At 34.8% G+C, this 138682-nt stretch overlaps 19 protein-coding genes and 2 long non-coding RNA genes across 40 annotated transcripts; 10 read left to right on the plus strand and 11 right to left on the minus strand.

The window, feature by feature from the left end:
* Positions 1-11808: 11808 nt before the first annotated feature.
* LOC131015322 (uncharacterized) lies at positions 11809-22277 on the plus strand. The gene is made up of 22 exons (XM_057943676.1): positions 11809-13149; positions 14223-14338; positions 14417-14622; positions 14803-14922; positions 15161-15289; positions 15379-15504; positions 15732-15787; positions 15865-15964; positions 16088-16205; positions 16413-16622; positions 16955-17285; positions 17371-17464; positions 18045-18153; positions 18459-18730; positions 18830-18957; positions 19149-19383; positions 20102-20290; positions 20424-20713; positions 20984-21185; positions 21297-21539; positions 21642-21721; positions 21815-22277. The coding sequence occupies exons 1-22, from the start codon at positions 12299-12301 to the stop codon at positions 21960-21962; spliced, it is 4353 nt and encodes a 1450-aa protein (XP_057799659.1). The 5' UTR covers positions 11809-12298; the 3' UTR covers positions 21963-22277.
* Positions 12061-14201, minus strand: LOC131015502 (uncharacterized). Its single transcript, XR_009098562.1, has 2 exons — positions 13994-14201; positions 12061-13919 (listed from the first exon to the last, which is right to left on the minus strand). It is a non-coding gene; the product is annotated as an uncharacterized LOC131015502 (long non-coding RNA).
* Positions 22278-22788: 511 nt separating the features above from the next.
* Positions 22789-33808, minus strand: LOC131015481 (calcineurin-binding protein 1). Its single transcript, XM_057943905.1, has 20 exons — positions 33680-33808; positions 33485-33559; positions 32383-32502; positions 32229-32269; positions 31588-31799; positions 30776-31431; positions 29602-30744; positions 28903-29103; positions 28143-28805; positions 27760-27992; positions 27464-27674; positions 27193-27348; positions 26709-26866; positions 26431-26623; positions 25796-26181; positions 25290-25470; positions 24486-24715; positions 23646-24306; positions 23324-23402; positions 22789-23240 (listed from the first exon to the last, which is right to left on the minus strand). Exons 1-20 carry the CDS (start codon positions 33680-33682, stop codon positions 22972-22974), a joined length of 5871 nt encoding a protein of 1956 aa, XP_057799888.1. The 5' UTR covers positions 33683-33808; the 3' UTR covers positions 22789-22971.
* Positions 33809-35129: 1321 nt separating this feature from the next.
* On the plus strand, positions 35130-37937 carry LOC131015450 (uncharacterized). Its single transcript, XM_057943863.1, has 6 exons — positions 35130-35249; positions 35741-35842; positions 36596-36734; positions 36813-36941; positions 37029-37119; positions 37625-37937. The coding sequence occupies exons 2-6, from the start codon at positions 35766-35768 to the stop codon at positions 37792-37794; spliced, it is 606 nt and encodes a 201-aa protein (XP_057799846.1). The 5' UTR covers positions 35130-35249; positions 35741-35765; the 3' UTR covers positions 37795-37937.
* Positions 37938-38598: 661 nt separating this feature from the next.
* On the plus strand, positions 38599-41465 carry LOC131015427 (serine/threonine-protein kinase Aurora-2-like). Its single transcript, XM_057943822.1, has 9 exons — positions 38599-38761; positions 39348-39464; positions 39808-39954; positions 40024-40119; positions 40293-40388; positions 40474-40570; positions 40681-40798; positions 40945-41017; positions 41104-41465. The coding sequence occupies exons 1-9, from the start codon at positions 38723-38725 to the stop codon at positions 41203-41205; spliced, it is 885 nt and encodes a 294-aa protein (XP_057799805.1). The 5' UTR covers positions 38599-38722; the 3' UTR covers positions 41206-41465.
* Positions 41466-41924: 459 nt separating this feature from the next.
* LOC131015373 (ATP-dependent 6-phosphofructokinase 6-like) lies at positions 41925-47091 on the minus strand. The gene is made up of 13 exons (XM_057943752.1): positions 46796-47091; positions 46042-46088; positions 45887-45926; positions 45710-45772; positions 45495-45632; positions 45076-45234; positions 44885-44938; positions 44414-44482; positions 43886-44015; positions 43472-43725; positions 43221-43269; positions 42996-43150; positions 41925-42419 (listed from the first exon to the last, which is right to left on the minus strand). Exons 1-13 carry the CDS (start codon positions 46895-46897, stop codon positions 42216-42218), a joined length of 1464 nt encoding a protein of 487 aa, XP_057799735.1. The 5' UTR covers positions 46898-47091; the 3' UTR covers positions 41925-42215.
* Positions 47092-50460: 3369 nt separating this feature from the next.
* On the plus strand, positions 50461-52574 carry LOC131015471 (profilin). Its single transcript, XM_057943894.1, has 3 exons — positions 50461-50808; positions 51508-51645; positions 52231-52574. The coding sequence occupies exons 1-3, from the start codon at positions 50686-50688 to the stop codon at positions 52363-52365; spliced, it is 396 nt and encodes a 131-aa protein (XP_057799877.1). The 5' UTR covers positions 50461-50685; the 3' UTR covers positions 52366-52574.
* An 885-nt stretch (positions 52575-53459) lies between these two features.
* Positions 53460-55675, plus strand: LOC131015476 (early nodulin-93-like). The gene is made up of 4 exons (XM_057943900.1): positions 53460-53780; positions 54167-54228; positions 54715-54790; positions 55213-55675. Exons 1-4 carry the CDS (start codon positions 53669-53671, stop codon positions 55293-55295), a joined length of 333 nt encoding a protein of 110 aa, XP_057799883.1. The 5' UTR covers positions 53460-53668; the 3' UTR covers positions 55296-55675.
* Positions 55676-56702: 1027 nt separating this feature from the next.
* LOC131015347 (pentatricopeptide repeat-containing protein At2g34400) lies at positions 56703-60666 on the plus strand. Of its 6 annotated transcripts, XM_057943719.1 has the most exons (6): positions 56703-57620; positions 58009-58955; positions 59068-59308; positions 59570-59708; positions 59799-59869; positions 60391-60666. In XM_057943719.1, exons 1-3 carry the CDS (start codon positions 56728-56730, stop codon positions 59136-59138), a joined length of 1911 nt encoding a protein of 636 aa, XP_057799702.1. In that variant the 5' UTR covers positions 56703-56727; the 3' UTR covers positions 59139-59308; positions 59570-59708; positions 59799-59869; positions 60391-60666. The 6 variants fall into 6 exon arrangements, with proteins under 6 accessions (XP_057799702.1, XP_057799700.1, XP_057799703.1 ...); XM_057943717.1 differs by having other exon boundaries at positions 59799-60666; XM_057943720.1 differs by lacking the exon at positions 60391-60666 and having other exon boundaries at positions 59068-59275; positions 59799-60175.
* Positions 60667-61439: 773 nt separating this feature from the next.
* LOC131015453 (histidine-containing phosphotransfer protein 4-like) lies at positions 61440-66506 on the minus strand. Of its 6 annotated transcripts, XM_057943872.1 has the most exons (7): positions 66359-66506; positions 65574-65808; positions 62443-62573; positions 62261-62329; positions 62019-62090; positions 61765-61855; positions 61440-61677 (listed from the first exon to the last, which is right to left on the minus strand). In XM_057943872.1, the coding sequence occupies exons 2-7, from the start codon at positions 65649-65651 to the stop codon at positions 61657-61659; spliced, it is 462 nt and encodes a 153-aa protein (XP_057799855.1). In that variant the 5' UTR covers positions 65652-65808; positions 66359-66506; the 3' UTR covers positions 61440-61656. The 6 variants fall into 6 exon arrangements, with proteins under 6 accessions (XP_057799855.1, XP_057799851.1, XP_057799853.1 ...); XM_057943868.1 differs by having other exon boundaries at positions 61440-61855; positions 62953-65808; XM_057943870.1 differs by having other exon boundaries at positions 61783-61855; positions 62953-66506.
* A 2261-nt stretch (positions 66507-68767) lies between these two features.
* Positions 68768-73883, minus strand: LOC131015355 (NADP-dependent malic enzyme-like). The gene is made up of 20 exons (XM_057943729.1): positions 73707-73883; positions 73360-73530; positions 72725-72845; positions 72574-72648; positions 72232-72383; positions 72027-72132; positions 71882-71947; positions 71500-71595; positions 71346-71417; positions 71174-71257; positions 70869-70967; positions 70607-70654; positions 70472-70525; positions 70269-70367; positions 70054-70143; positions 69900-69977; positions 69745-69819; positions 69549-69639; positions 69272-69400; positions 68768-69064 (listed from the first exon to the last, which is right to left on the minus strand). Exons 2-20 carry the CDS (start codon positions 73506-73508, stop codon positions 68976-68978), a joined length of 1773 nt encoding a protein of 590 aa, XP_057799712.1. The 5' UTR covers positions 73509-73530; positions 73707-73883; the 3' UTR covers positions 68768-68975.
* Positions 73884-75379: 1496 nt separating this feature from the next.
* LOC131015410 (uncharacterized) lies at positions 75380-83120 on the plus strand. 2 transcript variants are annotated; one of them, XM_057943794.1, is made up of 10 exons: positions 75380-75537; positions 76299-76474; positions 76933-77064; positions 77158-77208; positions 77726-77822; positions 78746-78792; positions 79306-79522; positions 81852-81981; positions 82456-82498; positions 82886-83120. In XM_057943794.1, exons 1-10 carry the CDS (start codon positions 75492-75494, stop codon positions 82967-82969), a joined length of 1023 nt encoding a protein of 340 aa, XP_057799777.1. In that variant the 5' UTR covers positions 75380-75491; the 3' UTR covers positions 82970-83120. The 2 variants fall into 2 exon arrangements, with proteins under 2 accessions (XP_057799777.1, XP_057799776.1); XM_057943793.1 differs by having other exon boundaries at positions 75477-75537; positions 76272-76474.
* Positions 80434-81642, minus strand: LOC131015487 (uncharacterized). Its single transcript, XR_009098547.1, has 2 exons — positions 81247-81642; positions 80434-80818 (listed from the first exon to the last, which is right to left on the minus strand). It is a non-coding gene; the product is annotated as an uncharacterized LOC131015487 (long non-coding RNA).
* Positions 83121-83485: 365 nt separating the features above from the next.
* On the minus strand, positions 83486-88626 carry LOC131015364 (clathrin interactor EPSIN 1). The gene is made up of 11 exons (XM_057943740.1): positions 88389-88626; positions 88241-88292; positions 87163-87242; positions 86970-87048; positions 86733-86816; positions 86446-86591; positions 86141-86347; positions 85420-85562; positions 84609-84805; positions 84084-84459; positions 83486-83959 (listed from the first exon to the last, which is right to left on the minus strand). Exons 1-11 carry the CDS (start codon positions 88427-88429, stop codon positions 83742-83744), a joined length of 1623 nt encoding a protein of 540 aa, XP_057799723.1. The 5' UTR covers positions 88430-88626; the 3' UTR covers positions 83486-83741.
* Positions 88627-89329: 703 nt separating this feature from the next.
* LOC131015447 (vacuolar protein sorting-associated protein 32 homolog 2-like) lies at positions 89330-93137 on the plus strand. Of its 2 annotated transcripts, none has more exons than XM_057943858.1 (8): positions 89330-89606; positions 89722-89849; positions 90474-90573; positions 91454-91539; positions 91622-91713; positions 92232-92346; positions 92428-92611; positions 92890-93137. In XM_057943858.1, exons 2-7 carry the CDS (start codon positions 89778-89780, stop codon positions 92605-92607), a joined length of 645 nt encoding a protein of 214 aa, XP_057799841.1. In that variant the 5' UTR covers positions 89330-89606; positions 89722-89777; the 3' UTR covers positions 92608-92611; positions 92890-93137. The 2 variants fall into 2 exon arrangements, with proteins under 2 accessions (XP_057799841.1, XP_057799840.1); XM_057943857.1 differs by having other exon boundaries at positions 89404-89606; positions 92428-92624.
* A 4650-nt stretch (positions 93138-97787) lies between these two features.
* Positions 97788-99328, minus strand: LOC131015406 (zinc finger CCCH domain-containing protein 20-like). The gene has a single exon (XM_057943788.1). The coding sequence runs from the start codon at positions 99158-99160 to the stop codon at positions 98075-98077; it is 1086 nt and encodes a 361-aa protein (XP_057799771.1). The 5' UTR covers positions 99161-99328; the 3' UTR covers positions 97788-98074.
* A 7416-nt stretch (positions 99329-106744) lies between these two features.
* Positions 106745-111767, minus strand: LOC131015337 (protein EARLY FLOWERING 3). The gene is made up of 5 exons (XM_057943703.1): positions 111467-111767; positions 110921-111243; positions 109619-110370; positions 108076-108127; positions 106745-107981 (listed from the first exon to the last, which is right to left on the minus strand). Exons 2-5 carry the CDS (start codon positions 111131-111133, stop codon positions 106920-106922), a joined length of 2079 nt encoding a protein of 692 aa, XP_057799686.1. The 5' UTR covers positions 111134-111243; positions 111467-111767; the 3' UTR covers positions 106745-106919.
* Positions 111768-113882: 2115 nt separating this feature from the next.
* Positions 113883-116753, plus strand: LOC131015459 (uncharacterized). The gene is made up of 4 exons (XM_057943878.1): positions 113883-114227; positions 114904-115011; positions 115384-115551; positions 116442-116753. The coding sequence occupies exons 1-4, from the start codon at positions 114126-114128 to the stop codon at positions 116562-116564; spliced, it is 501 nt and encodes a 166-aa protein (XP_057799861.1). The 5' UTR covers positions 113883-114125; the 3' UTR covers positions 116565-116753.
* Positions 116754-118211: 1458 nt separating this feature from the next.
* LOC131015400 (glycosyltransferase BC10-like) lies at positions 118212-121266 on the plus strand. The gene is made up of 2 exons (XM_057943781.1): positions 118212-119546; positions 120495-121266. The coding sequence occupies exons 1-2, from the start codon at positions 119028-119030 to the stop codon at positions 121134-121136; spliced, it is 1161 nt and encodes a 386-aa protein (XP_057799764.1). The 5' UTR covers positions 118212-119027; the 3' UTR covers positions 121137-121266.
* A 744-nt stretch (positions 121267-122010) lies between these two features.
* On the minus strand, positions 122011-127802 carry LOC131015424 (uncharacterized). 7 transcript variants are annotated; one of them, XM_057943816.1, is made up of 8 exons: positions 127620-127802; positions 127388-127488; positions 127166-127303; positions 126903-126993; positions 125700-126075; positions 123582-123996; positions 122492-122569; positions 122011-122207 (listed from the first exon to the last, which is right to left on the minus strand). In XM_057943816.1, exons 5-8 carry the CDS (start codon positions 126056-126058, stop codon positions 122157-122159), a joined length of 903 nt encoding a protein of 300 aa, XP_057799799.1. In that variant the 5' UTR covers positions 126059-126075; positions 126903-126993; positions 127166-127303; positions 127388-127488; positions 127620-127802; the 3' UTR covers positions 122011-122156. The 7 variants fall into 7 exon arrangements, with proteins under 7 accessions (XP_057799799.1, XP_057799801.1, XP_057799800.1 ...); XM_057943818.1 differs by having other exon boundaries at positions 126903-126955; positions 127620-127778; XM_057943817.1 differs by having other exon boundaries at positions 127140-127303; positions 127620-127778.
* Positions 127803-129923: 2121 nt separating this feature from the next.
* On the minus strand, positions 129924-136698 carry LOC131015365 (vacuolar-processing enzyme-like). Of its 2 annotated transcripts, none has more exons than XM_057943741.1 (9): positions 135209-136698; positions 133124-133288; positions 132875-133031; positions 132128-132213; positions 131841-132040; positions 131553-131601; positions 130862-131071; positions 130536-130742; positions 129924-130438 (listed from the first exon to the last, which is right to left on the minus strand). In XM_057943741.1, exons 1-9 carry the CDS (start codon positions 135557-135559, stop codon positions 130256-130258), a joined length of 1608 nt encoding a protein of 535 aa, XP_057799724.1. In that variant the 5' UTR covers positions 135560-136698; the 3' UTR covers positions 129924-130255. The 2 variants fall into 2 exon arrangements, with proteins under 2 accessions (XP_057799724.1, XP_057799725.1); XM_057943742.1 differs by lacking the exon at positions 135209-136698 and adding an exon at positions 133440-133463.
* Between the last annotated feature and the right edge of the window lie 1984 nt (positions 136699-138682).

Raw genomic sequence — 138682 nt, forward strand, 5'->3', positions numbered from 1 at the left:
ACAACCTAGGGTAGATGTGCATCATGAATGCATGGAAGAGTTGCGCCAACTCATCGAGGGCCAAGTCTCGTGTATTGCGGTTTGGTATCGACTGCTGAGTTGCATGATTAAAAGTCAACATCCTTTGTATCACTTACTGAATATAATCGGTTAAAATTCACTATCCACTACTACGTGATCCATCGCATTTATGACCTCGAACGGACTGTCTACATCCAATTTATCTTGATCCTGCCTGTTCTCCCTCCATGTGGCGCACCGTTCATCCACTCTGTGACACTGTCTCAGGAGCCGTCTACCTAACCATGCCACATTCTCAAGTCGTTCGTTGTCGACTTGAGTCCGGTACAAGAATACCGAGGATTGTGCTCGAATTCTTGTCCAGGTAACATGTGGAACGATATCCATTGTCGAATGTATTAATTGTGAGTGTTTCAGAGAGTGTGAGTGTTTAAGGTATGTTTTATATGGCGAGAGGTTTATAAGTTGAATGTCACTAACGCCTTATAATATAAATAGTCGAGAGTGTGAGTGTTTCAGAGAGGTTTTATAAGTTGAATGTCATTAACACCTTATAAGTTGAATGTCATTAAGCCGCATTATTAGTTTCGGGTAACCGAAATTTTCAGTTTGGATAACCGAACCCGAACCGATCGACAAGCCTAAATATGATAATAGCATAGATATACCATGACCCAATCCTTACTAGTTCGATGTTCAATGATCCCTAAGGAATCGAAAGTGTAGGTTCACAATTGACGATGTTGGCCCATATTTTCTGGATATGGTCCTCCTAGAAGAGTTATGTCAAAGTCCAATCCTTACTAATTAGATGTTCAATAGTGCCCAAGGAATCGAAATGGTAGATTCACAATTCACGGATTTTGGCTCAATCGTCCATATAGCATTATCTAGTTTATATGGGTAACATATCACTGATTTATAGAAGAAAAAACGGGTTGATGCGGAGAAAGGGATGGACTTGGTTTAATCAGATCTTTGCTTTGTTTTGTTCAAGTTAGTAACTTTAAAGATAATGATAATAACATATTTGTATCATATTTTTTAGTATAACTAAATTGCATTGCCAAAATACTATCATATTTTTTGTGTATGTAAATGATATGACCAAATAATGTCTTGTTTCATGTTTATTGTCATATTTTTAAATAATTTACGTATTGGCATTTTTTTTTCGGCAAATGCATATTTGGTCAATTTTTTTGTTGAATAATAACATGTTGATACATAATTTGTATATATTTGACTATGATATTATTTTGGTAAGTGCCTTCGTAATATTATATAAATCATATCAGTAAATATACACTCAATAATATCATATTCAAATATATACAAATCATATATCGACATGTTATTATTCAATAAAAAACTTACCAACGATGTATTTGTAGGAAAAAAATGTCAATACGTAAATCATATAAAAATATAATACTAATAAACATGAAACGACATTATTTTGCCATATCTTTTATATACACAAAAAACATGATAAAAGTATGATAGTATTTCGACTAGGGGTGGAAAATCGGGTTGCGGGTATCGGGTATACCCTCACCCGTCCCGATACCCGCGTGGGTATCGGGTACCCGATACCCACAAAATTCGGGTGGAGGGTCGGGTGCGGGTATCGCATCCTCAAAAATTGCGGGTAGAGGGTACCCTCGGGTATACCCGCGGATACCCGCATTACCCGCAAATAACATTATAGAATTAAAATTAAATAATTTTATTAGATTTTACTTTTAGGAATTAACCCCCAAATTTACAAAATTGTTGTGCTTGTTTGTTATTTGTTTATTTATTATTTATTCGTCACAGGTTTTATGGATAATCGATTAAATAGAAATGATATTTTCAATTTTTTGTGAAATGCGGGACAAAATACCCTCTCGCGGGACGAAATACCCTCCAGCGGGACCAAAAACCCGCAAAATTACAATTAAAAAAAAATCGCGGGACTGTGAGGGTACCCTCATACCCGCAGCGGGTATCCGCTGCGGGTATTCGGGTACCCGCATCGGGGAAGAGGGTCGGGTGAGGGTGCCGTTTTCGGCAGTTTTCGTCCCGCGGGTACCCGATTTTTCACCCCTAATTTCGACAATGCAATTTAATTATACTAAAAAAACATGCTACAGATATGCTATTATCATATTCATGTATAAAAATGGCCAATTTGTTACATACTATAGTGCATATAGAGAATTAATATTGACTTTATTCCATAATATAGTATTATATTGACAGACGTACAATATTCGTGCGTCATACTGATATAATATTAGTGATTAATAAAACTCTACCAGCACAAATTCTACGTGTACCAATTCCTCGGCTCAATGATTCACTTTCTATTTTAGGTAGTATTAATACATGGCCTAACTTCGATTAATAATTGAACGAGAAAGATATATCGATATCATGTTTGACAACACTGCGCATAAAAGTATACGTGATCACAATGTGTGTTGGTCTAATATAGTTAATATTTAAAATTAAAAATCTTGAATTCAAATCACCATCAAACGATCTTTAAAATTATTTATTTTCTTTAGGAAAAATAAATTAAATATATAATCACAAATTGTTAAGTGTAATAATCGCGATATCGAGTTGCCAAATAGTTAATCCCTGCTTGGGGGCACATCTCAATAACCAAAGTCGTATTTTTAGGCTTTTTGCCTTCTCGACTTTTTCCAAAGTTTTTTTCCTACCAAATTTGGGAATTGTTTGGCTCCCATGATTTTCAAAGTTTATTATAGACAAAGAAAACAAATTGATGGGCCCTTTTTCCAACAAAAATATAAAATAAATTAAGCCCCAACTTCAGCTTTTGAATATCTAAATTCCCTATTAACAGCTTTACAAAATTTTCGTCATTTTTTTAGGAAAATGTACATTGCTCAACGTGCAAGAAATATACACACGCTTTTCAAAGATAAAGAATACTATTGCTTTTAATTTTATTTGGACGTGGTATTTTATACTTTCCTCGATATTTTAAAATTACATGTTAATATTAGTTTTTGTAGAGTATTCCGAATTTCAAGGACCATATCCCAAAAAACAACTATAATTATTTATTTATTTTATTTATGATGATTATTACCATTGAATGGTGGCTGTTTGAAGGGGTGGTTGAGATGGAAGCTGTCCTCAAAAAGTGCAGTTTAGCCACCACCGTTGTTTGAGATTGAAAACGACTTCAACACAAAATATACTATTTATGAACAAAAATTGCAATATATATAGGAGAGCGTCTCAATGGGATCCTTATGTGGTGAGATTTTAGATTAAGATGTACGTATTGATTTAATATATTCTATAGAGGATATATATATTTAGTCTTGTGTGTCTGCGTGTACAAAAACAAAAATTTAGAAAGAGTTTTTTTTTGAGGTAAAAATTAAAAGAATTATTACTATTTAAATCACCAACATCCTCCAATTTAGAATTTTAACACGCACTTTAATTTTTTTAATAAAATGCATAAATTTTACTAATATTTATTAGATTTTTAACACTGGTCATAATTTCCTCTAAATTGAATATAAGGATCGAGACATATCTGAAAGATGATTAGGACTCATGGAGGACATGTATTTCAGTACGACGGCGTAATGAAGTGTAGCCGATGAGTTTTAATCATCTTTTAGATATGTCACCTCAAATTCAATTTAGAGGGAATGAGGGTCGGTGTTAAAAATTGAGTAAGTATCAATGTTTCATGGATTTTTTTTAAAAAATTTGAAAGTTAATGTTAAAATTTGAAATTGGAGAAAAATTTATGTATTTAGACAGTAATAATCCAAATTAAATTAACTTTTTTTTATGATAATTAGTGCTGCATCATGCATGCGAACACAATATATTTTTTCCAGTAATTGTTTTCACTTATTAAAATAACAAATATGTAAAAATAAGAACAATTTAAAAAAAGTTAACAATAAATCATAAACCTTATATACATCCAAAGGATTAGTACACGATTTTATTTTTTCAGGGAGAGATTTTGAAATACTAATAAAGACACAAATATAATACAATTTATTTTAGTTTTAAATTGTGAATTACATAGCTGATATTTTGTAGTATTTTAGATAATAAATCACATACGAGATAAGAAAATCAAAAATAAAATTGTCATACATAAATTGATGTTGTTATGAAGAATTAACAACATAATCTTATGTTTTTAATATTAATACGCATATCATTAATTAGTGGTGGTGTTGTATTCCCGTTTGCGTGCGATGTAGTTTTCCCACAGTTGTGTGGTGTTGAGATCTCGTCTGCATGCGGGTTACATAATTGATTATATTCAGATAAGTTTTGTAATTCTAATTCAAAAGAAATATATATTAAGCATCGATATAAAATAACAATACTGACCCTATTTTTATATAATAATTATCAATTTTCCTGCTATTGTATAGAATAAAATGTTAGGTAGCAAAGCTACAAATGTTTATCATGTTGGCGGCTTCCATTTTCCCTCCGACGTAAATTAAATATATTAAAAAGTCAAGTAAATTAAAAAGAGTTTTAGTTTAGGTACAATTGAAAACGCGAAAGATTATTAATATTCTTACTTACGTTATTATTTTTATTATTGATTTTATTATTATTTTTGTTTCCTCTTCCATTTATTTAAACATTTTTTGTGGTAGGTAGTTGGGCGAGAAGAGGGTGGTAGTTGGTTTGTTTTCTTTTGTGATACAAAGCTAAAAGTCAATATTTTTCTCACTCATTCAATGTTTTCTTTTTTCCAATATGTTGGTTTTAGAAATTATATCGAGTAGTAATTAAGTCTCGTGTAGAAGATCAATTGATTTTGAATTGTTCATCTATTATTCAACTATTGCAACGTTTCAAAATACTATTTAAATGATCGAGCTAATATCCATCTATACGAAAATAATTATAAATCTATATATATAGTCACACTGTGGCCACCAATAAATTAGTTTAATACAAAATTTTTTAATTTATTTTTTAAATAAAAATATTTTTTTGTTATTTTATTGTATAGTCTACATTGTAATTTTTGTAACTATTTTGTTGTTATTAAAAAATAAAATAAAATAAATGCAAAAAAAAATTGATACACTATTTAACTAATTTGTGGGTGGTCATAATGTAATTGTTTAGCACCAGTAAAAAAATTATCTAGTAATATGTGTTTGAAGTGTGGATTAATTAATCAGTGGTGCATATCACATACACTGAAAATCACATTATTATAATCAACGACATCATAAAGATATACAAATAACATGAATTAGTGAAAGTTAGACACTATGAAAATGACATCACGAAAAATTCACCAAGGGTTCCTAGTCGGTAATACTAAAATTTATAAAAATGAATCAACTTCACATTTACATATTTGGATTAATTATAGTCATAGAGTGCTTTTGCTTTTAGAAAAAATAAAAATAAAAAATATATATATAGGGGGCCGCTCCAATGAGACCCCCTAATTTGAGTGAGATCTAGGGCACGATCTGGTGCGTTTATTTTATCAATTTTATGGTTGATATTGTATCTGGAGGGTGGTTTTTTTTTGCAAGGTTCGAATCCTGTAGGGAGCAGAATATTTTAAATTTTGTTATTCATCAGTATATACTGCATTGTTCATCAGTATATACGGCCCTGTTCATCAGTATATATATCTTATTCATTACGAATTTTTAAAATTTTATTTTTCATCAGTATATACATCTTGTTAATTAGATATACGTTTTGTTCATTAGTATTATATGTCTTATTCATTGTACTCATGTTACACGAAAAATAGGGGGTCTCACTGGAGCGCGCCCATATATATATATATATATATATATAGAGAGAGAGAGAATGGATCCGTAGAGAATCACATATATTTTGAGAATATATATATACATATATATATATATATATATATATACACGTTTCATTTATCATCTTATAACTCATTTGCTTGACGTAATAAAATACGAGTAGTCTTATAAAATTTCAGGCATCCCATTTTTCCTTGGACAATAAATAACCTAAAGAGGGATGGATATTGTAATTTTATGCAGTATTTGGTAAAAAAAACTTCTATAACACGATGAGTTGGACGAATATATACGATCATTCAAAATAAATAAGATATAAAAATTATGATTCCTATTTTAAATAATAAATTTATATCTCATTATATTATTCCTATATTTAGATAGATAAAATTAAAATAAACACATATTATTCGAATTTGAAATGGCGAGGGAAAATAACTTGACAAAATTAATTGAATTGCACATACGATCATGACATATAGTTTATTAATTATTACTAGAGTTAGGCCGGGGATGTGAGGGTCATTTCTTTAAATGTAATTTATTAGAATGGTCAATTTTTTAAAGATTGAAACAAGATTTCACTGTCGATGAATTGTCGCTTTTGGTCATGAATTTTACTCCGAATATTTAAACTATGGCATGTTGTGTTAGATTTTATTAATTGTATACAGTACTATATTTTAAATTGTAGTTTCTATTCTTCATTATTATATACATATTTACAGTACTATATTTTAAATTGTAGTTCCTATTCTTCATTTATTATTATATTACTTATTTATTTATTTTTGTGAGCGTATGCTATTCTTTTGATTGAAGCATAAAAATTTAGTATATGCATGTTTAGATATATATTCTCCCTATCTATCTATCTAACTATCTATATATCTATCTATCTCTATCTCGTTACTTTTGAAGCATAAAAATTTAGTATATGCATGTATATATGTTTCTATCTAACTATCTATATATCTATCTCTATCTCGTTACTTTTGAAGCATAAAAATTTAGTATATGCATGTATATATGTTTCTCTCTCTCTCTCATTAAAGAGTTGGTGAGTGCTTATTCAAGTTGAAGTAGTGCGAGTTCTTGGAAATTATTTGTGCTGGTTGTCTTTTACAAATTTACTATTACTACCCAACAATCAACAATAAAAGTCTCTGTGTATATATATATAAAAATAAATGATTTTGGGGTATCATGTTAATTAGAAAAAAAAAAAAATTAATGGCTGAAGTCAATAAATGATGTAGCACGTGTCTGGCATTCAACAGATATATACCATGCTAATTAAAGTGAAGAATCATGAGTGGATATTCTATTATTCTTCTTTCTTGCAGAATTATACTGATGTTTTTTGAAGCCATCTTTGATGGGAAATAATATCTACAGCATTAGTGTATAAGAATATCTGAATACACACATATAAAACTATTTGCATGTATAAATAAAAACCATTTTCCATGAATTAACAATTAAATAATATGGACTGATCTTTGCACAGCTTAAAATTGTCATGCAAATGAAGTAATATATAAATAAGCAATGTTATGATACAAATATTATTTAATTTATACTAGTATATAAGTAAACACGATTCTCAAGTTTACTCGTGAAAACCAGTTAATGTTATATAACAGCGCATTTGCATGAATATATATATATATATGATCAAGTTCAACACATAATTATCTTTTTCGAGAGAATGAACAAATGTATATATTTTATGAACAGATGTATTTAATAAAAATAGAGAAAAATTTGCCACCATCAGAATTCGAATCCAATGCAAAATGTGTTCATATAGTACATTGATTTGTTCATCAAAATTATAAATCCGTTCGTTTTTGTTTCACGAATTCTCTATTCTTTAAATATTTAATATTTTTTGTTGAACTTTTCTCTATATATACGTGGATATTAAATAATGGATCCTGACGTACGAGTCAAATAGTCCGATACAAATTTTTGTGGAGAGAAAAAATAAAAATATTGCCAACAAAGTTAGATTTCTAGTCCATAACTCATATTTAAGCTGTCCCCACCAAGCGGTGCGACCTCCTGTGTGTGAACAGTGAGGTCTCGAGTTCAAACCCCACTGCTCCCCCTCCCCAACTCCCCCAAGTCAAAAAAAAAAAAACTCATATTTAAGCTCGAATATTAGCTATTTTTTCAATCTAAATTTATACAATCTAAATAATATATCAATGGAATTCAATTTCAATATATGCGCTATGCGGCTTCATTTTCGACCAAACAATAGTCTGCCCAAACATTTACCGACGTTCATTTTCTAATAAATCTTTATTTTGTAAATATAGGGAGTAATTAATTTCTACGCTTTTGACTTTTTGTTAATCTTGAAACTGATGGTTACTAAAGGGCTCAATAAAGGGAAAAATTGTATAAGTGTAAAGGTTTAAGTACTTAACTTTAGTAGCTTAATAATTGCTATATAAAACAATTTGAAGGATCTAATGAATAGCACTTTAAATATCGGTAGCACAAATATTGTTTCCCAATTTTATTGCTGAAATATGCCCAATATTGTAGAAGAGATATGACAAGGACCATCACGTTATAAACTACATAAAATTATACTAGTATAATCTACTAATTTTTATTATAATTTGAATTTAATTAAAATAAATAAACAATACATTAATTTTTATATAATTTATATCATAATTGATGTATGAAAGAAAAGAAAAAAATATACTAATTATAACGTGGATTAGAGCACTCCCAGCAGATCACCTAAATGCATCACTAATTCTAAATTTAGGCTAAAACAATTGAAAATGAGATAAAAAATGCATTCAGCAGATCCCCTAAATTGGATGGGGCCCACAAAAAAATTTACACCTACCTAAATTCAATCTTAAATTTACACCCACCCTGAATTTATTTTAAGCTTATAATTGGTAGGGCCCACACATAATTATTGTTTTTATGTAGAAAATAGGAGATCTGGTGTATGCATTTACAAAATCGAGATCCTAAAATTAAATATGGAAGCTTTAGGGAGGAATATAGGAGCATAATTTTGGGATTTCTGCTGGGAGTGCTCTTACACACACTTCAACAGTCTAAAAAATATAATATGTGGCATATTGATTATATATATATATGAAGAAATTCAAATAAGAATCACTACATAAAATAAAAACGAATAATTATTATGAAGGCTATTTTTAATTTTTATTTATTTAGAGAATAATGAAGGCTACTTTCTTATTTATTCATTATTTAGGTAAAAGACGTATTCATGAATACAAAACCCCAAATTATGCAATATCCCATTATCAAATTTAGGTTTTATTTTCTTCTTCATAATACCGCTCGTGATAATCACAAGGCTACTTTCCATTGAAGCAAAGGTGTAGGTGGCGTACAGCTAATTGGTAGTTTTATAACAAAAATAAAATAAAAAAGTACACGTCACCATTTTGAGTTCACGTAATTTTAGTATACGTGTTAGCTTATTACAGTCACTTCTAGTCCATGGTTGAATTATTTTTAAAAATAAATACACAAAAATAACACTTTCTTATAATAATATGTATGCATAACGATCCAATATTATGACACGTTTCTTAAAACAAACATGCCACTTATTTAAATTGACACTATTTTTTTTGGGTTTATTTCTTTGTTTAATTTAATTAGCGAGACGTGATTGTTTTGAATATGTCGCGTCTTTTTAGGTCTTTAGCTAATTGGATTATAGTTCGGTATCTTAAAAATAATTATCATTTTTGTCGTATTTTAATATTAGCTTACATATCACATTTAATTCAATAAATCACCCTTAATTTAAGAATTACGAACCAGCAAAAATGTATGAATTTACTGTATAAATGTATGAATTATGAAAAATAAATTTTTGCTACATTTGAGATTCGAACTTAGGACCATAAATCCATCCAACAGGGTGATGAATCAGCCGTAGATCTTGATAATCCAAGGACTAAAAATGATTCATAATTTATATTTTAAGAAACGTTTTTATTTTAGCCTTCCCCTTACGTAATAAATTGATCTTTTACGTATTTTTAGAAGCATGCAACAAGTAATATATTAAACCCAATTTACGTTCATACAAACAAGTATGGATGTTTTTCGTATTGCTACAAATAAAATGTAATGTGAACAAATTAATAAGTACAAGATTATAAAATTAAGAGAAATTAGCTAACGTTGACAATATAATGGGTATCATTTCCCATTAAACGGTTATTTTTTATAATAATTTTTAAAACAACACTTATATGTTTTATTTTAGTAAAAAATAATAATAATAAATAAGTCAGAATAAATCTACTAATAAACTATTTTTTGTGTATCCTCGTTTGAATACCATACCTGTAATAAAATAATTATTTCTTGATTTGTAACTTGGTCCCTCAAACAAACCACAAATATCTTGATTTAAATCTTGATTAGACACTAGAGGTCCAAACATATTCAATTTAACATATGCTAGTCAAATTTTGATTTCCTAATATTTATTGGAAAATTAGTCCTAACACACACATATATTGTCAATTAGTGTGCGTCAGTGCGCGTGTTGATCAAACGATAAAGGTTAATATCTGAAGCTAAAGATTTTAAGTTTGAGTTTTCTGTGGCGCATGTTTGAGACCTCGATTTTTACGAGATATGAAGCGATTGCCTCAATTGCCTTATGCATCTGTGCTATTGCAATAAATAGCTTTAATGATGTGCTTAATCTATACAAAACATACACGCTTAAGGATAACACGCATCACATAATTTTATTAGGGCCACATATTTTTACCCAGTTTTATGTTTTCACTTTTAACCTCCACCATGTGTAAATTCACGGTGCTGAAGTTTGGTGGGGATCACTTTACCTTTTTTTCATTCCCTTTATTTTTTCTTTTACTTTTTAAATTTGTGAAGTAAAAGTTGGAATCCTGTGGTACGTCTCTTACTCTATGAGTAAATAATCACAATGAACGTGAAATTAGGCCCCACAAAAGTGAAAATTAGTGTGTTAAACCTAAAAGTAAAATGGTTAAACAAGAAGACTACTTCAAGTTATTCATTTTTGTCAGTGAAACGACATTTTCTCTGAAAAAGTTTGTGATGTGTGTTGTAAGTTTCCTGCAAAAGAATAAAATAATTCATTTATTTATTGAAAAGGAAAAATACGTGAAGATATTTACTACTCCATTTACTATCAACATGATTTATGTGTTCATTTAACATAATAATTTTATAAATAATTATTCTTAAATAAAATAATAAGTGTGATATTATTATTATTATATAATAAATAAATCAAAGATATCATGCTATACCAATGTCGTTAAATTAAATATTAAATATATGTATATATAAGAAAATATAATAGACAAAATTACAACATTATTAATCAAGATGCAGAGATAAGCCAAAAGAAAGTCTCTTAAAATCTTAGTTAATGTTTTTTTTTTAGGGTAAAAAGAAGCTTATATTAAGTAGCACTGAACAATATCCGATAGTCCAGACGGAAAGCTAGACTTTTAAATCATTACATCAACAAAAGAAATACTCCTAGTAATATTAGCTAAAAAATGGGTCTCTCTATTAGCTTCTCTACGAACATGACGAACATCTAAAACAATCATCTCCTTCGCTTGAACAAACGTCTCATATAAGGCATCACAAAGAGAGTTCATCCCACTCGTCTGCTCACTAAGAACATGAACCGCAAGCATAGAGTCAATATAGATTACCAACGTGCCAGATCATTCTCCATAGTCTTATATGTATATTTGTATATAAAATGATACTATAAAAGATAGGAATAATAAATATTCCTATAATACCACATTGCCTATATCGTGCACATCAAAATTACTATTTTTTGGAAATGGATTTTTAAATATTGAACACATTTTTTCCCACAAAAAAGAAAAAGGAAAAACAAAAGAAGAAAGTCAAATAGTAGAAGTATAAGGTTAGGTAGTAAACTTAAAATAGCGTCACAGTCTTTTCCATCATTTACGAATTACGACTAAAATATTCGAAAAAAGAAGTTAAGTATTTGAAATAAAAAAAGAAAATAAACTGTGCCATGTCGCCACCTTCTCTCCCCACCCCGCCCCAAATTAAACACCACCCCTCCCTACTTTCTCTCTCTATAATCCCATCTCTCTCTCTCTCTCTACCTATATTTCTGCCCCTTTCCTCGCAAAACCCCATCCTCCTCCACCTTTACGTACAAGTCTGTATCTATAGGTTCTCTGCAGGCAAACAGTAGCTCACACTGCACACATACTCGCGGAGTATGAGTTGGTAGGAAATCGCGACGGCTGCGAGCTCGATTTCGGCGGCGGTTACCGGAGCGATTTGATTTCGGGAGAAATTTAGGGAGATGCATTCCTTTCCTGCTATCTCCACTCCCGGAGGCGCGGTGTGATGACTATTCTCACCGGTAGATGGCCAATTCCAAGCTTCGATTCGCACTTTCACCTCATGAGGTGGTAGGATTGGTGGCAGTGCTTTTGCTGTCAGTCTGCTCTAACCCTAGGTCGATTGCTGCTGTAGCGGATTCGGATTCGGACTTGGATTTCGACTCGGATTTTCTGCTGTTCCACCAGGACTACTCGCCGCCGGCACCGCCGCCTCCGCCGCCGCACCCGCCGTCGCTATCGTGCGAGTCCGATCTCGGCGGTGTTGGTACGTTGGATACTACTTGCCAGATAGTCTCCAGCTTGAACATAACGAAGGATGTGTATGTAGAAGGAAAGGGTAATTTTGTAATTGCAGCGAATGTTACTGTGGATTGCTCATCGTTTGCTGGCTGTGAGCTTGCTATAAATGTTACTGGGAACTTTACTTTAGGAGAGAATGCGTCGATAATATGCGGCACCTTTCAGTTAGTTGCAGATAACGCGTTTTTTGGCAATGGTTCTGCTGTGAATACTACTGCGTTGGCGGGGTCACCACCGGCGCAGACTAGTGGGACCCCGCAAGGGGTGGATGGGGCCGGCGGGGGCCATGGTGGTAGAGGTGCAGCGTGTTTAAAGGATAAGAGTAAGAATCCAGAAGATGTATGGGGAGGCGATGCTTATTCATGGTCGACTTTGGGGAAGCCTTGGAGTTATGGGAGTAAAGGAGGGACGACGAGTAGGGAAATTGATTACGGGGGTGGTGGAGGGGGGAGGGTGATGCTCTTGGTAACGACACTATTAGAGGTGAATGGCACTGTTCTGGCTAGTGGAGGAGATGCAGGTCCAAAAGGAGGTGGAGGGTCTGGAGGCAGCATATACATCAAGGCTCATAAGATGTAAACTCATATGACATTCTCTTGTTATTGCTATACTTAAAAAAGTGCGATCTCATGCTAACCATATTAGTTATAGTGTGTATTAAATAATCCGTTCCATTGTTGCTAATCTACGTCAGATATTATGATTTGAATAATAACTTCTCGATATTGATTCAATATGCTTTGTAAATCTTGGGAACTTGTAGACCTAGTTGTTCTTGAATTATTGTGGTATACAGTGAGGCGTGGTTGGTATTGAATTGAAATATAGTGCATCATATCTCATATAATAACTTCACTTCGCTGTAACTTTATAGGTTTGTCCAGGAATTAATAAGTTACAAACCCACCAGTTTCTTTTCTCTCGTTGTCATTCTTTAATTATATTTGGTGACTTGACAGTGTATACCATTATTCTACTTTTGGTTAGTGTTCTTTCTAAGATGCCATACCTTTAGGATAGATTGTTTTGTGGTTCTTTTCTGGTCCTTCTGATTCTGTACCTTTCCATAAATCAAGCTAGCTCAATTTTAAGTGCTGGCGAAGATCATTCAAGATTGTTTATCTCAAGCATTATATTTTCCGTCGCTAGTTTTTTCAATTGCATCATTTCTGTCATTAATTTTTGTAACAATTAAATTAAATATAATTAATATTAGAAGGAAAGGTATAAATGTTTATGTATGCAGGGTGTTCTTTATAGTGTAGAGTTTATGATCCTCTTCTCATCTCATTTTCAGGAAACATAAGTATAAATACTACTATGATAAAATTTAATTTGGCATGACCTGGTAGCAAATTTTCGAAATATGTACCGTGTATTTTTCTCACTTGCAGTGACTGATATTTAATTTGGCATGACCTGGTAGCAAATTTTCGAAATATGTACCGTGTATTTTTCTCACTTGCAGTGACTGATATATTTATTAATGGATTATCAACATTTCTAATTGATGAATACACATGCCATGTAGTCCACACTGTGTTGTTTCATATATTGACTTACAGTATTTATACTTTGGATAACTATATGCTTGTCTCAAGCCAACAGGAGTTGTCGGTTTAACCATGTTATTTCTTGTAAAGTGCAGGACCGGAACTGGCAGCATAAGTGCTTGTGGGGGTAGTGGTTTTGCTGGAGGCGGCGGCGGCAGAATTTCTGTAGATATTTTTAGCAGGCATGATGACCCGGCCATTTCTGCATATGGTATGCACCACATTTTTCTTTATATATGGCACTGAGGATTGCTCCAGTTAAAATTCTCTTTAATATCTTATATTGCAGGTGGAAGCAGTATAGGTTGCCCTGAAAATGCAGGTGCTGCAGGTACATTTTATGATTGTGTTCCTCGCAGCCTTACCGTGAGCAATCATCATAAATCAACATATACAGACACACTCCTAATGGACTTTCCACAACCGTTTTTAACGAATGTCTATATAAGGAATCAAGCAAAGGCTGCCGTTCCCCTGCTGTGGAGCCGTGTCCAGGTCAGTGAAGTTGGGGTTATTAAGTATGTTCTTAATTAGTGAATCATGTGGTCTTTCAAATGATCAAATCTTGTAAAAATGGGGTACCTGAAATTGGCAAAGTTTAATACATTTTTTATCATGTAACTAGGCACAGTTATTGCAAATAAGTGCCTAATTCAGCCACATTCTTGCTTCTAGGTTCAAGGACAAATCAGCCTTTTGCGTGGAGGAGTGTTGAGTTTTGGCCTCGCACATTATTCAATGTCAGAGTTTGAACTATTGGCAGAAGAGCTGTTAATGAGTGATTCTATGATTAGAGTAAGTGACAGGTTTTATGATGCAAGCAAAAATTAGTACAAGTTATTGACATGCTGGTCTCCTTTTCTTTTTGCTGCTTCCAGGCATTTCATAGATAAAACTATTTTATATATTTACCTGCCACTTCTACCAGCATATCATGGATGAATGCCTAGCTTATGTCATATTTCTTGTTCTCATGTAATGAAGTGTCTATATCAGCTATTTAAGTATACATCAATTTCTCACTCTTTTCTAGGTTTATGGGGCTCTTCGCATGTCAGTTAAAATGTTTTTAATGTGGAACTCAAAGATGTTGATAGATGGTGGTGGAGATGAGAATGTCGAGACATCGTCACTTGAGGCTAGTAATCTCATAGTTCTCAGGGTGAGTACTCTGTCCATTACTCATAGTGTCATCACTGTCATGATCTTGATATCCATGCATGGATTACTTTATCTATCTTTCTTCGACAGAAATCATCTGTTATCCATTCAAATGCAAACTTGGGAATTCATGGGCAAGGTTTATTGAACTTGACTGGACCAGGAGATTGCATAGAAGCTCAATTGCTAGTTCTATCATTATTTTATAGCATCAATGTAAGGAGTAGTTTAATCATCTATTCAATTTTTTCCTTATGTTTATGAACTTGAAAAGCTAATGCTCTAGATGGGTTATTGTCTTGCTTCTTACTATTCGATTGTCTCAATAGAAACTATAAAAAGGTTTCCCTCTATGCTATTTGCCCCTATAACATTGCCTGATAAACTTTATCCTTCACTTGTAATTTGCAAACTAACCTTTCTCTGCTCATTTTGTGATGAAGATTGGACCTGGATCTGTTCTGCGTGGTCCTCTGAAGAATTCCTCAAATGAGGCCGTGTAAGTTGTGGCTCCTGTTCAAATAATATTAGAGATGTTTTCATTTTAGTTGAGAATTAAAAGCTTTTGTTCTTCAGGACGCCAAAACTTTATTGTGATTCGGAAGATTGTCCCAGTGAGCTGATTCATCCACCTGAAGATTGTAACGTGAACTCTTCTCTGACCTTTACCCTACAGGTTCATATCTTCTGTTAGAGCTTAAAAAATATTACTTTGATACCCACTGCATTATGTGCTTTTGTTTCATGAGGTTCTTTTTCTGCTGGTGTAGATTTTTAATGCTTTCTTATTGTTATGTAGATATGTCGTGTTGAGGATATCCTTGTTGAGGGTTATGTCGAAGGCTCTGTTGTTCATTTCCATAGAGCTAGGACCATCAACGTCCAGCCTACTGGAGTTATAAGCACATCTGGAATGGGTAAGATTCTCACCGTCCTGCAAAATATCCCTATATCACGAGTACCTGAGGAAATTCTCTCAACCTACCTACTTTTTGAAATTTTTGATGTTCTTCTTTATTCTTGAGTTAATACAATATGCTGCTTGAAGAATTGACATTAAGACGTACATGATTATGCCATGTTCCCCGTGTATCTTAACATTCCAGGATTTGATATTTCTGTAGGCTGCCATGGTGGTCTAGGTCAAGGAGAAGTCTTGAGCAATGGTCTTGGTAGTGGTGGTGGACACGGTGGTAGGGGTGGAATGGGCTGTTACGATGACATATGTATTGACGGTGGCGTATCATATGGAGATGCTAATTTGCCTTGTGAACTTGGCAGTGGAAGTGGAAACGATAGCTTGGAAATATCAACTGCTGGTGGCGGTACTTTAGGTGAGAGAATTTTCAGCTTTATTAATTTATTGTGGCTGCTAGCAAATCGTTATTTTGTTGAGAACTGCATTTAGTTGGAATATAACAACATATTCTTGTTGCTGATGTGGTACAAACCGAGTTATTGAACATTTGAACCACATCAATTATCGTTTTACGCTCATCTTCTCGCTAGTTGATCTATAATGCGTTCTGGACTGTTCGTTTGATGTTCAATGCTCTCATGGTTTCAAGATTAACCTTTCCAATTGGCGTCTATCATAATAATCTGATTATTTGCTAGCATCTCATATTAAGGGCTGCCTCTGAATTCAGTTGCCTGTCTTATGCAGTGATGGGTTCGTTGGAGCATCCCTTGATAACTTTATATGTTGAAGGTTCTGTTAGAGCAGACGGAGACAGCTTCAGGGGGGACCTTGAAAAGAATAATGCTTCTATTGATAAGATTGTTGGTCCTGGAGGTGGTTCTGGTGGTACTATATTGTTATTTTTGCGCAATTTTGATCTTCGTGAATCTGGCAATTTGTCTAGTGCTGGAGGTCACGGTAGCCTAACTGGTGGTGGAGGAGGTGGTGGTGGAAGGATTCATTTTCATTGGTCAGATATTTCCACTGGAGATGTTTACTGGCCAATAGCTACAGTGAATGGAACAATACATACAATGTAAGTACAAATGAAATTTTTGATGTGAAGTCTTTTGTATGGTTTTTAATTTCCAGTAACATTCAAATGAACGTCTTTTCCATAGGGGTGGATTAGGTGGCGTACAAGGTTACATGGGCGAAAATGGCAGTATCAGTGGAAAAGCTTGTCCAAAAGGGCTTTATGGTATATTTTGTGAGGTAGGTCCAACTCAATCAAGTTTCTATTTGTCTTCTTCAATTTACTATTTAGTTAAAAAACATTGTTGTTTGAACGCCATGAAAATCATGTTGAGAGCCGAAGACAATAAATGAATTTTGTTGTTATTTTTGGGTTGTAAAGAGTAAACTTTGTCTAAATATAGAGGTTTTGATGTAAGCTTTTGATGGGATTTGATGAAGAGAAGGAACTTGTACCTCTATGGTGTTGCATTGAAAGCAATATTTAGGAGAGTGTCTACTATAACTTAAATGAGTATTCTTATAGAGAATCAGTTTTTGGAAATAGAACCTAAGTTTGAGATTCCTTTCAGGGAAGATGGGCCATGTATATCTCTATTGAACAGATGAAGTATGCTTTAATACAACTGCTTTATTGAAATTCTTCAATACAAATCAAGTGCTATCAATAAGTGGACTAATCAAGTTGTATTACCTAGTGCATTTGCACACTTCGCTTTGATGTGGTTGAGTTGAGAAGTGCTAACTGTTCTAGATGTGAGGCTTTAACTTACCTTGTTTTTCTGTTTCCCTATTTGATCTTTCTCCCCCAATTTTTCAGGAATGCCCAATTGGCACTTTTAAAAATGTCACAGGATCTGAGAAATCCCTCTGCTTTCCATGCCCAACTGATGAGCTTCCTAATCGGGCGTCTTATATTCATGTCCGAGGTATCTATAAATCAATAAGATATTGTTGTTTTTGTTGGGAACTCCTATCATGTGACATTGATGCTGTCTTTTCACATTTCTTTACTTGTCTTTCTTTTTTCTGTTTAGATTTTTATATGTAGTTTCTTTCTTTTCTTTGGCATTCTCACATTACTAATTATGCTATAATTTTAATTCTTAGGTTTCCGAAACTATTGTGCTAGTCATTGTCTCAGATTTGTGACCCCAATTATTTTGCCTTATTTTCTGTTTCCACCCGTAAATGCTAGCCAGCTGTTCTGATTGAGGTTCCCGTTTTCTTGCAGGTGGTATTACTGAAACACCTTGTCCTTACAAGTGTATTTCTGATAGATATCACATGCCAAATTGTTATACCGCTCTTGAAGAACTAATATATACATTTGGTGGACCATGGTTGTTTGGCCTCTTGCTTTTGGGTCTTCTAGTCCTGCTTGCTTTAGTTCTAAGTGTTGCCCGAATGAAGTTCATTGGTGTGGATGAGTTACCTGGTCCTGCTCCTACACAACAGGGTTCCCAAATAGATCATTCATTCCCTTTCTTGGAATCTCTTAACGAGGTAGTATCCGTGAACCTGGATAATAAAATGCTTATTTTTTATATCCTCCTGCCCACCATTTTGGACATCAATAGAATTGATGTTATGATTGCCCATCAGGTGTTAGAAACTAACAGAGTGGAGGAGTCTCAGAGTCATGTGCACAGGATGTACTTCATGGGTCCAAATACGTTTAGTGAACCTTGGTATCTTCCTCATACACCTCCTGAACAAGTAAAAGAAATAGTGTAAGCTCTTTATCTGTTTACCACATTATTTATTCATCTTCTAACAACATGTTACTGCCACTTCATTTGACAAAATGGTATCTGAACAGTTCTTATTTCCCTATCTCAGTTCTTTGCATTTGCCTCCCAAAATTAATATATGTTTTGATCCGACTTATTCTGCGGTAACCTAATGCTATTTAACATGGCAGATATGAAAGTGCATTTAACAATTTTGTGGATGAGATCAATGCTCTTGCTGCATATCAGTGGTGGGAAGGTGCAGTTCACAGTATTTTTTGCATTCTTGCCTATCCTTTTGCATGGTCATGGCAGCAGTGGCGCCGGAGAATGAAGCTGCAGAAAATTCGAGAATTTGTGCGATCTGAATACGACCATGCTTGCTTACGTTCTTGTCGTTCGCGTGCTCTATATGAAGGGCTGAAGGTAAATCTTGCATGCATTTTGTGTATTATTGGAATTCGTATTGAATTGAGATGCCTTGTTCGTATTTTGTAATTGATCATTACTTGGTGTTTTTTTAAGTACTAGGTTTTTTGCTGATTTGTTGCCCATTGTGGACATTTATAATTTTTTTACTGCACCCACATATATGCCTACTAACCGATAATCAAGATATATGAGAATAACACAAAGCTGACCTAAGTAATATTTTTGGGCTTTGTTTCATTTCCCAATAACTGTTTGGAATATCTCACAGCCTGGGTACTACGTGAAGCATTCTTTGCTTTGTCAACAAACTTGCATGCTATGGTAGTTTTATTTCATTTATATTCCTCTCGAGTTTGTCTATGTGTTTGTTGCTTAGTTCTTTCCTTTGGTGGCTGGGGCTCTATTTCTTTTGTTTCTGTTTCTCCTTTTGGTGGATGTAACAGGTCTTTGACAAGTGCACAGGAGTCTTTTATTTTTTTTAGATTACACAAGTATGATTGCTCATGATGTAGACGATTTTTCATTCTGCATCCCACTTGTACTATCGGACTTGTAGCCAAATCTAATTTGTCCGTTTTCATTGTTTCATACACCGTTTCAGTGTAACAGTGATGACATTTACTACTAGACGCCTCTTAGTTCAGCCCATTTCTTTTAGCCTCATAGTGAAAACTTGTGGTCTTTCTATAATTATTCATTTGTCTAACTGTAGGTTGCTGCAACTCCAGATCTAATGCTAGCATATATTGACTTTTTCCTTGGTGGTGATGAGAAGAGAAATGATCTTCCTCCTCGCCTCCAGCAAAGATTTCCTATGTCTCTATTGTTTGGAGGAGATGGGAGCTACATGACTCCTTTCATTCTTCATAACGACAACATCATAACTAGTCTGATGAGTCAGGTTTGTTATTTAACCCCAGGGAACTAAATACATGTCTGTTTGAACTTTGAACCAACAACTTTCTGGAAAGAGAGATTCTGTCTATTTACGTTTATTATTTTCTAGACTTCACTGATTCAACTTTTTCTGTCAGTCTGTTCCACCCACCACCTGGTATCGCTTTGTGGCTGGTGTGAATGCACAGTTGCGCTTAGTAAGAAGAGGCTGCCTAAGATCGAAGTTTCGCTCAGTCCTTCTATGGCTTGATACTTTTGCGAATCCTGAATTAAGGGTCTATGGGCTGCATGTAGATCTTGCTTGGTTTCAGGCTACAACTGATGGCTACTATCATTATGGACTTCTGTTATATTCTGTTGAAGAATTTGACCGCGTGTCATTTGTATGTCATGACGGAGAATCTGGGGATGATGAACAACATTCACGGTATGCATCTCTTATCAAAGACATAAGCAGACATGTAAATAAAAGAGTTAATTGTCTGAGCAGAGGCACACCTTTGTTTGCATGCATTTCTTATACGGGGTGATATGTTTTGTATTTGTAATCAATTCTATCCTTCCATGAACTCATATTGTTCGTGTCAGTGGAATTTATTATTTGAAGAAATAAGATGAGAAGATACGAAACCTGTTTATTTTAAGTTGAGCCTGTTTGTCTGATGCTCTTACCTTTTTCTTTGGTTGGGTAAATCAGCACTGTTGGTGTCCATCTGAAAGATGAGAGTTCAAATAAGAGTTACTTAGGACGAACTCAGAGAAGTGCTCAAGGTAACTTGAGGAGAAAGAATTATGGCGGGGTTCTAGATTTTAACAGTTTGAAGGCGCTCGAGGAGAAAAGAGATTTACTCTTTATCCTCTCTTTTCTAATTCACAACACCAAACCTGTTGGCCATCAGGTCTCTTTCTCTCTCCCCTTAATTTCGGAAAAGGAAATAACAGAAGTTCAGATATTTATGCGTTTGTTCAGTTTATCCTTCCTGAAAATGCTTTACTTTGTCGTGCTGCAGGATCTCGTGGGTTTGGTGATCTCAATCCTGCTTCTAGGAGATTTTAGTCTAGTATTGCTCACCTTGCTCCAGTTGTATTCACTTTCCCTAGCAGACGTCTTTCTCGTTTTGTTTATCATGCCCCTCGGGATTTTGCTCCCCTTTCCTGCTGGAATCAACGCCTTATTCAGTCATGGACCTAGGCGATCAGCAGGTCTTGCACGTATATATGCTTTGTGGAATATCACATCATTCATAAACATCGTGAGTATTTTTTCCAACTCGATATCATTCATGCTATTGTTGTTCTGACAAGTACATGTACTCAATTTCTTACTACTCGGTTTCTTTATTGGCTTGCCCCAGGGTGTTGCATTCATATGTGGTTATATTCACTATCGAACACAATCAAGTAAAACAAACCCAAATTTTCAGCCGTGGAATATGTGAGCTGAATTTTCAAAGCCGTTTGGACTTCATTTTTGGCCGTCTTGCAGAATACATTTGTTCTGATACGGTTGTGCTTTCTGTGATTGCAGGGATGAAGGTGAATGGTGGATTTTTCCCTTGGCACTTCTTTTGTGTAAATGTATCCAATCTAAGCTCGTAAATTGGCATGTCGCGAATTTGGAAATTCAGGATCGTGCGTTGTATAGTAATGACTTCGACCTGTTCTGGCATTCATAGATTTTACGGAGCAAATATGTTCACACGAACACCCATCAATTTTTTTTTCGTGGGTTCTATTGCAATGTGTTTATTATTCATGGTAGTGGTGTAGAGAAATAGTGGTTGACACAGGAGTAGAAAGAAAGTCGAATGAGAGATCAAAAGTGGTAAAGAACTAGATAGGGCTGAGGCATTTATTTGTAGCCTTGTGTTGTGCAGCTATATTCCTTTTGTCATGTAAATATAGAAATGGGATATTCCCATGGCTTACATATTTCTACCTTCTCTAATTCACTTCCCTCTATATTTGTCTAATTTTCACAATTTGGATGATCTTGATGGCTTCTCGTTTTTTGTTTTGTTACTATTAATTATATTTTCATCTAAATTTATATCAACCCTCTTTTAGCACATCTAAGAGCACTCCCAACAGAAATCTCAAAATTATGCTCCTATATTCTTCCCTAAAGCATTCCTATTTAATTTTAGGATCTCAATTTTATAAATGAATACATTAGATCTCTTATTTTTTACATAAAAACAATAATTATGTGTGGGCCTTACTAATTATAAGCTTAAAATAAATTTAGGGTGGGTGTAAATTTAAGATTGAATTTAGATAGGTGTAAAATATTTTGTGAGCCCCATCCAATTTAGGGGATCTGCTGGATGCATTTTTTATCTCATTTTTAATTGTTTTAGCCTAAATTTAGAGCTAGTGATGCATTTAGGTGATTTACTGGGAGTGCTCTAACACCCTGTACACATTTTGGATCCCCTTGAATTGAAGCAGTAGAATACATGATTACATATTGAAACAGTTGGGAAAAAGAAAAGATGCAACTAAGCTCCATAAATCCTCTCCCCTAGATAAGATATTAATTGCTACCTGGAAGATTAATATTCGTATATGTATATGTAAATCTACAAGAAGTAACTCTGATATTTATATACAAATAATACAAGTACTTTGATCACGAGACACCCTATAAAGTATATGCGAATTACCATGATGAACGGAATGAAACTAAGATTTTGATGTATCCTTCATGCTATTCAGTTCCCCTCGAGGCGATGAAGATGCAGAGGGCACAGAGCCGGCTGTGATGGCGAGCTTGTCCTCTGCTCCAGCCAAACTCTCCATGTTCTCATGCTCAGACGAAGTGGATGCGCCCTTGGGTGTATTCTCGGTCTCTGGCAAAGTGGATGATGCCAATTTATGACTGTCGTGGGTTTCAGGCAATGGTGTGTGAATTTCTGGTTCGTTGGCTCTGCCAATCCCGTCTTTAGCTCCACCTACAATGCAGGTTTGTTTTTCTCGGTGGAAGATCATGGTAGCTATATCAATTAATTAAGAAAGGCATGAAAGATTGAGAAACCTGGATGAGAAGCAACGGCAGGTGTTGCGGGGGTGGTTGAAGGGGTTGCCGAGCCTCCAATAGCTTTCTTAATCCTCGACTGCAATGTAAGAAAAACAAACGGTGGAACTCAATGATCATGTAATGACTAATCATAGCAGAAAAACATGATTTATTATTGTATCTCGATCTTGGATTGCACCCTTAGCGCGCATTTGAATGAATTTTACTTAAAAGAAAAACATGATTTGTTATAGCAAACTTTAACTCTAGCAACAAATCGATATAGTTTGCATTATTACCCACAAAAAATGGTTAGTGAAGTGGGAGGGCTAAAACGTACCTTTGCATTCTCTTCGCAGTACTTGATAACATGTGAGACATTTATGCAATGGCCGTGCAAGAGTGAGTAAGCCCATAAGAGAAGCTTCCGCGAAGTATTCATGTCTAGTATGTCAAGCCCGTCGATGCCAGGCTGGACATAAGTTTCTGTAGCTAGCTGAGCGGGCACCATATACAGGTTTATACCAGATGGAAGCAACGCGCAGGAGGTGTCCTTGTAGAAGTTGTACGACGATCTGAGCAGTGTGGATGCAGTTTCCAAATCTTCATCTGAAACTCGCTTGACTATAACATTCTTGATCTTAGACAACGAGGGATTCCATTTGGTTTCAAGAGTCATAAGATGATTCGGATCCTCGAATGCTGAACTCCATAACTCCTCTGTTTGCAGATCAACACATAGCAGCTGATCGCTCTCCGTACCACCCAATAAGTTCACACCTCGAATATCCGTCGAGGGTCTTGAATGCAGTGGTGTAATCAGAGCCATGCTAATAACAAGAGATCTACACCAGGCAGCAGAGACATGCCTATATACTCTAGCACAGTTACTATTAGACAATTTTGGGTTCTTCAGACGCTTCCGGATCTTCTCATTTATTCCTTCAAGTGTTTCTACCTTAATATTTCTCTCCAGTAGCTGTATATATTGATAGACATATCTGCAAAATCACAAAAGGAATAGCCACACATGTACATAGCTGTGTCTTGAAGAAAGTATATTAACCATGAAAGACCTCATAAGAGCGCACGCACGCGTGCACACACACACATATCAAAACACCTAATGCACATTTGTATTTCTAATTATTCTGAGAAGATTTTTTTGTAGCGTACTTACCCAAAGAGGCTGCTTTCTGTCAATTCTGGGCTCTTGAGCTCAGCAAGACTGCAAATATCTGACCACAAGTTGACCTGCTCCAGGAACAAATTGAATATTTTCTCCAGTGAATTTGCGACATGCTCGGTAGCTGTGGAGGAGTCAGTACCAGCTTGAGATATAGATATAATTAGGGCCCTAATGTACCTCCCAAGAGCCACTGGCACAAGATCTTCAAGGCACAAGGAGAACTGCAATGATTACTTGATTAGAAATCACAATTCCTAGTCAAATATGATTGAGAAAAATAGCTTTTTGGTACTAGAAATGCTTATATTTGTGGCCAGATTGAAAAGCTAGCCACTAAGAGATTAGTTTTGGACAGAAAAAAGGTGTATATTTTTCAGTGGCTGAAATACTATACAGAAACATCTCAAATATATCCATGAACTTTCATATATGGAAGAGTTCAACTCCGATGATAGGGAATGGAGAGGAAGGGTCCAAATAATGATTTGAAACAGGTAATTCGAACAACTGAGAAGTTAATTTGATAACAATTCTTTCCAAAAAATCTTCAAATACTAGCTACTTTGTTTAAAGATGGTGGATGTTCTAGCTTTAGACATCATTTATGGCAGCCAAATCATACATCTATGACTCCACGTATGGGCTGTGTGCATCTTTGGTCTCATAACAAGCATCGGATAAATGACGAAAATATTAAAAACCAGTGATATAATCGAAACACTGCTAAAAAGAACTCATGTTGCACATCTTAATAAACCTTAGAAATTCAAATAATGAGCTTTACTGCAGCAATACCCGTTTATCTGCTCGCAGAGAGATATAAGCCCGTTCAAGCGTAGTGATGTCTCCAGTCTCCTCCAACAACTTCAAATAGAATAAGATGTACTTCCTGATGCATGTTATGAATTTACGGGAACTTTCAGCTAAGTTAACTTCAAGAATTCGCCTGTTCCCAGTGGGACCTGGAGTTTTGCGTCTGGATTATGACAAGGAGAAGAAAGGCTTTAATTTGTATGAATGTATCATATAGTGTCAGAAAATACGAAAACAACAATCAAAATCAGCATACTGAAGGAGTCTCTTTGTTAAAGTGGAAAACATTAATCATGCTCAGCCTCACTCAAGAAACTTAAAGGGTCAAATGCTATACATCATTATCTAAGATGACTTATCCAACTGCTTTTAGGATAATTCATAAGCTGAGGCAGGATACTTAGAAGCTTAAACCTTTTGGATATCTAAAATACTAGGGAAGGTACCTCAACTTTTATACCATATTACATGCATACGAGCACTCATACCTTCCTTTCTTGACGGTGCTGTCAATCTCCCACATATTTATTGTGAATGATGAACGAGACGATTTAAAGCAGAAAGAAAGTTCCTCTTTTGCTTTCTCTAGATCTCCAGCTCCACATCTTCGGTGCAGCCCTTGAGCAAGCACATATCTTGCTTTATGAAAATGCTTAAGGTCTCCTTCAAAGCAAGTTTCAAGGGCAGAAAGGCAATCGCTGTAGAGAAGATTCCACACCTGCTCCAATTTATGGAAGTCTACCCCCTCAGAATTGCTATTGGATATTCCATCCTTGACATTCTCTGATGACTCTGGACTTTCACTAGTAAATACTCCAAAAATATTAGTCACAGCTTCCTTGGCTGATTGAGAAAAGGCATGTGCAGCAACAACCTGAAACATGCACAGCAGGGGTAAAACAAAAGGCAGTTATCAAACAACAAGATATAGATGCACATAAAAATAATACTCAAACATATAAATTAATAGCTAGAAAGGGGTGAATCTCTTCTATAGTTTTTCTACAATATGGTAACCTTCGATTTATATAATTATGATAGTGACAATTTTGGGAGCACAAATAGGTAGATAAAAGGTATACCAGCCTTCAAAGAATAAATATAATAAACACGGGTTATGGACCTTTAGAACTTCTTCATTTCGCTTCCCACTTTTGAAGAGTAATTTTAGCCGTGATGCGTGCATCCTGTAGAATGGATCTACAGCTGATGGATTCAAGGCAATAGCCTGGGCGTAGTACGAGAGGGATTCATCAAGAGAGTACCCAAGTTTCTCACAGAGCTTCCCAACATAAAATGCATGAGACCAATCTTCCCTATCAACCCAAAAAATAAAACCACTTAGTCCATTAAACATTATGCAGAAAGTTTTTCATAAATCAGCTAAAGAAGAATATATACTTGTGTTTAAAGGCTTTCTTGAAATGACTCATGGAGTTCTGGCAGAACATCTCCCATGCTGTATCTTTTAGGGGTACAACAGATCTTTGATCATAAAATGGTACCACATTCTGGAGGCCATCATAGTACACCAAGGCCAATAACTCGTGTATCTCACCCTGAAACCAATCAGCGGGTGACAATGTGTAGCTATTAATGCAATATCATACACCCAAACCTGATCAACAAATAAACTCAGAAGCAGTTTCATCAAAACATTTGAACGAAGGTTCCACCAAAAGAACAGCCCATACAGGAGTATAGAGTTATTATTTTATCTGTCAGGATATTTTACCATCAGATAAAGAACAAAGAAGTCATTATCCCTTTCAGGAAACAACAAAACATAAATAAGGATTTTCTTTTTCCAAGACCATCTTATTGTGTGAAGACATGAAGGCACACTAACAAAACCACCAGTCATAATTGTTGATATGAATGAAACCTGTTGGATTGCGTCCTTTGCCAAAGCCAATGTCATCAATAAGCATCGCCTGCTCCTCCTTCTACTTGCCTCAACTCTCTTCGGCAGAGTATCGTTTTTCCTCCACCCTAAAACATTGATTTGCTTGCTGCCATCATTCAGCAGCAGATCCACCTCCTGCAAGCCATATAATTAAGATACACTGATGAGATTTTTCAAGGTTTTACAGCTACCCCAGCGACCTTTCTGCTTTTAAAACTAGTCAATAAAAAGAAGAAAGTCAAAACCTCACTTCATCATATATATTTGCAAGCCTCTGCCAACTTTCAAAGCGCATAGGATTGTACAATAAATCATATTTGAAGAGTTTTGCATTATGCTCTACAAATTCTTCCCCTTCTTTAGTTAGAACAAAACCAGCCCACTTATCACTTGCACTCATTTCCTCAGACTGTCCAAGAAGGTAATACAAATTGCAATAAACTTCTAGGTACGGGTCAGAGCTGCAAACAGAGAATACAAATTACACATGTAACTGCATGTCATGAAGATAAGTCAAGTAACTGGATTATCACCCCAAGCGAGTACCTTTCCACTGATGAGTTGTGCTGATTGAAGGGTTCATTCTGTGAATACATGACCTTCATCATGGTGTCCAGGAACCCTTTAGAACCAGCCATCTCTGAAAGTTTATCCTCGCATATTTCAGAATTGTCTAAGAACCTGTCAATTGCATTTCCAGCCATAACATTGTCAGGCGGCAGAGGGAAATGTTTGCGTATGGCTCTTAGAACCCTCCGAAGTTTAGTCAACCCAGTTCTCTGACAGTTAAAACATGAAGTGTTTGTCAAAGAATTTCAGTACCACAACAGTCATCTTGCACATTTCTAGAAGATCAATAAGGAGTAGGTTCAAATGTAGTGGAGTTGTAGAAAGCAAGGCGGATAGGATGAAAATGAAGATCAACTTACAGATGAAGCTTTTGCATATGGAAGTATATGTTGGAAAACCTCAGCGCACTGCTCCTTAGTCTGATAATCCCCCTGGCTTGTGTTTTTATGCTTGACCAAATCCTCATTGCAAGATGAATCTGATCTCAAATTTAAACCATACAGACAGTAAAAACATTGATCCAGAGCATTGTCAATTGTTAGCTCAAGTTCCTCTCGTTCATCTTCAGTTAGCTCATTCCCGCCCTCAATAATTTGACTGTTCTCCATTTCTCCATTAGTGCGCATGTTTTCAGGCTGACAATCACATTTCTCCCCTGGTTTCTCTTTATCTAAGTGAGAAGAAATGCTATCCAAACTGGGAACTTCGTCAGCATCTTTTCCTAAAGAATTAGATTCATCCTCATCAGTTGTGTTCGCAGCCACATTGAGCATACTGGAACGTGATTCATTTGGAGATACTGGTTCGGAAGTTTTGAGGTGATCATTTTTTAAAGTCTGATCAAAAGTTGTTTCATGTCCCTTATTTAGATGGTTACTATTAGATTTGAGCTTCATATCTAAGGCCAAAAGATGCTTAATTGCAAGTTTTAAGAATGTCCCATCTTGTTCTTCACCATTTCCTTGTGAACAGCAGATTCCAAACTCTGCAAGCATATCATGAACTGCCACAATCAACTCAGCCTGATAAATGTCAGAAATAGTTAGAACGCGAATTCCCAATGGAAACAAATGGAGCAGCAATCAAGCAAAAGTTTACAATAGTCAGAGCACATCTCACCTGAGATTTGATTGGAAGATTGAGGTTCAATTGCTGCAGTTTGCAGAAAGCAATAGCAGCATCCACAAAATAACACTGTTCATTTTGCTCAGTTGATTCCGGAACAGACGACTTTTTGGCGAAGTACAAATTAGCAATGTTGCACATAGCCATAACTAACAAAGACTGGATATCACCTATAACTGCTGCAGGAATATTTTTCTGCAAGAAATTGTCAGATGTTGTTAGTAAATAGGCCAGAGAAATATGGTAAACATGTCAATGAGTTTGGAGAAAAAACAGAAGCAAATACATAAACTTCTTCCATGCAAAATTATAGGCTAAAATTATGCACATAAAATAGCGTGACGTTGTCAATAATATTAATGAATTGATAAACTTTTGTTTGCTGTCTGCAATGAATCCAAAAGGGACAAGGAAGCAGATGGATTAACAAGGTCCACTTAATAAAAGGAAACTACCATGATTATTGATCTAGAAGTGAGGCCTCACAGATTTCATGCTTTTAAATGACATTGTTATTCTCCAATGAATAATTCAAAAGTTTGTTAGTTTCTCATCTAAAGGTGCCCCTTTTCCTGCTTTCTGCAAGTAATGCAACTCCCAAGTTTGTTAACTAGTTATGCCGTTATAAAGTAAAATGCCAGATTTCAGGTGCTCGCTCAGACCTACTGAAAACAAAAGCTTTAAAGTACTTACAGAATTCTCATCCTGGGTTATGATGCTCTTGATTCTTGATGCAGATTGAGAAATGGCCTCCACTTCTTTGGTAACTAAATTAATCCACTGCTTCCATAGGGTTTCTTTAGGCTGATTGTTAGAGAACAAAAATGTATTTAAATCTGGTGCGTTTTCAGGAGAACTGCCAGCAAGACCAGCTCCAGCTAATAGTATTTGGAGTTTCCTTTTATGACAATTCATATAGACATCAACATCCAGCGTTTCTGCCAGTTCACATGATTTGAGTAGAACATCTAATGCAGAAAGCTCAACTGAGTTATTTCCTTTCCCTTCATTTTCCCAGTCATATGACTGATCAAAATGGACATCCTTTGTCGATAATAAGAGAGGAGCAAGTGTATTAATACACTCTTCATGCATGCCTTTCTCAAGCATCTCATGGGCAGACTTTTTCAACAAGTAATCAACCTCGATCATATTTATTTCATGAAGGACCATATCAACTGTCAGTTTTTTAATAACTTTGCAGTGTGGCAAGCATATTGGACCAGTAGTACTGTTTATTTTGTCCCTGTCCAGAAAAAGGGCCAATACAACAGAAAGTTCCTTCTGCGATTTTTCTTTGTCACCTTCTAATAGAGACAAGCGTGCACTTAACCAGAAAAAACGCACCCAGAAGCAATGGTTGCTTCTCAACAAAGTCGTGTTTTCCACTGAAAACTGCTGTTTATGTTCATAAGTGTCAGCCATAGGGCAATCAATTTTCCCATCCATTCCAGTGATATTGAAAGGATGTTCCAGAGCTACAGATTCTATAATCTTACAAAGATGGTAGGATGCCTCTGACATGGAACTGCAAGTAGTAGATGTCTCAAAAGACTGTAACCCAGAGTCATAATATAGCTCAGCTAGAAACAGACTACATTCGGGGGTTCTTTCCTTACCCCAGTGCCTAGTAACCTTCTCCAAGTCCAAAATTTTTGCGACATTATCATGATTTAAAACAATTCTATTTGCAATTTTCTCTAAAAGCAAGTGACCTATATGGTAAGCGCCATGATTATTTGAAGAATTCTGTATAAATTCAATAACATCTGTTGATTCTGAGTCTAATGAATCAGCCACTGCATCAGCACTATGAGAAGACAGATTGGAATTGTGCTTCCAATTTATAGTTCCAGGTTCCATCCACCAAATAAGGCAGCAGAAATTGCTGCACAATTTTAGCTACATCTTTATTGGTGGAAAAATCTGACTCCTCTTTGCCTGGTTTACGACTCCTAAGCCTACTGCTTCTTCTCTCTTGAGGTTGTTCCTCAAGTATGGCTCCTTCCTTCTCATTTACAGAGTTACGATCACACATGCCTGCACCAGCTGGCATGTTTGTTAGTCCTTTATTTTCAAGGGAACCAGTTGATTTAGAGGCAGGAGGCAAATGTATGGTTAATCTAGCATCCCTGGGTATACAGTTCTCAGTTTCAGGTTCAAAGCCATGTGAAGACAGTGAGTGTAAAATTTCCAGTAGCTCACTAACAAGAGATATCCAGGACACCTCCGCAAGTTGAACTTCAATAGTTTGCTTCAACTTTTTAGCAGTTGTTGTCCTATCCGAGTCCTCGTCCATTGCTTTTCTCTTGTCTGGAAATTTCAGGCGTATATGTTGTGGTTCTAGTTTATCTATACCTCGCGGAGTAAATGGAACTGGTTCAGAGTCCTCAATGGTACTTTTGACATGCAAAGCACGCAAGTGAGATGGCCAATGCCTTAATATCAGTTCTGCAACAGAAAGACAGGCCACTTCATCACCAATTGCAATTAGAATTTCCAGGAGCTTCTCCATGCAATTCCCTGCATTTTAAAATGACTAAATAGTTTGGTTTCTTCAACATTTTAGTTCTAGAAAATGAAACTGTAAAGATAGTAATGATCTAAAAGACTAACACAAAATGCAGTTTTTCAGATTATGAAAGATAAGACTGATGAGAGTGACAAAAATATGCTTACAGTTACTAGGGCTGCAGAGCAGCCCTTGCTCAAAAGCCCAACGGGAAATGCTTAATGATCCCATCGAGCAAGATAATGTCCCTAATTGGTTCCAGATAACAGAATCTTTACTATCAATATCTACAGCTTGAAGATAGCAATGCAAAGCATTCTCATAATAGGAGGGGCCTTGTTCAAGAAAAACTGCCGCAAGGTTTTTCAATGCTAAAAATCTGCACATAGTTAAAGAGCTTTAGTTAAAGGAAATGTATGTTGTGTACTGTAATTGGCTTGTAAATACACACCAGTCAAGCATTGTCAGCTTTCAGCCACACAATTAAATTTGGGATTATTGTCAACAAGTACTGGACAACAAAATAAGAAATAGCCAGTGCACACTATGCCAGTTAAGATATATTAAAGCACCATAAAGTGATTCACCAGGTTTTGACAGGGCAAATGAGACATCAGACTAGAAAATCATCAACAACTGGGCTTGCATTTAATGTTAAGGGTGGATCTTTGAGCCAACTGAAAATAGTATGGATGAAGAAGGGGCACATAGTGGCCTCTTAAAATACAAAGACATTGTAGCTACTCCTAAGACTTTTCCTATGACTAGATGGTATCAGGAAACAAATGTATATGTTGTTCATCAGAACCTGAGCTGTAAAAGATGACCATCACTTGTAGTGTTTTCCTCCTGAAAAAACACAAACAGAAACTATAAATTGACACAAATCAAAAGCAGAAGTGACACACACAAAAAAGCAAATGAAAATGCAGCAAGCTAAAGAATTGAATAACAGACACGACCTGCGCATTTGATACCAATGGATCTTTCAATACTGACTCTAAAAGTTCCTGAGCTTTTCCATAGTCCTTAGCTTGTAATCTCAAAAGTCCATCATGATACAGCTGAGATAAATGAAATTCCTAAAGAGAACAAATCCAATGGATAAAGATATGAATCTTTTATAACCTTTAACTATCGAAGGAATAAAAAGGGTGGTAGTCACAAAAGTTAATCTATTATGTACAGTTTACAGCAGTTACCAAAAATATCAAAGATATCAGCAAATAATTTGAACCAAGATGTAGTATCAATAGCCATGGAGTAGCTGCAGAAGCTATCAGTTTTTCAATCAAGTGTTAGTGCTGCACATCCGCTTTTTTTACCAATTCCATATCAAATTGAGTTAGAGCTTCGGTGAATATGGTTAAAAACCTGCCCAATCATGCAGTATAATTTTTAACCATGTCGGATATTAGCAGCTGAGGTGGTATAGTTAATTTTATTCTTTTAGGATTCTTGTGTGCAAGTTTGTTCCGGGAAAACAGATAAATTCCGAATTTAGCAGGCTTCTCGTGAACTAGGTACCCTGCTATATTGTTTAATCAGCTAGTATAGTTTGATACTTGAATACTGTTCTTTAGTGTCGAAATAAGGAAAATACATAGAGCCGATTGAAGATGATTGCCAGGAGTTTCCAGTCCAAAGAGGAGAGTTGTTCTCAGAGTTGCTTAATGCACAACTAGCCGATGAGGGAATCAACACCTACTGATACTGCACCCTGTACTATTAAGACGCTATATGCCTTAACCTTACCTACATATGCAAAACTCTGAGGCATTACACTCACATTGCAATTAAAACCAAGTAACAATACTCCCTCCAGTAACGAACTGAACATCCCCCACTCAGACAACAACTGTCGCATGAAACCCAAACTTTCTAAGTTCAATGCAACCCAGGACTCTACAAAATTAGGGATTGAATTCCAGTAAGTTTGATCTAAATACACCAAAAACTCCATTAAACATATAACATTTTCAAAACTGAGTTGCAGATTACTCGATAGTTGCATAGTTGCCCCAAAACAAACATAAATTGGTATTAGCTAACACAAAATCTTGCCTGCGCTTCTTTCGTCGGAGCTAACGGCTGCCAGCTATTCCGCGAATCCGTATCGTTGATAGCTGCAAATGAAAACTGAAGCTCCACGACAAATTTGAGAAGTATGAGAATTAATCATTCGAACAATTAGATTAAACTGAAGACTTTTGCAAGTAATAAGGTGCATAACTGTGCCGAAATTGCGTGTGTTCTTACCATTTTGCGAATTCCAGACGCAAATCAGAGTCGGGAGAAACTTCACATTGTCGTAGCTTCTGAATTTTGAGATTTAGGCGCGGTTTTGGAAGCTCGTGTTCTTATATACCTGCGATATTCTACTGTCTTGATTTTCACCACTTTTTAGTATGCGAAAAAAAATAATAGAAAAAAATAAAGAATAAGAATCACTAATCGAAAAATCAATTCATACTTTTTGTGGACATTTATCAATTTGAACAAAAAACCTTAATTTTTAAAATCTCATGCATGAACTTCTTAATTGCTGAAGATCAACACACAAAATTGGTGTGTTTGAGCTTTGAGGGCTTTGTTTGCGACAATGATATGTGTGTGTATGGGTGAAAGAGTGGAATATAACTTACTTATAAGGTACTACTATATTCGAATGGAGCTAAATATAGTTTTTTTCAAGTTTAATTTGTTTATTATTGAGTTGAGATTTGAGTTTTATTTATCAATTTTTTGAACCTCTTGAATTTATTCAAGCTTAATTGAGCCTAAATAAATTATCTAAAGTTGAATTTATGTTTAAAATATATTTTAAAAAAATAAATTATTTTATTCACACTTATATATATGTATGTAAAGGACAAAATCAGTATAAACCAATTAAGCTTGTCCAATGAAATAGCCCATACCTCACTCATAGAAAAAGGCTCGTAGCAAATTCACATGCGGGGGATACGTAAGTCCATCTAAAAGAAAATCTTAAATACGACAGTTACTTGACGACGAAATCACGCGAGAGTTATGGGGAATCGTTTCATAAGAAATCGAAATCACGAGAGTTGCAACGAGCATTTTAGACAAACCCTAACCCTATTTGTTTCTCGACAAACCCGTCTCATATAGTAGTAAATAAAATAAGAACGGAGCATCATTTTCAGTCATTCGATTATTAAAATCTACGGTGCATACATCATCTTGATGGATGATACAGTACATGGATTCGAATTTTGAAGGGAGCAAAAATTTATTTTTTCGAGTACAGTAAATTTAGCAACATACGCATTAATCTTTACATAACGGTTCTCAAGTTCTTATAAAAATTATAATTCTCACATATATAAATATAAATACATTATAAAAAAATGCATAGTTATGTATATAATAATACATTATTGTATACAGAAATTCTATATCCTCAATCTTTATGTATAAATTATAATGCTTTATTATAATAATGTAAGAAATAAAAAATAGCACACTTTCTTTTTAGTTCTATAACACACATAAAGTAAAAATAATTCCATGCTATTATTTGGATTTTTACTAAAAGTAAATCAATAGCCCAGACATATAAGCCCATAACTCCAGGCCATTATTTGGGATTACTAAAACTAAATAAAGCCCAAGATCTAAGCCCATTTTGAATATATTTAATACATTTAAAATATTAAAAATAAATATATAAAATACAACATAAATGAATAAAAAAAATCAGAACAGAGCCGCAGCTCTTCTTCTTCGCCAGTTTTCTGCTTCTTCATTCGCGAGATTTCTCCTCCGCCAAATTCCAAAAGCCGCTTATTCATTGATACAATTGGTACTTCTCTTACTTTTTCTATTTTTCCAATCTTCAAAGATTTGGGGTTGAACGCAATATTTCTGAAATTTTAAAAGTTGTTTGGATTTTGAACTGTAGAGATTGTGAGTTGTGAGTCTGTGACTGTTCAAACCAGATGAAAAACTCAAAAATGGAATTGGTTTTACAGTAGGATTGGAGCAAAGTTCCTACTGCATTTTGGTTTTTGCAGTACGATTGACTGCAAAACTGGAATTTCAATTTGCTTCCTCATCGCTGCTTTCTTTTTTTGCAACATCTGGAATAGAGTGATGAATTTTCCAAGGAAATGGATAGAGATTTTTGTAGGCGCGTCACTCAAATTCTGATATGAATTGTGCGTGAACGTTTGTAATTATACTGATTTAAAGTAGAAAAGTGATCAAGTTTTTTTGCATTGCATTGCATTGCATTGCATAGTTTTTTCATATTAATTTGTGAACACCAGATTCTGAGTTTCAGCTCCTTTTTAGGTATCCATTTCGAGTGACGAGAAACATGAAATGCTTTGAGTGGTTACTCGCATGCTCTCTGATCACGCTACTTAGTAGTGCATCTTACAGCTATGGAAATGTGTAAGTGATCTAACATTGCATCATCTTGTAATTGATTTTCTAGTTAGCTGTTTATGATTAGATTTGCATAATTGTGAGAATGAGATATTCCTGTAATATAAAATTTAATGTGAAATAATGTGTTTCTGATATCCTTCAAATCATTTCTTCCTATGCTAAACTGAAAACTCAGAAATCATACTCAATTTTTCGGATCCTGGCCACTTATGTTACAACGATGAATATGAGAAACTAAGTTACTGATGGATATGGTGAGGAAATAGGAATGGATTTAGCTTCATTAGGCTTACAGTTTTTGTCAATCACAGCAACCTGATGTGGACTTCTATGCTAGTTAGGTAGGGTAACTATCAGTGAATCTGGAGCATGTGAGAGATAGAGAGGAATAGAAGTATAGAGAGAGATAGAAAAGATCCATAGAGAGATCCCAAGATATTGGTGGAATATTTATGTTATTCAATTTTAAAGTGTACAAAGATCATCTATTTATAGAAGTAGATCTACCTTACTAATCTACAGTTTAAATCTACCTAACCACAAAACTTTACTTCAAAGCCTAACTAACTTTCTAACAGCTTTCGTAACAGCTTGAGCTGCAAGCTGTTAAACTTTTAATTTAAAATCTAATAGTAACGAATAATCATCTTGTCTTTTTACTATAAAGTTTGTAAATAAAACATTCTGTATGTCTTCTTAGTGAATGACGAGTTACGTGGCTATATTACTTGCGTATTTAATCTCAACATTTGGCAGGATGAACGATAAAGTTTTGCGTGTTGGTGAGGAGCTTTTCAAGGAAACGTTGCCGCTACAAAGTGGTGCTCGCCTCTACCACTTGCAAGGATTAAAACCCCAGACGTGGTATGAAGTGAAGATATCATATCCTGCTTCTGTATGTGCTTCATTGTTATATGTTGCACCGTTTAAGATTTGTTGACAACGTCGCCTAATCAGATTGAAGGAATAACAGATACCCGCCAGTTTTTCGTTGCAACTAGAAAGAGGCACTCCGGATTTGGGTCTGAATCAAGGAAGAAAATTGCTCAATACTGAAAAGATAATTTTCAAGGCAGACGGAATCACCTCACTGATTGAACGGGTTTGTAAATGGTTTGTCTTACCTGTAGGTGCGTGTTCTCATATTCTTATGTGTGGATGTTGACTCTTTTGGTATGTTTGGGCTTAGGGCGATATGTTTGTTCTCGTAAACGTGGAACCTGAAGGAGTTGTCGCAATACCAGGGAAGCAGGAAATGGAATATGTCGTGTTTAATATAGGTACACCAATTTTTTTTTTTTCCAATGCTCTTCACACTCTACACCAAATTCTTAGTGAGAAACTTCTACATAGTTATTTCTTGCTTTTGCTTTTTTTCCTAAGCATGTAGGAAACTTCTTTTTGGTGCATTGCTTTACCAATTTTACCACTATCTCTTTGCAATATTTCTTGTGCATATGCTGTAACACCCTTATCCCTTATGAACAAGCCACACTACCAAAATTCTATTTTCTTCAATATTTATATATCAAAATGAATATGGAAGCTAATACATAAATTAAACAGGACAAAAACTCTCTTTATATATGTTACTTCACAATGTTGTGGTAGTATCATAGGTTGTTGCTTAATATAGTTCAAAATTTGGATCAACCTCTCGTCATCAGCATTCTTTCAACATGCTTATAGATTACGTCCATAGCTATTCGTCTACACTTTCGATTATATTCAAATAAAAACATAGCTGGCTTTGGTTGTCTTGACCGATCTCCATCTTTGGTGCAGTTTGTGACGAACTGTTGCTGGGCATTCCCCACGAGGCTTGGTACGTCGTAGTTTTCGTATTGCTTGGTTTGGTGTTGGCTTTTGTGGTTCCTTCCTATCTCCCTGCGTTCTTGCTGCCAAAAAATGGTAGACAACCATTGTTTGATCATAATGTCACCAAGGCTTCATGAAGCCGTCTCTTTTCAAGATAATTTGATTGAGGTGGAAGATTTGGCTTCACAATTAAGCTTAGATTTATGTAAAATATGTTTTGGATGCAGTTTTGTCATTTTTTTTAAATTACAAATAGTCTACAATGGGTGGTTTTATATTCCATATGTTCGTTCATGAATATATTCGTGGTTCCAAAATTAGCTTTACACACCAGAACGTGTAATTTCTCATTGAACTTAATAAATTTATAATTGAATACATTATATAATTATTCATAAATTAAACAATAGGAGGCATAAAATATGGATTAGTTGTCTTCAAAATATACGAAATTTTCCTCATTTTTGGTTTTATGCACGAATTGCCATTTTTTTTTCCCTCTGACTATGCATTTGTTGTAATCTATTTTTTAAAAAACCATTTTGTCATATTAGCTGATGTGGATACTTGAAATACGCATGTATAGTCCAAAACAACATATTGTGTGAATTAAGTGTTAAACGATGTTGCTTTTATCTTTAAAATACAAAAAACAATTTAACACTTAATTCAACATAGCACGCCTTTTTTTATTTTAAAAGTTATTGGAATCAATATTATCAGCATATGGTTTACTTATTTCTATTGTGCAACATTTTTCTGGGAGACACACACACACCTCCTCTTCTGTTAAAACTAACTAGTAAAATAAAATTAAAAGGCTTTTAAAAGAGGATAATGAATAAAATTAAAAGGTTTTTAAAAAAGGATAATGATAATAAAACTTGAACTCGATACATACCACCTGAAAATCCAGCTGCATTGCCACGTCAGCTCATGTTCAAATAGACCGTTTATATTTTCCTTCAATTTCAAATCAAGCACAAATTTTGTCCCGCTTCCCTCCCTCTTCTCTCTCTCTCTCTCTCTCGTAAATTGTGAGTGCGGGAGTGCGTGTTTACGGAAATGGGGATCGCGACGGAATCATCTCGAGAAGCGAACAAGGTGCGGAGATACCCAAAGCCAGCGGTTTTGAGATTTTTGATTGGCGTTCCATTAATGATTTTGGCTATGGAATTTTTCTGGCATTTTATTTATTTTTTTCGGTACCGATTTCTCTTTCTCCGTTTTGTTTATCCGTGTTGTTGTCATTTTCTGCGATGATCGTGGAATGCTTGCTCAGTTGATCGGAGAAGATTTTTTTTTTTTGAAGGTTACAGAGTTGGGCTCTGGTCGTTTAATTATTTGATCCACTATAGTTGAATTTGAGATGATTTTGGCTACTATAGGAAACAATGTAACGGATTTAGAATTTAGTGCGTTCGATTGATTTTATATTGAAGGAATTTGGAGTGCTTGAAGGAATTTGGAGTGCTATTAGAGGGATATGTTAGGGTTTGGAGTGCATTTGCATTACAGAATGACATCTGTTTTGTATTATTTCTGATCATTTTCGTCGATTTTTCCTGCGAGTCTCTTCATTATAAGCAGTGTCCTTGGAATATGCTTAAATTTTATGAGCAAAGAGCTGCGTGCATTCGTTTCCTATCTTTGATATGCTTGAGCATGTAACTGTGATATGCTTTGATAGTTTTTTTCTGAGAGCAAAGCAGCAGAGAAGAAGCGCTGGACTCTCAATGACTTCGCTATAGGAAAGCCTCTAGGGAGAGGAAAGTTTGGACATGTATATCTAGCTACGGAGAAGAGGGTAAGTGATCTTTAAGTTCTTTGTTGTTCTAATCAATTGAACGTCAACTGTTTATGCTTAAACAATGAACATAGACTTAATCTTAGTTGAAAGAGGTGTTCCACCCTCTCATATGAATGGATTTAGATGTTTTGTATATATGGCACATAATAACTTTCATATTCAAGCTTTGGAGGTTTAGCTGTTCAAGACTTTTCAGAAATGAGTGAGTTGTGAAAAATCATAAGGGTTTTAGTCTTACTGAGATTAGTATTAGCCATGTGGAAGGTAAAAGTAGTGGTGGTGGGGATAATATGGTACTTTGTGTAGAATGTAACTAAAAGTGTTACCCTCTTTCAAGCAGAGCAATCACGTGGTGGCTCTGAAGGTGTTGTTCAAGAGCCAGCTGAAACAGTCTGAGGTTGAACATCAGCTTCGTCGTGAAGTCGAAATACAGAGCCATCTCCGGCATCCTAATATCTTACGGCTCTACGGTTACTTTTATGATCAGGCACGGAAGCTTTTCTTTACCAATCGATGATAATTCATGGTAGACTTGCTAATACTTCGCTAGCTACAGAAACATGTATTTCTGATTCTGGAATATGCTGCCAAGGGAGAACTCTACAGAGAGTTGCAGAAGTGCAAATACTTCAGCGAGAGACGTGCTGCTACTGTGAGTCCACTTTATCACTATAACAAGCCTTTTCATTTTTGCTCATTTATTTTCAACACCTTAATACTGAGGTAGTAGGCAATTTTCTACCTTTACTTTTTCATTAGACATACAAAAATTCTAGCTGCTGCTGACAAGATTGCATTTCCTGTGCTTCTTTGGACATGGAACAGTACATTGCGTCATTAGCTCGAGCACTCATATACTGTCATGGAAAGCACGTGATACATAGAGATATTAAACCCGAGAATCTTTTGGTTGGAGCAGAGGTAATTATAGCTTATCCCTCTGAATTTTCATCTGTTTTTCTTCTGTTGGGAGCCACAGCGACGTACTAGTGTTTCGGATTGTCAGGGTGATCTCAAAATTGCTGATTTTGGTTGGTCCGTACACACATTCAACCGTAGGCGGACTATGTGTGGGACACTAGATTATCTTCCACCCGAGATGGGTATGCTTATATTACTGTTACATTATATCATTCCCTTTCAAGGACAGTGCTGCTTTTGATGTATTGCCTATTGTTTATCAACGCTCATTATCGTCACAACTTATATATAGTGGAGAGTGCGGAGCATGACGCCAATGTGGACATATGGAGTCTCGGGGTCCTGTGCTACGAATTTCTCTACGGGGTGCCACCTTTTGAAGCAAAGGAGCATTCAGACACATATATAAGGTAGGATCACTTCTGTACGAACTTCCTGCACAAAAGGGAAACTACTACCCATCAACACGGAGGCGTGGTGGATACGAGTTTGGTTCCAGGAATGCAAACGACCGTGGGCGCTATTTTTCACTTGGTTCCGTTCGCATTGTTTGCAGGATTACACAGGTGGATCTAAAATTCCCTCCAAAGCCAATTCTATCATCTGCTGCTAAAGATCTCATCAGTCAGGTAATCTAGTGTACATACATTCTGCTCTCAAAAACAGAAAAGTCCTCAATTTTCTAACCTTAGCCTTCAATCTCCTACAACAACAGATGCTCGTTAAAGATTCATCAAAGCGACTACCACTTCACAAATTACTAGAGCACCCGTGGATCGTTCAATATGCAGATCCTTCTGGCGTTTACAGGAGCTGACGATGGATGCTCGCCCGAGCTGCTTTCCTGACCATCAACCAGTAAGCTTTGTGTATACATTAGATCAGGAGGGCTAAGTATATATAATGTTAATATATATATTAGCAGTTTGGATAATTAGTGTATATTGTGATCTGCTCCTTTTCTTAATTCTCCATTCTTCCTTCACAACTTGAGGGGATAAACGTGGTCGTTTCTTGCCAAATAGAGCGCAAAATCCATATGAAAGTTTTGGAAAATGATAGATCCTTTGTTTTTCTACTTTTCTTCTTCCTCTTAAGATTATACATTATATTCAGATTATCAAGGACTCGCTTGGTACGAATGATTAGGTGTACAATATAACTAATACGTTGTTTTGTACAAACACACGACCCTCTATAAATTTAAATTTAAAAGCTAAAAAATATTATACAAATTTACGAGATTTTGTATAGGTAATACAAATCATACCTCATATGAAACGAGGCCCTAATATATAATTCCTAAATCGGGTGTGAGCCAAAGTGTGGGAACTCCAATTATTTATTTTTTTTTTAAATAATATTTTTCATTTGTATATTTCAACTAACTATATCTACAGTGTTAAAAATTTTACATACATTTTTATTTTATTTGAACAATAAAAAATCATTTGTCAGTCACCATTTGTTATTTTAGTTTAGAAACTCAACACCTCCAGACTCAAAAGGACAAAGGTGCTAAATAATCATCATTAGTTAGTCACCAATCGACGTTTTATATAATCACAATACTTCAAAATAAATACAAGCAAAAAAAAAAAGGAGCACTTTTCAGTAGCATGTCTAACTCAAAAACTTGAAAAAAAAAAGGAAAAATAAGTCATTGCCCGCAGCAGCTGAGGCATCCTAACAGATTGGTAAAAACTTGAAATGTGTTCCTAGACGACCCCATTAATCCAATATTATTATACATTACTATTACGATCCAAACATACCTGGAGCCAAATCGTGCAAAACAGAGGAGCTAGTTGAGGATCGAGCGCCTTTTTATTTCTTGCGCTGGTCTTTATTACCATTTTTCCCATCCCCGATGTTTGTTGCATCGTCCATCAGTTGGGACTGAGGCCCTTGTTCTTTCTTGGCTTCGTCGATCTGTTTATGGCCGAGAAAGCTTGGTTGGTTAGTCGAAGAGAGAAGCCTCGCCCACATCCTGTCCGTTATCACAACCTTGTTTTGCTGTTCAGTAATACGCTGCACAGAAACAGTTTTATGTCATAAAACTATGTCCAAAGAGAGAGAAAAAAAAAAGGTGAAGTAAAGCATAAGAGAACAGTGTTAACTGTAAACAAAATGAGAGCATTCCTGCACAGGATGCTGTGATTAATTCAGATGATCTCACAAGGATAAACGGGGGCAAACTACGTTGACATCGTAGAAGCCTTTTCTGCTTTTCGAGATAACCAAATTCATTTCTTTACTTGGGCAGAGACTCTCTCTCTCTTTCCACAAGTTTGGAAATTTAACCCCCCCAAAAGATAATTACTGTATGGTAATGAAAACAAATTGTAGCAGCGATAAATTCCTACTTTACATAGCATCTCGTACAATTCTAATGTCATTAGGTAGCAAGTTCATATAAAATTACTCCAGATACGTCAAATATACCTCAGAACAATCAATTTTAAGCAATATGCCATTTCAACAAACTACTAAAATGATGTAAACTAGGGTCCTTAAATGTCAAGGTGCCTCGTTACACTCGAAAGAGACATACAACTTATTCTAATTAAACCATGATGACCGCTATCTAAGTAAATTGTGACTTACATTGAAAGGAATGTATGTATGCCGGCCATTTACAAGCCCACTTGTGAAGCCCGTGAAACCTGACATTGCTCCATGAACGGCACTTTGAGCAAGGAGTGTGCAGTACACATTATCAGATGCATTGCTCGGAATAGCACGGATCATGTAAGTTGGATCTACGAAACCAGTGGGTTAGTTTCTTATTTTCAATAAATAGGGCAAATAAATATCCTTTACTGAACTGACCTATGTATTTTAGAGTGATGAGAATTTTTTTTTGCTTCGAAAAGTGTTCCTGTAATAGGGAAAGACATATTAGTAAAGCAAAAAAATCAACTATTACAGCTTTCAATAGTACATTTGTGATTTCAGTCGCACGGAAAGGTTACCCCTTAAATTGTTGATATGGCGTAAAAGTTAATGGTTTTTATGCTTTCTGAAATTGGTTTCCATCCAGTTATTTGCATTTTGTCAGAGAACAAATATAGGATAAACACCTTAATTCTTTGAGAAAGCCACAAACCGATGTCTTGAAGTAGCTTGTTCCCTGAAGCATCCTGTTCATTTTTAGCAGCGAGAAGATCCTCTCCTGCTCCTTCAGCAACAACAATGACCATGTGTCCATTTTCTTTAAGCCTCTTCTGAATATATTCGAAAAGTCCACCTTGTCCTTCTAAATAAAATGGGGACTCGGGTATCAAACAGCAGTCAACATCTCGGCTGGCCAGTGTAGCATACATTGCAATAAATCCTATACAAATAATTGAACAAAGTTAGAGGCTGTCGGGGAGCAAATCGATATATCTCAAGTATCAACAGTTTTCTGTCATTGGATGCAGCAGAAAAACTTTACATCAGTCCACGGTATAATTGCGGCTAGCTTCAATAGGATGTGAGATTTTTTTTCTTACCACTGTAGCGGCCCATAAGTTTCACTACACCAATTCCATTTTCTGCACTCTCAGCCTCAACATGTGCAGCATTAATGGCACGCTGTGCTTCCTCTACAGCAGTATCAAAACCGAATGATTTGTCAATAACCTGATACGAGAATCCAGTTGAAACCAAATCTTGTCAGTACTCAAAGCAAACAATTCTAGTGAATACACCAAGCATTATAAACTCCAAATTCCAATCACTTTTTTATGGAAGTTAATCTCACAAACTATAATCAAGGTTTATGTCCGCATGGATTATAATGCAAGAAGAACATCATGCATTAATCACAATATTTGGAACAGAAAGGACGGTTTTGCTGGGGTTAACTTAATATTTGGTGTTTAGAGAAGGTATTGAGAAATAAAATTACTAGTGCATTCACACCGTGTTATATTAGCGAGACTTTTGACACTGAGGATTCTTTCCTTCACGTTGGTCATATCATCTAGATAAATCCATACGAGGAATCGGATAAAAGTGAAATGATGAATAACAGGTACCGGTATGTCATTGTCAATTGTCTTGGGAATTCCAGCAACTGCAACCTTTAAACCCCGCTTACGAATTTCCTGGAAAATGAAAACAAGGGAATGACAAGTCTCCTGAAAAGTTCAGCATGCATAACAGTAGAGTGGAAGAATAAATATTAAAACTTTTGTTGGGAAAATGCCACCAAACTGACAATGGAGTCAGTAACTTCAGCCAGTATAATATGAGACAAAATCCTAAACTTGAGGTACTATTCAAGAAACCGTAACGTTGATGTCTCAAAAGTTTATAGAAATTGAGGTGAATGACGCAAAGTCACGTGAAAATAAAGCAGAATTTAGAAAAGACAGTTTGATGACTCATTAGAATTAATAAAGAAAAAGCTAATTAAAATCATAAATTATTATGCTACCTAGTAGGATAACTAAATCGGATTGCAAATTTTAGACATTGGGCTTTAATGTTCCCATAAATAAGATCACCTCATAGATCACAGCTGCTCCTTTTTGGGTGCCATCCCCTCCAATTATGTAAACCTGACCATCATCATTTTCATCAGTTCCAAACTGAAGTCCGTTACAGATAGATACTCTAGTGCATTGTTAAGTAGATAGTTGAATGGCACATCAGCTGCAAACATTCTAGCTATAGACAGTATATAATCAAGACTTACCTGATTAATTCCACGGTCCTGAATGCTGTCAACAATCTTCGTGGTATCATGACCACCACGGGAAGTTCCCAGGATGGTCCCACCACGCTTATGTATGTCATTTACAATCTTAGGTGATAAAGGAATGGTATTCTTTGAATAGAATCCCCTGTAGCCTCCCTAAGAGAAGATATTTGCATTAGGAGTGGATAAAATAGAGAAGAAATAGTTGTACTACCCTTAAAAAGCAGTGGTTAAAGCACTAATTGAGTTCTCCTAATAACAATACTCCTAACTTACAACTATAAATATGCATCACAAACAAGAAGACACAATAAACTAGTGTCAGAGTAACTTGATAGCATTTCATACCATGCCAAGGTTACCAACTATGTGTGACGCCTTGCTAAACATCATAAGTAGCAATAAATATGACTTACATCAATTCCCAGGACTTTGGTGGCACCATACATATAATCAAGGCTATGAACGATCTCCCTGATCACTGTGTTTAGGCCCGGACAGAGACCTCCACATGTCACAATACAAGCATTCACCTCTTCCGGAGTAAAGTACACCTACTTGACATTGATGCATTCAAGTACTGGAGTTCCCAAATCTCAAAGACTTGAATACAAGAAAAGGGAAGATTTACCTTCTGACGTGGACCAGCTCGCCGGAAGTGTACCCCTCTTGGAGTATCCTTGTGAACAACAATCTTCATAGAGAAACATAATTGGTCTGAGAACAGTTTAAAAAGATTCTACCTTTTGACTAGTAGGGGTACAGAGAAGTATAATTAAGACCTTTTAAAATACAGTAGTGTACCCACCTTTTGAGGTACACTATCATCCATGTCGACAAAGTACTGCCTGAAATCATAAAAAAAGTGTAAATATGGAGTATTTTCCAAAACAAATGACAAAACGTAGGAACATCAAGCCAAAAGGCACACATCTGAGAGGGAGAAAAGTATGTTTAACTCACTTAACAACTGAGTATGCAGGATTCGAGCGTAGCGGATTGGGATAAGTCTGCCAAAAAATTAAAGCACCAATGTCAATGTTCACTTCTACAGTTTCTCTATACTTCCTTCTCTTTTCTCATGTCTCAGTCTTATTCTACTTGCTTTTCTCAACAGAAAAAAAAACACATACTGCTGTAAAAATGTTAAAACCATCACTCAGGATAAAGCACCTAAATGGATTAATTCTTCATGCATCCCAAGCTTAAATCCACCATTTACATCAAATAATCCAGCAACATAATTAGTTCCCAAGTCCACGAGATCACTGAACATTCATCATGTCGTACGAGAGTAAAACACAAAATCATTAAATATGCACAGCTCTACGCATTATTCCAGCAGTTATTGCATCTCACAAAAATAAAATATAATAACAGAAAATCATCAGCAACTTAAGCAGAGGCAATCAATATATCCATCACTACGTGCTGCAAACTTCAACATTCTGCAAGCCGAACTGTATAGCACACATTCGCTCAGTATCCCCAAACATTTCGCCCCCTGACTCTGACCACATAAAAATCAAACCAAATCTCCACAAACAATTCCACCAAAACACACAATACCACGCAGTGGAATCACACAGCAGCACTCGCAGCAGGCGCGATCGCAACATCCAAACAAATAATGCAAACAAACATTTCAAAAGCGGAGAACGATAGATACAGATTCACATATGTATATCATCAATGCTAACAAAACACACACACATACAGGGAGATTGGGAATGTAATCGGTGATGTGAGGCACATCCTGGAGAACGTAACCGAGCTGTCCTTCCGTCACCTTCATCTGGAAATTGCTCTGCGTCGCCATAATCGAGCTCTCTCTCTCTCTCTGTCTTCTCTCACGGAAATCTACGCCTATTTCTTCTCGATTGTTGCAGAAGAGGAAAAAAATTAGTATTAGTTCATTAAATAATTTATGGTTTAAAGACAAGAAGGATTCGAGTTTCTCGTGCGCATTTAATGTGTATATATCTGAGCCTAAATTGTACGAAATTTCTAATGTTCAGCGTCACTGGATTTAGGTTTGTCCTATATTTGGTTTATTTATTTAATTTTGATAGTCAATTCATAAATCATTAATTTCTAGAATTTCAAATTTCGTAAATTTTCAAAGAGAGTGATGCATTTTTTTAATTTGTATTTTTTACTATCATTTTAATTTGAGTTTGTTCAATATATTATCTTGTTTTTCATACATATTTTAGCTTGATTGACCTTGAAATTGAATTAAATTTAAATATTTTAGTTTTATTGTAAAGTTATAGTAATAAATTAAAATTAAAGTTCATACATAATTTATAAATTGACTAAAAGGTTTTTTTTTTAGGAGACTAAAAGTTTATATAGTCTACGTGGGATTTTATTTCAAACGAATTAAATAATATGTCTACGTATATATGAATCCTGTGGGCGGACTGGAAAAAACAATTAAATATTTTTTTCTATAAAATAATCATTACCCATATTTTTGTGTAAATAGTTGTGTAAAAGTACCTATCCACTAAATTGAATGGTAAGAAAATTGCTCTATCAAAATTTCGGACTTAGAAATTTAAAAATTATAATCTACATTAATGTTTTAGTTTCATATGGCTGAATGTAATGAGATAACCCACTTACTATGCACTACACGAATATAAAATATGTAAATGTATCTATATTAACGATAATAAATATACATTTTGTTGCAATAATAATATTAAACTAGTGTATTACCCGTCGAAATTCGACGGAAAATTATTTTAACTTATTATATAAATTATTTTTAATTTTATTTAATTTAAGGTAATATAGTTGAAATTATATTGATTTGAATCATATTCCTCAATTAAATGTTAACATTTTGTTAGAATAATAAATATTCTTTTTATGTAGATTTTTATTTAATAATATTTTGAAAAATGTATCGATATTGAAAATTTTATTTCATCTGAGCATCATCTCGTCTGAACCTTGTAGGATCATATCATAATCTAAATTTCGGAAGACGACAACTAACGTTTGAACATCAGACTTTTGAGTATCATCTCGTCTAGATCTTAAAATACAAAAAATGAACTTTTATATATGCGTCAAGTTTTTTTAACATCACTATCTGAAGCTTTAAAAATGAAAGTTGACGTGTGAGATTGTATGATTTGGAGCTTCTAACATCATAACTAACTTGTAAACATCATTTTGTATGGAACTTGAAAAAATCTTGACAAACTTTTATGCATTATTAGTTCTAAATATTATAATTGGGTTCCAAGAATCATCTCGTTTGGAGTTTAAAAAAACAAAGTTAACTTGTAAGTATCATCTCATTTAAACTTTGAATGACCACAATTAAGTTACAAGAATTATCTTGTGTGTAGCTTTAAAGATCATTATCATCTTTAGCTTGTAAGATCATAACTAACTTCTAAACATCATCTTGTATGCAGCTTGAAAAATCTTGACATTTTTTTGTGCATTATTTCATGTGGAGCTTGAAATATCATAATTGAGTTTCGAGCATCATTTTGTTTGAAATTTGAAAGAATAAAATGGACTCGTGAACATTAATTATCTTCAAATCTTGAGTTTCGAGTATCATTCCGTCTGAAAATTGAAAGAATAAAATTGACTCGTGAACATTATCTCGTTTGAAGTTTGAAAGACCATAACTAAGTTTTGAAAATCATCTCGTATGTAGCTTAAGAAAGTTGACACGAGATTCAAATTGTATTAATTTATTTAATAATTTAATTGATAGATTTTCATAAAAAATCTATGTTGAATCCAAATTTTATTTTTAAAATTTTATACAAAATATATTATTTTATAATCAAATTAAATTGAAGAAATAATTTACTTAATCAAACCAATCTATTTTTTCAAATTAAATTAAATTAAATATATTATTATTATTATTATTATTATTATTATTATTATTGTAGTATTGGACGAACAGGAAAACCTTATTTTGAATTTGATAGAGTCAAAGCATGAGATTTGACAAGAAACTGCCTCAAACTTTACTTGCAAAACAATTAATTCTTTATTTTATTTTGTTCTTATAATTTGAGCAAGTCACAACTTCTATAACGTGTCCGGCACAAGCGTAAACTTGTCTAATTTGGATATTATTGTATAATCTAATTTATTTATAATGTAGATTGGCTTTAAAAAAATTATAATGAAAGATTATTTTGTTCTTATAATTTTGGAATTATCTTGTATTGTTATAATAATAAAAGGGTAAATAAAATATAAGATTTATTTTCCAATACGTATTTTGATATGATGTAATTCATTTTAACAAAACACGACGAATTTATCCAATGTGAATGTTAGGTATAAATTTCGATTACATTAGGGAGACATCTCAACATTTACTTTTTAAAATTGGAAAATATTGAAAGTTATCAAGCTTATCGATGTAATACGAAGTTTTATATGTAAATGTAACATTGTGGTATATTGTTATAAAGCTCTCGAAACATCAATTCATATACTCCCCTCATCCCATGAAGCAAGACAAAGTTCTTCTCAGCACGGAAATTAAGAAATTGATATTTTATGTGTTAACTATTAAGTGTGGTAGGTGAAAAATGTAAATAAAGAGTAAATTTTTTGCTATTTTTATAAGCTGGTCTTGCTTCGTGGGACAGACCAAAAAGGAAACTTGGTCTTGCTTCATGGGACGGAGGGAGTATTTTTAAACATAAAAACTCTTGTGAAATCGATTGTATGATGAAACCGACTTTACAATGGTACTATTTCAGCATACAAATTATACTTTATCATTTTAAAGTGTCATTTGCATGTTGAAGTAGTGTCATTATGAAGCTGGTTTCACCATGAAACCAATTTTACAGAGACCACCTAATTTTTAAAACATCAAATGATCAAGAAATTATATATAATTCGAAACAATATATAACTTGGCTTCTAATTTTTATATTTTCACGTGGTAGGTACATAGATTAAATATTTTAATTTTCTAGTAGAAATAAAGAATTTTCCATAAAAAAATAGAAATAAATAATTTTAAAAATGGTATGTTAATTTAGAACTAACTTTTATTTATTGATAGGCACACCACACATAAATTATAAATAAATAAAAGCATGAGTACGTTATTCCAAACGATGATCTCAACATCAAATTACTTAGATCTTATTTTATAAATAACTTTAAAATTTATATTTCTTTCGTCCATAAAAGTACTAGTATAATTTTATTTTCGTCCATGTAAAAAAAATAGTTTCTTTTTTTTAAAAAAATACCCTTATATTCTAAACATTATTCATATTCAAATTTACAAAAAATTAATTATTTTAAATATATAATTTACGTGACAGTGAGAATATTTTTAAACATTAAAGTGGTCACGTGGGAATGTTATGAACAGGCATTATGGGCAGCAACCAGTGATGAGAAAAAGCATCAACAACTGTGGCGCCACGAATAAGCTTAAATTCCACGCGACTTTCCTAAACTTGCATATAAATATATAAATAAATCGAAAGGAAAATCGCGAGCTTATTGAACAACTATAGAAAAACAAATTAAAATAAAAGTTGTGCTTTGATTTAGGTTGTTTGTTTTTTGAAGGAAAGGAAGCAGAAAATGTCGTGGCAGAGCTACGTAGACGATCACTTGATGTGTGAGATCGATGGAAATCATCTCACTTCGGCAGCTATCATCGGCCACGACGGCGTCGTTTGGGCTCAAAGCGCCAACTTCCCTCAGGTTCTTCATCTAGCTCCTCTCTCTAAATTTATTTCATCTTGTTAATTATGTGATTGAAAAATAATTAGAAAATGAATGATTTGGATAGTTGATGAGCTCCTAATCTTATAGTAATAGTTTTTTTTTTTACTTATGGGAAGTAAGGATGTGTAGCTAAGGTTGAACGAGCAAGGATTCGAATTTGTGATTGTGTTGGTCTAGCGGTGTATTAAAATCCAAGATCCAATGTCTCGGATTTGAATTCATTTTGACGGGATCTTTAAATTTCATTGTTAATTTATCAAAAAAAAAATTACGAGTGGTTATAGCAAGAGTTTGGTATATATATAGATTTCCTAACTTTCACCATTTTTTATAATAATCCTAAACTTGAGTTCTCACTTCAAAAAGCTTCAACTCAAAACAAAGTCATTTAGTTAGATTCTTAAGTTTTAAGTTATTTTCTTCAAATTTACATTGAATAATGCATATTTTGTTGATTCGACTTATTATTCTATCGTCGGATTCTATAAGGCGTGACATATTCTTTTATTTTTTATTTAAGTCCAAGATTTTTAAAGTGAAAATGCAAGTTAGCGAAAGTTGGGAACACAAACTATGATTAACTATAAACATAGATAGGATTGGAGTGTTGTAACTTGATTTGAATTACTTTGAAATATGTGGGATTATGAAATGAATATTTGGATGGAATTGCAGTTTAAAGTTGAAGAAATAGTTGGGATTATGGAAGATTTTGATGAACCAGGAAAACTTGCTCCAACAGGCTTACATATTGGTGGCACTAAATATATGGTTATCCAAGGTGAACCGGGAGCTGTAATAAGAGGAAAGAAGGTAATCCTTTTTTTTTTTAATATATATACTATAAATTCAATCAAAATATCATTATATATCTCACAAAAATAAATACATGTATATATAACATTCTTAGACAACATATGTTACATATGATTACATTAGATGAACACGCAAATTTGTTTCGGATTACTAGTTTCCAAATTCGGATTCAAATTCTTATTTGGTATCGTATTTTTGTAACTTAATTAGTTGGTGTTTGGATCCAAATTTGTCTCATTTGATGTATATTGACTTGTAACACCTAATGATGGACACATTAAGAGGTAAGGGGAGCTCAAGCCCCCCACAAAAAAAAAATACTTTTTATTCTTAATTATAAAATCATAAAATACAGCTCCTTTTAAAGATTTTTTTCTACGTTCGTCCCTGATTACATCATCCGACGCAAAACTCCTCCGATGGCGATGTATAAAATTAATCATCATCGTCTAGCTATATCGTGTACATATAAAAATTGGCATATCAGCACTATTATTATTAAAAAAAATGATTTTAGCTCTCTTCAAACTGTTATTTTTTTTTTTTGCATCTCACTTTTTGTTTCTTGAAATTATTCGTTAGGGCGCGGGTGGAATCACGGTGAAGAAGACGACCTTGGCGTTGCTCGTCGGGATATACGACGAGCCGATGACGCCGGGGCAGTGCAATGTGGTGGTTGAGAGGATCGGCGATTATCTAATCGAACAAGGTCTCTAACTTCGATATAATTTTCTTGTTCGTTTCATTGGTGTGTCACGAGTGATTTGAATATTGTTGCATCATTTAATCACGAGAATATTTATGCATACTACATTGATGTATAAATAAGAAACATTTTATTGTGTCGTGTAGATTATTTACAAAATCGGATGTTGTTATATACTCCATATAAATAAAAATTGTTGAGCAGGGATATTTTCATTCAATCGGCATTGTGTGGATTATATTTTCATTCATTTGTACTGATTTAATTAACTCATTAATATAATACTATATAATTTCATGATATTATATATATATATATATATTATATTATAAAAAAGATTAAAAATAGTATTTCATTAATAAAATATTTTATGGTGGTACAAGAATTATGCTAGGTAAATGCTGAAATACATTCATTTATAAAAATTCAAACTTGGTCGCCAAAATAATTTAATCCCAAAACAAGTCGATCCCCAATTCATTAACTTGATCACTAAGCCAAAGCTAATTAATTCGAGTCATATCTAACATTATTTTCAAATCAGAAAAGCAACTAAAAATTTGAATTTGATGGCAAAAAAGTACTAGTTCATATGTAAGAAAAAAAATGGAAAAAAAAAGTGAATAGTAAAAATGGTTCAAAAACTTTTTGGAAGTTTCTCGTCAAAGTTTGATTATTGGAAGCTTATTGATTGATCTTATATGTAGATAGCATCATAGTAATAGTAGATAATTAAAAATTAGTACTAATATAAAGTAGATGGAGCAATAAAGACTATGAAATATTTATCCTAAAAATATCGTTTGGGTAAAAAAAATTCACCACCCCAAATATGTGTTCTTTCAAATTAAAAAATTTAAATATTATTATTAAAAAAAACACAAACTAAATTAGTATAGTACTCCCTCCGTCCCAAACGAAATGTTATTTCTTTTCGACACGGAGATTAAGAAATGTGTATAAAGTAGATAAAGTGGATTGATGGAAATTATTTAAACATTAAGTATAAAGAGATAGTGTGTTGCCAAAAAAGGAAACAAGACATTTCGTTTGGGACGAGGGAGAATTAGCCAACATTCAACTTCATGAAGCGGAAAAATTGATATTGGAGGGGAATTCAATTTGCAATTGGTCTAATCCAAAATTTACGACCGTGGGTCCCATCACCGAGCCGCCACGTCGACAAACAGACTATAAAAACGTGTAAGCGCATCGGATTGTTGTCTGCTAGTTTTCGAGCTCTAATTTGTAATCTCGCAGTTTTCAATTCGCATTTGAGAGAGAGAGAGGATTTGGAATCAAGGATTGAGGGAAATGGGGATTCCGTCAGAGTTGAGGGATTTGTATGCAAACCGCAAGAGTCCTCTGCTGATCCAATCTCCAGCGGAAGATGAGAAGATTCGTCGTTCAAGGCAGTGCACTCAAGGTTTGATTTTGTTTTTGATTCAATCTGAGAACTGTTTCTGTAACTTTTTTTTCGCAGTTAGATTTTAGGACGATATTAATTCGTGAAGCTTATCGGGTTCCCTCCCCTCTTTGATTGGTTTTGTGGCTATTTAGAAATTATTTTCGTTATTTAGAAATGATTTTCGTTTCAATTTTGATTAAATTAGGGTGTAATTAGAATTTTGGGTTTCTATCGCAGATTATACAGATTTTTTTATGATATTGGTAATTTGATTTTCGTCTGGGAATCAACAGCATTTCAATTATGTTAGATAGTTGAATTTAGTTTTGGCATTTTTTTTTCTTCGTGTTGGCAGAGCTAAAATCATGGAGTTGTAATTTCTTCTCACTATTTTGGCTTTGCAGAAGGTGTGCGTGCAGGAGCCAAAGCTGCTGCAGTTGCCTGTGTCGCCAGCGCCGTGCCCACTGTATGTTAATTCTACCATTTATTTTGTTTCAGAGTTTATTTTGCCAAACATTTCTCAAGAGAGATTATAAGCTCCTAAAAGCTCAGTTTAAACACCCCCTATGTAGCTTTCTCGAATTACATTGTGATTCTTACCATGTTGTTTGACTATATATTGGCATATTGCATTTCTAAACTATGGAATAGAAATGGTTAATTGCCCTCAGATGGTGCGGGGTGGTATGAGCTAGGATTGATTTTGATCACTATTAAAATTGACAATGATGCTCAAACTATGCAATTCTTGATTCTAGTTTATAAAGGGTCTTATCCAGTTCTTTTTCTGGTTGTGTTCCAATCGCATTCCACAGTGCACACAAACACACACACACGGTATAAGACAAGAGTGAAAATACAACATAAGAAGAGAATCCTGTTGCCATAAGAGCTGCTGTAATGCTGTATTAGTTACTGATCTGATATCTTTTTACAAATTCTGTTTTGCTAGTTGATAGCTGTTCGAAAGATTCCTTGGGCGAAGGCGAATCTCAACTATACTGCGCAGGCACTCATTGTATCTGCTGGTATGTTACTATCTTAATTTGTGGTAAACAACTAGAAGCTTCTTATGAAAAAGTTTGTTTAGTAAAGACAACCTGAGTTTGAGGTTAGAACTTAGTGATTTTTGGCTTTAAACTCATCAAATCCACCCACCAGGCCATCCAAAGGAGGGGTTGCTCTTCAAATGTGTTTTCAACAATGCAGTTTTTGAGCTTTTATAGAACCATCAAGCTAATATACACCATTTACTTTGATGGATTGGTTATAGTGGTTACCATCTTATCCTTCAAATACTCAATCCTATGTTTTTATCAGTCTATCCTATACGAATTATCATGGAATGCCGGAATTTCACTCTTTACTTTTTGGAGATTTTGACAGAGCACACACACATATATATTTCAAATGTATGAAATGACTTTGAATTTTCTTTTGGGACGAACAGCATCAATAGCTGCATATTTCATCACGGCAGACAAGACTATCTTGGAGTGCGCGAGGAGAAATACACACTACAAACCCTCATAAGAAAAATGGAATTGGGGATGTCTTAGCTTAATTTGTGCTCACCTCTTTGTACTACTCATGGTGTCGTGTTTATATGCTGCTTTCCCAATTTTCACAAAAAATGTTAACATGAATCTTTTCAATACTTAACATTTGCTCATTGGTAAGAGCCTAAGAGTAGTTCCTAGAGAAGGCCTATTGGTGCATCTCCACATCATTGAGGCCCAGCTTGAATGGTTAAGTTGAGGCATCAAAGTCTCTCTTTTGCAAGAGGTTATTGGTTCAAGTTCCGCTAATGTCGTGTGGGTTGTGTTTTTGTTTATTTGGTTTGATTGTGATCTAGTTTGTACTAGTTTGACATTGTAATATATTTCAGTTTCATTATCTTTTGATTTTTAAAATGTTTTTTCTTTTTTTGGTTATTTCTTATTTTCAAAGTTGCATGATAATATATTGTATGACCAATCTCTTAATCTATATCTATATCTGTATCTGTATCTATATAAAAGCACAATCACTTTCAAAAAATAACAAGTTATATTTTCAACAATAATAATTATATTCTAACAAAAATTGTAGATAAATGAGGCAATATATTATCAATTTTGACAGTGCTTTAATCCGTTCAATATTAATTAATGGATATCTAATGATGAATGACATACATATAGGATCTTTCATATTGGTCACTTTGAGATTATACCCAAAGAAATTGAAACACCTCTTACAGGGAAGACATCCAAGGTGCAGCTTAGAGCTGATATCAAAACACTAAATGACAGACCATACACTGTTCTAAAAATATGCAACAATCCAGATATTGTGCATAAGTATGCCTCTAAGGGTCCGGATCCTGAAGAAGGAGAATTTAAAGCTGAATCTTCTCAAAAATCTTTTGGGGAAGAGTGTGAGGGGTTGTATTGTATTGTTGTTACACATAACATTTTTACATAATAGTCATATATCGTTATCTTTTCTTATCAAATACTCCCTCCAATCTTTTTTATAAGTCGTTTTATAAAAAAAATTGTTTGCAAAATATAAGTCGTTTTACGTTTAGTTACCCTCTCTAGCCCTAATCTCATTAATTATAGTCAAAGCTTTATCTAATAAACCTATTGAGTTAACTTTATCTGAACTTATGTTCTTTAGAATCGAACCACGTATTTATAGTGTCAATGTCCTATTTTTTGTTCCCAACTAGCTTGATTAAGTTCGTCGTGCAATAGTTGTTCTTCATCATTTTTCATTAACTTAAATGAAAATAAAATCTACAGTATAAGTATTTTTTTAAATAATTTATTTAAGGGTTTTATGCTAGTATTTTTTTAAATAAATTATTTAAGGTATTTATTGTTTCAACTTATTTAAACAAAACGACCTAGTATTCACTAATGTTATGTAACAACTAAAAAGGGTGGTCGGTTTTTCCTTCTCTGAGTTGCACCACACAATGATTTTTCAAACCACAATCTCCCGCATTTTCTTGGCGCCAAGCAGAAGCTCGCAGCGGCCAGCAAAAGCCCTTATCAATCAGCTGCTGATTCTCTTGAAGCAGAGCAAATCAATTAGATCAGTGCAGCAAATCCACGCGCAAATCCTGATCCACTCAATCCCGATGCCCATGCCCAATTATTTACTCTCCAAAATCGTCGAGCTCAAAGATTTTAGCTACTCCACCCTTCTCTTCCCCCAAATCCCAATCAACAGCTACGCATTCAATGTAATGATCAGGGGCCTCGCCACATCATGGGGAAACTTCGATTCCGCCCTAGAATTGTTCGTCCAGATGAAGTCCTCCGGCGCGAGGCCGGACAATTTCACGTACCCGTTCGTTTCCATCTCGTGCGGGAGCCTAGACGCGTTGGGAATCGGGAGATCGGTTCATTGCGAGGTTTGTAAGAGTGGTCTGCTGGTGGATTTTCACGTGGCGAATTCGTTGATCACGATGTACTCGAGGTGTGGAGAGATGGGGCTTGCGAGGAAGGTGTTTGATGAAATGACTGAGAGGGATCTGGTGTCGTGGAACTCGATAATATCGGGGTATTCGAGGGCGGGCTGCGCTGGAGAGGCGGTGGGGATGTTTGGTGAGATGAGGGAGGGAGGAGTGGAGCCTGATGAGATGACGCTCGTCAGCGTGCTTGCTGCGTGTGGGGATTTGGGGGATTTGGAATTGGGTCGATTGGTTGAGGAGCATGTGGTGAGGAAAGGGATGGAGCTTAATTCATACATTGGCTCTGCTTTGATTAATATGTATGGGAAATGTGGGGAGTTGCAGTCTTCGAGAAGGGTCTTTGATGGCATGAAAAGGAAAGAAATAGTCATTTGGAACTCCATGATCACTGGGTTAGTGTAATTTTTGTTTAGGGTGCGTTCTCTTTGGTTGTAAATTTATCATGAGAAAATGAAGGATTAGCAAAATTTCACCCTTTAAATCCTTCATTTTTTCCCCCACATTTTCTACTTTGGTGTGATAATATTTTCCCTCTTTTATAGTGTAAATGAAGAATGAGTAAGGGTCAAGTAGGAAATGTAGGAAAAGAAAGGATGGATTTAAATGGTGAAATTTTGTTTATCATTTCTTTTCACATGATAAATTTACAACCAAAGAGAACGCATGTATCTCGTTGTACATGCTGCCACCGATGATAATCTTCGTCTTTGTGTGTGTGTGTGTTTGTTTGTTTGTTGTTGTGTTTTCACCTGTGGTGATTGTTGATTGCATGTGAAACAGATATGCACAAAATGGACAGTCAGATGAAACTCTCTCATTGTTTGATGCCATGAAGGAAACCGGGCCAGAGCCTAATGAGATCACACTGATAGCAGTTCTCTCCGCGTGTGCTTCGATTGGTGCTCTAGATTTGGGGATAAGGATCGATAAATACGCATCCGAGAGAGGATTTCATCGTAATATCTATGTTGGAACAGCTTTGGTTGACATGTACGCGAAGTGTGGTAATGTGGAATATGCGTCAAGGGTTTTTGAAGATATGCCTGTGAGAAACGAGGTTTCTTGGAACACGATGATATCTGCACACGCTTTTCATGGGCGAGCAGAGGATGCGCTCGCCCTGTTTCAGCGCATGTTAGAGGAGAAAGGCTTTTGCCCAGACGACATAACATTCATAGGGGTGCTTTCTGCTTGTGTTCATGCTGGCTTGGTGGATGAAGGGCGTCGAATATTTGATTTGATGAGCTCCTTCTTTAAGCTGACCCCAAAAGTTGAGCACTATTCTTGCATGGTTGATCTTCTTTCTCGTGCTGGACGGCTGTATGAAGCTTGGGACTTCATTCAGAAGATGCCTCAGAAACCCGATGAAATTTTATTAGGGGCGTTGCTCGTTGCCTGCCAGAAGCTGAAGAACGTAGATATTGGGGAGAGGGTCAGTCGGCTTCTCCTAGAAATGGAGCCCTCAAACTCTGGAAACTATATCATCTCGTCTAAAATCTATGCCGATATGAGGAGGTGGGAGGATTGTGCTAGGATGAGAACACTAATGAAACAGAACGGTGTTACTAAAACTCCGGGATGTAGTTGGATTGGGACGGATGGCCACCTTCGTGAGTTTCACGCTGGCGATTTTTTGATTGAAGATGCAGAAGAAATTCACCGAGTTCTTGACATGCTATATGATGATATGGCAATGGAATATAGCATGGATGTAGATTTATCTCGAGGTAGAATTCTCAACTTATTATATTAGATACAGGATTTTATCAGGAAATTAATTGAAAGATATAGAGAGCACACCAACTCTTGAGACTTATTCTTAGTGTTATGTCACTGCAGATGTCCACCTGAATGTCCTAAACCATAAACCTGCAGTCGAGCCTCCATCGCCTATTCTATCTGCAATGTAGGCTTCGAATTTTGATGATTCGAGGATCTGATGCAGGAAATTGAGAAGTTTTTGAAGGCATTTACCAAACAGTGGGGATGCTTGAATGATGGCGCGGATGCTCTTGAAGTCTGAAGCAACTATCGTATAAAAGCACGAGTTATCCCTCTCTCGCTCTCGGGTGCTATGTTGGTAATGTTGCAAACTGCATTTTCTCACATGCCATTAAGAAGAATCAAGATTTAATTTGCAAATATTTGGTCTTCATTGAAGATTTATCAGTTCTGTTGAAGCTCAAGTTAGCTCATTTAAAATCAAGTCCATTGAATACCTAAGCTGACTGTATAAGTGCATATTAATATCATTGTGACCGTTGTATTTATGTGAAGAATGGCATTTGATTATTTCATTTTTATTGCACCCTAAATTTCACCAACACTATTTCCTCTACAGGCTGGACTTCTGTATTTGCTTGTTGTGATTCTGTGAACACCGAATAAGTCGGATACCTCGAGCACAGGAAGAATCCTCCAATCAATCTCTCATCCAGCACCATTCTGTCTCTGATATATTTGGAAAACACATCTGTGAGGTTAGAAATTGATGGTGTTTGCCTTGTGGTCTTCAGGCACATCGAGCTGCCTTGTTAATATCGTGCTTCAACTCTGTTTCCTTGTGCTAGGGAGGAGATGAGTAATGCTTGGCGACTGCACCTATGGAGCCTTCACCTTCAAATGATAGATCATCAGATTGGTGAGCAATATGTCACAGTTTTATATATGCATATATCTATATGAAAATGAAGGTCTTATATGTATATGCCTATATGGTGGCACTTAAAGGTGGATTATACATGGACTTTTTTCCCACCTAAGCACCAAAATGCACCTAAGAATCCGGTGGGCGATTCATCCTTCCATCACCGGACCGGATTCTGTAATTTGGTGTGTGAATCAAACTTTTTTCAAAGTTGAGGTTCTTAAAGTGAAAAAGTGAGTCAGTGACTTTTTGGAAAACGTTGAAAGTTGGGAATAAAAATTATAATTAACCCTTTTGTTATATGCATATATCTAGATGAAAATGAGGGTTTTATATACTCCCTCCGTCCCGTCCAAGACGATACATTTGCTTTTCGGCACGGGATTTAAGGAGTTGTAGATTAGTGTTTTAAGAATGTAATAATAAAGTGATAAAGTAGGAGAGAGAAGGTAATAAGAGGATACTTAATTAGTGTTAATTAAGTGTTTAAAATTCCTTATTTTTTCCAAATATAGAAATGTATCATCTTCGTTGGGACGGCCCGAAAAGGAATATGTAGCATCTTGGGCGGGACAGAGGGAGTATATGCTTGTATAGTGGTGCATGGAATGAAAGTCAAGGAAAGGTGTCATTTGTGTACAATGAGCTGCAGGTGTTGATTCATGATTATCAAGTAGGTTTATTGTTCATCGCCTCAAATTAGCATTTGATAATTACTTGCAACAGTCTTTAACAAAAACCTAAAAAATGCAAGGCATCTGTGAATAATAAATAGTTCGAGACTTTCATTATTCTGCCAGATTTTATTACTCTCTCACACACAATTTTTATGCCGGACTCTTGGTGCCATTTGGTGTTTCTCTTCAAATAGTGAGGGCATGTTGGTACGTTGAATGGAGGAAGGAATGGAATGATGATTTTAATCTCTATTCCATTTCTTTGTTTGGTACAATGTTTTATTAGAACTCACTATTCTATTTTGAAATTTGAACCATCATTCCTACTAGATTAGGCATAGTCATTCTCCTCCTCAGACCATGGTACTAGTCATTCCATTCCATTATATCGAACATCTCCTAAGTTGCCGTCGACGATAGTGTCTTCGGCCTTTCTGTTTCAATATTCTACTTGGGCCTAATATCAAAAACTACTCCTAGCCCACATTTGAAATGGAATGGGTCTTCGCGGCCCAAATCCATTAGGCCGATTCAAATCCAAACCCAAACTTAGTTTCTAACATGTGAAAACACAACATCAGATATCGTAAAACTTGCCCAAATCCATTCGAGAAAAAAAAAATAAAAAAAAATGCAAACACACCAATGTATTCATGAATTAGATTCGCTATTTGTGGGATTTCGACTTGTCTGAAGGCTTAATGATTCCCATTTTCTCTGCGGTGGTTCGAATTCTTGTTGAAATGGAAGCGTCTTATTAGTTGAGTTGCGTGTTACCAATTGAGTTGCAATTTGTTGTCAAACAAATTTATGTGCTTTTTATTAGTTCGACACCCCATGCTAAGATATTTATTTTAAGAAGAGCTGTAAAGATAGACACATGCACAAACTGAAATTTAGATAGAGTTTATTTAGTGAATTGACAACTTTCACCAGTAGCAATTGCAGAGTTTCAAAGAAAGTGATACATAAAAGTTAGAGATGAAATAAATCGACAAATCCACTTACGCAGAAATGTCCACTTGTTTACATTCGAAAATTATTTCATTATACAAAAGGTTATATAGGCTATTTGGCATCAGTATCATCGTTTATGTAAGCGAGTTAACGAGCTTCTCTTGCTAGCTGAAAATACAAAGGGAAAAAAACAATTAATTTGTAAATAAAAATTTACCATTTTTTTTCCCAATACACAGACAAATGTATACCCACATGTACAACGAGAAAGACCTGAAAATAATTCTCAAGCTTCCTCTTGAGGGCTGCATGCTCTTGTTTTACCTCTTGGAATTCCCTCATGCACCTGCAGTGAACGACTCGTAAAAAATATAATTCTAAACAAAAAAGAAAAAAGATTATTGCGAGGAAAAAAGACTGCCAAAATCACGTAAATATTGTACAACGAGGACATAACACTACATTTAAATTTAGGGCATGAATATATGGAATAAGGGAAGCAAAAATACCCATCAAAGTTGCCAACTTTGCAGTATTCTTGAAATTGTGTGCATTCCTTCTTGACTCTTTTGGCACCAATGCTGCGTATACAGGGTCGAGATGATCAAATAAAAATCAACGGAATATTTTAATAAAAGAGAGGCGATCATCCATTTATCCTCAAGATTTTTGTTCAGCTCTAAATTTTGCACTGTGCTATTCTGCATTCAATCAGTTTTCCAGAAGTTGGTGTCATATTATATATACGTACCTAGAGCTGCTGCCCTTGAACTGATGCATGATCTTATCCAGTTTCTCGAAGTCCCAAGGGGTATTTTCTCTGGATCAAATAATATAAATGTTGGAAAATTACAAAATATGAATATCTGTGTGAATCATCATGTTTATATTTTATAAGAAAGAATCTTGGCGATGATAGTTCTTGCGACTCACAGTGTCAGTTCTATGCTTCGAATTAGTCGGACCGAGTCAGTGTAAAATAGCTTGACCACTTCTTCAACAAAGTTAGGGTTGACTTCATCCTGCAGATCTTCCAGTTGAAGGAACTGTTCATCAAGATATCCCTGAGAAAGAAACACTAATTATGAGAAATATGTCTTAGAAAAATTAAATGATAATTAAGTAGTAATAGTGTAATACTATACAAGAAATTATAGATCAATTAAATATCAATTCTCACAATGACTATCATTTAAGATCTGAAGTTTTGATAATGCCGCTACATTTTCTCCAAGAACATGTTGAGAAAAATATCTAATGGGGACTGATTTTTTTACATATTGTATGAAAAGAACAAAGTTTAGGCAGGCAGTAATATCTAAACCATCCAAAAGAAGTTCATTTGCTTAATCACTTGAGACAATTTATCAAAAAATGGCAGATTAAAACATTGCTAGGTTCGCTAGGAAAAATATTTTTGCTACAGTAAGGGAGACATTTAACCTGATCGAATAAAGCATTCCTCATATAGGCAGCTTGGCGTTCCATTGTATAGAATAAGAAGAGATAGCACAAAAGGAAGTGTCGAAATATTTGGTTTACAATAGGAAAAGAGCTAAGGTGGCATACGGTTATATAGGATAAATATTCCATGCATAGATGGGGGAGAAAAGATCCAAGGAAGGTCCCCCCCCCCCCTCTCCATTGCCACGTCTACTTTTTGTGTGTGTAATCTTGGATAGGAACGAAACACACATGCGCACACAAAAATCTATTGCAGCTGAGAGTTTCCACCATCCTACCACTTGTATGCATGTCATGTTCCTCGCCCATGTAAAGATTCAATGATTTCAACAGACGCACAGAGATTAAGAGCACCAAGTGCTTTCTAAAATGAAGTTAAGACTAACCGGATTGAAAAGGGGGGGATTAACAAATATCCTATATGTCAATGTCTACACAGAAGAGTCTATTACATAGCAGCTCTAACTCATTTATTTTATCGCGCGAAATCCTCTTATATATAAACAATAAACAAAATTGATAGTACTTATTTTGGTAGAAATAGAGCTTAATTTATTCCTCTTCCACCTGATGAGAGTCAAAAAAGCATAAGATCTTCCACATTTCACAAAAAGAGACTAAATATTAGTGACTTGAGGTTGCCAAGCCAAGACCAAAAAGTTAACTAGTATACTATTATTGGATTTAAATGCTAGAATATTTTTTTTTACTGGCCAATCACCTAATCATGGATGCTCCCCCATGGGTTGGGGTGTAAAGGCAAGATACTATAAGTGAGACATTTACTTGAATTTATCATATTCATACACTATGGTACAAGGTGTTCTTATCCTCAAAATACTTTACTGACTTGGCACTTCATAATAATTTGGGTACCCACTAGTTGATGTAAATTCCTGTTACTTTTGCCAGCATATTATGATATTCTTGGAGACACTTCCAAGTGACAAATGGAAATATCACAATCCCTATAACCAGTGATGTAGCCATAAAAACTTGTCAAAGGGGCCCAACTAATAATATTAAAAGCAATAACTAGAAGTTTCAAATGACGACAAAGCGCATGGCAGTTGGTAAGACGACAATATTAAATATTGAACAAGGTACGTATAATTTTTTTAAGCTAGAAATTTTTGTGGAAGATATATTTAAAATAAACTATCAATATGACTTATAATCAATTATTCATAACTCAATTTGCTTCTCTATTATATGCCTTAATATTCACATTTTAAAGAACTAAATGCACTTTAATAATTTAGTACAATTGTAATAGATAGAAGCATAGATCTAACCAAATAAATTATATTAATAACAAATAATAGTTCTGATGTTATAAATTATCAATCTATACTAATAGAAAAAAGAGCCTAAGGCAGTCTAAGGCACAACTTGTGGATTGCCTATTTTACCCCTGTTTATAGATATGGGTATTGATAAGGCTTATAAATAAATATATCCATCTAATAAATTATCTAATAAAAATAATGAATTAATAAATTTTTTTAAATAATAGATTATCAATTATAATAACATTAATTACACGTACAACGTACGTTCTTTCTGCTAGTTAACATAAAGATATGTTTTGTTAAATTTATTAACTTAATCTCATAATAGCTAGTACTATATATATTTCAAAATTCCAGTAATGTCTATTTCTGTGAGGTATAAATGGAATATTGATTCAAGCAGATGATGACTTAAAGAAGGAAGACATGTGAACCTGTTACCTGTGCTGTAGGCAAATCCTTCACATATATGTAGCCATGTTAAGGCCAAGAATAGTTGAAGTCTTGTCTACTCTAAACGGCTAAACATGATGCGCCAATACATATCTTTTTTTTGGAAATATGCACCAATACATATCTACATGAGCTGTGTATTGAGAATTATGGCTCCATAAAAGTATAGCTGATCATACAAACCTCTTTTCAGCAGCAGATAATTCTTTGTGACTCAAACTAACATAAATAAACTAAACTTAGACGTAAACCTAGTAGTTGGATATAGTCCAAGTTAATCTATGCCATCAAACTCACCAAAAAAGATTCTGCATTTGGCTCTGGCAGCAAACTTTTTTCTAACGAACTACTCAGTCCAACAACTAGACACATGAAATACACTGATATCATTTCCAAGCAACAAGTTGAAAATAAAACAAAACAAAAGAATAACTTATTTTCAGATTCGTTTGGCTAAAACAATGATATTAATGAGGTCCCATGAAGGAATAAACTACTAGATTGAGGAATCCCAAAAACAGAGACGATTTTCGACCATGGAAGAACAAAGAAGGAAAAATCTACCAATGATTAAAAAGATAGTGTAATTATTCTAGATAAGTAGCTCGGAATCCTTTTCATGACTCCTTATCATTGCAGCAATCCACCAGAAGGTGCAAAGTGAAAGCAGAGTCGAGGACAGCCTGCAAACTTTATTCCTTACCTACCCGAGGGAAGAGAAACGAACAATTAACCCATCAACAGGCTCTGTATAATGGATGATGCGGGTCAGTGGTCACAAAACCACCTTTTTGGAAGAATCAAAAGCTCTGCGTATAGAGTAATATGGCATATAAGGTGACTTGTTTTCTTTACCTGAAACAGATAGATTCTCTTTTCCTGAGACTCTATCCTCTGTGTTGTCGATAAGCCCACGGAGAATATGTTAATCATCGAAAATGCTCAGCTTCCTTCCAATCTAAAAGTAGTATGGCTAAAAGATTCCTTTACACTGAGCTCTCAAGCTTTTTACCAGACACTTCTAGAGATAATTATTTCTCTTTAAAGCTATAACCATGTTTCAGCAACTCCTTCTCCTAGCTCAAACCTCCTTCTCTCATAAATCCAGACATAAAAGAACACCGGATTCATCAAATGGACCTTAGACTTTTGGAATTTAAATTTGAAATCAAGACTTTGTATCTACATATCTCCAAAATTCTTGTTTCATAGTGTCACAGAAATTAGGTCATCTACATAACAATTTCACATGAAACATTCAACATATTCTCTTAACAGTAAACATGTTGCTAATGCACTCTTAACTTCTACATTGATATGACTCCAATCCTCGACCAAATTAACTGCTCATGACCTTCAACAACATACAAACAAGTAAATGGACACCGGAACAGCTCAACAAATTTTTCACATCAAATACGAGATTGAAATCAGTACGGATAGAAAATTGACATGTTCAGTGAGCTGACTCATTGCAAAAGGAGAATATCCACACATGGAGGGGTGAAAATGAAGCATACATGAATCATATCCACATTCAAAAATTAATTTTCGCTTTTTCATCAACAAATATCTCATGTCGTAAAAGATCAAATTTCAGCGAGAATTTTCCAAACTATTGAGCTACAATCATCACTGACCTCTTCGGCCGCAAAAATCAAAACCGCCGATCAATGATCATAGTCGTCTACGCACAAAAACCAGCGCCTTCAGCTAGAATATTCCCAATTTCCCATTAATAATCTAAAAATTGCAGTTTATACGAATGATCGACGACACTTACAATAAGAAACTTTTTACTCCCTCTGTCCACCAATCAACTACCCATTTGCCTCTAAAATTTTGTCCACCAATTAACTACCAACTCTGCTTTTTGGACATATATACCCTCCCTTACTTTTTAAATTACTAAACTTTACCAATTGAACCCACTACACTCTACCATTACTTGTCTACTTAATCTAATTTTGATGTTAATTAAATGGAGTAAGATATTTTAAATTTCCACTTTATTTATTTTCCAATTTATTTATTTCGAAATTTTCAGTATATTTATTTATTTATTTTGAATTTTCAGTTTATTTATTTTCTATTTTTTTTCCATGTTTTCAGTTTATTTATTTATTTATTTTCTGAAAATTTTAATTCCAGTTTATTTATTTTTTGAATTTCCAGTTTATTTATTTTTTAATTTTCAGTTTATTTTTATTTTTTTTTAATTTTCAGTTTATTTTATTTTCTGAATTTGCAGTTTATTTTTTTTATTTTCGAACTTTAAGTTGATTTATTTTCTAAAAAAAATAATTTTCCAGATTTTAATTTATTTATTTATTTATTTTCGAATTTTAAGTTTATTTATTTATTTAATTCCAGTTTATTGATTTTCTAAATAAAATAATTTTCCAGATTTTAATTTATTTATTTATTTTTGAATTTTCAGTTTATTTATTTATTTATTTCCAGTTTATTTATTTATTTATTTTCTATTTATTTTAATTCCAGTTTATTTTTTTTATTTTTTTTCCAATTTATTTATTTTTTGAAATTTCAGTGTATTTATTTATTTTCGAATTTTCAGTTTGTTTATTTTTCAATTTTCAGTTTATTTATTTATTTATTTTCTGAAAATTTTAATTCCAGTTTATTTATTCATTTATTTATTTCTAGTTTATTTATTTTTGAATTTTAAGTTTATTTATTTATTTATTTTCAGTTTATTTATTTTCTGAATTTTCAGTTTATTTATTTATTTTCGAATTTTTAGTTTATTTATTTATTTAATTCCAATTTATTTATTTTCTGAATTTTCAGTTTATTTATTTATTTATTTTCAAATTTTCAGTCTATTTATTTATTTCCAGTTTATTTATTTTCTAAATTTTCAGTTTATTTATTTATTTTCTAACTTTAAGTTTATTTATTTTCTAAAAAAATAATTTTTCAGATTTTTATTTATTTTTGAATTTTCAGTTTATTTATTTATTTAATTTCAGTTTATTTATTTTCTAAAAAAATAATTTTCCAGATTTTAATTTATTTATTTATTTTCGAATTTTCAGTTTATTTATTTATTTAATTCCAGTTTTTTTATTTTCTGAATTTTCAGTTTATTTATTTATTTATTTCCAGTTTATTTATTTTTTGAATTTTCAGTTTATTTATTTATTTTCGAACTTTAAGTTTATTTATTTTCTAAAAAAATTATTTTCCAGTTTTATTTATTTATTTATTTTTGAATTTTCAGTTTATTTATTTATTTCCAGTTTATTTATTTTCTAAATTTTCAATTTATTTAATTAAAGAGTAAAAAAAGAAAGAAAGAAATAGCTTATAAAAAAAAGAACACTTTAATAAGTCAAGGCATAATGTATGTTAAATAGCTAATGAAAGATTAGTAAAAGTAATCAAAATATATTAACACTACCCTTTTAGTCTTTTACACCACTTTTACACCACCTTTTTCAACTTTCTTAGTTTCCGTGCCAACCATCAAATGGGTAGTTGATTGGTGGACGGAGGGAGTAACTTATATCTTATGTATAATGGTATAATTTATTTAACAATCCATATTATATTATTAAAATTAAATAATCATGTATATTATACTTATATTCCTTTGTTCGAAAAAAATTGTGATTTTCTAAAAATTTATCACAATTTTTTCGAACGGACCACTTAAATTTGTCACTTTCGTTTGTAATAGTAGAGTTCACACAACTTCACTCATATTTAAAGTGAGATTCTTATTTGACTAATACTAATAATTTTACTTATATTTTATTAAAATTTGTATTATTATTTATAATGTGACAATTTTTTTGTGAAAAAAAGAGAATATATATTTACATATTTTATTTGAAAAGTATTGCACGGTGAAGCGTGCGGCAGCGGTCTAGCTAGCTAGTGCAAAATTGTTATTTTTGGTGTAGGTTAGTATCCTATTTGTAAGATTTTAATTGATCATTGAGATTCCAATTTTGATTACACTTTCAATTTAGCAAAATCGAAAGTAGAAATTACAAATGAGATGTAAGTAAATGGCTGTGAAATATGTGAAGAGATATCAATGAAATTAATTCAAAAATCTATAAACCGAGAATTCTACAATTAAACATCTTCTAAAAAGAATACAACTAACCGAGAAAATATATGCTCATATGATAAGCTAGAAACTATCGAGCTAGGAAAATTGCTAATTCCACTGCCAACATTAGGAAATGACAGGACTACCCCTGAGCCAACTTCATGGATTACATATCAACGGTAGTTGCGGTATATTGGAGTGTACATGCAGCTCTCTGCAAACTCCACGAGATCCTTGGGGCGAGGGAGACGAGACGCGAGGCCTGAGAAGGGTAAAATAGTCATTTCACGCCCTACGTCTTCCGTTTTTTTTTTTCTTTCCAGAAAGTAATACTGACTCGTCTCAATTCAATATTACCACATTTCCTTATTTGAACGTATCATTTCAATAAGTCATTTTCAAAATAGAAAATCGATACATAACAAATAGCCCACACAACTCATTATTTAGAGATCTAGGCAAGCATTACCGAGTTCATATGCCTTGGCGGCTACAGTGGCTGCAATTTGGGCTGAAATTTTTCTGATACTTGCAAATGGAGGGTATATCAGTCCTTTGTCAAAGTTCTCGTCCGTTGTCTGAGCTGCCAATGCTTCCGCTGAGAGCAAAAGTATAAGTTATAATGTCAATAGCAGCTCTCTGCAAACTCATACGAGAATAGAAGATGAAACACGATTTATGCAAACTTATACGAGAATAGAAGACGAAACACGATTTATAATAGAGGATCTCGTTCGCGTACTTACATGCTGCCAATAACAGATCATCGTGCACACGGATAGTACCAGAGATGATCAGTCCTAAACCGAATCCGGGGAATACATATGCATTATTTGACTGAGAAGATGCATCAATTGAGTTCATTTAGGAGAGAAAAAATCAAATGGTGAGATAAAAATTTTCTTTGTTGCTAGTTCTAGACTTCTAGGTATAGAGCTGAACCTGGCCTGTTGCGTATGTTTTCCCGTTGTACTCGACCGGGGGGAATGGGCTTCCGCTGGCAAATATTGCGCGTCCCTAAGAGAGTTCTCTAGGTATGTTAACACGAACACGAACACAAAACGATAAATATGTTCCGGGAGAATAAATGCATTTACCTCACTCCATGTGTAGGCTTCTTCAGCAGTACATTCTGATTGTGAGGTTGGATTTGACAAAGCAAGAATGAGAGGTTTCTGAAAGCATCATAATGATGTTATTAGATTAGTTTGTGCGCAGAGAGAGAGAGAGAGAGAGAGAGAGAGAGAGAACCTCATTGTTGGCAGCCATAGCCTCTACTACTTCTTTTGTGAAGGTCCTTCCCACACCAGAAGTCCCAATCAGAACTGATGGCTTTATCTCCTGCAATTAGAAAAAAACCATAGTATTTTATCAACAAAACCAAGATCAGGAGTTTTACACGTTACATTTTCGTGTTGCATCTCGTGTTTCAATTTTAAACGCATATTAGTACAAGAAGATCACACCTTAACTGCATCTAACAATTCTTGAACTGGTTCGTGCTCGTGAGCCCAAGGCAGTTTGAAATGCTGAAGAGACTCTTTACGAGAGCTGACAATCAACCCCTGTCATACAACGACAGAGCTATTCACGACCTTGATCGAATTTGACGTTCTTCTTGAACAAATATACACATGATCTTGCCTAAAACAGATGAAGAATACCATACCTTAGAGTCCACTAGCCAAATTTTCTTCCTTGCCTCCTCGACTGGAGTGTTTGCCTACAAGGGTAGTCATCACGATCTCATGACTAAAAGCTCAGCAAATGAAGATAGAGAGCAGATGGTGAGACGAGTAGTTACCCTTTTGGACATCTCAAGCGCGATAAGTTCAGCTATGCCGGTTCCAGCCTTGCATTACCCAAAATAGACAAGATTAGAAGAAACTAAAAAATGGTAGCTAAACATGCTGTTTTTCAACATCAATATCTTGGTCTTCATTAAACAGGCATTGGATGCAGAATCAAGAGAAAATTTGCCTAAAAAAGACACTTTTACTCTAAAACACATGGTCTGGTGTTCAATCTAAACGAGGAAAGAAGAGCTGCAGCAGATTGAGTCTAACCTCTCCGGCCCCAAGGAATAAGAATGTATGATCTGCTAAGTCTCTTCCCATTAGTTTTGAGGCTGAAACTACGCCGGCAAGTACCACGGCGGCAGTGCCCTGAGACAAAGAGAACAGAAAAGTTTAGGTCTTCCTCGAAAATGGAACGGAACTATAGTGTGGGGAGGGGGGGGGGGTTACATGATCAAGCAACCTCAAATTTGTTTTTCTATCTATCAGAATCAGAGTATGCGACGGATTTATCTATATTAGTTCTTATCTATTTAAGTTATCACCCAAAGCAAACACCCCTCGTGTTTGTTCACCTGGATATCATCATTGAACACAAGATGGGTCGTGCGATACTTGGCAAGAAGATCGAAAGCATTATGATTCGCAAAGTCTTCAAACTGGAAAAACAATTGAAATGTTAAATCAATCGAGGAAATATTGGCTTAATTTTTGCAGAATTGTTTATATATTTATGGTGTTGCAGACCTGTACTAGGATCTTCTCACCGTAGTTTTGTTTAACGGCGATCATGAACTCTTCGAGAAGCTCAGCATATTCCTACAGTTAGGTCGGAGTGTGAAAAAGTTTGCATCTCGTATAAAGAAAATATGGCTTTTAAGAAATGTCCAGAGTGTGAAACCTGCCCAGTAGCTCTGTTCTGCCTAAGGCCAATGTAAAACTCGTCATCCAACAACTTCCTGTTGTTTGTCCCAACGTCGAGTGTAATAGGCAGGCACTGTCAAATTGCAGATTAAGGTAAACGTTGTGCAGATAGAAGGGAAGTTTCTAAAAATAGAAACTATGCTCTAATTTCAGAGTTAGCAAACTAGAGATAAACAGAAGCCAGTTTTTTCCATGGCATGAAATAACATAACACAACATAAAGGATTATGGGCCACTATGTAGTCACTGCAATGTTAAAAATGAAGTTCACTCACTTCACCAGTACGACCAGTTTCATAAAAGACAAAACTAATCTTTGTACAGTGAGGGCGAAAACCAAGTAGTTGCTCTACACTTACAGCTGAAGGACGAACGCCTCCTAGAGCTGTATATAGAGATAGTTTTCCCACAGGAATCCCCATACCCTACAACATTATTGTGTGTATTTAGTGATCTATGATAAATTAATAGGTATTTCAAATTGAATGAATAAATTATAAGAACCTGACAGCCAAGGTCTCCAAGGCCTAAAATGCGCTCACCATCTGTGACCACAATCACTTGAATAGCCTTTTCAGGCCAGTTTCTCAACACTTCAAGAATCCTTCCCCTGAGAAAGAGACGTGGAACTCAGATAAGATAAGTTAAACGAACAATCTTGAATGATGTAAGAATGAGATGAGAAAAAAAAGGCACGTATGAGGACTACTTGTCTTTCAAGCTGATATAGAGTCCTTGAGGACGCCTGAAAATGTTGCCGTACTTCTGGCAAGCCTCACCTACGACGGGTGTGTAAACTACGGGAAGAAGCTCCTCAACATTATCTATCAGAAGCTTGTAAAATAGCCTTTCATTTCTCTCCTGGTACAAATTAGAGAGATAGTGTCTGGAGTAAGGATCACTGGATATCACAGTGGTGGACACAGAAAATTTTATAGAGGGGTTATTATTCGATTTTCAACTATCCAAAGCAAAAAAAATCAAGAAACAGAATCTTCTATATAAAATGTCAATTCAAGAATGGAGAATTCTGTAATTTTAGCAACTTCACCTGGAGATCCATCATCGCCATATATCTATGCAGCGGCACTGTATATTGGCGTAGAATGTGCAGCAACCTCTTCTCCTGCAGCCAAGTAATAGATCTGGTGAGAAACAGATGATACTAATGTCTAACAAACTGCAATAACTTTCTAGAAAACCTGCAGCTCTTGGGAGATGACAACTGGAGGTAGAAGGCCCCTCAAATAATGTGCATCTCTCTCTTTCTCAGAGAATGCCAGTCCTTTATTGTGGCGTGGATCACGCAACATACTATACCCACTGTAAAAACACACTAAAAAATGTTTATAAATCCATGTTGAAGAAAGTGAGTTTGACAAATTTTGAGATAATGTATAAATGCAAGTAAAATCGCACTTGAAATCCAATGATAGAACTCATCCATCATTTAGAATAGCATCATCCTACTAATGACAAAATGATAGTAAATCAACATTCAATATTGTGAGTTTGACAAGGATTTGAGATAGTAAACGTTGTAATCAACATCGCTTGCTCAATAAAATCCCAATTAGAACGTAATTTGCATGCTAACTGGTGATTAGAAGTTTATGGATCACCCAGCAACAGAAACAAATTATGCCCAATCTAAACACACAAAATCTGAGATAATAAACCCAATCTAAATCACAATTTCCACATAAATCCCACTAAAAATCCAGTGACATAAATCTCATCCATCATTCAGAGCAACATCATTCAACCACGACCGAAAAAACAAAATAAAAGTAAAAATTATCCCTAATTACTGAGAATTAAAACTTTATAGAATCACCTAGCAACAGAAATCGCCCACGGCGTGATCGGCTGATCCTCGGTGGCTCTGTCTTCACCGTAGATATCCAAAACACCACCACCAATTCCACATTTATCGATTAAGTCGAGAACTGATTCGCCGCTCAGCTCCTTCATCGTGCTCTCCATCACAAATCTCGATCGAACGCAACTACACCAGAAACAATTTCAATGTCGACAGAAACAAAAACAGTCTCCACTCTCAGAAATCACATTTTCTTTATTTTCCTTCAACGTCTTACTTATTGAACGCATAACTTCGAAAATTAAACAAAAAAAATATGAAGAGGAAGGAGATGCAAAAATGAGAGCGGTGTGAAGTGATACCTGAACAAAAATCGGATCCAATTGCACTTGCATGATTGAAGCTAGGAATAGAGAGAATGAATGTATGCATGGAAGATGGGAAAAGAAGTGCGTTTGTCCGTACACGTAGAGAGAGAAAGATGCCCGCGAATTTGAGGAGAGAGAGAGAAAGAGACGGTTTATTGTCAGTTGGAGTTTTAAACTGAAAGCTAGCTAGCTCACTCTTGAAGTAAATAACTAATTAACGGGCTTGGCCCAATTTCGTATCCAGCCCATTGAGATCAGCCCAACATATTTTTATTGCATGACCCACAAAGATTTAAGATTTTTTTTTTTCTTTGAGGAATAAGATTAAGATTTTATTTTACTTTATAATTGGCATGTAAATAGACGAAATATAAGTTAATTATGAAATTGAAAATGATTTTAAAAATTAATCACATAATACATGACCTTTAAATTTATTTATATTTTTAATTAAATAAGTCCTATGCTTAATTAATTTAACATGTTTTTTTTTAAATAACATGGTACAAAACGACGTCTTTGTGATATGTCATTTAAATAATAAAAAAATAAAATTAAACAGCGACATCCAACTAGCTATGTCAAGATTTTGGAGGCCGAAAAGTAAACACAACATTTTTTATACAAAAGTTGATAGTTTAAGGTTTAAATAAATATATCATATAGTTCAATATAATTTTTATACTTTGGGGTTAAATAACTAATACTCCAATTTTTTGTAAAGGTTTACTGAAATTTCACACTATCTTTTTCTTCTTTACATACATACACGACCTTTCAATTTTTTTTTAATTTCCTCATTTGATTCTAAAATTTTACCCAAATTGAAGTTGGGTTGGTAGTTGAAATTTTCAACGTGGCCAAATCAACAATTAGAAAAAAAAAAACATGGCACACTAATGAAGTACACTAAAATGACGTCATTTATAACTAAAAATGAGTTTCAAAATCTACAAATCATTCAATTGAGAAGAATTGGAGTAGATTAAGGCAAATTCACGATGAGTTCAAGAAATGAGTCACAACTAGAGTGAAGGGAAGATTTCAAGAAAGGTTTCATATCGCAAGGACATTTTTTTCAAGGGATATTGCATTTTTCAAGACCATCAATCCATCATCGAGCTCGTGGGTGGCACATGGAACCATTTTTTGAATTTGAAACTTATATTTAGTTATAAAATGACGAATGTTCTAATTGCATTGTTTTTTTCTTATCGTCGATTTGGTCATGTTGAAATTTCCGACTGCCAAATCAATTTCAATTTGAGGGGAATTTAAAATCGCATTCAAAATTAGAAAAATAGAAAAGTTGTGTATCTTTGTCCTTTTTTGTGTGTGTAATTTAACAAAACCCAAAAGTTCATGTATTTGCATACTAATATCCCTTTAAATAAATATTTTTTATAATTCAAAATATTTTTAATAAAACAAATAGTAATTTAGATTCAAATTGATATTTACCATTTAACTAATAAGTGTATTTCATACAATAAAACACATAAGTCATTACATATTACTATATTGTTTGATTTTAGGGGTCATATATGATATATGTCGACTGGTTAAAAACAAAAATTGCTTTTTTATCTGTCAGAAACAAAAAGTTACGTGCAATTTCATAACAATTTTAGAATAAAAAATAAATATCACTAAGTCGCATAGAGATAGTTATATTTTAGAGGAACTGTACAGAACCGGACGCAAGCGAGCCGGAGGCGGTATGAAGTTTGTGTGTTTAAATAGACGCTGAATCCATATGGAATTTTCCAAAACTCTGACATGGCGTCCCCTCCTAAGACCCACATTCCGCTGCCTCCGGACCCTGGTAAATTTTCAAATCCAATTTTTTCAAATAATATTTGTGTTTAATTTGATTCGGTGTTCGTAGTTAATTTGTATATGCATTTGCATTGATTTCACCGGTTGTTTATCGCTTGTATGAAATCGGTGCTTTAATCTGATTAGTGAGCTGAATTTCTGGAACTAATGGTGAAAGCTCGGTTCATTTGATTACTAGATTTGTGTGTTTCAAAATTTAGGCATTTTATTTGATCGCGAGGGAGGAAGTGAAGTGATGATTTAGGCGGATTGATTTTGGGGTAGCAGTTCGTTTGGATCATTTGAGCTTTTGCTTCTCGTATGATTTTGTGGAATTTAGACTAAGCGTTAAGAGAAACATTTAATGTTGCGTGGCTGTTGGAAGAAGTTGAAATTATTGAAAATATGATTTCATAATATAGAGCGGATTGCTCATTTTTTTGAAAGTGAAAGTTACTGGTCATTTGATCTGATAAAATATATGTTGTTATTGAAGAGGCGAAGCTTGGTTGTGTTTTGTGGTCTTTTGATTTGTGTTCGATCCATTAATTACTATAACATGAGTATTTTTTTTCAAATGCATTAGGACAGTGGTATAGGGAAGTGCTATCTTAGTTTGAAATAGTAGGAGGCAGAAGTTTGACGATATAGTGCCTTGTTTTTGGAAAATGCATGACATGCTGCTATAGACTAGTCATTCCAGCAAGAGTTTCCTGAACAACCTGATTTACTACATGTTAGAAGTGCATTCTCTCTTATTTTTTGCAGGTGACAAATCCTTAGACAGTGAAGCATGTTTGCCTTCAGTTCCTATCCATGTTGTCACCCATGCATCTCAACTTCCGGAAGAATTCCTACACCCTTCATGTGAAAAACAATTGGTCATAGGCTTTGATTGTGAGGGGGTTGATCTTTGCCGGCAGGGGACGCTTTGTATTATGCAGGTTCTTACTTCAATTCTCTTAAAGTAATGTGTTTATATTTGAAAAGAAAACGAGAATAAATTCTGACTTTTAATAGATATTTTCATGATAATCTTTTGATGCTTAGTAAAATGAACAGTAAATTTGTATGCATGAGTGATAATTCATGATTTCCTCATCCCTATTTCTGTCTAGTTAATGCATATGATCTAGTCATAGAACTACTTTAATGATACATGTTGGTTTTCTTCTATTTTTTTCTGTTAACTAGCTTTAGTAATTTGAAAGAAAAAAACATGAACAAAACCTTTGATTAAGTGATCATACCAAGGTGCTGGTTCATGCTTCTATTCCTGGTAATAATACCACTCCTTTATTCATCTAAAGAAATGCCATTGTTAGAGAGAAAAGCTCTTTCGCCTGCCAAAGCTCACAAGTGAGGCTTATGTAATCTCAACTAATAGCATTATGTTATGCAGCTTGCTTTTCCAAATGCAATATACCTTGTTGATGCCATTGAGGGTGGAGAGACACTTGTGAAAGCCTGTAAGCCTGCACTTGAGTCTAGTTACATCACAAAAGTTATCCACGACTGCAAACGAGATAGTGAGGTCTCTTGGTGATTTGTACTTGTCCCTCCCTTCCACCTTCATGCACCCCAAAAAATTCTATAATTTTTCCATACATCCTTTTGTATGTTGCAGGCATTATACTTTCAGTTTGGCATTAAGCTGCATAATGTTGTGGACACCCAGGTTTGTACTTCCATTTGTTGTTGATGTGAGAAAACTAATTGATATAATGTGAATAATGACTATTATTGCCTAAAATCTATTGTCTGCATTGTTGTTCGTTTTAGCAGGGAATGTACATGAACTTTCTCTGTCGAGAAAAAGATGCAATTAATACTAATTAACCTTCTATCAACAAATAAGAGAACTACTTCTCATGTACTAATATTTTTTATGTATAAATAATCATCTTAACTTGACGTGTACATACATTTATTTAAAGAGTTGTGCTCTCATTTCGTGCCATCAACTGCTGTTTTCTTTTCTCACTTAGTTTTGATGATGTGTGTCTGTATGCATTGCTTGCATGGGCAGCTTTCTTCTAACAGGAGAATTGAGCTGCAAAGCAGTGTCGCATTATCATAACTATTGTGCTTTGTTCACTGCCTTCAATAACTTATGGAGTTCAGAAATCTCTCTTTCGATTGCTAGATTTCAAATGACAAACCTATTCTCATCCTTTTATATTTATCACAAGCAGATTGCATATTCTTTGATTAAGGAGCAAGAAGGGCAGAAAAGAGTGCCAGATGACTACATATCATTTGTTGGCCTGCTTGCGGACCCTCAATTTGGGGGTAATTGATTTGTTCTGCACTGTTATTCTTATTACACTTTCTGAACTGGAATATTTTGGGTGTGGATCACCTGTTGCAAATTTTAGTCGGTAATTGTTCTGTGAAAATCTGTTGATGTGGATGAAAGGCTCTAGGAATGAGGTCTGATGCCTTCAGCTGTAGACTAACCTGTTATGTAATCATTTTATGAAACTTTATACTTAATTATCACTATTTGAAATGAGGTGAATAGGATAGGTTATGTGTATATATCTTCTAAGAAATACATTAGAAATAGTTAGATTGATTGAATGAAACCTGAGTAGATTACCCTTTCCAATTTTGGTTACAGTTCGATCTATTAATTTTGGCAGCCATTAAATATCAAATGCAAATGTATGAACTACTCTTATTGTTGATTCATGCATATAAAAACTGACTAAAAAGTGTGAAAGAGCTGAGCTACTGAAGCTTTATCTGTTGCATAACTGATTAAGCTTCATCATACTCCCTCCGTCCGCCAAAAGTATTCCACTTTGGCCTGGCACGGAGCTTAATAAAATGTGTGATGATGTTGATGTAGTGGAGAAATGGCCCCACCACTTTATGAGATGTGTGGTTGAGATTGAATTTGGGGTGGGTTTTTTGTAAATAAAGAGTGTTTGTAAGGATAAAATATAAAGGTGGATGGTGGGACCATGGCTTAAAAAGGAAAGTGGAATACTTTTTGCGGACGCCAAATATAGTAATTGTGGAATACTTTTGGCGGACGGAGGGAGTACTTTTTTTAAAACTCATTCTGTGTGGCTTTATATATTCCTCTATGCTGCATTTGTGCTGTTTATAGCTTGCTGTTCTCACGGTTTTGGACTGTTTTTTGAGTGTTTCCTCCTTTGTTTTCTTTTCCCATATCCTTGTATGTTAATGAGAGGAATTTAACCCAGGCATATCATATGTTGAGAAGGAAGAAGTTCGTGTTCTCTTGAGGCAGGTTTGTTTTTTATCCTTTTATTTCTTCCTGGTAGTGCTTGTTGTTCATGTAGTTGATCAACTACATCAAAATTTAATGGATGTGCATTGATGGAAGTCAATTCAATTAGAATTTCAGAATTTGCACTTTTCTGACATCACACTTTAAGTCGTTGGAAGAAAATGTTGAGCTCCTTATGTTCTTTACTTTTGGTCGGATGCAGAAAGCCAATGGCATTTTGTCTTCTTACTGCCAAAAATGCGCTTCATTGCAATACTTGAAAATCTTCAGAACTATGGCTTATAACTTCTGCCTTCTAGTCTTTGCAATTTGCATTGTCAATGTCATTCTGCAAGATGCTAAGCCCCTTCCATATGCGTGGATCAGAATGAGATTCAAGCTAAATATCTGAAATGAATTCCCAATTTCTGCTGGTTTTACACTTAAATGTTTGAAAAAATCTCCCTCGGTAGTAGCTGAATGATAAACTGTTTGCTGCTTGCCAGAGTCTTGATACCTTGTTTTGCTTCCCAGGACCCCAATTTCTGGACATATCGACCATTGTCCGAATTAATGGTCCGTGCAGCTGCAGATGATGTTCGCTTTCTTCTGTTTATCTACCATAAGATGGTGGAGAAGTTAAATGAGAGATCCTTGTGGTATCTTGCAGTTCGTGGTGCACTTTATTGCCGCTGTTTCTGCATCAATGATAATAATTTTGCAGATTGGCCAGCATTGCCTCCTGTTCCAGGTATTTATTATACAATGCCATGGATGTTTCTTGTTTACTTTATCTCTCGAGCAGTTAATAGATGGGTGTCTAAGCATGTAGACATGAACTGTATGCTATAACCATGAATTGCCACAAATTATATATTTATTTATAAGGCTCTTTGTTAGGAAATATATGAATTTTGAACAGTAATAGATAGAAATGCCGGCATATAGAAAATGCAAATTACAATTTGCAGAGGTTCCTTAAATATACCTTTTAATAGCTCTGGTAATCGAGCACTCGTAATACTAGAAAGTGAATGATGGATCCTAGTATTTACTATTTTCCAATATGAATAAGGCTGGGTGAGCTCAGAACTCGGTGCGTATCAGAGTACATATGATGGGCCTATCACATGATCGTGTAGATTATAAGTAAATATTGTTTTCATAAAGCTATTGTGTCACAATTTGTTTGATTTGCCAGTGCATTTGGATTACCTTATGATGGAGTTATAAATTTTTTCTGTGATTCAAATCTAGTGAATAATTAATATTTTTGGGTTTTGAAATGTCATAGTTGAGACATAAGTGAGTTGCATGCATCTAACTTTAGGTCAAAATTGCTCAAGTAGTTCATTATAGGTTTTTTGGGGAGCTGCATTTTGTGTATGTTTGAGTGATGATCTGGCCAAATTATAAATTCACATTTGGTACTATCAACATTTATAATATACTCCCTCCGTCCATGAAAAAGAGTCCTATTTGGGGTTCGGCACGGGTTTTAAGAAAGTTGTTAAAGTAGATGTAAGTGGAGAGAGAAGTAAATTTATAGGGGTAGTGCTAGTATGACTTTTAAAGCTCTTAAACCTCAATTAAAATTCAGATTTCATTTCCAACCATTTAAGAATCAAACATCAAACATTAATTTCAAAATTAAAGTGTAACTATTGAAATATAGTAAGTTCATCAATGACAAAACGATAAAAAGATTTGCTGTCTCAGATAATTCAATACAAAGAGCTGAAAATACTAAGAAAATTTCAACCAAAATCAAGATAATCGGTCCAGCCCCAAAGCAAAACAGATTAAACAGTTTGCTGAATCACAAACTCACAATCACTTCACTTGTACCTACTTCTTGTCTTCCTTCTCAGCTTCGGCTGCCCTCTTGGCTCTAACACCAACGTGGCGTGCATTCGTTCGCTCCAGACGCAGCTTGTCGTATGCCTTGAATGACTTCATGTCTTGTGTGATCTTCACAAGCTCAACATTTGGTGATGAGCAGGGGGACGACGGGGAGCTCCTCCTAGCTCTGTACTGCTGCCTGTAACTATATTAAACAAGGCATCCAATTTCATTTCCAACAATTTAAAACTCACACTGATTTCCAATTTCTGGGTAAAGAAATTCAGCAGATTCCAAACAAATTTAAAGCAGTTTGAGCAAACAAATTCAACAACAAATTCGATTCCATCAAGAAATGAATTTTAACGACAAATTCAAACAAAATCAACAAATCAATTCCACCAACAAATTTAGGAAATTACAATAACAAATTCAACAAATCAATTCCACCAACATATTTAGGAAATTCCAACAAGAAATTCAGGAAATTTGGGAGAAAAAAATTCGAACAAATTTAAAAAATCGAATCCAGTAACAAATTCGAACAAATTCAAAAACAAATTCAGTAACAAATTCGAACAAATTCAAATCGAATCCAGTAAAAAATTCAAACAAATTTAAGAAATTCCTAACCAAATCGAGACACGCTAGCTTCGCCTTGAGGCTACTCACGCAGGCAGAGCATAGGTGGAGCCGGAGTCGCGGACAACGGCGAGAGGTAGGGCAAGAGCGAGTTCCCGTGGTGCTTTGAGAGAATCGAGACCGGTCGGAGCACTGGCAGTGGACGGGGATTCGAGCTCAGAGGAAGACGATGAATTTTGGGAGACAGCGTCTTAGGGTTTCGAGCTCAGGGAGAGCGAGGCGGCGAAATCAGTGAGGCGGCGACGACGACCTAGCTGCTCGCCGGAGGAGGAACCACGATGGCAGATTTGGTGAGAGAGAAGAGGTGTGAGTGTCGTGTGCGTAAAGGAGAGAAGGAGAGAATGAGAGATTTTTATTGTTAATTGAGATTTTTAATTAAGTTTAAGTGGAGAGAGTTTTTAATTATTGAGGTGGGTCCTCAATGGCAAATGAAGTAAATACATAAAACTATAAAGGGTGTAATTGTATAAAAAGTGAAATAGGACTCTTTTTTGTGGACAAAAAAAAGAGGGGAAACAGGACTCTTTTTCGTGGACGGAGGGAGTATGTTATATGGCAAGACACTTTGTGATCTAATACTTGCTTCAATGCTGCAGAAACTCTAATTGCTGATAAGCAAGCTCCGGAAGAAGAAACCCTGTCTGTTCTTGATGTTCCACCAGGAAAGATGGGATGCGTAATAGGAAAACGAGGAGCTAATATATTGGCAATAAAGGAAGGATGCAGGTATTCCTTGAGACAAGTTATAATCTGTCACTTTTGTTCCATTTGTGACGGCATCAAATGCTTATCATGCCAACATGCTGTATATAACAAATTATTCCCATTATGGTTATGGCCGGGTCCACTGATCCACAAAATAGGTGGTCTATGCACTTGCACTGGATTGAATTTTCAACCGAAGAAAAATTGTGAAATTAAACCCATTGAAATCTAGGCTTGCTTTTGGTACTTGCACCTTCAGATGCCAATGAACATACCTGTGAAATAACAACACACTAATTGTGTGCATTTATTAGTCTAGTGGTAGAGGGGTTAATGTCTAACTAAGGCCAAAGGTCTCAGATTGAGTCTCCACCATGACGGGACCTTAAAAAATTTATGTCTCTTCAAACACTAGTCACCCCTATATATGCTTACGTCTCTTGTTTGTTAAAACTTGGGAACGCTTTGACCCTTCCTTACGATGTATATTTGCAGCGCTGAAATCTTCTTTGGAGGTGATAAAGGTCCTCCAAACAAGGTTAGTATTTCACTTACCATGACTGTAAATGCTATCTTGCCAATTAGCTTACACCTTTTTATGTTCATTTGGAAGTTCTATTGTAATAAACTTATTCTATATTTAAAATTAAATAAAAATTCTCTTAGGTGCTTTAATTAATAATGGGATCTTCTAAGTGATGTCACAAATCCTAACCAGTTAGGCCACAATAGTTACATTTGATGAAACACAATACTATGCCCTGTTGTTACCCTGCATTCCTCTTTTTATGTAAAACTAGATCTCCAACATTGAAAAGAATGAAAGTTTCTTTTCTTTCTCCCTTATATTGTGAAGTCTCACCGTGCTCGTTTTCTGCAATAGCATAACCTTTTCCGGTACCTCATTTGCGCGGCTTTGGTGCAGGTCTTCATAATTGGCCCAATTAAGCAGGTCAAAAAAGCAGAAGCAATGCTAAGGGGTAAAATGCAACATGTCTACTACTACTAGAGCTCGTTGTGTACATTAATAATCCATGTAAGGATCTTATGCTTGTGAAAATGTGGGCGAAAGCAAATCTAGTCACATCTATGATGATTTGTAGTCATCGGGCTGTACCGATGAAGGATCTTTAACTTCTCAAAACTCATTTGCATTTTAATCTGCATCGTATCCTTCAAGTCGCATGCATCTTTAACTTCTCAAAACTCGTTTGCATTTTAATCGTCTGCATCAAGTCATATGCATCTTTAACTTCTCAAAACTCATTTGCATTTTGATCATCTGCATCGTATCCTTCAAGTCGCATGCATCTTTAACTTCTCAAAACTCATTTGCATTTTAATCATCTGCATCGTATCCTTCAAGTCACATGTCTTTAATAGATGCATGCTTTTTTCTTTTCTTTTTGAGAGCCTTATGCATGGCTTTATAGTTAGTTGCCTAGGACTATTTTCAGAATATATAAAAAAAAATTAAAAAAAATTGAGTGTCTAGTGGTTTGAGAGTGAGAGAGCCAAACATCAGAATGAAAATTATGACACTGATTTATATGATAAGGAGTCTCCAAATAAAGAGCATATACTTTGCAGCGAAGTTTCTGCTAAGGATTTTCATTTTTTCTCCCTATAATAGCACATGAAGCAACACACAGTAACAATATGGGCAACCCGTGCACTATACAACGTCGTGCATTATCGTGCCAAAAACCCAATCGTTGATGAATTCCGAAGGCGAAAAATATAACAGACAAATAATAGCAGTTTGGAGGAAGAAAAATAACTCATTTCTGGAAACTCCCGAATTGGTTCTGTTGGCTGCTTAGACTCGAGAAGAAGTTATCATTTGTCGATGTCGATGTGGGCCCGGATTTACCAAGCATGGGTCCACTGCCCATAGGTCTGCCCATGTAAAATGAAGGCAAAGCTCCCTTGTCTTTCTCTTCTGATGGATCAGTCAACCCACCAACGATGCCGACACCCGCTAGGTTAACCTTTTTAGCTGCAATACAAACATCACCATCAATAACTAATCACATGAATTTCCAAGTTCTGTTTTTTCCAGTATTATTGGGGGTTTTGATATATAAATTGTGAATTTGATTGTGTTGTAATGTAATACTTACGTGCAGTTATGTTTAGGTCGATTAATCCACGACTCAGAGAATCTGCCCATATTCCAGATTTGACTTGAAATTCTTTCTTGGGTGGGGGAGCGAAGGTTTCAGGAGAAGCTCCCTTCATATTACTATTGCTCCCTTGATTGGAAGAACTCTGGACCGACGAAGGATCTGTATGAGAAGTGAAGACACCGAACGGGTCAGAGCTATCAAAATTGTTCAGTGGAACATTAGCGAATGGATCGGAAATGTTGCTCGTTTCATCAGATTTTGAAGCTTTGCTGTCAATTTGGGAAGCTGAATTAGGAGCAGCGAAAAAATCCATTGTTGTAGAAACAGCAGGAGTAGGGGCCAGCTGAGAGGCAAATAGATCGACATCAAACTGCAGAAAGCCCCAGAACAAGATTTTAAGCATTTTCAAGATTTAAAAAATGCAATAAATGGCGTAGTCTTGTAAAATTGTGGTGAAACTGAACCCTGAGCAATTATAAAGGTGCCTTGCCCTTTGCTGACATGCTACGATAGCGTTACCTGAGGCTCGGGATTTTTCTCTGCAGCTGGTTGAGGAGTGGCTGATACAAAAGCAGCATCAGCAAATAAATCAACCTCCGGTGGATCATTGTCTAAGGAAGTAGACTTATCTGTTGGAACAGATACCGGGACATCCAAGAAGTCACCCATAAGATCTTGCCCGAAAAGATCAACTTGTTGGCTTCCAGAAGACGGCTCTGTTAAACAGAAAAGACCATTGCATAACTTTCTCAAGGTAGGTGAAAAAAGTCACGTATAAATTGCATATAAACTAAGCAGTGAGAGAGCAAATCCTTAGGGGTTTAAACATCAGTAGCACTGAGAAGTTACAAGTGCCAAAGTGTGAATAGAAATCATAGGATAATGTTATGCAAATAATTTTATGGCTACTTAAGTAATTGAACGATTTCATGTGTCCTTACCATCTAAAGTTCTGATTGAGTCAGCATAGTGTCTTAGTGATATTCAAAATAAACATTAAATATACCCAAGGTCACTACTAACTCGATATCAGAAGTTTAGAGCTTAGCGAGTGAGCAAACATATAAGTCCATTCTTTAGTCCCATGTTCAAGTGAAAATGGAGCAGCAGTATCATTTCCACATAAATAGCATCAACCTTCATTATTAAAGCTCTCATCCAGATACCATTCTACAAAAGCATTTATATTTTCTTGTTGGTGCACTAAATAGAACTATGACATGTGAGTTAAGTGAACTAAAGCTATACCATTTCAAATTTTCTCTTAACAAAATAAAGAAGTCCAGGCAATGCAGATAGGAAGAGATGGGATTAAAGCACTGTAACTTACTGGCACCTGACGTCCCTCGAGGATCAAAATCATCAAAGTCTTCGTCGAATTTGTTTGAAGATGTATTTTGTGAAGAAACTGAAACATATTCATCTGGCTTGCTGGTTTTTGATGCACTAGCAGTAGGAGAGTCTTGATCCGTGCTGCAAAACATTCATGGAATTCAGAGAGAAGAAAGCAAGAGCGCTATCAAGTAAAATCAGCAGTGACTAAATTTCAAACTTAAGCCAATCCATAGTCCAAAACTCAATATCTATCCAAGGACTTTGTGCCAATATATCATCTAAGATATATCAAGATCCTTCAATTCAAGAGGGAAATTACAAATTTATCAATCAAAAACTTGACTTCCATGAGGGAACATCCCCATGGAAAAAACAATTGATTGACTATTTTGGCAGAGTTGTAAATTGGCTAAAATGTGCACATGGGAAAAAAAAATTCATCCATAAAACAAGAAAGGGAAAACTTCTGTATGTTAGAATGCCCTCATCATCATTTCAATCAGCTAGCAATCCATATCCATATAATAAGACAAATGCAGTATTTCACATAGATAAAGTCCAGAAGAATAAAGCATATATGAATAAAATGACAGCCTCCTTCAAATCATGCACCAGTGACGATAAAAGCTGTGATATCGTTTAGAGTTGAAATTCATAAAGAAAATAAAAGAGAAGTGTAAGCTAAATTGCACAGCGATATATGAAACAACACAAACCTGCCATTACGAGATGACTTTTTTTTCGAATTAGTGATCGTTCCATATTTATCTTCACCAAATTCATCCTCCTTATAACCAACATTAAATGATTCTTTGTCTTTTGTATTACCAAAACCTCCATATCGATCACTACTAGTAGAGCTAGAGGTGAACGATGCTGTACCGGATTTGAACGTTATTCCAGATGACGAAAGTCCAACATACCTAGCAAGCAATGACAAAGTTCATGCACCACCAGAAACAACGGACTGAAAAAATCAGAAGCAATGAAACAAGAAATTAGACCTCAAGCATAAACTTACTTATCACGATTCGCAGCAGCTTTATTCCTGACTTCCTGCATTTTTTCTTTATTATTCAGAAGAGCCACAATAGTTTCTGCTTTTTTTCTCACATTGATCCCGACATCCTTTCCACTTGGCTCCACATACTCAAAACTTGCCAGAGACTGGATATTATAAAATGAAATGAGGAGGACAGGAATCATATAGTGATACAACTTAAAACCTCTACCAGCCAATAGCCTCTAGATGTTTTGCTATGTTATAAAGTATATTAGTAAGAGTTGGTCAGGACTGAAGATACATACAGAAATCTTAAATGTATGTTCTATTATGTCATCAACAGCACGTTCTGATCCATGTCCCACCAGATACTCTATGACGGTCAACGACTAGCACCGAAAAAAAGAAAGAAAAAAGAAGTTAATCCTCATAGATCTCAAAGGCAATAACAAGGAAATGAAAAGCTTACAGACGAAAGTAAAAGAAAAGAACAAAGATGGGATGTTTGTTCATTTTTCCCAGAACAAATTTGATGTTGGTACCTTGTAGACAAAACGCCAATTCTTGCCAGTCTCAGTCAATCTTGTCCAGATGACATTCATTACCATCTGACATTCGGTGCTGCACAATATGCCAACAGATGAGAGGAACGAAAGCAAACGGGAGAGGATATTTAAGCAAATAAGAAAATAGCCAACTTTTGACAATTTTGTGAATGAAAGGAATGGAAAGTACAATTTCTTTGTAGCTTGTGCTATTTCTGCCAACACTGTGCCATGAGGACCCCAAGGTTCATCATCCGTAGCATCCAGAACCTAAAGTAAAAGACAAGTCAATAGCAATCCATATAGAATGCTGATTTTAGGAAATCACCAGTGATTGGCAGCACAAAAGATGCATGTTCGATAGTCATCCAATTGAATATGGTATTAACTCGTCACTTCAGGTATAAATTATTGCACTAAAGTTCAAATTGTAATGTAGAATGATGATGTTTCAGGTGAGCAAGGAGTTCTTTAACTGAATGGGTAACTGGGTATGCATGAAACAGATTCTAAAGGCACATTCGACAACTGAATATCAACAGGAGAAACTCATAACATCCAAAAGATATGAACTAGACTAAATACTCAATATGTTTTAAGGCCCCTTAGAATCATACACGGTCCAAAAGAACAGCATGATTCATGAAGTTATACATTATTTAGTACCAGATGATCAAAAGGGTCCTTGCTTTCTCAGCATTCAGCTCTTAACCACATTTACCAAACAAAACAAAAACTTCTAGTTTGGTTTGACAATAAAACAACAGCATCAATTGAATAACATAAAATCTACGGGGTAAACAGTTAACACTAGAAAACTCCTGCTTAAATATCATCAGAAGAAACTCAATATATCTGAAGATATGAGCTAGTGTAAGCATCCAATATGTTTCGAGGCCCCTTAAAACTATACATGGTCCAACAATAGCATGAATTAAGTATTAAAAGTTATTCAGTATATGACCAAAAGGGTACTTGCTTTCTCAGCATTCAGCTCTTGGCCGCATTTACCGAATAACACAAACCTACTACTTCGATCTGATAGCAGAACAACATAATTTAGGGGATTAACTATTAACATTACAGAAATCAGCTTCTAGCAACTTAAAACATCAGGAACGGGCACTAATATCAGTACACAATCAACTAAATCAGCTGAATTTACTAATTTGATTAACTGATCCGATACCAATACAGCACAAAACACATATAACCGACGAAATTGAGCTCAGGAAGTGGCGGAAATCACTTCAACATATTAGTGTTACCTTTTGTTCTATCTCTGGAACCTTCAACACCTTCAGATTCACCTCCCTCTTTCTGCATTGGAACGCAAAAGAATTGAATAGCGCATCCTTTTACAGTATAAGATTACTAAATACTCGAATCGTAAAATCGAGAATTAAAAGCACATACATTTCACGGACAGTTTGATCAAAAACCTTCATGAAATCCATGGCTGGATCTGCCGGAAGACGAGATATACAGATCGAATTCTTCAATTCGATAAGATCTGTGTATTGAACAGATCGATTGAACTAATTTGCGAATCGACGAAGCGACAGCACCGTCAAATGATTGTGTCACCGAAATGTGTGTTTTTTTGGGGGGTTTAGGTGCGAATTTATATATTTTCCGAGTATAGTTTTGAATTTACTTTTTTTGCCTTGCTTGAATTTGGGTGTTTTTATATGGACAAATATCGTATTATGTGGAAATATTTTTTTAATGCTATCGTAATGTTTAGTAAATTATGATTAATATTTAATGTTTTACTATTTTCATAATTATATCCTGAATAAATAGTATCAACATCTAAAATCTCACACGACATACCCAAAATTAACATTACAATACTCGTATAATAATACATGGCGTAGATTATTTGAAACATTTATACAAAATAATTTTAACATTGCATGAATTATATGATAAACTTAATAATTAAAGTATAAGAAATTATGCAAATTTACACCAAGACAATTTTTTTATGTTTATATACTTGAAAGTTGAATAGTATTGTTCAAAATTTTCGTCACCATACTATAATATTTATGTCAAAGAGTTGTCGAATAATTATTTTAAAATTATGTCAAATTCTTGATATTCTTACTCGAGTTTTAGGGGTCAAAAAACTCATTCAAAGATGAATGTGCAAAATTATTTAGGATCAAAATCGATAATATACAATAAAATTGAAAAAACAGTAATAATTTGTGATATATTTGACTATTTATATATAAATCAAACAAAAAATACTCGTAGCAATTAATTTCATTTTTTAATTTTTACTTTTTGAATTAGCAATTAATTTTAGTTCTAATTTTACTATGCTAAGACACTAAATCAAAATAGGATTAGACTACGAGGACCTAAACGCAAACTGCCCCAAAATCTTATCTGGCTCCAGATTCAATTGGTCTGTCACGCTCGTAAATCACAGCCCGTCATGATAGTCCCCCTACCTCAAGCAAATTGCAAAATACGAAAGAATTCTCTTCCAATCAGGGATTTCCATCCATTCCTATAATATTTTTTTTTTCTTGTTTACATTTTTTTTTTATAAAAATTTAATCTTTTAATTTTTCAAGAAGCAATCCTCCTGGCTGATCTCCCCATCGATTGAATCTGCAGGTTAGTGATGTTTGTAATTGAAGATATTTCACAGGTTAATTTGTTGGATTTTTGGAGCAATCCAGATGATTAACAATCGTGGATCAAATTGATGGGGTGTTTGATTTTTTTGCAGGGTTTAAAGATTCAATTCTGTTTCATATTTCTCTAGCTGGTAATAAATCATCGACGATGTTTACTAGAATTTTTGGAAAGCCTAAGCAAGAGACGAATGCTCTGGCAACGTTAGATAAGCTAAATGAGGTATGGTTTGCGATTTGCGGTGTTTTTAGTTATTTTGTTTATTTTTCAATTTAAAGCTATTGTAGAAACTATGATCTGATTTCTATGTCTAGATTGTATGGGAATTTATTCTTTTTCTTTCTTTTTTTTTGGTGTCAGTAAAATTGTAGATTGTGACTGCTTTGGCATTTTTATTGGGTATGATTATATTAAGTGCTTATTTCGTTCATTTTCAGTTTCGATGATATTTAGGTAAACTGAATTCGGAATGCGATTCTTGTAGTAACTTTGGTTTATTTTAGATTGGGATGTACAACAGAATACCACAAAATGCTATGTGAACTTATATTTCATGCATCAGTTGGTGATCAAGAAGACTGCATTATTTTGTTTCACAAAACTTAATTATGAGGATCTTGGAGCTGGATTACTTGGCTTGCGACTCTTTTTGTGGTTCATTCACTGTGGTTTAGATGAGGTTGATAAGTGACGACTAAATAGGAAACCTATCATCTGATTCTGTATTCTTACTAATTTGTTGTGTATCTATCAGATTGTGTTCAGTTAAATATTTTCCAAGACTTTTTGTGTTTGTGTTATTGTATTCAATTCTGTGTATTATGTTGAATGCTGTATTGTGTGCAGACTCTTGAGATGCTGGAGAAAAAAGAGAAAGTTCTCTTGAAGAAGGCTGCCGCTGAAGTTGAAAGGGCCAAGGAGTTCACTCGAGCTAAAAATAAAAGGGGTATGGTATAGTGATGGTAACTTATGAGAAGAACTTGCACCTTCATTCTTTAGAGTGTTGGAGTTAAGTTTATGTTCTTTTTTGTAACATAATGTAGATCATGTATCTTTTGACGTAACTCCCTGAGCTTGAGTTTTATTGTTTCTTGGAACTCCAGTAGAACATTCGTACCTTTTAAATTTATATTCTTGGTCACCATAAATTTCTGAGGCGTGATTTGTTTGAACCTTTTGCTCTAGCACTCTAAGGTGACAAGGTTCCTTGTCAGTATTAGAACCAAAAACTTTTGAAAAGCTTTCCACCTATATAATTAATCATCCTTGGATGACATGTATTGGTTTTAGTTGGATTTCAGATTGCTTGACTAATGTAATATTCCTAGTAATTACTTTAACTGCACTGCATATCATACTTTGTGATAACCAACACAAGAAGATGTCCTTTTTCACAAGTGTGTTGCTTTTTACCTTTTTGTAAAACCGTTTTATGCCATCTTACTATACTGCACTTCTATTGCGCATTTCTGTTTATGTTTCTCAGTGCTGACTACAATTGCAGCTTGAAAAGTTACTGGTTGTGGATGTTTGAGAAGCATGTACTGTTTTCTACGATTGTTTTTATCACCTATATAGAGAGATATGATTCGTTTTCCATTCCTTGAACATGCAACTCCCCTTCAGAATTTCTTAATCCAGTCATTTGCTTCTCCTCTCTGTCAAGGTCTTAAATATTTTCACCGTGAAATAGGGCATTAAGATGTTTGTTGTCCAGCAATATGGTGTGGCATTGTTGGGATCTGTGCTTGTAACCTTGTTAACTGAATTTATCAAACTGAAGTGATACCTTATTAATAAAGCTCCTCTGTGAAACCTGTTTATAGCTGCAATACAATGTCTGAAGAGAAAAAGGCTTTATGAACAACAAATTGAACAGCTTGGAAATTTCCAGTTGCGAATTCATGATCAGGTGATCTTTATGTATAAATGATGCTGCTTACCTGTTAATGATTCTATCTGATGTGGCCTCTTTTAAATTGTGCCTATAAAAGATGATAATGCTAGAGGGAGCAAAAGCTACCACGGAAACTGTAGATGCTTTGAGAACTGGAGCAGCTGCAATGAAGGCTATGCAGAAAGCAACGTAAGTTATCTTGATTTATATCACATGTTTTGATTGCTAAGGGGGCGTTTACTTTTCATGAGTGATAAGATACATGATTGAGTATTTTTATACTCTACTAGGATTTCTCCAATCCCACACTTTCAATAGGATATAAATCATGCAAAACTAGTTCAAATGATAGAACTTATCAACGGCCTTGGGATATCCCAAAGTTCCAATCCATCTTTGTAAACAATGGATTAGCCTATATTATTTTTATCTATCTGGGCTAATCCTCAAAAAGTAAATGCCCTCCTAAGTATATGTTGATACGAACCAGCAAATGTAGAGTTTTCAGCTCTTGACAAATTTGGCTACCTGATTCCACTCAAACTAAGGCCTTAACAACACTGAACTCATAATAGAGAAGCACCGATAAGAAACAAAAAAATATTCTAGTTTTTGACTGGAGATGCTATATTGAGATACAACAACCTCGATCTGGTGAGCAGTGCATTCTGTTTGCTCATATTTTGTACTGAACTTTGCTGGTTTAGCAATATTGATGATGTGGACAAGACAATGGATGAAATCAATGAGCAGACTGAAAATATGAAACAAATTCAAGAAGCTTTGTCCACGCCTATTGGTGCAGCAGCTGATTTTGATGAGGTATGCTGTAGTTTCTGATAACTTGTCCATCTTCTGTTTCTCCCTCCAAGTGAGTATTTCTTAACCATTTCCTTCCACTAGGATGAATTGGAGGCAGAGCTCGAGGAACTCGAAGGAGCTGAGTTGGAGGAACAGCTCTTGCAACCCGCAACAACAGCTCCTGCTGCTCCTGTCCGAGTCCCTGCAGGAAGGCAACCAGCGAAGAAGGTTGAAGATGAGGATGATGAGCTGGCCGAATTGCAGAGAGAGATGGCCCTTTAAGGAGGTCATTTTCTGACGTATGCTTAATAATTAATACGGTCAATTCTATCCCTGTGAATATGTTGTTTATCTATATATGTTGTAGGCATGCAACAACAATCTTCTTTTGAGCTCCTTCTACGATTGCTGCTGCCTATCGATCAGTTATTGACAATGTCGTATCTCTAGGAATAATCTATGTCTGAAGTGATCCTTATTCGCAAGTTTATGTCGGTTTTTCTGCTTGATTTCTGTTAAATTTCATTTCTTGACTATTGTTATTTTGATGGCTGTGGCTTGCAGATTTAAACCCCTAAATCCAGAGAAACTGTAAAATACTTGCTGTATAATGGAGAGTCGTAGCTTGAGCTGCTGTGTCCATATTTTCAGACCAAATTTCAATCTGCATTTTCTTTGTTTGGAAAGAAAACTGTATATCAAGAAAATTTATTCTTCAATTTGGGAGGGAGGGAGGAAGTTTACTGCTGCTAGCTTTCATTATAAGATTTGTGACATTATATAATTTATCCAATGATTGTCATTTTCTGTCATATATATAGCTTCTTTGTTTTAAGCTATCTTGTGTGTATATATATATATATCTATATATATATGGATAAAATATGAATTATTTTTAAATTAAATTGTATTACACAAAAGAAGGAAATAATGTTGCTGCATATAGACTATATAGTATTTATTGTACAAAATAATTAATTACTGTATTTTATAAACAAGACCAATGTATAAAATTGAGTCATTTTAGTGGTTCGTATACTGAACAAGCCCATAACAATAAAATCAATTTGGGCTTGTAAACTATATGCCCATTATAAACTACTTATTTATAATATTGTCACATTTATAATCAAAAAGTGGGTAAATTTCTAATATCACTTATTTCTAATATTACCTATTAAAAAATGAATCTCTTTCTACACTCATAATACATTTATTTAATATTTATTAAAATTTATGTCGATTAAAATAATGAGCACATTTTGAAGTGTTCAAAATGGCCTACCTCGTTACAATATTCTTTTACTAATTTTTCTGATTTTGTAGAACCTTCATGCTTCGAGCGCCCACTTAATTTTTCAATATATTTTTTTTTGAGGGGTTGTTGAATTTTCTATATTAAATTGGTTTAGCTCTGGCAATAATTTACTGCCCTATTTTGTTGTTGACTTTTGGTTTAACATTTTTAGGATTTTTTTCCTTTTTCACTGTTGTGACTATTGTCTATGAGTGGCTAGATAGGCAACTTAAAGAAAAAAAAATATTATTGCGCATAATTAAATATACATATATATATATATATATATTATATTGCCCTTTATTTATGAACTCTCTTCCTTTTTATTTATTTATTACTAGTATTTATTTTACTTTATTGCTTAAAACAGGAGACGGCGGCTTGTACTATTGGCCTAATATAATTTCTTTCACTACTTTATTGGGATTGAGAAAAGGTTTATAAAATTAGAATAGACTTTTCCAATTTCTAATCATGAAATCCAAATATTGTTCCGTCCTAAAATTTGTATAAAAATCCAATTTTGTAATTCTATTATTTGGCTTCCTCCAAAAATAATTGTTCATATTTAAAAACTCTTTTCAACTGAGAGAAAAATGATAATTCTAGATTGGCAATTCTATCGTTTGGGTTTTTTTGTTTTTTTTTTTTCTCTGTGATAAAATGATCGAGTTTAAAAATATACGCAAATTTGAAATTCGTTTGTTTCTAGACAAATATCTCAATAAAAACACATCAGAAATCAACAAGGTTGATATGTACACACCACAGTATTTTAGTCACGTTTTACTATAGTCAATAATATGTGTAACGTGATAACATCAAATCTAATGTCGATTTCTATCCTTTATTCGCCTTTTTAGCACTGTAGATTTAATTATTTGATTAATTAAATCCATGGCCTTGTTTTTATTGATACAATCAAGAATGTCAATTTCTTGAGAGAGAAAACCAAGAGAGGGAGAGAGAGATAGATAGGGGACCAGTTACCAGATGAGATGACTGGTGTGGGCCCCATACTAGTGATAGTGGGCCCGAAACAGGGCCTACTAGAAAATAATAAGATACCAAAACAATGTGCTATTTCAATATGTATGTAAGTCAAATTATATGGGCACTTCCTATAAAAAATGCTAAAATATAAATATAAATAAAAAAGATAAAATACATTTTTCTCAAAATAAGATTTTTTTTTTCTCATATCCCACAACCTGTGTTTGTATTTTGTAACACTTGAACTTTGTACTTTGAAATTTTATGAGCTAGTTTTTTTATACAATAAATTATTAATAATTTCTTATTTTTTTTCTTTGATGATTCGAACCTTAACCTACTAATAGAATGAAAATTGTATAGATTAATATGGTAGCAATTCAAAAAAAAAGGTAACATATGGAGCATTATATTAAATTACAGTGCACTATATCTGAGAGTCATATCGAAAATCCGTACTTTCAGACAATGAAATTCTCTAAATAATGAGAGGCTCTATTAATCTCTCTACGAACATGACGAAACTCGGAAACACAATGCTCATTGTTAACCATATGTACAGCAAAAAGAGAGTTCGGATATACATTAATCGAACCAAGATCATTTTGAATGCAATAAACAATTATGAGTAACATGGCATGGAGCTGACCCATCAAATTTATTTACCTATGTATAAAAATGTCCAATCATATAAATGCCCTAGCTCCCTTTTTTATTAGAAAAAACAACTTTTCATCATAGTTTATATTGGAGCAATGCCCTAAAAGAAGGAATTTCGACACATATATTCAAGAAAAGAAACATCCCACTAAATAGATGAGTTCAAAATGATGCGACTTTTAAGGTTGTTGTTTGTACATTTCTTTCTCGTTCATTACTAAATAGTAACGCCTGTGGATTATCTCTCCCTTGAAAAGAAAAAACAATTTCCATTTAAAATATTTTATTGGTGTTTCCCCTCTTTTTAAGGGAAATTGGGTCATAGCCTTTTTTGAGAAAAACCGGTGGCTATCACATATTGTTTTAAATATTATTGTCATGCATTTATTTATTTTAAGTGGGGCCTAAGATAAGATAGAAATTGACACCTAAGAAATTGACAGCTAAGGATGTGTTCTCTTTTATTGTAAATTTATCATCAAAAAATGAAAGATAAATAAAATTTCACCTTTTAAATCATTCATTTCTTTTCCCACATTTTCTACTTGACCTTTACTCATTCCTCATTTACGCTACAAATGATGGATAATATTATCACACCACTTTTGGAGGGATAATATTATCCCTCTTTTTTCCATGATAAATTTACAACCAAAGAAAACGCACCCTAATTGAATAAGAAGCTATGAGCATATAAAATGAATCGTGGTCTCTTTCAATATTAGTTTTGGCAACAACTCGCAATATCCTAGACTCATGAATTTATGAAAGCAAGTTATAAAAGAAAAAAAAAATTGTAGCGGTTGGTAATATTATTGAATAGAAAATATTTATATTCTTTATGTTTTAGTCGTTACAATTATACTTAGATTAATTTCAAAATAAAATATAATAAAAGTTTTAGAAATCTTACAAGATGATAGCTTATAGTCACTTTGAAATAGTAAGAGCACCCGCAACGCGGGCTCCTCGAGCATTACTCGAGTAATGTTGTTTCCTCGAGCATGGCGTTGCAGCTAATGTTCCTCGAGTACTACTCGAGTTTTCGGGTAGTACTCGAGCCTCAAATAAAAAAAAAATTATTTTAATTTCCAATAACTGTTTTTATTTTGTTTTTTTTTAATTTTTTTATTTTATTAAAGTTTTATGTAATATTTAGGATTTTATAATTAATGCAATTTAAATTTGAAATAAATTGTGTTATTTAAATTTGAGTAATTAAATTTAAATGAAAAACATAAAATCAAAACTAATGTTATCAAGTAGGCTATCAAGGAACCCCAATGCAGCACTACCTACTCAATAACACAACCACCATCAAGTAGGCTATCAAGGAACCCCCAATGCGGATGCTCTAACAATCACATAAGCATGGCTCAATATTTTTACAACACAGTACTATATTTCCCAGAAATTCAAAAAAAATAAATTCCTTTCCCTTATTGATTGCAACTCATTTTCTTTTTTCGTCTTTCTGATTGAGAAAAAGAAAATCACATTTTTGACAAAAAATTATAGACTCCACTATTAAATCGTAAGATGTGCAGCTCGTTATTTTTCTAATTTATTAGTATATCGAAGTTCGAGACTATATAATATATATACATGTAATTCGCAAATTATACTTATATCATTTCCCAAAAAACAAAAATCACAACATTACTTATACATGTAATCGCACTATAGACTATAGTGACATATTGCGCCTATAAATAAATCGTCTAAAAAAGAAATGTGAAAAAAATATTAGAGATATTACCGTAAACCCATTTACACGACGTTGAAATGGCCACTCGTTTTAATTGATAATTTATTATAACTATGAATTATTGACAAGTGAACACTTTTTCTTTAATTAGGTTTATTTAGTCAAAGGATAAGATCGAGATTTATTTTTTCCAAAAATTTATTGGTTCGAGCCCACGTCGTTGTCTAATCTTCGATAACACTAAAGATATCTTACTTAGTCCAACTTAGATAAGTACTTGAAATATAATATAATAATATAATAATTATTAATAATAAGTAACACCTCCACCACTATTTTTTATAATTATATGTGGGCCGCTAGGTTTCCGATCCAAATAGCAAACTAATATATGTATATTAGCTTTGCGTTGCAAGTTGCAACAATGTTAAAAGTTCTTTAACCTATATGATATTCTTATTACTATTATTTTTATTGATCATAATAATATATGAATATGTGCATAAATAGATTTGCGTAGCTCAACCTATTAATAGAATTTTTTTTGTTATTTTGCGGCCCACTTGTTTTCCTTCTCACCGTAATTTATTGGAGCAAAAATCTCTGCCCAAATTTCCTAATCTTGAGTCTTAACTTATAAATAAGGTTCAATTCTAAATACTCTAAAAAATACTATTTACTTCTCTTAATAAAATACATTATACTATAATACTCCATCTAAGACATTATCCTTAAACATTGAAGATTTCAAATCTATGAAGAAATTTAGAAGATAATAACTAATTGAAAATTTGGAAGGAGAAATAGCCAAAATAATCGGCAGCCTCCATAGCAAACCTCAAATTTGTATGTACAGAATTACAAAATTTGCAATTGCATTTTCCCATATTTCCCCTAAAAACCTAGATAAATTCCAAATTAACCATAAAATAAAGGTCTTAATCAACACTTAAGCCTATTCAACCGACCCGACCCGAACCTAAAACCCATATTCACAGAGTCGGAAAGCGTATGTACAGCCGGAAAACTTTGAATCAAACGACAAGGCTGCCAGATCCGAATAATCACCCGACCCAACCCGACCCCGATGCTCACTTAACGAGCTCCGAAACCCACCCGAAATCGGGGACCGAGTCAGCCTGCCCGACCCGATCCAACGAGTTCTCCTTCCCGAGCTTCGAGTAGATCCGCTCACGCAAAGCCCGACCCGACTCGACACGCTCCATCGCCGGCTCCTCCTCGGACCAGCTCTCCCACAGGTCGAAGGCGTTGGGCCCGCGCCGGGCCACGGCCCGGACCGGAGTCGCGGGTAGGCTCCTGAATCCGGGTAGGATCTTACCCGGGCTGCACGGCGACCCGTACCCACCCCCGCCCCAATTCGGCGGGCTCATGCTCAATCCCATGCCCATACCCATCCCGAGCCCTAATTTCATCTTATTGATCTGCATCCCCCGCATCGACTCAGCGAGCTGACTCATCGGAGACGCCGGCGGCGAAGCCGTCGCCGGCGTGGATGGCGGCGAGTACTGCGCCGACGACCGCGGCGAGGATCCGTCCCCCGCGCCGGCGGTATACGGCAGGATCCGGAGCTGTTCCGGCGTGTGCGCGAAGAAGCAGACGCGGCGGCGGCAGTGCGTCCCGTCCTTGCACGGCTGCGTGCGGTAGCGCGCGGGGTGGAGCCAGCACTCGAACACCCCGTGCGCGTGCTCGCACGCGTCGCCCCTCCTGCACGCGCCCCTGCGGAAGTCCGGGCACGCGCTGCCGGAGTAGTGGTGCCGCCGCGGGTCGCGGCGCCGCGCCTTCTCCCCCGGGTGCGCGAACGGGCACTCCGTCCAGTCGTGCGACCGCGCCCGCCCGCACCGCTTCACCTTGAACTCGAACATCCGGAACTCGTCGCACGAGTACGCGTCCACGGGGATATCGAAATCGTCGTCGTCCCCGCCTCCGCCTCCGCCTCCGCCTCCGTCCGCCGCAGCCGCGGCGTATTCGTCCTTGTTCGAAGGGAGGTAGCGCTGCAGCGCGGCCAGAGCGACGTCGTATTGAGTGAAATCGCCGTGGTTGGTGACCGCCGCCGGAGAGTTAATGTAGGGCGCCGGATCCTCGAGGTAGGGATCCCACGGCGGGATTTGGACGGTCGGATTCGAGCGCGGGGGATCGCTGATCATCATCATCATCATTTTGTTGAGTTAGTGTAGCTCAGTCTCTGCAGTGGCGCTGTCATGATCGCCATGGATTTGCATGCCAAGGTTCCTATATATACTGCCTAGTTAACCGTGGTTGGGGTTGAGCTAACCGTGGTTAGGTTGGGATATGTTTGTAAATTGGCATATTGGGTTAGTTTGGTAGCGTCCTGCTCCACTATGACCAGTAGCCTAACAAGTGGCTCTCTTTTTGGGGGAATTAAAATTAAAATAAAAAAGAAAATGTATATTTGAAAATTAAGGTTACCTTGTAAATTACTTCAAAATCAAATCCTCACAAATATCGGATTTTGCTTGTTTATGACTGAGAGTTTTGGATCTCTATGGGTCCATGTAGTTTTAGTAGGCCCGACTTAATCCAAACAACCGGTATTAATACTTTTCAAAATAAAAATATTTTTGTCACAATGGGACACCAAGCGGTACGATCTTTTGTGTGTTAACAGTGAGGTCCCGGGTTTAAATCCTACTGATCCCCCTCCCCAGCTCCCCAAAATCAAATATATATATATATATATATATATATATAAAATATTTATTTGTTAAGATTGTTATGTTAGAATTTTATGGTTGATTGGTTGGGAATGAGATATATTCTTTTTCTCAATTCTTTGTTTGGTCCTATATTTTTGATATTTTAATAAAAATAGTTAAAATTTTATTTTAATTTTCATTTTGCTACTAACTCATTATTATTAATGTCAATCTTCAGCCAATGGAGAAGTGGGGCTAGATCATGTCGCTCCAAAATTTGTTTGGATCGGTTTTGGGGAGGTGTATTTGTTTAAATTGTGAATCTTTTTAAGTTGTATAGTTCGGTTTGGCAAAAAAATTGATTTGTCATTATTGACACGTCTATTTACTACTCTCTTAGTTCCTTCCATTAATTATAAATTTTTATTTTTGACACGATTATTAATAAAAATAGTGATTAAAGAAAAAATAATAAAAAAATTGGTGGAGCTCACAACTTTTTGTAAGATAAAAGAATTTCTTCTTTTGAAAATGATCATTTTTAATGGAACAGCGCAAAATGACAAAGAGGTCATGTTAAATGGAACGAAGAGAGTATATGTTTTAATTTGTATACATAACGGAAATGAATAATTTAAGTCAAAGCATATATTAATACATTTTTTTATTACTTTTTATACATCAGACCTTCAATACATATCTCACTCGAAATTGAATGAATTGATCCTACTAACATTCTTGAAAAGATATGTGGAGTCCTTCAATTTTAAACTCATTTTCAAATTGCAAACAATAAGGAGATTTTACAAAATACCAATTACATGTAATTAATTAGGTATTATTTCAACAAAATAAATAATACTCCTTTAGTTCAATTACAAATGTCCAACTTTCTATAATGGCATGTCCCTTTCATTTTTTGGCAATATATTATCTCTATGTACCTAATATTTAAATAATTTTCTTAATCTATTTGTTCAAAAATAATGGGACATTTGTAATGAAACGGAGGGAGTACATTTTTTTTTTTTGAGGTATGGATTTTAAAAATGTCAGTTGAATACTTGAATGTATCGTGAGTGGAGAAAGATGTTCACGTCATTTATAATGTTGTGAGTGAAGATATGAGTCCACATTTAATTTTGGTTGCAACTAAATAAAATTATTAAAGTAAAAGGATAAAAATAGTGTTTAAAAATAAAAATTACTCTCTTTGTCTTTGATAAATGTATCACTTAGTATGCAACACGAGTTTTAAAAAATATTTGATAGATAATATGTAAAATGGAAAAATAACCTATTATTTTTTATGTAAGATATTTTTAAAGGATAAAAATGTAAAAATTTATGTGGATCATATTCTAAAATAGACATGATATGTTTTTAAGAGAACGAAAATAATAAAAATTACTATACTTTTTAACGACGAATAGAATATATAATTTTATGAAACGAATAAGCATGAAAAAATATGCACACTTTTGAAAAAATGAGAATTACAAATACATTTATCAGGGGTGAGCAAAAATTCGACGAAGATCAAGAAATTTAAAAGGTCGGTTTTCGGTTTCGAAGCACATTCGGTTTTTTCGGTTGTTTTTAAAAACGAACTCGAAAACGAATATTATTAATAATGAAAATTTTTTAATTTATAATATCTAACTTCTAATATTTTTTAAATTTTATAGTTTTTTTTTGGAATTTTAGATTTTTTTTTTCGAAAATTTCGGTTTTTTTCGGTTTTTTTTGAAAATTTCGGTTTTCTTCGGATTAGCCCACTGGCCACTAGGTCCTCACTTAAGTGAAGTGACCTGGGTTCGATCCCTCTTGGGAGCGAATTGGAGATTGGAGATATAAGGTGGATTTGATGAATGGAGAGATAAGGTGGTTCTTGGAGTGGATGGGGGAACTAACTACTAACATCTAACATGACTTTGCCCGATCAAAAAAAAAAAAAATCGATTTTTCGGTTCGGTTCGGTTTTAATTATAAAAATTTCGGTTAATTCGGTTCGGTTCGATTTTTTTTTTCTAAATCGAACTAAAATATGGTTTGGTTTGGTTTTAGCAAAAACCGAACCATATAACCGAATGCTCACCCCTACATTTATCATATAAACTAATCAGCAATCCGCACGCAGGCATGATCTCTACACTACATAAAGACGAAATTAAACTCAAAAAAAATTATAAAAAAAATCTTTAAATGCCTCAACTTTGTCACTTGAATTAGGGCTCATCGACCAAAACGTGAACTAACTAAAACAAACTATTTTCAAGTAGAAATCGTGAAATCTACTATTCAACCTTTTTCACAAGTTATTCTATTACACGCAGTCACGCCAACGGCAGCAGAGGCCAAGTTGGCACCCGCGAACATAATTCTTGGGACCCACTCGAACCCGGTTTGTTGAACGGAGACCAATGAAATTCAACTTTGACTTGCATAGTCCTCACAGTCCGTGAGATTAGCTTTTCCCACGCGCAAGACTTTATACTTGGAGGGAAAATCGGGAATCTCATCACACCTAGGTGTCACCTCGCGCTGCCACGTGGAATTATTTTGTCGCCACTCTCGAAATTTGGCCATGCATTAAAAAGAAGGGGAGTGATTTTTGGACATCAGATGTCTTAGACACTTTCATAAAAAATCGATTATTTCTTAATATTTAATTTGATTGATTTTTTGTTATTTAGTGATTTGTCTAAAATAACATTTTCAAAAATATATTCAACTGATTTTGTTATTATTTTCGATTTTTATATATTTTTATATAAAAAAAATAGTGAACTTGGAAAAAAATATAAAAATCTAAAATAATAACAAAATCGGTTGAATATATTTTTGAAAATGATATTTTAGACAAATCACTAAATAGCAAAAAATCGATCAAATTAAATATGAAGCAAAAACCGATTTTTTCTGAAGGTGGTGTCCAAAAATCTTTTCCCTTAAAAAGAATTAAATTATATTAAAAGATAATGTCAAATTACTTAGGCCAACATTAATGCTCATTTTTAGGAGGCTCAAATTTTTTTAAAATGAAATTTAAAGAACCGAGGCTCAATTCAACTTCGATATATCAAATGTGGATTTATTTAATAATTAGTAGTATATGTTTGTATGATTATATCTACATATCAATTATAGTTTTACTAGTCATGTACAAGTTGCGGGGGCACCGTCACGTTAGGTATTATTATTCGAGGACAACCTCATCTACAAAAATCCAAAGGCAATTGCAAATGCAATAAAGGAAGAATTAACTAATGCTTTAAATAGAGGCTTTTGTCACCCCAACTACCAAACACAATGAGAATTAATGATCTATACCCTACTAATTTATTGATTTTTAGTGCAGTTTTGTGTACAAAATTCAAGCCCCCATCCCTATTTGCCGACGGTATATTGAATAATAATAATAATAATAATAATAATAATAATAATAATAATAATCATCGTATACTTCTGCATTCTTTCGTAATATAAAAACACGAAGAAAACCCATATCTTATTGTAAAATAATTCATTACTACTCAATCAAAAATTAGAAAAATAATGATCAATAATAAAATTCAAACGGTCCCCAAAGGAACACCAAGCGGTGCGACCTCCTGTGTGTGAACAGTGAGGTCCTGGGTTCAAACCCCACTGCTCCCCCTTCCCAATTCCCCTACGTCAATAAATAATAAAATTCAAACGTGTTAAAAATCATATAGTATAATAGTTCAAATAGTTATAAGATATTAGTGAAAATTAACTCAAATAATATAAGATATTTGTAAAATAATTTATTACTACTCAATCAAAAATTAGAAAAATATAGCATAAACATTGGGCCTATTGAAATGGGACAACCGAAAATGAAAAACGAACCTATTGGAGTGGTACGGAGGGAGTAAAATGTAGCTTCATTATATATAGTACTACTACATGATCAATGTTGGATTCAATACAATATCATTTTAATTTAGTTTCTCTTTTTATAGTACACTAAACATTGTAGACAAACATATACTTTTCGATGTGAGATACAATATAAAATCAATTTTTTCAATTGGTTTAATTTTTCTGCTTTTGACATTTTTGTTAATTTTAAAATTGTACACTTTTTCGAAAAAGGAAATTATGCATGTTTTTATGGGGCGGAGAGAGTATATTTTATTCTAAATAATATAATGTTAAAATTTAATTTTAGTGAAATGTTAAATTTTAAAATTGAAGAGTTAAAATGCGATAAAATGAAAATGAAAAATAAGTTTCTTTATAGAGTCAATGAATTCGAGAGTGGAGGCTCTAAGGTGGGGAACACCTTCTTAGAGCCTCCTTATAGAGCCACCACTAAAGATGCTCTAATAGACATAGTTGAGTGCATTATGAGTGGAGAAAGAATTTTTATTAAAAAAATAGTGTTAATAATGATAATTAATTGTATTATAATTGAATAATGCATTTATCCGCGATAGAAAATAGAAAATTTTAGAAAGTATAACGAAATTACTCCCTCCATCCCATTGATTTTGTCATGTTTTTCTTTTTGGATTGTCTCATTGATCTTGTCATGTTTCTATTTGAGGTAATAATTTTACACTACAAACTAATATGGCACCATACCTTTACACATTTTTATTACATTAATTTAACTCTCCTTAATATCCGTGTCAAAAAAATGGGACAAGCCCAATAAGACGGAAGGATTATTTTTTATAAATATCCAAAATAATTAAATGACACTATTTTTTATGGAATGAGAAGAGGGAGTATTACTTAATTACTCCCTCCGTCCGCTAAGATTATGTAAAAATTACTATATCAGGCGTTCGCCAAGATTATGTCACTTTCTTTTTAATGCAATAGTCTCACCATCCTCTTTAATATTTTATTATTACTAATATTCTTTATTTATAAAAAACTCATCACAAATTCAATCTCAACCACATATTTCATAAAGTGGTGGGATCATTTCTCTATTATATTAAAATTATCACCAATTTTATTAAATTTTGTGTCCAAGTAACTTTATATAATCTTGACGGACGGAGACGGAGGGAATATAACGCAAATTGATAAAAATGTGCAATTATATACGTACATACGCATTACTGCATTTAGCATTACTCCTCTTATCCAAATTACAAATCCTGTCTGCGAAATCGAGGAGAAAATGCGTACGGTCGGAACGAGGGGGCACATGCTGGTCACGTGAGGCGCATCACAGCCACTGCGTGAGCCACACGTGTGCGGTGGCGTGTTGGCGTTTGAAAGCGAGGAGTGAATGCGTGGCGTTTAGTTTTCGGATATGGATTGAGTTTGTCCTTGCAGATTTTCAGATCCCTCGTGATTTTGACTCTCTCTCCTCTCTCTCTCTCTCTTTCTCACTTGGGTTGGATTTTTAGCTTAACGTCTAATTCTGCCACGTCTTCAAATCTTATCCAAAATGTACGAAGCTCAACTACTTCCACTTTGGTACTATGCGGTGCCTATCCGCATGGAATAGAACAAAGTTTTTGCGTTTTAAATCACTTTTCACAACAAAATTTGTTGATTTTTTTTCTTTTTCGTAATTCCGATATTAGCGGGGTGATGTTTAATATTCGATATTGATAGGTATTTAATATTTTATTTTCATTTTTAATTTTAGCTCGACTTCATTATTATCGTATTGGATAATCGTAGGTGAGCTTATTTCTAAAAAAAATTAGGCACTCTAGTGGAAAAGAGTGATATTGACCTTATTTCTTATTCCTAAATTATTAAATATTGTAGTATCAAATGCAAATTGGTCCCTAAACTAAATTTTCATCTCAATTGTATTTTTTCTTTATTGCAATGCGAATAATTTTCAATGCAATAAATATAAATAGTTTTAAAATATCATCGATAATATCAATTAAAATCTCAAAATATTGTAACAAATACTCCAATAAAGAATGATGATTTTTTTTTTTGTAAAATTTTATTTGTTAAAGGTTGACCGGGCCTTTGTTTGATATTAAATACTACTCCCTCCGTCCACTAAAGATATGCCACTTTACTTTTGGTGCGAATTTTAATAAAATGTGAATAAAGTTGGTAGTGGAGTAAGGATCCCACTTGAAATGTGAGTGAAATGGTGTGGACTCTACTACTAAAAATGGATGTGACATATTTTTCGTGGACGGACGAAAAAGAAAATTGTGACATATCTTTGGTGGACGGAAGGAGTAGTATTTTTCTTTCATTGCAATGCGAATAATTTTCAATGCAATAAATATAGATAGTTTTAAAATATCATCGATAATATCAATTAAAATCTCAAAATATTGTAACAAATACTCCAATAAAGAATGATGATTTGTATTTTTTTTTTTAATTTTATTTGTTAAAGGTTGACCGGGCCTTTGTTTGATATTTACCTTTTTCAATAAATCAAAAGTAGAAGCTAAGTATTAACAAGCCCAACAATAATCCTACGCTTTGATTTAGTCGTACTACCTATAAACGTTTTCACGAGTATATTAAATGAAGCAAAAAGTCAATGGGAAAAAGTAAAATTAACCACGAAATTTTGAAATCCTATTGATGGATACAGTCGAATATAAAAATTAGAAGCCTAAAAAATAATTATAAAAATAATGGCATTATAAAAGCTTGGAGGCCCGTCATTTTTCTATTTTGTTTTGTATAATACACTTGATCTCTCCTTTTGTACGGAAATAATACTATAATCTTTTATTTTAATAAGTACTTATTAATTATTAATTATTAAGTATTAATTAGAGATTATTACAACTTAAAACACAAATTCTTTTGCATGAACCTCAGCAGAAGAGATCTTTTTTCTTTTTTTTTTAATGAGAAATACTGAAAAGAATTAATGTGATTTCAATAATTTATTATTCTCATCCAAAATCCATACAACACTTGGAACAATTCATACACAATAAATATAGTACTATTATATTATATCTTAATTCACGTGATTAATTTCAATCCTAAAATTTGAATATCTCACCTTCAAAATATAATCTCATTTCTAAAATGATGATTCTCTTTTGATCCCTTCTCCACACACACACACACATACACACACATCTTGGGATTGCATTTATGAAATGCCCATCACCTCTCACATTTGACCACTAATTTTGGTCACAAGTTAAACGAATAAAATTACAGACTAGAGCACAAAATAAGTCATAAAATACACACACACATAGGCGTATATATACCGATATGGAATGAAGTTGCAAAAAAGGCTACCAAACAAATTCTGACCTGGTCACACTGAATCATACTGCATTCTTTCTTGTTGAATGGATCGGAAAATTCGTGCAGCAGATTCCGACGCCGATACACCGTTGCGGGGCACGACCTTGATCACCCGAGGGGCACGAACCCGAGGGCTCGACTTGGAGGCATCGATAGCCCTAGATGGCGTAGGGAGGATCGGAAGAATGTTTGCTCCTCCCACACTGCTGTTCACCTTAGTACTCGGCGGTTGACTCTCACTTGGGCTGCTTGAACTGCTCCCTTGCACTTCGATCTCCTCAGCTGCACGTCGGTCCAGCCCGTCTGGAACGGGCCCGTAATTCTGTGTTGACGCAGCGGAGGCGGATTCCCGGGCTGAGAAATGACCGGGTACAGAATGAGGATTCATTTGCTCCATGGATGAACCAGAGAAGGCTGCTGTGCTCATCATCGGCATGCCGTAAGGAGGGAAGTAACCGTGAGGCGCATACGGAGGAAACGGGTATTGGGGCATTGGAGTTGGGACCCCAAATACCGGAGCTAAGAAGTTACCCGTCATCGGATTTGGCCTGGGGGGGCCGGAGCCCCCGCAGCCTTGGCCGGAAAATCCGGGTGCTGGATACGGCTTGTATACTAGTCCTTCTGAAGGAGACATCACAGGAATCAGCCACTGGTGCCCCTCCGGATGATTGAAACGCGGCACTTGAGCATTGTTATGGTCGTTGCTTGTGACAGCGGGCGGTGATGGAGCGCTGTCAGCAGACGGCCTGCAGCTCGAAGGCGGAACATTGTTATGGTCGTTGCTTGTGACAGCAGGCGGTGATGGAGCGCTGTCGGCAGAAGGCCTGCAGCTCGAAGGCGGAACCCCGTTTTGAGCTGCAGAATAGGGCACTTTCTCAAGTGTGTTTTCAGCAGAGCGTTCTTTCTTGTGACTTGGATTATCTGAATTGCCTTTTGCCTTGGAAGCATTTGAAGCTGCATTCACAGCAGAATCAAGAGGCCGTTTCTTCCCGATTATCGGTTTTGTAGGTTTGTCGAAGATACCCGAGTCCTCGAGCATAAGATGTGGCCATGCAGCAATCATTTTCTGAACCTGATTTAGAACAAGAGTCATTTTTATATACATAAGCACTTACAGAATGTAGATATCAATCACTGCAAACTACTTGAACCAAACATAGTCTTACCTTTATCAATCTATGCAACTCAAATAATTGAACTGCAAAAACTCTTTGCTGACTGAAAATTAGATAGAGATTAGTCAGAAAAATGCAGCGAAAAGGTAACGAAGTAATGAAGCTTAGCATAAGTAGTAGTCATTATCACATTGCATGTCACTAAGTTCATTCAAGTCCCGACATGACTCACCTCCGAAATCGGGAAAGTTGATCACCGACAGGAAAAATACAACAAAGTAGCACCGAGATGTAATGTAAGTACTGACACAGAAACGAGTTGGGAGGGGGGCGATTTGCAATGGTGATGCATAAGTACATGATCTTACCTTAAGTTAATGAACTACTTACTCTACATGAGATATTCTAATATTCAGTAAGTGAATGTCACAAAGCCATGGCCCAGAATTTCTCGAAGGAATTGAGAGAAGAAGAAAAAAATTCGAACACTTGTTATTCCAGAGCGTTTCCCGTCTTGATGTCAAAACCAGCAATGCATCTGCAGTTAGTCATCTAAGCTCCTCCAGCAATATTTAGAATAATAAGAGAAATATATCCCAAAAGAAAAAAACAAAACAAAACCAGAACCGACAAGAAGAAATGGACCATGGCTGATGGACTCACCTCGAATCAAATGATATACTCTCACATGAACCCACCATGCTATACAAAATGTCATGCGCTCTCTGAATACATCAAAGGTGGCTGAAGAACTAAATTTCCTCATTATGAGAAATTAATATTCTGCACCAGTAAAGCCACCCACCATTTAACTATGCATACGAAACAACACTAGAATTGAACAAAAATCATCCTCGGAGTCGGTGCTACACATGACTCCAACGATTAAATAATAATTAAAAAAACCAACATCAGTAAAATCTGGAAACCTTGACCACAAAACGTCCCACTTTGTAGAATCCGCCATCAACATTATGCATCCTTTCAAAATTTGCGTAATGATGGAGCAAATCTCAAAGGATAATCACATTAATACTTACCAATACCATTCCTCCAAAGCCATTTATTGCATAAATGAAACAAAATGACTCGACCATACGAGAAACTTCATAACTAGACACTAGACAGATCTTCAATTCTATCATCATCACAAAATCATGGTAATCTTTGAACATTGTATATACAGCAATTAAACACGAGTTCATATGGATCTTTGTTGGGCACAGAAAAATGATGGGATGAAAACATGCAGCTGCATCTGAATAATTTCGAAATGCATTCGGAATGTTAAGGCAAAAACAAGAAAACAACCAAAAGTATAGTTGATCCTTTGCTCTTTCTAAGGTAATTACTTTCAAATCATCATATCTAAACTTGCTAGGATTTGAGTACGACCTATAAAAACAGTTAGTTGATGTACTTGATAGTAGTAACTACAAAACTAACATGTCTGAGTAAATCAAAATTCAGTTGCTTAGTTAATAGCTTCAATGTGATCAACTTTCTGACAGACTAAACCCATATTCCAATATTTCCAGCTACCACCACATTGCCAATCAAAAGCGAAAGTAACACAGTGAGCATGGTAACTTACTTCATGATAGCTCTTCTTGCTTTCCAGAAATGTTTCTGGCCTAATATACCTACAATATTGTCAGGTGTTATATCCAGAGCAGATTCTGTATCCAAAATGGATGACACAGAAACACTGTCGCCCCTCTGCAAGCTCCCTGATAGCGGAGGCCTACAAGACTCATCTTCATGAGACCCCGTGTCATCACTAAGATCATGGATGATATTGTCATCTCCTAACAGTGAAGCTTCCTCTGAATCAGGTGAATTTGTTTTTGCTCCCGCTGCCATGTCAGTCCCCTCAGTATTCAGACTATCGCCGGAAAGCCGTGACTCAGCACAGAGCTCTTGCTGTCCCCTATCATCAGTCCTTAATCTGGATCCTGGTTCGTGACTAATCGAGGAAACAGTTTGTTTCTGGCCAGCCACAGACTCATTTGAATTTTCTCCCTTCTTGCTTCCCTCTTCTTGTCCAACGCTATGGTCAAACATGCCTGTTTCATTGGCCTTTTGGAACTTCGACGAAGAATGGAAATAAGGAGGATTGGAGGGTGAAAACTTCTGCTGGCACATGCCATTGCTATATTTATTGAATTCTGCAGGTACGGGCTGGATGAAAATAGGAACTGTATAGTCGTCTTCATCCATTTTCTTCCTTTGCTCCCCCTGTGCCAGTGGAGGGCTTAATTCAGAATACTGGCTGTATTGCATCTCAGATGGGTGTATAGGATGCAGCTGCCGAGCAAAAAACATACCCCTGTCATTTCCACCACCCTGCATGTAAAAGTGAGGGAAGCAATCAGAGCCAAAACTTTCAACAATAAAAAAACTAGCAAAGCATAATGAATCATTGACACCCTCCAAGGCGACAAACATCAAAACTCAGTGCTATTACCTCTGAAAACTCTTCAATACTTACATGTACATTAACCATAGTAACTAACTAACACACGGGGGCTTCCTTCATATAACATCGCCCTCACCCCTACCTACCACATTTAAGCAGCATAAACCATGCTAATGAACTAGCAAAATGTTTAATCGTCACTATCAAGTTTTTTACGTTTCAACTAAACGTTGAAAAGAAGTTGAACTAAGTCACAAATTAATCATACAAGGTAAACCAACAAATCAAGAGGTGTAGCAATGCTGCAATGCCCCACAGTCGCTAACATATCGATCTAAGATGGTTCAATCGACATCAACATTCACAACCTTGCAAGACTTGATACCCAAGTACAACATATCTTGATTATAGATCTTATCAGGTGAAAACTAATTCGAGATCTCGTTAGCATAACATTTAGGTGTTCTCAAAGGTTACCTGGCTCGACGGAGGCACAAAACTGGCAGTGCTATTACTCAGGTTACGGGTCAGCACGGAATGACTGAATCTCTGTGAAGGGATGCTAAGCTGCTCATATAAGGCCATCTTGTTCCTCGGTGGTGCTCTTGGCCCTCCCTTCTCGGTATCATTTACATGAAGCCTAGGAAACATAGGCCCCATAATCTTCTCCTCATCATTCCCTCTCTTCATCCTCTCTCAATAAATAGATAGATACCTAACCTCTTCTCTTTCTAGTTCCGAAACAGCAAATACCCAACTGTCCAACTTTTCAAATCTCAAAACAATTCCACATAAATCACCTGAAATTCATAATTCCCAGCCAACAAAGATCAATCTCTATGAAAAAACCAAATTAAAGTTTTCTAAAAAAAAAAAAAAAAAACACAGCACCGACAATCAAGGAACAGCTCTGCAGATATCATTAACACCCAAAATCCATAATTAACCAAATTATTCAATCAGAACAACACGCGGAAAAGTCAATGCAAAAATCATAAGAATAAACCCGAGAAAGAAGATTACCTTTTCAGCAGCTGAACTCAAAGCAGCACAACAAAGATACACTGCATAAAAAAATAAATTACAGAAAAACAAGGGAAAATTAGACAATAACTACTGATTTGGGGGAAGAAGATGTGGATTCTTGGGTAGAGAGAGAAAGCGCAAAAGTGCAAAAGTGCAGCTTTTGTGGACCCAATTTTTCGGATAGACCAGAAAAGCGCCTAGAACCATCCAAACACGGTGTGATTATTGAAAAAATTAAAATCACTCATTATTTAGGGCATTACAGTCCAAATAGGGAAAGACTTTTGAGATTAGGTTGAAATTAGCCCTAATTTTTGACGTGTCGCATATTTATTTATTCGAGTTAACAATCAATTTACGGAATATATATGAAATACAGGAAATAATTATATTTTTAAAAAAATTGACTGAGTAAAATGTGGCCATGAATATAATAGACAAAGTGCCAAAAAGTTCACCAATTTTGATAATGACACGATTAATTAAAAAAACATTTATGGCAATAAACAAAAAAGGCGTGAGCTGGAACTGCGATAAACATCTTGGTTTTGATTGGTTGTGTGTGATGTGGGTAAATCTCACGTAGTGGAGCAAATCTAGTAAAGATAAGGCGATGATGCATCATGCACTACATACACATACATACATACATACATATATGTATACATGTTGAAGAAGTTTTTTTTTTTTTTTTTTTTTTTTTGAGAATTACATGTTGAAGAAGTTTAGTCCAAATATGAAAGTTGAGACACGAAAATCTCTTTTTTATAAGAGATTATTGATTAAAATTTTATCGACGCTATAGAAATTTATTTTTATGAACATAAGTAAAAAATTTGAATTTATATTAACTTGTCAACGTTAACTAAAAAATCAGAATTAACAAATATTTTGCAATAAATGAACTGAGGTTGTTTTCTGACAAACCTCAGTCATTAAAGCAATACGTTTCTATCATATCCATTACTACACCAACTAATCTAAGGTTGTAAACGAGCCGAGCTAGATATTAGTAGGCTCGAGCTCGACTCATTTTAATATTCGGGTGCTCGAGCTCGAGCTCGAGCTCGATTTGAGTTTTCTGTCTTGTTGAACGAGCTCGGCTCGTCACCCATTTACCTCAAGCTCGACTCATGTGATACATGATAATGCTGAAATTGAACTTTAGCTCAACTCGTTAGATGTTCATATACATGATGTTGGAGCTCGAACTTGTTACAAACTTAGGAAAGCTTGGTAAATGTTTTAAAATGTACTTTTGATCTTAATTAATATGTTACTCAAGCTCAAGCTCGAGCTCGGCTTGTTTAAGATTCATGCACTAATTCGATTGAAAGTTCATGAACATGCTCGCAAACATGTTCGCAAATAATCGACTACATACATGTTCGCGAGCTAAACGACCTGAGTGTTGTCGGGCTTGAGCTCGGCTGGATAAAATTATCGAACTCGTCTCGTTTACTATCGAATGAACTTTCTTTGTGTCAAGTCTCGAATAGCTTCTAGTAACTCTGTTCATTTACAGCCCTAACTATAACAACCACTTCAAATGATAAATTCATCGCATGTTTTCAAGATATGACCTTAGTTGGTTTTAAGTAGTGGCAAATTGAAAGTTAATATAGCCTCACTCGAGTATAGGGGTCGGACTTGATTTGAAGCCCTACTCAGAGTTGATCCATTTATTTTGTATGTACGAACTATTATTTTTATTCATCAACATTATAACTTTTATTAAGAACAATTATTACTTTTGCAATTGTCACTTTTAATCATAATAATTGTCATTTTTATTTGATATACTATTATTTTATTCATAAGAATTGTCACTTTTACAACTATTCCCTCGTCCCAACTTTTAGTACCTTTTAATAGTCTCATATTTTGGTATCCATTTCTATTTCGTCTCCCTTTACTCCACCTTAATCACTCTATCACTCGCATAAAGTTGAGACTTTTATTCCACTCACAATCTATTCAACAATTTTATTAAAAGTTTAAAACTCACGTCATTTTCAAATAAATACTAAAAATTAAGACAAAAATTTTTAATTCATAATACCTATATTGTCACTTTTATGACTACTACTCTTAAACATAAATTTTTTTAATTTTATTTAAAATATAGTATTACTTTTATTTATAATAATTGTTGCTTCTATTGAACAATTCATGAATCGGATGATGGGTATGATTGAAGTAGAGTTTGGGCCGAACCCAACACCATAGGTGCGCCCACTAGAGTTTTTGTAAAGTTAATATCCATATGTATTTAAGATTGATAGAAATAATCACTCTACACTAAATATTATATATTGTAGATAATTATTCATTAAAAATAAAAATCATACCAAAATTATTTATTTTATCTATGAATAGAGCCTCGTATTATATGTAATTCATCTTCAATCTCAAACACATTTCTAGATTTTATTTATTTTTTAAAAAATAAAACCCATTTCTAGAATTGTCCAAGTAAAAAACGTGTGCAAAATATGAAATCGCAAAACAAAGCCATCCACGCGCCTTTGCCAGCAAACTAAGCCTCAACTAGCAAAGAGAGAGAAACTCGGTAGCAGCGAGCGAGCAAAGAACACGCACAAATCACGCAGTGAGTGTGAGAAAAACCGTAGATTCCAGCTGATCGAAGGCAGAAATGGTGAACCACATGTTGATGATATGCGCTGATCTCGAGAATCTCGCCGATATTCAGCCTCAAGGAGGTTGTGACGATCCTAACTTCACATACCTTTTCAAGGTATCGAAATTTCCCTCAAATTTTCAGTTTATTCTAGGCGATGTTTTTGTTGTTTCGGAGCAGGAATTCTCTTGAATAAGTTACCTAGCTTGCGTTGTTGATGAGCGTCTTTTTCTGGTATAAAATTGGTATTAAATTTTGGTTCTGTATGCTGAAATTTGTGCGTGTTTTCAACATTCAACAGATTATGAATGATTCGACTCAATCGCTCATATGTTGAAATTATTGTTCTGTTGCAGCATATAGTGTGTTTAGATTATGATTTTTGTTGTTTACATATTTGCATATTTATGTGTGAGTTGTTTCTAGTAGTATTGAAGCATCCTTGCTTCTATTTCAATTAGTTGAACTCAAACTCATGGAGTGGAGAGTTTGTGTAAAGATATTCTCCGAGTTGTGTTCTCGTTATGTTGGTTACTATTCCTCTCTCTGTCACTAGAAAATTTTGGGTTGTTGTTGATGAATCACAGAGTACCCTCAGTTCATCTGCTTTTCTCGTGGCACTACTCATTGTTTTTAGATCTCAAGTTTATCTTAGGAAATGGTTGGAATTCTCAATTTGTATGGATTTTCGGAACATCATTAAGCTCAATTTTGGTCAGTAGTCTAATTGTTGTGTGGATGTTTGGCTTGTAAGAATTTCTGTGTTCATACATTTGATTGCTTTTTTGTTCAGCTGAAATGCGGGAATTGTGGAGAGGTAACTCAGAAAGAGACATGCCTCAGCTTGAACGAGACAACTCCTTCCGCGAAAGGCAAGAGCGATGTTCATCTTTCTCAGAAGGTTGGATTTCATCTTCTTCTCCAAAGTGTGTTTCAACTTGTTGTCCCCTTTTAGAATTTTCTATTTTTGTGCTGTTGGGGCTATCTATTTCTATGCATATATGATGCAGTAATGAGGATGACTATGTTTTTGTCGTATTCTGGTCTGAACGTGTAAACCAAAGCAGATATCAATCAAATTTCTGAAAGTAATATAGATTGCACAAATATTCATTAGACAAGTTTATATTGTAATATGAATAATTTTTTTTTTTCCCTTAAAACGATAATCACTTCTTGTCAGCATAGTTAAGTGGTATTATGATCGATCACTCTATATGCTACGCAATTCCTGCTTGTCTATATTGTTTCTCATTGTCCCCTCTACTATCAGTGCAAGTTTTGTTCGAGGGATGGAACGATAAATATGATTACTGGCCGAGGCCGTCCTCTTACTCAGGCAGACGCTGAAACTGGGACTTATGCACCTCTAATGTTGTTTGACTGCCGAGGTTATGAGCCTGTGGATTTTGTATTTGCTGGTGGGTGGAAGGCCGAATCAGTAAGTCATACTATTACTTTTCCTTCTTCGCATTACACTAGTGATAATTCTTCTTATTTGCATGCTTAAACTACCATTACTTAATGATAGGTGTCCTGAAATTGAATTTTATCAGAACTGATTGCATTTACTTATAGTAAAATAATTTGATGTTCTTGAAACGGGGTCCTTTTCACTGATAATTTTGTGGCTCATATGTTTGTCTTATCTTCTACTTTTTTCTTGTCTTTCGTGAGCCAGTTGCATTTGATCTCTATCTGTGAGATTTGATAAACCTTCTGTATGTTAGTAGAGCGATCATATAAGTGGGAATTGATGTTGCACGCTGGTTAACATTTATTGATGTTTCTGTTCAAATTTATTGCTGCAATATATATAAAGCAAACAATAACCATTTGATCTCTACACTACAGGAAGATAAATCAACAATTCTACACACACCTCAACACGGCTCTTAGACCCGAGCAATGTGCTCAACATGATAACATCAGCTGTTATTCAACTTCATACGAATAATGACACGACATGTTTCTGTGTCGAATAATTTGGTTTTCCTTGTTTTGCTGTTGTCTGCTCCTCCCCCCAACAATACTACACACACCTCAACTTGGCTCTTAGACCCACCCGAGCAATGTGCTCAACATCAGCTGTAAATCAACTTCTTACGAATAATGACACATGTTTCTGTGTTGAATTAATTTGATCTCTACAGGAAGATAAATCAACAATTCTACACACATCTCTGTGTTGAATTAATTTGGTTTTCCTTGTTTTGCTGTTGCCTGTACCTCACCCCCCAAATTTGGTATATGATTAGAGTTTGTTTATGATCTTGTAGTTATAACATAGAAACCACTCTATCTGATGTACTTGTGTTCGCATTTTCGTAGATTGAAGGAACCAAATTTACTGACATTGATCTGTCGGGAGGGGATTACGCTGATTATGACGAGAAGGGAGAATGTCCGGTGATGATCTCCAACGTTCGTGCTAAATTCGACGTGGTGAAGTAGGTCTCGAATTTTAGCTTCTCTTACATAAAGAAAGAGATGTCACAGATAAGTGCTTCTTTTCTCACTTTGATGTAAATCAACTCTAGCAAAACTGCTGATCTTACCCGAATCCATTGTTTTTGGTGTAGCAAGGTTATGCATAATTATCTATCTTTGATATAAAAATTCAGAGACTCGGATTAAATTAAATTGAAGGGGATGAAGATCCAATTATAAATATTTCATTTCAAGATTCAAAAGTAAAGGTCGGGCGTGGATAATAAAAAAGAAAGTTAAGGCGAACTCGAAGTTCTTGCTTTATAGCACTAGCAATCTCAATTTTTGCAAAAAATAATCATTTTTTGTTTCTTTAATCCCTTTTTATTTTTGAATAATATTTTACGGCTTATTTATCCTTTTTACCACATGATGAATTTCTTTGGTCATTTATAATACATTTAATAATCGTTATTAACAATTACTCCTATATTTTAAGTGGGATTCTTTATCTATTCTTAATATACTTAATTACTATTTTTATTAAAATTTGTACTATCCGATTTCTAAAATTATCTTCTGTAGACGAAGAGTATTTTTTTTAGCTATCCGATTCTAAAATTATGTGGCTCATAGTTAGGTGAATTTGTTTGATCACGAGACAATACTATGTAATTTGTGAAGTATAAGTTACAAAAAAATATATTTATTGATAATTTGATGTTTAATCATTGAGAAGGATTTCCGATCCGACTAAAGGCTTTTTTACGTGAACAAATAAATTACACAATTTAAATTATAGAGATCTTTTTTAGAATTACACATACATACACACACCTTTTCAAGTAAAACTTTAGCTTCGTCATCAATATAGAATAAGACTGAAAATAGTTATCATAAACTTTTCCCTTTTCGTCTTCTCACGAGACTTTCAAACTAGGACAAACTGCAAAATGAAATTAAATTCAGCCACTTTAATTGGAATTAAATTTCTGTTAGCACTTCATTTTCATTCAATAGGATAGCGTAGACTAGACTTCAATGTACTAGTCTTTTTGGTCAAGATAAATATATTTATTGTTACTATTCTATTTTTCTATAATAATAATAATAATAATAATAATAATAATAATAATAACTCCGACATGTTTCACGCACTATCAAACAAATTAAAAATATAATTATTCGGGATTTCCAATGTGTATTTGTCGATTCCAAAATAAATTAAATTACACATCCTTGATTTCATCTCCATAATCCTCGTGTGATAGCCTGTCCATTTGCACACCAATATTTATTGCCTATCACGAATAATAAAATCACCAAACCAAACAGCCCCTTAATTAGCTCATCAAATCCCCCCACCCTATTGTTTTTGCCCTTTTCCTAATCACGTCTATTTTTGTTGTAAAATTTGTATTAAAAAAATATAAATAAGAAGATAAAAAAAATATTCTTTTTTGTACCATATGCTTATTGGAAAATGAAAAGATAAAAAAACGAGAGAAAATGAATAATAAAGAACTGTCTCGAGAAAATATTATATTTCAAAAATAATGAAATACTATGAGTGAAAATGTATTTTTTCTCATTTTTTTCAATTCAACATAAACGCATTATTATTAATTTTTTTAATATTATTATTAATATTAGAGAAGCTTTTCCTAAGCATGTGATTGAGATTTACAGACATTCTTAAAAAACCAAAAAGAATTCACCACATGACGCGCCACGTTCCTCAATTTGCATCACTTTTCCATTAGATTTCACCACACCATTCTTGTGTGGCTCATCTCTCTCCTCTCTCTATCATCATTTTTAATCAATTTCTCACTGGATTTTGGGAGGAGTTGTTTGCTTTCTTAAATCTCTGGGAATTCCATTTCCGGTATTTTCGGTTGGGTTCGTTTTTGAATGCTTCGATTACTGTCTTAGTTAAAAACCTACGGTTTTTGCCTTTTCTTTTTAAAATTCTTCATTTTAAACAGAATTTGACGCTATACACGGCGCGATTTTATGCAAGCAAGAATCAAACAAGAGTCTAAATCGAGCTATTGGGTTATTTAAGCTGTGAAACCCTTCGTTTCAGCCTTTTTTTCCCCTAAAAAAAAGTTAATTCCATGATCTCTAAGAACTAATTCGTGATTGGAAGTCTTGACGGTTTCTTGTGATTTCAATTTTCAACTCAATCTGCTAGGACTTGCTATTTTTAGCTATTTTGAGTTGAAATCTGTAAGAGTTGCCTTTTGTTTTCAATTTATTAACTATGAATAGAAAATAATGATGATGGGATTTAGTAGTTGTTCAAGTAACACTGGCTGCTTGCTGAAATCTTGATTGCATATATTAACATTTGATTGTATTGGGATTTGGATTTTGCTTTTGCTATTGGGGAAAGATTGGATTTTTGATGAGATTTTAGGAGGGTTTTCATTTTCATGGTGGGAGAAGGAGAAAAGTTTTGAGGTTGGATTTTCTTCACATTAGATGCAATATAAGGTTGTACATATGGAAGAAGGCAAAGATCCCACTGCAGGGAGCAGGGTAGGTCAGACTAGGGTTTTGCCACAGAGGGTGCTTCAGCTGCTTGTACTTTTTCTGGTTCTGTGCTTTACTTTCTCTGTTGTTAGCATCTACATGATTAGATACTTTGGGATTAATAATGTGGTGACCTCGATCAAGCCTATATTAGTGCCCTGCAATCACGAACCGTTGGGTTTAGATCAATGGATCGAGCCCCCGTCCAATCTGATGCACAAGATGAGTGATGAGGAGTTGTTTTGGAGGGCCACATTCGTGCCTCGTGTGAGCAAGTACCCGTTTGAGAGGGTGCCTAAAGTCGCGTTCATGTTCTTGACCAAGGGGCCGTTGCCATTGGCGCCTCTTTGGGAGAGGTTTTTTAAAGGGCATGAAGGGAAGTATTCGATTTACATTCACTCGTTGCCTACGTTTGAGGCTGATTTTCCATCGGGGTCTGTGTTTTACAAGAGACAGATACCAAGTCAGGTGCGTAACGTGCCATGTTTCTTAATGAGGTTGAATTTGTGCTAAGTTCTCTGTGATATGTTGGCATTGATTTTCCATTGTGTTTAGGTTATATGATGAGTTACATGGTTTTTTTATGTATGATGATATACTTTGTTCTTCGATATAACCTTGTGTTTCGAATTGCATTCTGAGGCAGCTAGTTTTATTTCAATATGGTCTCTGTTAAATTTGATAGAATTTAATATGTCATCTGATAAATATCTATATGATGTTTCTTTGGCTGTCTAGGATAGTTGATCCTGCATACTTAGGCCTTTCCTAGTTGCTAAACTATGATATTTTCTCGACTTGAAACTAGAGTTTGCGATTGGAGTTTGGAAGAGGTGTATCACGGGGTTTTTCTACATAACGTTGGTCAATCTGTAGTCAGTTGAAGTCATCTTTGTGATTCGCTATCTGAATTTGTTTTCGAGTGTTTCATCTGGTGGACTGAACGATATTTGTGACCTAAATCTCCGGGAAAAATTTACCATTCTAGGACGTTGCAGTGATATAGAGAATTAGAGAGTCGATGAATGTGTTCAATTGCAACGACGGGTACTTGAAGCTTAATTTGTGTTTGGTTGATCTATGTGGCTGTTTGTAGATAGTAAATATGGTTTATCATAATGATAATTGAGGCTCTCCCCTTTCTGTTTCTCGAATTAGTTATCGAGTGCATTGAGCAGAGACAATACTTGTAGATTGAATATAGGTTGATAGGAGCACGTTCGACTGCCACATTAGCAGCTCCGGAACATAAAAGAACGATAAAAACGAAGTCGTTTCTTTATGATTGGGAGCTCGTTCTCTTCTTGATGTATGCATATATATGCCTTTGTTTGATATTTGTGTGATCTATAGATATGGTTTTGGCCCTATTTGTTACTAATTTGTAGTGTGCAATGCTTCGTCGAGTCTTGACAGGTCTCTGAATGGGGGAGGATGAGCATGTGCGACGCGGAGAGGAGGCTCCTGGCAAACGCCCTGCTCGACATCTCCAACGAGCGCTTCGTCCTGCTGTCCGAATCGTGCATCCCGCTCCACAACTTCACCACGATCTACGACTACGTGATCGGGTCCAAGTACAGCTTCATGGGCGCGTTCGACGACCCGGGGCCGTACGGGCGGGGCCGCTACAACTACAACATGCTCCCGGAGGTCAACGTGTCCGACTGGCGCAAGGGGTCCCAGTGGTTCGAGGTGAGCAGGAAGCTCGCCGTATACATCGTCCAAGACACGAGATTCTACCCGAAGTTCTTGAACTTCTGCAGGCCGGCGTGCTACGTGGACGAGCACTACTTCCCCACCATGCTGACCATACAGGCGGGCGGCCTCCTGGCCAACCGGAGCCTGACGTGGGTCGACTGGTCGAGGGGCGGGGCCCACCCGGCCACGTTCGGGGCCTCCGACGTGACGGAGGAGTTCTTCTTGAAGAGGTTATATGAAGGGCATAGCTGCTTGTATAATGGTCAGCCTTCCTCTGTTTGTTATCTCTTTGCAAGAAAGTTCTCTCCTAGTGCCTTGCAAGCTTTGTTTCTATTAGCTCCTAAATTCTTAGGTTTTTAGTCCAAGAAAATATTTTGTTTGCAAATGAAGAAAGGGAAGAAATTGTGATATGTATAGAGAAAAAAGAGGTGGTGGGATTCTTCTTTTGTTGGAATAAAATTGATATATACCATTGAGTATTTTGAAGCAATATTAATTGTTTCAATTTATATATTAGTCAATACATTATTTTTGTCTAATTAAGTTGGTCGCACAAAGTAAAAAGGACACTATTTAACCCCTATTTGCCATGTCTTCTCTTATTTCTAATGAAATTTCTGCCTGTTTAATTGATGAAAATTGGGATATCACGTAGTTGAATATCTATGTCACTTCAACTAGTTTTTTAATACTTTTTTTTGAAGGGTTTTAATACCTTTTTTCGAAGTAGTAATTATTTTGCACTAATTCATCGTGGTTCCAAATTTGTGTAGCTAATTGTGACCATCCACACCAAAAATTGAGTCTCTTAAAATTCAACAACAAGAAATCTCAATTTGAATTGCATTGCGAATTTTCACACATCAAACTGTTCGATTAATACAAAGTCTTTTAATGATATTTTAATCATACTTCAATTATTTCTATACCAAATAATTCGATTTTAATTCAATTAATTGCGCGGAGCAATTATTTTAAAAGCCCAATAACTATTTTCTAAAACCCAATTACCACTCATTATTTGGGCCCAAAATTGTAATATAAATATCCATCTCTTCCGGTTTTGGCAAGATTTCACGTAATTAGTCATGATCAATATTTGAAAAAGTCGTTCCTAAATCCTAAATACATTTTCTTGGCCAACTTGGTGAAATATCATGTTTCTTTTATTGTTCAATACATTTTCTTGACCAACTTTTCTTTTGTATTGAAAAAAATAAATAATTACGAGACATGAACAACGATGGCTGTGCATTGAAAAGCAAAGATGCAAATCATAATTTATATTGAACCACAAGAATTTATCTTGAAAGCCCATTTCTTGGGAAATATTTTTCACAAATCTTTCTACTAATCTCATCGCCAAATCTTCTTCCCCTCTTACTCTGAATCTGACTCCACGTTTCCCATCGCCTTCAACCCTCTTGGTCTCTGAATAAATCAAACAATTCAAATTAATAAAACTAGAAAGAGAGAGGTCTCTGAATAAATCAAACAATTCAAATTACTCATTCCGTCTCATTATAAATGTCACACTTTTCCATAATGGGATATTCCACCATAAATGTTTCATTCCTTTATTGATAACATATTCTCTCTATACCTAATATTTAAATAATTTTCATCAACTCACTATCTACTAAATACACATTCTTAATTGCTCAAAAAATAATGGGACGAATGGAGTAATAAACTAGAGAGAGAGAGAAGCATACCTTCTTAGAAACCTTCTTCTCTCTGACCTCGTACCTTTCCAAGGTGAGATCGCATAACCACGCACCTGGACTAACCAACTGCAAATCCACAAGAAAATACAATCAGAAAATCACTAAATCAGTCCACAACTTTTATTTATTTTTAAAATCTTAATATGAAGAATAAATTCGAAGTAGAGATATAGTTCATTGAACTTGAACACAAACAAGAGTCCCCCACCAAAACCAATTATAGCATCAGTTGTCCACAAATATTTTATTAAAAAAAGTTGCATTAAAATACTGTATGAAAATATCAAAATTGTGGTGGTGGTGCGTGGCTACAATTATTGAGCAAACTTTATAAAGCCTCCACCAAAAAGTAAGGACTAAATAATCAAATGCAAGTTGCGAATAGCTACAAATTCTTGTGCACTTTCCCAGTAAAATCCAATAAGTGATCATATTCATCCATGTTGCATTTGTTGAAAAGTCAGATATGCCCTTCATGTGAATTTCGAAGTAAAAGAAGAAAGCGAAAGTCAGCCGTTCATATACGACCAAAATGGATGGGCGAAAAGGGAATTCTGCATTGCACCTACCCTACCTTGCTGCCATGTCTAAATTATTTAATGGGATTCATTTATTTTTTTACAAATTTATCCACGTGTAAAACCGGTGAAAAGATTTAATGCAGCTCATAAAAGTTCCCCACCTATTTCTTTCTTTTTATTACCCAACATAGATTAACCAAAAAAAAGAGTCTTGTTAACTAAAAAAGTTCCCCACCTATTTCTTTCTTTTTATTACCTAACATAGATTTAACAAAAATAAAATAAAAAATGAGTCTTGTTAGCTAAAGAATAAAAGTCCCTTGTTTTCCTATGCTTGTTTTTCATTGCAAGCCACAAAATATAATCCATGACAAGAAATCTAGATCAATCTTTATATACCCATATTTAACCTCATAACAACACTAAAGTATGGAATAAATTCCTTGCCTAACTATAGAGCGATAATACCAATTTTCATGCTTGATAACTCAATCCAAAGATTCAAGTAATTCAACAAGAAAGGGATTTGATTAATAAAGGAAAGGTGAGAGACTCACGTTGAGTGTGCGCTGTATAAACTTGGCTCGCTTCTTGGGTCTCTGAGGGAGCTTGGACCCTTTGATCGCCATGAAGTCTTCTTCCTTCTCCTTGTTGGTCAAGGCGATCACGAACTTCGGCGGCCACACCGCCACGATGGTGGTGTCGCCGCCGGAGGACGAGCCGCCTTTCTTCTCATCGTGGCATGTCCCGGACGACCCGGAGCCGCCGCCGTGGCCGAGGCCGTGTTGGTAGTGGTTGCTGTCGTTGTGATGGCTAGAAATATTGTTGTTGTTGTTCTTGTTGCTACTGTGGAGGTGGGTACTATTATTATTGCCGGTGGTACCACCACCTCTCTTCTCTCCTCTTTCTGGGGATGTTAATCCCCTTACACCGATACTATGCCCTCTCATACCAAGCGAACTCTCTAAATTCCTGAAGATTGAATAAAGCAAAGAATGATTAAATGAATCACACATAAAAAAAAACAGAACATATGTAAACAAGAACACAAACTTCAACTACTTCTATGACTATTGATGAAATTGACAATCCAGAACAAAAATTCTTATGCTAGTTAAAAACAATACTAAATGTAAATAATAAAAGTAAAGAAAGTAAAGATTTTTAAAAGGGTAGGATGAGAAATTACAGAAATAGCCTTTTTGGGTAGTGCTCAATTCATGGATCAGAGAATTGGGAATTGGGGGAGTTGTTTTAAGAGAGGGTATGGTTTTCTAAATCACATCACAATTCAGAACATATGTAAACAAAAACATAAACTTTTCAACTACTTCTATGACTATTGATGGAAATTGACAACACAGAACAAAAATTGTTATAATAGTGAAAAATAATACTAAATGTAAATAAAAACAGTAAAATATTAAAGATTATTAAAAGGGTGGTAAGGGAAATTACAGAAGTAGCCTTTTGGGGTAGTGGTTTTGGATCAGAGAATTGGGGGAGTTGATTTTTAGAGAGGGTAATGGTTTTTGATATGGGTCACGGCCTTTTATTTAATACAAAGAGACTTTGATGGTTGTGCGTGCAAATACAGAGAGATACCAAAAATGGGAGAGAATGAAAAACAGAAAAGGGTAAGGAGGGTCTTTGGAAGGATCTGAGCCGTTGGATTGAAATTCACTACCTTAATCTTTGATGGATTACGTGTCCTAATCTTGAAATATTATACAAAATGTGGCGTGGATCTAGCAAGCATGGAAAATAACAGTTTATTGACAAAGTAGTGGAAATGAGATAAATAGTGGCCCACTTTCCGAAGCCAACCAATTAGCAGCTTCCAAGAAATGAATGGGAAAATGGGATTACTCCCATTTGTTCAATCTTTTTGATTTATGTAGGCCAAAAATGCTTTTTTCATTTTTGCTTTGAGGAAACCAAAAATATAATTATCAACGCGCAATCAACATACTACATATGCAACACCGCCTCAAAAAGAAAATATGCACACGAATTATTGCATGAAAAAAGGAAAATAATTCGGTGAAGAATGAGGATTATTTTAAGTAAAGGATCCGAACCAGAATGAAGGTACAGACCCCACCAATAATGAATGCAAGAATAATTTTGTTATTCTCCACAAATTAAAAAATAAAATACTCGGCAGACTGATTATCCACGACAGCTAATAACTTCTCATCTATTTTGGATTAAAATCAGGACCAAAACCATAGCATGTAAAACATACAAAAAAAGGTTAATAGCTAAAAATAATTTGAAATTATAGACTAAATTATTGAATTTCGACAAAATTATAATTTTATACATTAATATTAAAATTTTAAATTCATCTAATATTAGATCGAATTCCGACCCAATTTACTTATCAAAACGTCATCTTTTTTCTTCACCCTAAAAAAAACGTCATCTTTTTGGAATTTCGACCCAATTTAAACCCAATTTACATAGACGTCATCTTTTTCTAATGAAATTTGGTTAGAATCCAACACGTTAAATTGAACCGAAATTAAAAAAAATCAGACAATTTCAAAATTTAGTAACTGAGACATATTTTTGCTGCTGTACAAAATTTGGTCAAATTCAATAATTTACAGATTATTGTACCAAAAATATGTATTTTGGAGAAAAAAAGTTACAATAAGATAAGTACATACCTCAAAATTCGATGCGACGGAGAGGCCGGCCGCTGACGGAGATTCAAATACCCGTTACCGCCGCCGTTGCTCTTACCAGCATTAATATTACTGTTGAGCTGATTCGAATTCGGATCCTCTCTCTTGCTGAGATCCGACCGGACGACCCGCCGATCGATCCGGGTCGTGGCACGCTGAACCGGACCCGAACCGGATGAGTTGTTATTGCTGTGGTCCTTGGCCTGGAACTTCATGCAGCGTAGCCTTTTCCTGTTGCCCCACTGCAAGACGAAGTCGGACGACGTCGTAGCAGCTGACTTGGATTCAGATCTCAACAATAAGCCGTCTCGATTGGTGGAGTGAGTAATGTTCCGCTCCATCTCCCCCTTTTGTACGCCTGTGCGCCGTCAAGTAACATTTTGCTTCTCGTTATTAACGGAGGTTAAGGCTCTGTTAACTAAAATACTGTTGAAACTTTGTGCCAATAATGGTGTAGTGAAAAAGGAAGATAAGATTAGAAAAAAATCACAGAATTTCAAATTGGCAAACTTTTTTAGCCAATTGCAGGTGAAGAGATAAAATGGAATATTTGCGAAATCAATCGTGGCTACAGGTTTCCATGAATTGGGCGCAAAAGAATTTGGGGAGAAATGGTCATATGCCGGAATTCTGCCAGAAAAAACCTGGCCTAATGCAGTGAGAAAAGAAATCAGGAAATTTTGTAATTTGGGGAAGGAAACAAGTGGAGATGAATGCGTGGTTTTATGATTCCTTGAATGAAGAGATTTGATTTTCTGGAAAAAGTAAATGTCAGGAGCAGAGCACTCTGCTGTGGTTTTTGACATTTTTGGGCTGATTTGCTCGATCTGGCGATGAAAATTGTTGATATATAAAATTGAAAGGAATGGCATTTTTTTTTTGAAGAAATTTAGCTCTTGAGTTTTGAGGTCAACTGGAGAGTGCTGAATGATGCTCCAAACCTCACTTCAGCTCGAGCACTTTCAAAATTCGAAGAGTGGGGAAATTTCTTAGAAAAAAAATTGTTGGAGATTAGCAAAATTCGAATTGTCAAGACGAAGAGATTTGGGAAAACCTTGAAATAGTGCACTTGAAATCAAAGATTAAGAAACTCTGGTGATAGATTGGTGAAAGATGAGGCTGAAAACGAAGTTCCAGAGAGAGAGAAAGAGGGAGAGAGACAGGGAAAACAAAAACCACCATTACCTGCAAAATACTTGTTATCCTCCACTGCAACCTACAATCTCTGCCGATAAAATCTGATAAAAAAAATCAGTAAAGCCGGAGTCCTCCAAATCTGCGACAACAGGCAACCAAAAAAAATTGGTCACACAATGCAAATTATTCACCAATTTTCTACTCGCATCCAAACAACCCAATTTGGATGTTAACAGACTAAACGTCTCGAAACAACTTCAGAAGAAATGAATTGACGTCACATACGCCTCTCGAAAACAAGCAGAACTCACAGCAATTTCAGCTGATTTGCTCCCAAAAGCGCTGAAAACTGCGCTTTCAGCAGAGAAACAAGGTGATTTACGAGGTGTCTTCGATCAATTGCGATCTTCTCATCCACGAAACCGATCTCAAATCTGTCAAAAATTTACCTGTTGAACAAAAATTAACACGGTATTATTAACAAAAAATCGAATGAATTCAAACAGAATTACAAGATAACGATAATTACAAACCTCGCGACACAAATATCCTCCCAAAAATCCAATCGGACTGCATCAAAATTTCCAGCACAATCGAACTCGAATATCTTCTAAAACATAATCCGATAATGTGCCTGCGGTTCAGATACGGTCAACGAAAACTCAGAATTCAATTATATGCGAAGCTTTCTTCAGCTAAAACTCGCAGAAACTGAGAATTTCCCAATATTAAATCGTTCGATCATTACAGAATTCAGTGCATTACCAGTCACCAGATAACACAGCTCACAAATTCTCTAATTTTCCAATCAATTCCTCCAAAATTTTGAGAGAGAAACTACAGTGAGAGAGAAGGTGGGGAGAGAGAGAGAGAGAGCTGGTTTTCTACTTCTTGTGAAGAAACAACACAAAATGCGACATCATGTATAGAGCCTCCAGTTTTATACCGTTCCCGTTCACCACTTTCAATCTGGACCGTTGAATTATCATCAACGGTGTTGATGGCTCGCCGTTTCGACTGTTAGGACGCCGTCACTATGCCCCACACGAGCGCTGGATGATCTAACGGAATATTTCACGCCGTTTGTTGGCTATTTTATGTAATTGTTTTTTTTTTGGCAATGGATTTATCGTGGAGCCTTCTCGCGCTAACCCGCTTAGCATGTGATTAAGTTAACCATGGTTAATTCCCTCAAAAAAACCATGGTTAAAACTTTAATCTATAGTGATTAGGTTTACACATCAAATTAATTATTCTTTAATTTCTAACTTTACGAAGCTCAAATTTCGAGTTTGGAGTAGCAAATAATCGGTTTCGGATTAGCTGAAAAAATTGAAATCATGTATCACTAAAGTATACGAGATCTTAATTAATTATATTTATTTCAGTTGTGATTAATTAATACATATTTCAATCCAAAAGAGAGAAAGAAAAGCTAAACTAAAAGTCAAGAAAATGATAAATAATGTGGCCGGGTTCTTTAATAAGTAATTATAATTCATTTATAATCATATATTGCAAAATAAAGAGTCACGTCTTAAGATTAATGGAATACAAATAATTTTCAACGTAAAAACTGCCTATAATTGTGCAAAACCTCACTTGAAAACGCAACATGCAAAAAAATATATATTTAATTAATGAATATTTACGTGTTACATTGTGTGTGTGTGTGTGTGTGTGTTTTTCCTTAGTTGAACAATTTGTAAAGTTGTTTTTTCTGCATTGCATATGTCTAAGTTTAATAAATTCGTAAATGTCTAAGTGAAGGAACAATTTTATTATAACCTTGTATGATAAATTGTAAGAAATTATGAAGCTAGTAATAAAATAAATATTTTATCGTGCTACATATTTGTTACACCAATATTTCTAAAATTAACACTTCGTGCAAATATCGAAATAGTCTATAAGTCTATGTGTGTGAAATATTTTGAAAGCTGAATATTTGCTTTTATAAAATTGTTTTGAGTGCTCTCAAAGTCAAGCTTTCTTTGCACAAAGCAAACAAAGCTTGAAAGTCTGAAATCTGAAGCACACCATATGGAATTTATTTTAAACAACAGCTTTCGTTTAATATTTTTTACCTCAGTTTTTTTTATATATATAGTTATTATTTTTGGTAAAGGTTAAAAATGAGTTAATGCATCAAAATAGCAACTTTTTTAATTTAAAATAATATTTTACTCTTAATTGACGAATTATAAATTGGTGGTTGTGAATTACAATTTGTTTTAGAGCAAATTTTGTTTTGAATTGCCCTTCAAATAACGAACTCGTAAATTGCGCTTTTAAAATGACGATTCACGACTATATCTATATAATATATAAAATAAGTGTTTATTCTCTCTTTTCCTTCATCAATTTTTTATTATTATTTGCATCTTTATTTTTTATATAATTTAATTATTTTCTAAATATCATCAAATTTGATTTATGAATAAATATTTAATATGCATTTTAAATATAAATTCGTGAAAAATATTTAATGTGATATAAAAATAATAAAAAAAATAAATTTAAAACGAATAAGTTATGAAAACTTTAAAATATTTTATTTTCTGTTTTTGTTAAAATTTTACAACTTTTTATTTATGTTTGTGTATGAAAATATTTATTTATGTATTATGCCGTGTAATACTTTTAATTTTCATTATCAAATAATTTAAAATTATTCAATAACTATAATTATCATTATATTTTATACAAATTTGAAAATTCAACGTTTTCAAATTCAAAATTTTATTGAGGAACTTGTGTGTTTATTCTATTTTTAAAATATATTTTGCATTTATTTATATTTAAATTCTATTTAATATTTATACTTATTTATTTAAATATCGTTTAATTTTGATGTTCGCCGTGCATACCACGGACAGACATACTAGTTTATTCTTACTCTTGAATTAAGAGATAAAATAGTGAGAGACACTACTATTCATCTTTTTATGATTGGTAGCTATTTTTTTCTATGCTACCTTAAAGCATATATAAATAAATCACACTCTCCAAACATAACATATATACTTCATGTCTTCATCAAATGTAAGATAATGCATAAACCTATAATTTCATCAAATTGAGCTTGTTTTTCTCTTGTAACATAAATATTGAAAATTGTTTACATCTCAAGAGATGCCCACAATTTCAGTACATTTGCAACCAATTTGATCTATATGAATAAGAATAACAATAGGGCGTCATATTCCTGGGCACTATGTACAACAAAGCCAGCAACAATATCATTATATCAACATAGATGTGTATATATATATATAGATAGATATATATATATATATATCATCCCCATCTTCTTCATATCTACAAGCTGCAACACCAGCACCCCTGCTTCCATAGAAGAGCTATCACAATCACATACCCGGGGCCCACACGACGACGAATCAAGCGCTGAAGCCCCGATAGAGCGAGCTCCACGAGTTGGAAGGGAAGGTGGTGCAGGCCTGCGCGGAAGCCTCGGCCATCGCCTCGCTCTCCACGCCCGCGTTGCAGATGTTGGCGAAGGATCGCATGTGCCTCATCCCGTACTGGGATAGCGCCCCACAGCGCGTCTCGAATGTCCTAACCTGCGGTTGCAGATACGAAAACAAACAACGTATTCTTTGGATGAAGCGCGCTGGTGAAGAAACATGAGTATTGTTTTGGAGGATGTTTGTTACTTACCATGGATTTGATGCAGCTCCAGTCTTCGACGAGGGGCTTGCCCGCAGGCTGGACGTGGTTCATGACTTCGTTGCTCTTCTCGATCCCGAAGAGGAGTTTGCCGATCAGCTTGATGCTGTCGTCAACGTGTGCACGGTGAGCCATGGCCTCAGCGAGCTGGTTCTGAGCTTCGGCTTTGCGATCAGAACCTTCGGCAGCCTTGCGGAACTGCAAGTAGGAATTGGGGTACGAACCGAAAATCGAGCAATGTGACATTTGATTTTGTTGAAACACAGAGAGTGTGGGGAAAACAGAGAGGATCAAACTCAGATTTTGTTTGCACACACCTTATGCCAGAAATGCAGAAGATCAGCGTCGCGCTGGTTGACAACTTGCGAAGATGGAAACAGAGAATTTTCCTCCGCGAAAGTGAAGTTATCGTTGGCAGGATCTGTGCCCATGTACAGAAACAGAGTCTCCGCGTTTAGCTGCACGTCGCCATATTGCATGACGTGGGAACCATAGTAACCATTGTCATTCAATGTTCGCTTCTTGACCTGAAAATACAAAAAAAAAAAAAAAAAACAGGATCATAATATGTGTGACGTTGTACGACAAAGGATAAATTTAGAGGGTGTTTGGCTAAGCTTATTTCAAAGAGCTTATAAGCTCTTATAGCTTATAAGATATTTCAAGAGCTTATAAGATGTAATTTTCAAGAGCTTATAAGTTGTCAAAGTATTTGGATAATTGAGCTTATAAGCTAGAGAGAAAGAATCGAAAAAAAATGAACTTGAATGATATATAATGAAAATAATAAATTATACTAGTTGAAAAATATTTGTAAAATGATTGTTGTATATGAGATTATAAAAAAATAAGTTGCGGTAAAGAAACTTATTTTTTGGGAAGCTTATAAGTTGTTTGGGAACTTATTTTGCCAAATATTTTAGAAGATAAGCTCCTAAACAACTTATAAGGAGTTTTGAGGAGCTTATAAGCTCAGCCAAACACCCTCTTAGTTTCGCGAGTTCTTACCAGCTCGTACTGCTGCTTCAAAGTCTCAGTCCGAAGATTGTGCACGTCGCTGTTGATTAAACACCAAGAGACGATGTTGAATTAGACAAGAAAATATCGTTACAGAACTAGCTAGACGACCACCCCACAACTCTCACTATCATGTTACTGAATTTGGCTCTTACTTACAAGAGGAATCCTCCACATAAAAGAAAAATTTTCTTATTTGCATACACACTAACACCATATTTGAATGATGATCTAATGAAGTCACAAAATTAATTTGAAGTTTATGGATTATGGTGTTACCTATCTTCCATCCAGGCAATACTATAGAGGTCGCCCAAGCAGGTGTCGTATCCACGGGGAGGGCTCGGGTACTCTCCTGGACAGTAAGTTCCCCAACTACTCTCTACCGTGTTTGATGCCGTTGTTGCATATATGTTCAAGCCTTCGGGAAGAAGACCATCAAATATGGTTCCGGCTTCACATGCTTCCAGATAAAATACCTATGGCATATATGGAGATATTTAGTTTTTCTTTAGGCTTCAGAGATGAATAATTCCACAGAAAATGAAGTCCGTAAATCAGATTACCAGGCTCTTATATGTCCCAGCAGCATGCTTCTGTTTCAAGACAGCATTTAGGTCATCCGCGTATATATATGGTCCGGCAGGAGTTCCTGAACATACATAAGAACATCAAGAATAATCGATCCAAACGCACAAGCTTTATCAACGACAAATACGCGGTCAAGATGCAGAGAATAGATTTTCATGGAAAGGGAATGCTTAGGATGGCTTCTTTTTGCATTATCTATCATCTGTAGGGGTGAGCAAAACCGGACCAAAACCGACGAACCGAATCGAACCGATCGGTTTTTCCGATCCAGGCCAATTTTGGTCCAATGATTGGTCCAGTCCGGTCCAAATTTCCTGAACCGAATTATCATCGGTTCGGTTTCGGTCCGGAGGAGGGCAAAACCACTGAAAACCGGACCAAACCAAATATATGTATATTTAATATATATTTATTATTTTTATTAATATTATTAATTATTTCTAATATTCTAAAACTCAGAAACCCTAATATTATTAACATTTCATGGATTTTTTGTGGTATTATTGAATTATTGTTGTTAAACCGATTTTTTATGTGTAAAAATGTGTTTTTTTGGTTTATTTCGCAAACTGCCCAAAATTTCGGTTTTGGATCGGTCCCAGTGTTTACATCGGTCCGGTTCGGTCCTAAAATTTTTAGAAATTCGGTCCTCGGTTTTGTCGGCCCGGTCCGGACTGAAATAATGAATTAAGAAAAATGTTACATAGAAAGAATTTACTAACCAAGAATTCCGGGACCACCATGGTCTGTGTAATATATGAAGATGTGATCATTCGGACCGCTATCCACAACCTTTCCACTGCCTCCCTTCAGTGCAGTTTTGTCGCCAAGAATCACGGCGTACAAGTTTTCAGCAGTTACCGCGTTTCCAACATAATCCTGCACCAATCAACTCTGTGAGGAAAAACAAAACATGGCCTTTTCTACAATTAACTAGCAACATGAACGTTTCACACGAAACGAGCACGAACCTTTGGCACTCCCTCGTAAACGTCCTCACCATACGGGTTGTTGATGATGACACCGGGCCGGGGGTTCTCTCTGTTGTAGGCAATGTCATCATACATGAAAACTACAATGTTTTCATCCTTCAGACCGCCTCTCTTCAAGATTTGATACGCGTGGCATACGTCAGCCTGGTACAAAATAGAAGGAACATGGTTCAGCTTCACTGATCCGATACAGAGGAGAATCGCGGAGATCTCATCGTTCACGCATACACAACAAGCCATGATTGGCAAGCTGGACCAATATAAGCAAATAGTAATATATAGCTTGCTTGCTTACATGTAACCTTTTGCAATTTCACTCACTTTCTTCAATCATATCTGGATATTTTGCTTTAAAACTACTTCTCCTGATGTTCATGCCAAGTTAATCAAATTTAATGGCGCCAACTTTAGTCTCATATAGTCACTAGTTAACATACAAATCATCACGGCCAGTGGCGGATCCAGGGGGGGGCTAGGGGGGGCCCAATTTTTGAGTTTTTTTTTTTTTTTAATTATAGATATATATATTTATTATTTTGTTTTATATCTATATATATGTGTATATAAATAAAAAAATACAAGAAAAAATATAGTAATACATTATTTATAGTATCCAACTATCCATATTAATTGCTCAACACATTGAGTTGTTACATTTATAGTATTATTTTTATCATTTTTTCTTTCTTAGTTAATTTTTAATGTTAAATTTGAGTCAATTCTAAAGGTAATTAAGAGTAAAATTACTAATTACTAACAATGAAAATTAGTTTATTTGTTTAGAAGATGAAACAATTTTTTTTTAAGAAAAATGAATAAAAGTACGTTTTTATATGCTTTCAATCTACTTGATGTTGAATTAATTGAATTGCGAACAATTATCTTATTATATTAAGTGATTGTTGAAAAAATGTATGAAATGAAGTGTACGGAATGCTCAAAAAAATTTGCTTCGGGGGCTCCCGCCCCCGAACCCCCGTGTAAATATTTTCAAGCACCGTAGTCCAATAGATTCAGCCCCCCTAACATTGAATCCTGGATCCGCCTGATCACGGCTACAAATCAATATTATGAATATTTCCTGCAACTTTCTCAACTTCAATTCATTCTAAGGTAAAACTCAACAAAGCAAGGCAAATCAAGGGCAGTTGAGTAAAGATGCATATCAAGAAAAGAAGAATCTGTCAATTTTCAATTGGCCAGGATCAGCTCTGCATCAGCAACTTAAAATTATTTGGGGTCACCACCCACTCTCAAGACAAAAATAGATTATATTCATGATTTAATATATTTGTGGGCCCTTGCCTTGTTCACTACTGGGGCACGCCAAAAGACAACTACTAGTTGGAATCTTTCATCTAATATTCCTTCAATAAGTTTCTCTTGGACCAAAGTAAAGCTGTCCATGAGATTCTTATCTATACCAAAAGAAAGTGTTTTATTTCGCTTTATTAAAATCGCAATCACAACCTTTTGGAAATGAAACGCAAGGCTCCCATCCCTTCCAGTTCATACAGTATGTAGAAGAGCTGTAAATAAATGAATTTTAACTTTTAAAGGAAGAGAGATCTCAGATTAGAGATGAAATCGGGGTAAAAGATTAATACACTGTGTAGAAAATTACAAAACCTATAGTTTAAGCAAAAATAAAGTCAAACTAAGACGAGGAATTAATAGCCATTTGGAAAACTTGGTAAATCATGAAAAAATATATCCAAAAATGCCATAAAAAATATGAACGAAAAAGACTTAATCGCTCAAACAGAGAGAGAGAGAGAGCAGTGCAATTAAGATGTAAAGCGAAAAAATAAAAATAAAAAAAGGAAAACCGTAAAAATCAGCAACAAACACTAGCACAGCTTCCATTGATCACAAAATAAACCAGAGCATAGTTCAGAATTGGCTTCCGCTAACAAAAACAAAGCTACCTCAGTCGCCTAACTACCTGCAGATTTTCAGTCATCAACAAGCAGAGGTTTACACCAAAAACAAATTAAATAAACAAATCAGCACAGAAATGGACTATTCCATTAACAAAATTTACAGAATTTTGATCGCGATCACCTGGTGCCTGTAATTCCAGTAGCCACTGGATCCTGCGAACAGGACGGCCCATCTAGTCCCGACGGAGTCCTCGTCTGCTCCGGCGTCTCTGTCCGCGGCGAAGAAGCGGCGAGCTTCCGTCGGCAGCTTGATGAGATCGCGGCGGCCGTCGGCAACGGTCAGGATCGAGAGTGCAAGGAGGAGGAGTGCACCGGCGGCGTAGCGTATCATTATCTCCGGAGTTGAAGGAATATAATTAGTGTTGAGTGGAATTCGGGGTGTGTTGAAGGATCTAAACTTAGCGTATATAAAGGAGAGGAGAGTGTAGTTACGTGTGACTAAGAGCACTCCCACCAGATCACCTAAATGCATCACTAACTCTAAATTTAGGCTAAAATAATTGAAAATGAGATAAAAAATGCATCCAGCAGATCCCCTAAATTGGATGGGGCCCACAAAAAATTTTACACCTACCTAAATTCAATCTTAAATTTACATCCACCCTAAATTTATTTTAAGCTTATAATTAGTAGGGCCCACACATAATTATTATTTTTATATAGAAAATAGGAGATCTGGTGTATGCATTTATAAAATCGAGATCCTAAAATTAAATATGGAAGCTTTAGGGAGGAATATAGGAGCATAATTTTGGGATTTCTGTTGTGAGTGCTCTTAGAGACTATTGCAACAATTTGAAATCCATAATACTCCTCTGTTTCATTACAAATATCTCGTTATTTTTTATACAAAAATTAAAAAAATAGTACTCCCTCCGTCCCGCTCTAAATGTCTCCTTTCTTTGGGCACGGAAATTAAGAAATGTGTATAAAGTAGATAAAGTGAGTTGATGGAAATTATTTAAATATTAAGTATAGAGAGAGTGTGTATTGCCAAAAAAGGAAATGAGTCATTTGAAATGGGACAACCCAAAATAGAAAATGAGACATTTGGAGTGGGACGAAGGGAGTATGTAATTAATAAATAAAGTGAATTGATAGAGAGAAAAATTATATATTAAAAATAGGTGTGAAGAGAGAGTAATATTTTAATTATTTGCTACAAAAGTAATGAGACATTTATAATGAAACGTTTCATTATGAAAAGTGAGATATTTGTAAATGGACGTAGGGAGTAGCTCCTTTATTATCTAGCATATTCATATTGTATTTGATAAAATATACTAGAAACAATAAAAAAATTGTAACTTACTATTATATAGTACGACGTATTAAAAATTTATTATTTAATATGACGTATTAAAGCTAACGTTTTGGTTTGTGTTTCTAATTCTAGTTGAGGGTTTGTCTTTTACAATTAATTAATCTCATGTGTACATTGCTATCAAAAGTTGGTTGGTTTTAGTTAGAGTCGTGGGGCTCCATAGATATTTCATATTTGAATTTTTTAAGCAATTATTTTTTTTAAGCAAAAATGAGCAATATTATTAATGCAAATCAGAAAGTACAATGTCGCATAACCAAATTAGAAACTCGGACATCCAAGACCACACTTCCTGAGAATCCAAAGCAAAAAAAAAAAGTTAAAGCATGTACCGCTCGATTGACTTCTCTTCGAATATGAGAAAAATAAAAAATAAAATACCTACGGACATGTTCGAAAACCTCCCAGAGATCATCACACAAAGATTTTGAACCCTTCTTCTCATCCTTAAGCACATAAACTGCTAAAAGCGAATCGAAATAATAAATCACAGGTCCAATATGACGTTCTAAACCAATGTTTTTATATAAGTTTCATTTTGTACAGCTTTGGAGCTGATTATTAATTATTTAAAATTTATGGTGTCGTTTACGCCACGGAAGCAAGAAAAGTCCATGATTTTGATTTATAATAAATCGATTGAACATAGATTTTTCATTAAAAAAAAATGATTGAACATTACTTATTTTATCATTGGGGCCTATGGGCTTTAGCCAAATGTTTTACTTAAGATACGCCAGTCAAACTTAACTCGTATAGTTTTCAATTTGAACTATTACAAGATTTTAAAGGATTTTAAAAAGTTCATGAATTTTAAAGGACTTTCGAAATTCATAAATTCAGCGTGGAGTTTAGAAGAATTCATCGAAATTTCAAATTTAAAGCTCGGATTTCGTTCTTTGTATTTTTTTTGGACAAATCCATTAGAATCCATGGATTATTAAAATCCATGAAATGTTGAATACCACCTGATTTTAAAAGACTTTAAAAAGTCTGGTTTGAATACCTCTGGATTTTAAAAGACTTTAAAAAATCTAGATTGAATACACCCTGACTTTCGAAATTCTTTAAAATCCTAAGAATCTCAATCCAAATACACCCCCTTCAATAATATGTTCATATATTTCACGATCCAATTTTCATATAATGCATAATTACAACCATTCTTATATAACCCCATAATTATTAGTGTGTTGCTTACTTTTGAAGTTGTTGTCAACTGCCCTGAGTTTTCTTAAGTATCTTTGGTTTTACGTCTATTAAATAAATTATGGATTAATGACCAATGAGTTAAGAAATTTCTTCATTTTTATTTTAGTTTACTAGTATATTTTTAAATGCTAATTGATGTGGTTATGTTGTTTAACGTTGTATCTTATACTCTATCCATTCAACTAAACATGACTCATTTTTTTTCGACACGAAAATTAAGGAAAATGTGTAAATTTGATTAAAGTGGTAGGATTCACAATTTTTCAAGAGTTAAATATTGTCTTTTGTAGAAATGAGCCACCTTAATGAGACCAACTAAAATAATAAAACGAGTCATATTTAATGGGATGGATGGAGTATATTTATATACCACTAACAATTGTATCAGTTACAGTTCGAGAATATGGCAAATAAATTTAAGTAATATCCCATTACAAACTGGACAATGAATAAAATCGGATAAAAACGAACAGTGTATCTATTACCAAGATAATTAACAAAAAAAGTTATTCATAAATTATACTATAACTAGTGTACCTCCCGCACAATGCGCGGTGATTATCATTTGCGTAAGTTATGCATATGCTTTATATTATTAACATTAATTGCTAAAGTTAAAATAATATCATATTTATTATTTGCAAGCAATTTAATTTTTTTATATAACATGTGTTCATATATAAATATAATATAAAAAAAAGTTTTCTATGAATTCGCTATGTAATATTATGAATTTGTTGTGAAATATAATGAATTAACAAAATGGAATTTTTGCAACGTATGTAATAATTCTTTCAGCAAAGTTATGATTTCACCAAAGATTTTCACAATTCGAGTGATGATAACAGTTGCTATTAAACATGTTGGTCCTTGATGGACTATATCTCAACACATATTTTTTAATTATTAGTAAATATGTAAAGATTCCGAACTTAATTTAATACCTACCAAAGATAATTATATGGATAAAAAAATACATTAATAAAAAATGGCATATTTAGAAAGCAACAATAATTTTGAACAAATTCAATTTACACAATTAATTGTTTAGTAATTAAT

Source organism: Salvia miltiorrhiza, chromosome 3, assembly GCF_028751815.1.
Source record: "Salvia miltiorrhiza cultivar Shanhuang (shh) chromosome 3, IMPLAD_Smil_shh, whole genome shotgun sequence".
Classification (NCBI taxonomy): domain Eukaryota; kingdom Viridiplantae; phylum Streptophyta; class Magnoliopsida; order Lamiales; family Lamiaceae; genus Salvia; species Salvia miltiorrhiza.

Coding starts and splice junctions, on each gene's coding strand:
- LOC131015481 (XM_057943905.1), bottom strand. Junction 26,182..26,430: donor GAAATGAAGAAGTTCTAAAG/GTCCATAACCCG, acceptor TGCATGTTTCAG/GTTGTTGCTGCACATGCCTT. Junction 24,307..24,485: donor ACAGAAAGCAGCCTCTTTGG/GTAAGTACGCTA, acceptor GTGATTTTGCAG/ATATGTCTATCAATATATAC.
- LOC131015450 (XM_057943863.1), top strand. CDS start 35,766: ATGAAATGCTTTGAGTGGTTACTCGCATGCTCTCTGATCACGCTACTT. Junction 35,843..36,595: donor TCTTACAGCTATGGAAATGT/GTAAGTGATCTA, acceptor AACATTTGGCAG/GATGAACGATAAAGTTTTGC. Junction 37,120..37,624: donor ATATGTCGTGTTTAATATAG/GTACACCAATTT, acceptor TCTTTGGTGCAG/TTTGTGACGAACTGTTGCTG.
- LOC131015459 (XM_057943878.1), top strand. CDS start 114,126: ATGGTGAACCACATGTTGATGATATGCGCTGATCTCGAGAATCTCGCC. Junction 114,228..114,903: donor ACTTCACATACCTTTTCAAG/GTATCGAAATTT, acceptor TTTTTTGTTCAG/CTGAAATGCGGGAATTGTGG. Junction 115,552..116,441: donor GTGGGTGGAAGGCCGAATCA/GTAAGTCATACT, acceptor GCATTTTCGTAG/ATTGAAGGAACCAAATTTAC.
- LOC131015471 (XM_057943894.1), top strand. CDS start 50,686: ATGTCGTGGCAGAGCTACGTAGACGATCACTTGATGTGTGAGATCGAT. Junction 50,809..51,507: donor AAAGCGCCAACTTCCCTCAG/GTTCTTCATCTA, acceptor ATGGAATTGCAG/TTTAAAGTTGAAGAAATAGT. Junction 51,646..52,230: donor CTGTAATAAGAGGAAAGAAG/GTAATCCTTTTT, acceptor ATTATTCGTTAG/GGCGCGGGTGGAATCACGGT.
- LOC131015355 (XM_057943729.1), bottom strand. CDS start 73,508: ATGGAGAGCACGATGAAGGAGCTGAGCGGCGAATCAGTTCTCGACTTA. Junction 70,655..70,868: donor TATTCCTTGGGGCCGGAGAG/GTTAGACTCAAT, acceptor GGGTAATGCAAG/GCTGGAACCGGCATAGCTGA. Junction 70,368..70,471: donor TTTGGCTAGTGGACTCTAAG/GTATGGTATTCT, acceptor GTTGTATGACAG/GGGTTGATTGTCAGCTCTCG.
- LOC131015453 (XM_057943868.1), bottom strand. CDS start 63,102: ATGGAATATTTATCCTATATAACCGTATGCCACCTTAGCTCTTTTCCT. Junction 62,330..62,442: donor CGAAGCATAGAACTGACACT/GTGAGTCGCAAG, acceptor TATTTGATCCAG/AGAAAATACCCCTTGGGACT. Junction 62,091..62,260: donor TTCAAGGGCAGCAGCTCTAG/GTACGTATATAT, acceptor CTGTATACGCAG/CATTGGTGCCAAAAGAGTCA.
- LOC131015347 (XM_057943717.1), top strand. CDS start 56,728: ATGATTTTTCAAACCACAATCTCCCGCATTTTCTTGGCGCCAAGCAGA. Junction 57,621..58,008: donor TGGAACTCCATGATCACTGG/GTTAGTGTAATT, acceptor CATGTGAAACAG/ATATGCACAAAATGGACAGT. Junction 58,956..59,067: donor GGATGTAGATTTATCTCGAG/GTAGAATTCTCA, acceptor ATGTCACTGCAG/ATGTCCACCTGAATGTCCTA.
- LOC131015365 (XM_057943741.1), bottom strand. CDS start 135,559: ATGCATTTAGGTGATCTGGTGGGAGTGCTCTTAGTCACACGTAACTAC. Junction 133,032..133,123: donor TTTACGAGGGAGTGCCAAAG/GTTCGTGCTCGT, acceptor TGATTGGTGCAG/GATTATGTTGGAAACGCGGT. Junction 131,602..131,840: donor ATTGCCTGGATGGAAGATAG/GTAACACCATAA, acceptor TTTAATCAACAG/CGACGTGCACAATCTTCGGA.
- LOC131015447 (XM_057943858.1), top strand. CDS start 89,778: ATGTTTACTAGAATTTTTGGAAAGCCTAAGCAAGAGACGAATGCTCTG. Junction 90,574..91,453: donor TCGAGCTAAAAATAAAAGGG/GTATGGTATAGT, acceptor ACCTGTTTATAG/CTGCAATACAATGTCTGAAG. Junction 91,540..91,621: donor AGTTGCGAATTCATGATCAG/GTGATCTTTATG, acceptor TGCCTATAAAAG/ATGATAATGCTAGAGGGAGC.
- LOC131015373 (XM_057943752.1), bottom strand. CDS start 46,897: ATGGCGACGCAGAGCAATTTCCAGATGAAGGTGACGGAAGGACAGCTC. Junction 45,235..45,494: donor CCAAAGTCCTGGGAATTGAT/GTAAGTCATATT, acceptor ATCTTCTCTTAG/GGAGGCTACAGGGGATTCTA. Junction 43,151..43,220: donor CATCACTCTAAAATACATAG/GTCAGTTCAGTA, acceptor CTGGTTTCGTAG/ATCCAACTTACATGATCCGT.
- LOC131015364 (XM_057943740.1), bottom strand. CDS start 88,429: ATGGATTTCATGAAGGTTTTTGATCAAACTGTCCGTGAAAT. Junction 86,592..86,732: donor AACATACATTTAAGATTTCT/GTATGTATCTTC, acceptor TATAATATCCAG/TCTCTGGCAAGTTTTGAGTA. Junction 86,348..86,445: donor GCTGCTGCGAATCGTGATAA/GTAAGTTTATGC, acceptor ATTGCTTGCTAG/GTATGTTGGACTTTCGTCAT.
- LOC131015400 (XM_057943781.1), top strand. CDS start 119,028: ATGCAATATAAGGTTGTACATATGGAAGAAGGCAAAGATCCCACTGCA. Junction 119,547..120,494: donor AGAGACAGATACCAAGTCAG/GTGCGTAACGTG, acceptor GAGTCTTGACAG/GTCTCTGAATGGGGGAGGAT.
- LOC131015427 (XM_057943822.1), top strand. CDS start 38,723: ATGGGGATCGCGACGGAATCATCTCGAGAAGCGAACAAG. Junction 39,465..39,807: donor ATCTAGCTACGGAGAAGAGG/GTAAGTGATCTT, acceptor TCTTTCAAGCAG/AGCAATCACGTGGTGGCTCT. Junction 40,571..40,680: donor TTATCTTCCACCCGAGATGG/GTATGCTTATAT, acceptor ACTTATATATAG/TGGAGAGTGCGGAGCATGAC.
- LOC131015410 (XM_057943793.1), top strand. CDS start 75,492: ATGGCGTCCCCTCCTAAGACCCACATTCCGCTGCCTCCGGACCCTG. Junction 77,065..77,157: donor ACTGCAAACGAGATAGTGAG/GTCTCTTGGTGA, acceptor TGTATGTTGCAG/GCATTATACTTTCAGTTTGG. Junction 77,823..78,745: donor TGCGGACCCTCAATTTGGGG/GTAATTGATTTG, acceptor AATTTAACCCAG/GCATATCATATGTTGAGAAG.
- LOC131015406 (XM_057943788.1), bottom strand. CDS start 99,160: ATGATGATGATGATGATCAGCGATCCCCCGCGCTCGAATCCGACCGTC.
- LOC131015337 (XM_057943703.1), bottom strand. CDS start 111,133: ATGAAGAGAGGGAATGATGAGGAGAAGATTATGGGGCCTATGTTTCCT. Junction 110,371..110,920: donor TTGTGCCTCCGTCGAGCCAG/GTAACCTTTGAG, acceptor TTTTACATGCAG/GGTGGTGGAAATGACAGGGG. Junction 108,128..109,618: donor GCAAGAAGAGCTATCATGAA/GTAAGTTACCAT, acceptor TCTAATTTTCAG/TCAGCAAAGAGTTTTTGCAG.
- LOC131015322 (XM_057943676.1), top strand. CDS start 12,299: ATGGCCAATTCCAAGCTTCGATTCGCACTTTCACCTCATGAGGTGGTA. Junction 14,923..15,160: donor TGAGTGATTCTATGATTAGA/GTAAGTGACAGG, acceptor ACTCTTTTCTAG/GTTTATGGGGCTCTTCGCAT. Junction 18,154..18,458: donor GTCTTATATTCATGTCCGAG/GTATCTATAAAT, acceptor GTTTTCTTGCAG/GTGGTATTACTGAAACACCT.
- LOC131015424 (XM_057943811.1), bottom strand. CDS start 126,058: ATGGAGCGGAACATTACTCACTCCACCAATCGAGACGGCTTATTGTTG. Junction 123,997..125,699: donor CCGTCGCATCGAATTTTGAG/GTATGTACTTAT, acceptor TTCAATCTTCAG/GAATTTAGAGAGTTCGCTTG. Junction 122,570..123,581: donor TTATACAGCGCACACTCAAC/GTGAGTCTCTCA, acceptor GTGGATTTGCAG/TTGGTTAGTCCAGGTGCGTG.
- LOC131015476 (XM_057943900.1), top strand. CDS start 53,669: ATGGGGATTCCGTCAGAGTTGAGGGATTTGTATGCAAACCGCAAGAGT. Junction 54,229..54,714: donor TCGCCAGCGCCGTGCCCACT/GTATGTTAATTC, acceptor CTGTTTTGCTAG/TTGATAGCTGTTCGAAAGAT. Junction 54,791..55,212: donor GGCACTCATTGTATCTGCTG/GTATGTTACTAT, acceptor TGGGACGAACAG/CATCAATAGCTGCATATTTC.